We start from the raw sequence: 144,179 nt of genomic DNA, 5'->3' as shown, positions 1-144,179 counted from the left end.
ATTTGCTCAAGGGTCTAAGACTTCTTGATAAGACTTATCTGGCTGGGTGACTTGACTCAGCTCCATGTAGTTCTCTTCTTTCTCCTGGAACCCATTGGCTAGCTTGCACATGTTCTCTTCATTCTTTCGGTAGAGGAACAAACAGAAACACACATGGCTTAAGGCCTAGACAGAACTGGCACACTGTCACTCCTTTCCAGATCCCATTATCCAAAGTAAGTCATATGGTTAAACCCAAAGTCAAAGAGCTGGGAAATGGTATATCATTCCTTTTTGGTAATGTCTGTTGCCATCTGTAATCACAATACTCAAGACCACTGTCCCTGACAGATAGGTGATGAATTAGAGCCCGTGACCATTTTATGGTTTAGAGGGGATCTAGATACACTTTCAGCTTCTCAGCTTTATCTTTTCCCGGTTAACACCTGTAGCAAATGCTGTTGTTGCCCTCCCACGCTCCCTCGCATTGACTCCTTCAGGGAACAAGCCTTACTTCTAGCTGCCAGGGCCTCCTCTGGCTGCTTGAGCCTACTCTGCCCACCTGAGCCTACTCTGCCCACCCATGGGACAGGGCAGAGTGCCCAGGAATTGTCACTACCCCTCAGTGGCCCTTGATACCTGACTGATGGGAAGTGGCAGTGGGACACTCTTAGGGGTGTTCTGCTCTGGCTTCAGAGATCCCCTGCAGACACAGCTCTAGCTCTCTGAGCTGTGGCTTAATTCACCCTGATTGACTGTTTGCCCGTAGCCTCCCACTGGTCCTCCCTCTGGGCTTTCTGCTATTATCTCTCTCATAGATGACTACTCTCTGAGTCTCTGTCTCAGAGTCAGCTTTTAGGGTTTCCAAGTTAAGGAATGACTGGTGCATTGGGTCATCCCAGGAATTAGAGGCCCTCAATAGTCACTGAATGACCAGATGGCCTCAGCTCAACCACTTTGGAAATGGAATTGGCTGGTCAGGCTAAGATAGCATTTTTTTTTTCAGATAAGGTATTAAACAGGCTGATTGGATAATTACTTTTTTAAAAGAAATCTCTTTATTTTTCCTCTGACTCTAAAGGTAAAACATGACCTTTGAAAATTTCAAGAAATACAGAAAGTAAAATGAAAACAATGTAATCAGCCATAATGCTTCACTCAGTGATTTATTATTATTATTATTAAGGAATGTATTCATTTGTTTATTAAAAAGTGTTATTTATTTTGGAAGGGAGGGGCAGAGAGAGAGAATCTCAAGCAGACTCCCCACTGAATGTGGAGCCTGACTCCGGAGCTTGATCTCAAAACCCTGAGATCATGACCTGAGCCGAAATCCAGAATTGGCCACTCAACCGATCAAGCCATCCCAGGTGCTCCTATTTATTTATTTTTAAATTTTAATTTCAGTGTAGTTACCATACAGTGTTACATTAGTCTCAGGTGTACAATATAGTGATTCAATGCTTCCATACATCACCCAGTGCTCATCAGAACAAGTGTGCTCCCTAATCCTCATCACCTATTTCACCCACGCCCCCCTTAAGGATTTAAATCATGGCTCCTTAAATCCTACCATTTTGTCTTTATTTATCTCCCTCTGGTTTTATTGATAATTGAGATAACATTGAGATATAATAATAACATACAACACTGTATAAGTTTAAAGTGTACAACATACTAATTTGACTTACACATATTGCGAAATAATTACCGAAAAAGTTTAGCTAACATCCATCGCCTCATATAGGCACCAAAAAATTGTTTTTTTGCTCTTGGTGAGAATTCTTCGGATTTAGTTTCTTGCCAGCTTTCCTGTGTATCATACAGCAGTGTTAACTACGGTCACCATGTTGCCCATTACATCCCCAGTACTTACTTATCTTATACTGGGAAATTTGCACCTTTTGGCCACCTTCTGCAAAGCTCCCTTCCTCCCCCAGCCAAACCCCTCCTGTCAGGACCACAAATCTGATCTTTTTTTCTGTAAGGTTGGTTGGTTTTTTGTTTGTTTGTTTGTTTGTTTGTTTTGTTTCTTCTTGGATTTCACACATAAGCGATGGCATTCTGTGCTTAGATTCTGGCTGTGCCCAGGGACTCTGATCCTAAGTTGCTTTACACAGACACAGTTCCATGTAAACTGCTTGTACGGCATGAGGAAGAAGTGGCTGCCGGAGCCTTATGTAACAGAAAAGGAAACTGGCTCTGTAAACAAGGCTTTCTTCATCGAGAAACAGAAATTACCAAAGCTGAGGGGGAAGAAAAGGAAGTTATAGGATGTAGTAGAGAAAAGTAGGAAATGAAAGTCTATAGCCTCAGCATGAAGTTTATTTAGGTGATGGGGCTATTTTTCTCAAGCTGTGAGGAAATAGATGGCTGAAGCAGGACAGATGGAGTTAGTAAGGCTGACTTTTGATTGTAAGGGGGCCTGGGGTCTGGGCCATCAAGTAGGGCAGGAATGGGGTCTGGTTATTTTTTGGATTTTTTTTTTAAGATTATTTATTTATTTATTTATTTGAGAGAGAGAGAGAGAGAGAGAGAGAGAGATATCACAAGTAGACAGAGAGGCAGGCAGAGAGAGAGAGAGAGAGAGGGAAGCAGGCTCCCTGCTGAGCAGAGAGCCCTAAGCAGGACTCTATCCCAAGACCCTGAGATCATGACCTGAGCCAAAGGCAGTGGCTTAACCCACTGAGCCACCCAGGCACCCTGGTTATGTTTTTAATAAGAACAGAAAACACTTTGCAAAGGTGACATACTTAGAGATAGATGGAGACCAGGGAGAAACACTGTGAGACGCGCATGCCAGGAAGTAACAGGAATAATAAGGAAAATCTTGTCTGTAAGGGTAACAGCTCTAAGTTAAGCCCTTTTTTGGGGAGGGGAATCACAGAAAGCCCAAGGGAGGAAGTGAGAAAGGTGAGCCAGAGAGGGAGGAGAGGAAGACTTTTCAGCAGGACTTGTTGTGGGAAACTGAGGCTTAGTTTCAGTGGCACTGCAGCAGAAGAAATGTCAAGCCAAACTCAGCCCCAGCTGTGGAATCATGAGGACACAAAATGGTGGTTGGTGGAAGCCACTGCTTTTTCTTTAAGAACTAAGTAACTGACAGAGTAGGGGAAGACGATGTGGTAAGCAGAACGGCCCCCCAAAGAGGTCCACTTCCCAATCCCTAGAACCTGAAAATTATATCGCATTACATGATCAAAGGGACTTGGCAGATGGGATTAAGGTGAAGGATCTTAAAACAGGGGATTATTTGGATCATCTGAGCCTAAACTGATCATGTAAAGCCTTATAAGCAGAGAACTTTCTCCAGCTGGACTCAGAGGGACATGGCAGAAGAAGAGTAGGAGAGGTTGAAGCTACAAGGAAGATCCGACCTACTTTCCTGGGGTGCAGGAACGTGGAAACCCTAAGTACCCCGGAAAGCCTCTCAAAGGAACAGAGACAGGCTCCAGGCTGACAACCAGAAAGGAAACTGGGACCCCAGTCCTACCACCATGAGAAACTGAACTTGGCTAACAGCCCAAATGGGCTTGGAAGCCAACCCATCCCCAGGCTCTCCAGGAGGGCACAGAGCCCTGCCAGCGCCATGATTGCAGCCTCGTGAGACTTCAAGGAAGGGACCCAGCTGAGCTATGCTATGCCTGGACTTCTGACCTACAGAACAATGAGATAAGAAATGGGTGTTGTTTTTAGCCTCTGTGTGGCAATTCATTACAGCACAATAGAAAACCTATACCTGATGTGTAAACTGACCACTGGCAGGCAATGTGAGCCCCATGACCTTCAAGGAGTGCGCCCTAGGCCATGGGCAGAGGAGAGTGAAGAAGGCTTCTTGGAGAAGGAGTTTGAGCAACTCTTTGAAGGAGCAGTGTCTTATATCAGACTTCCCTGGAAGCTTGCCCCGAAGCCAAGATTTGAGGACAAGTAGTTGTTTTAGGTGATAATCCCAGAAGATTCCAGCAGAGGAATGAGAAAGTGAGGCAGGGAAAGGAAAGAAAAAAATAAAAATGAATCATTGAGCAAGTGAAAGGTTGCAGGCAAAGAGCACTCAATCCTTTAGGGGAGAGGGGTACAGGGAAATAATGTAGACAATGCCTCAGAATGGCCATATTGGAGGGACAATAGGACAGGAGGATGACCAACCCCTCTCATCATTGGCTGAGAGCCTTTTCTGGGGCCATTCAGTTCCTGGCACTTCTGGGTCTGTTGTATGTGCCCAACAGCCACCAGCAACTTCAAAAACCTCCCAGGCAGAAAGTTGCAGGTGTTGGCAGTTGTAAGTCTGGGTGACATGAACTGAACCGCAAGGGTACCCAGAGGTATGGGTGGGACACCTACAACATCTGCTTCGAGGGGGGAGGGTTTGCCAGGCCCAGACCAGAGAAGCCCTTCCCAGGAGAGGTATGAAACATTCCCCAAAGAGGGCTGTAAACTGGGTAATGGAGTTGGGTCTGGAGTCAGAAAAGCAGGGTTGGATTCTGATTCCACCCCCTCACTAGTTGTGCCTTGTTGGGCAAGTGACTTCACTGCCCTTTGTGTTATCTATACCTCAGGGATTATCTATAGTACCTACCTGACCAGGTTGTCACAAGGACGAAATTAGATAATGTTTTAAAAAGATAGGGTAGATCCTTACCTAACAGTGGAGACAAAAGCTAACTCAAAATGGATCAAAGATCTAAATGTAAGAGCATTCAAAGAAACCCTTCAAAGAAAACATAGGACAAAATCTTTCATGCCATCGGATCTGGCAAAGATTTCTTGAATATGACGCCAAAGACATAGGCAGCCACACCAAAAAATAGACAAATTTGACTCCATAAAAGTTAGAAGCTTTGGCACATCAAGGAATATATCAAGTGAGTGAAAAGACAACCTCACAAAGGGAGAAAATATTTGCAAATCAGCTATATGATAGGGGTTAATATCCAGAATATAAAAAGAGCCCCTATAATTCAATAACAAGAAAACAAGCAATCTAATTAAAAATGAACAAAGGACTTGAGTGGACATTTCTCAAATATGAATGACCAACGAGCATATAAAAAGATGCTTAACATTACTGATCATTAAGTAAAGTGCCTATCAAAACCACAGAGATACCATCTCATACTCATTTAGGACGGGTACTATAAAAAACAAACAAAAAACCCCCACCACCATCACCACCACCACCACCAACAACAACAACAAAAACCCAGAAAATAGCAAGGTGTGGAGAGGACATGATGGAATTGGAATCCTTACGCACTGCTGATGGAAATGTAAAATGGCACAGCCCCTGTGGAAAATAATGTGGAGGTTCCTCAAAAAAAAATGAGATAGAATTACCATATAATCCAGCAAATCTACTTCTGGCTATTTACCCTCCAAAGAGCTGAAAGCAGAATCTGAAAGAGATACGCATATATCTATAGTCATAGCAGGATTATTCACAATAGCCAAACAGTGGAAGCAACCCAAATGCCCATTGACAGAAGAATGGATAAGTAAATTGTGATATATACATACAATTGAATATTATCCAGCCTTACAGAGGAAGGAAAATCTAACACCTGCTACAATATGAATGAATCTTGAGGACATTATGGTAAATGAAATAAGTTAGTCAAAAAAAGACCAATCCTGTATGATTCCACTTATATGAGGTACCTATCATCAAAATCATAAGGAAGGAAAGTAAAATTGCGGTTGCCAGGAGATGAGGGAAGGTGATAGTGGGTATTATGGTACAATAGGTAGAGAGTTTTGATTCTGCAAGATGAAAAATGCTGTGAAGATTTATGGTGGTGATGCTTGCACAATGACATGTATATACTTAATACCACAGAACTGTACATGTAAAAATGGTGAAGATGGTACATTTTGTGATACATATTTTACTGCAGTAAAAAAAAAAAAATTGAAAAAAAAAACTTAAAAGAGGGTTGGTGCCTGGCCACCCCCTAGTAGTGATACAACTAGCATGGGTGAATGTTGATTCTTGTACCCAAGAATAGAGTGTCTGGGAAACATGGCTCCAGTGTGCCTATCGGACCAGAAAGGTGAGGAGGAGTTACTACCTCTGTTGTCTGTGTTTAAAAATGTGGGCTTACTTTTGGGGACGATGGAACCATAATCTAGGATTTCTGAATCCATAGGCTCCTTGGAAACCATGGATAAATTCAGGAGGTCCATCAGCTTGGATAGGAAAAGAATTATCTTTAATTTCGTGAGCTTCTAACTGAAATTCACCCTTCCTTTTAATGATGAATGTGGGAAACAAATCACAGTGCTGTTGGCAGGAATTAGAACTTTGTCACTAGTAAAATACACAGGTATTTCTGGATTGCGAACTCATCACTACTCCAAAATCTTGGTTTTTAGATCTGCTGCTAAATTTTGACATTTTATGCATTAACAAAGAAGCATTTGGGACACCTCGGTGGTGCAGTCAGTTAAGCATCTGACTCTTGGTTTTGGCTCAGCTTGTGGTCTTGGGGTCATGGGATCGAGCCCTGATTGGGCTCTGCTTAGCTTGGAGTCTGCTTGAGACTGTCTCTTCCTTTCTTCCTTTCCCTCTGCCCTGCCCCAATGAATAAATCTTTTTTTTTTTTTTTAAGACTTTATTTATTTACTTGACAGACAGAGATCACAAGTAAGCAGAGAGAGAGGAGGAAGCAGGCTCCCCACTGAGCAGAGAGCCTGATGCAGGGCTTGATCCCAGGACACTGGGATCATGACCTGAGTCAAAGGCAGAGGCTTTAACCCACTGAGTCACCCAGGTGCCCCTGAATAAATCTTTTTTTTTTTAAAAAGAAGCATATATAACAAACATTTGTTTATTTTTAAATATTTGGGTAACTGCATTTCAATATAATTGGTTTTCTTTGTATCCTTATGTATTTTGTTTTATGAATTTTGAAACATTGTTCTAAGAAGGAGGTCCACACACTTCACCAGCTCTGCAATAAGTCTATGCAAAAATTTAAAATGCAGGGCAGGGGCACCTGGGTGGCTCAGTCAGTTAAACCTCTGATTCTTGGTTTTTTTTTTTATTTCCGTTTTGGTTTTTTAAGATTTTATTTATTTATTGGCCAGAGAGAGAGGGGGAGAGCACAAGCAGGAGAGCGCATGCAGAGGAAGAGGGAGAGAAGCAGGCTTCCCAAGGCACAGGGAGCCTGATGACAGACTCAATCCCAGGACCCTGGGATTATGACATGAGCTGGAGGTAGATGCCCAACTGACCGAGCCACCCAGGCGTCCCCCTGACTCTTGGTTTTAGCTCAGGTCATGATCTCCAGATCCTGGGGTCCAGCCCTGTGCCAGGCTCTGGCCTCAGTACAGAGTCTGCTTGTCCCTCTCCCTCCCCATCTGTTCCTCCCTCTACGCTCCTTCATGCATGTACAAGCGTGCTGCCTCCCTCCTCTCTCTTAAATAAATAAATAAACACATAAAGGGTAACAAATATAATCTGACACATTGTTGCATGATAGCTGGCTTAATTGAATGTGGCTATGTTCTAGGGGCCATGATCTGATTTGTGACATTAGACACAATTATCGGATCGTAAATTCATACAAGTAAAAGTTCTGACCGTATTTGCAGGCTTGGGTACATCTGTGGTCCTCAGTCCCTCTTCTACCCCACACATCGCTGTCAATAGCTATAGCTCATGCTGGCACTGAGCCTCACGGAGCCAGAGCCAGGTTTCCTTGGGGAAAGATATGCTATCTGTGGGGGATAGGGGGTATATGTGTGTGTGGGTAGAAAAAAATCCCTTGGGTTTTCTGATAGCACTCTCTTAGCCTCAGCAGCTGCCCTTTCTTTCCTCCTTGATAAACCCTGTGAAAACAAAAATACTGACACCCAATACTCTAGGTCTGAAGGGAAGGTGGTCACCATGGACTCTTTCTGGAAAAGTAGAATTTGAACAGACATATTGAAATAAGTGATTATGTTCATGGTGAATCTCTGGGGATAAATACAAATTCCAGTTAGATTAGAAAGGGTGAGATTTCAGAGGTGAACTTACGAGGCAGAAATGCCTACCTGTTCTTGAAATACTTTTCTGCTTCCTCCCAGAGCTTCCGGACCACATTTCCCAGCCTCCCTTACCACGGGGCATGGGAGGGGCATGGCCACAGGATTGTGCCCTGGTGAATGGAAGCTTAGCAGAGGAGAAGGGCACCGCTTCCATGATAGGCTCTTGAAAACTTCCCACAAGCAGACATCCCCCATCCTCCTATTCCTTTTGCTGCAATGTTGGTGGACTGCATATAATCAGAAGGATCTTTACGGGTGGCAGGACAATGGAGGCCACAGCATATCCCATTAAGGGGCCTGGTCCTCCCTACATCATGTGCTTGTTCTTGCATGAATCACTGTAGCCCGGGAGGTGGATGACTATGTCATGATCTCACCCCTGGGGTGACAAATTGGACCAGTCAGCCTCATCAAAGGAGATGGAGTATATTAGTCTCTCATCGCTGCTATAATAATCTACCACAAATTTAGTGGCTTAAAATAACACAAACTCATTATCTTATAGTTCTGGAGGTCAGAAGTCTAAAATGGGAAACCCTGAACATAAATCAGGCTGTTGGCCAGTCTGCCTTCCTTTTGGAGGCTCTAGAGGAGAATCCATTTCCTTGCTTTCTCCACTTGATAGAGACCTCTTGCATGTCATGGCTTGTTCCCAATTTCTCCAATGTTGAAGCCAGGAACATCCATGTCACGCTATCATCTTTCTGTTCATCTTGTGTTCAAGTTCTGTCTCCCTCTCCCACTTATAAGAACCCTGGTGATGACATTGGGCCCACTGGATTATTCAGGAGATTATAATCCCACTGGATTATCTTCCTTATTGAAGTCACATGACCAGCAATCTTTATTCCTTCTACAAATTTAATTTCCTTTTTGCCACATAATTTAACATATTTATGGGTCCCAGGGATTGTGACATGGATATCTCTGGGGCACCATTATTCTGTACACCACATAGAATAAACACAGTTTCAATGAGATGGAGAGAAGGGTGATTTCCTGAAGGAAGAAATTTTAGGTAGACTAAAAGCATATGTCCTCTCCCATACTTTTAGATTTAGAGGGATGTGGGCTCCTATCTTAGTGCACTTCATCTGTGTCTTTATTAAGCATTTGTAGCAGATGTTCATGATGTCCTATATCACACATTCTCAACTCACCTGATTTTAGAGCACCTTGGATGGTTAGTTTGCACGCTTTGCTAACATCTTTTATAAAGCTTCCATGGAAACTACTCTCTGCTTTTACTAAGACAAATTTGGGCAAATTCGGGTAACTGGAAAGTGCAAGGGCATTAATACCCCAAGAGGGAGAGATGTTCATCTAATGGGAGATGGAATCAACAGTTAAATGCCATAGCCTCCATCCTACAGTGGAACACTCCTCATGTGCTTTGTCCATGGTTCTCCAGAAAGTCCCAGTGGGATTGAGCTTCTGTTGCTTACAGGAGTAACCTGCTTATTAACACACTTCATTGGCTTTTTTCCCTTTCCTGTCTCCTTCTCTCCACTCCTCTTCCTGCTTCCTGGGATCATCTCCCTAACAGACAACCCACACCCATGTCCTTCTCTCAGATTGTGCTTTTTGGAGGAAACCAACTAAAATAGCACTTACCCCTCCTGTTTTATGAAGAGCCAGTGATGCAGGGCTCTAGAGGGTAGACCCAGCACAGCTTGTTTATGGGCGTCTGTTCTGACTGGATGACATCCAGTCAGTTGGTCTGTGCCCAAGTCATACAGGTCATTTCCCACTTACGAGATCTGTCAGCACCATAATATAAATCACTGTCCCTGCCATGTCCTTCTTGGCTGATTATGAGATTCTCATTCAAGACGTGAAGGAAGTGAATACAAATATCTTAGGACGCAGTACTATTGGGCCATGTGCTTAAAAGGTCTGCATTCCATAAATGGGGAGAAAAGGTTATCTGAGGTTATTTATTTTTTCCCCCTTCAGTTCAGACTGAGGTCAGGGTTGTTTATTTGAATTCTGGCAATAACCCTGGGAATTTATTTAGGTGCCAAGGGAAACACGAGGACAGTGGACTCCAGTAACAGTGTGCTCCAAGGCACATAAGAGAACAGGCATGAACCCAGAGGAAGACACCAGGGCCTGCCCTAGACACAACAAATGCCTGGTGACTTTTGAGGGGGTCACGCATTCTGGCGTGGCTAATGCAGACATCATTTAATCTATGTGCCAGAGGGAGAGGAGACAGAAGACAGAGACACAGACTTCAAGAAGACTTTGATCATCTCTCTGTGGCCCAGCACCCCCTTTGCCCCGAGATGTAACATCTCTTATGAAACCTTGTTCCTTCTGTAGGTGCTGGCAGAGCTGAGAACAGGGTCCTAGCACAGTTAGCGTGCCTGGCAGCCCCCCTCCCAGGGTCAGGGGAGCTGAGTCTGAGATGCATGTAGGAAGTTTAGTGGGGAGTGCTTTGGGGAACAAAATACATTTGAGGGAGTTAGCAAGGGGGTTTGGGGCGGACTGGGAAGTTAGGCAGCGATACTGTTACTATACAGGTCTCAACCCAGCCCACCCAGAGTTCTGCAGCTGGGTGGCCCTTGAAAGCTGGCTTGATTTGAGGCAATCAGTCTTTGGACTCAGGCTACCTGCAGGAGGGGCACAGAGCCCTGGTCAATGTAGCCACCAGGGGCCAACCGTCCTGGCAACGGAGGGGGTGAGTATCTTGGGCCTGAAGTGGGGATCTTAACAAGACACCCAAGCATCTGTTACCATTACCATGCGCCACTGCCCCTGGTCCTATGAAGACCCTTACACCCCACCCCCATCTGCAGTGACATTCCGCTTTCCTTGGAAATAGGACGAGCTGCTTTTACCTTGCAGAAGCTAGGCGCTGGCTACACACACAAAATAAAAACAGATTCACATTTCAGTAAATTATCCTGGCCCTCGAGTGGAGTGTTTTAGAGCTCTCAAAGCACCCTCAGATTTGGTCTTATTTGATGCTCCCATAAAGGTTAACGTTAACAATGAACATAAATAAAGTGGGATGATTCCGATCTGACAGATGAAAAAAATCAAAGTTTGGAGAAAGTAAATGACTAAATGACTAGGGAGAGGACCCAACCTAGAGCCCAAGCCTCCCACCTTACTGTTTCCATCCTGCATGGGGATAAAATACATTGAGCTGTCCCACAGAAACTTGTGGGGGAGACATCACCCCCCTGCCCCTGCTCCCCGCCATGGTCCTTGCCTCACTGCAGGGCTTCTAGAAAGAATGGCAATTTAGAAAGCAGCTTCTTTACAAAGAGAACTTTCTAAAAGCTCTGTTTAAATCCAAATGCTTTAAGAAGGAAGAAAGATGCCAGTGGTACCTGTGATACAATATCCCTTTCTCCTGGGACAGCAGGGAGGTCTATGAAGGTGAGGGCATGAAGGTCAAGAAAAAAAGCTGGCCAGAAACAGCAGCCTGTGCTTCAACTTGCTCCCTACTGAGGCAGAGCCAGTAGCTTGTAGGCGCGGCCCACCTTGCTCCTGTCCTGTCTGCACCCTGAGCTCTCAGGGCATCGCCATCACCGAGGCTGGCTGTGGAGGAAGGGGGTTCCATTTCCCAGCAGGAACCCAGGTGGAGACTTGTGTGTGGGACTTGCATCAGGACACCCTGCCTCTCAGGGCTTCCCCTTCCTCACCTGAGAGGCAGATGGTGCTAGAATAACGGATGTTGAGAGGATGGGTGAATGGAGCGTCTCGGAAGGGTTAAGGGGACAGAAGAGGGGGAGTCACACAAGTCATCTTCCTGGGTGTTGTGTGCTGGATCCTTTGAGGCAAAGCCACTGACCTAAGAACCCTTAAGTTCATGTATGGATATTCCCAATAATTCTGGTATGAGGTCTGGGGCTTATGTCAGCCTGTGTGTCCTGCAAAAAATTATTCTTTTCTTAGACTGGCTGCTTTGGGCAACGTTCCCTGTCCCACTCCTGCAGCTGTCTCTGTACGCCACAGAGAGCTCCACATGTGCCACATCTGCCACAGTGGACTCCACAGCTTTATTATCAAAGTCCCCCACCTGGCACTTTTTACTCAGCTGTGTCCCCCCCCCACCACCACCACTAGCAAGTCTCTGGGTACTGGAAGAAGGACAGAAGGACACCATGGAGGAGGCAGATCCTGGGAGAGGCACCTCTGCTAATGGGAATGCTAACGGTGAAACTGGGAGCAGGAGGCTGGCCAGGGTGGAGGAAGAAGTCTCCGGGGAAGGAGGAGGATGGAGATGAAGGTCAAGGGATTAAGGGAGCTGCGGACAAATGGGGTAACCATGTTGCCACTGACCGGGATGATCAAACAACACAAAAGGAAAGGTTAAAGAAGACAATAAACAGAGACAGAGAGAGAGGGCTACTGTCCCGCTCAACCTGTGCTCACCTTCCACTTCCCGTCTCAGAATCACAGCGTCGTCACTCTGGGGTAGGGTCCACACCCCATCGCAAATGACCCTCACTGCCCGACACCCAAGCAAAACCACCACATGAATGTGGGACAGGGCAGGAAGAGAACCAAAAGTTCAAAGCCCTGCTTTTTTCCTTAAAAGTAGTCTGAAAAGGAATTCTTTTGAGTATTTTTAATTTCTGCTTTATATTTTTTTAACATTAAAAAACCATATGTGACACTTCATACTTACTAACATTTTTTGACACACATATTTTATATATATATGTATATACATATGTGTATGTATACATATGTATACATATGTATATACGTGTGTGTGTGTGTGTGTGTGTGTGTATAAAACATCGTGTTAGGGGTCAGCCATGCTTAACAATCTCCAGTGAGCAAACAAGCCTTCACAGCCTCCTCTGTCCTGCTTCTGACTTGACTTGTGGTGGGACCATGTTTATTACAATCTCAAAGGGGGGGTGGAAAAACACCTTGTAAAAAGAAAAGCAAAAACAACTATGAAAAGTCTTACTCCAAGCATTGCATTAACTTTTTTGTGTGTTTGTTTTGGAGACCCATCTGAATCCCAGAATTAGTTTAAAGATTATTTTAAGCTGATGATATTTGAGATCAACAGATGAAGAAAAAAGCCTCCTTGAGCTTCCCTTATCTGACTAAAATTTGCAACTTCTATAAACCCCTAAAAGGGAAGAGTTTTAGGAAGACAGAAATACCACACATACCTGGACAGACAAATGTTACCACAAACCTGCTTATCTTCCTTCTGTTGTAACAACTTATTCCTCTTTCCTAAATAAACTTATTAGTTCTTCACATGGAAGCTTTTCTCCTTTCTCCATTTCTGCTACTAAGTTCGGTGCATAGGGCTTTAACTTGAACCATTTGGCAAGTTAGCCACTTCTTCTGCTGGTTCCTATATATGTAGGAGATAAACCTTTTTCTCCTTCGTCAGTTTAATTCACAGGCCTCAGGTACTGAACTAAGAGCATGAAAGAAAAGTTTTTCCTCCCCTACAATGTACTTAGCTGTCCTGTAACTAGTTGGTTTTTACAAGGTAGTTTAAAAACCCAAAAATAAGGTCCAGCCTCCTCCCTTTTTTGTCACTGAAGTTGCTGTTTGTTTGTTTGGTCTGTTTGAGGTGTGTGTAAAACAGTATCCAACAATTAGCTGGAATCTTATTTTGCTGAATTGTTCTAACAACTACAGCAGTAGCAGCAACAACAAAAAGTAATAATAATGGATAATAATTATAGTATACTCACTATGTGCCAGACATCATTCTAGACCTATTGGTTCATTTATCCTTATAACTCCATGATACATGCAAAAATGGGGGCACAGAGAGGTCAAGTAAATTGCCCAAGGTCACTGAGCCAGGTGGCATCTCTATGGCCAGCTGAGAAATCCTGACCTTATCTAGAAGTATCTCAGCAGTAGCCCCAAGGATATCAGATTCTAAAACCTGAGAGGTCTCCTCTTTTCCTCATAACTTTCCCACATCACAGATGCACAATCCTTTCTGTAGTTCTGTTTTTGAAAACATTTTCTTATTCTGGGTTTAAGGAGAGTGTGCTTCCTCTTCCCCTTTGAATTCCAGGTTAATCCTCATCCTACAGGATTTCCTGTCTCACTTGTCCTCTTTGCCTTGTTTTGCCCTCCTCCTTTTAAGAGGTCCTGTCTTTGTTTCTTTGATCTGGGTGTATCTCCTTAGTGTAGTGGGAGTGGTTCACCCGTGAAGGCTGGAACACCCTGGAGTGTGCCAGTACATAACCGTAATACCATTTGGTTGTTGGGGCTGAACAAATTCATGCAGGCTGTAAATTGCGTAACAGTGTGGGAATCACTATACTTTTCTCCACCAGAGCACAAAAAATACTGATTGAATTGCACTGCCATGACTATGCATGTGGGGACTGAAGTCACCAAAGTAGGACGGGCTGTTTCGGAGTCCTGGAGAAGGGGATGGGTGAGGCTCAGGTGGGGTAAGACTCACGTATCCCCAGTGGTCACTGAGCTCACTCGGACTCTGGGCTGGGCGAATTCAGCTACAATCTGGCATAATTCAGCAATGATAAAGTGTGAACTTTATTTACTCGTGTATCAAAGTATACAGTCAGTCAACTTGTCAGTCCATTCGGTAGGCAGGCAAATGCCTTCTATGTGTTTGGGATCCCCTGGGATTTGGAGAAGCAAAGACAAGTAAGACCCGGGGGCTTACCTTGAGGAATTTATAGCTGAAAAAGGAAGATGGATAGATAAAGTAACAGGTAGGAAACTCATGCACCAATCCAGGTGCAAATTCAAGATTCAGGAGTCTGAATCCTCCATAAAACCCAAGGAAGATTCATGATCAAACAAATCTTTGTTTCTCTCTTTAAAGTTTCATAATATGTACCTAAAGCCTTGGTGAAATGACTTTGCTGTTGATAGGCCATCATTCTTTCTTTCTTAATGGATTGGAAGCCCAGTTGTCTTTCCCCCCTTATATGTAGAAATAAATGGGAAACAAAGGGAGAGAGAGAGAGAGAGAGAGAAGGTCTCATACAATAGCATACTGACCTGCTAGGTAACAGAGGTTCTTTCTCGAAGCTCCAGGACATTTCCCATACTACAAAACCTTTCATGATTACATTCATGGTGAGTTTATATTCACAGCAGGACTGTCACTGGCGTGAGTCTTTGATGGATTTTCCAGCTGAGTGAGGAACTTCGTGCTACAACAATCAGAAGCCAAGTCTAGATTTCCCTGGGGAGCGAAGAGAATGAACTCCAGGAATGCTACACCACTGATGTTAACATTGCTTCAATCTGGAAACTTCATCACTGGAGATGATGGAAGGAAGATTCTAGCCCTAGCTGCGCCTTCTACCGGGAAAGTAGCATGGAACCCTCCTTTAATGATTAAATGACTGCACTAAACCAGAGCAAACTGCAAAGAATAAAAAGAATCCGTTTGTAATCAGGCGGAGCCGAGGCCAATTTTTATTCAACCTGCTTCGAGTGGGACTGTGTCAGCCTCCACTCTCTGGTTGTCAGGGAGAGGAAGCTTTTGCCATCAGATGTTTTCCCAGAAGAGAACTGGTTGAACGCATAAGGAAAATGTAATGATGAAACTAATGTAAAGCTTTTCATCGTTGAGGCGCCTCGGTGGCTCAGTGGGTTAAAGCCTCTGCCTTCAGCTCAGGTCATGATCTCAGGGTCCTGGGATCGAGCCCCACATGGGGCTCTCTGCTCGGCAGGAAGCCTGCTTCTCCCTCTCTCTATGTCTCCCTCTCTGCCTACTTGTGATTTCTGTCTGTCAAATAAATAAAATCTTAAAAAAAAAAAAAAGAAAAGAAAGCTTTTCATCGTTAAGCTATAGAAAAGAAGAGGTATAAGAGGACATTCAATATGGCAAAATGAGTTACCATCCAGGTAGCAAATATATTACAGTTGGTTTCTGGACTCAAGGAGTCAAGATACTTAAAGCACTTAGTGCTGGCTCATAGGAAGTATTATTAAGTGATAGTTCTTATCCCTGGAGTCCCCCTCCTGTATTCGTTTCTATGGCCTCTGTGACAAATTACCACAAGCTTGGTGACTAAAACTGACACAGATTTATCAACTTACAGTTCTGCAGGTTGGAAAAGATAACCCGAGGCATAATAAAATTTTAAGAGTGGGAGCAAAAATGGGTTCAAATTGAGCGGTGCCAAACCAGAAGTGGGTAGAAGCGCTCTATGAACAGGAGTTAGGAGAGTCTTTTATAGGGGAAAGGTGGAAACAAAGCAGGAACATTAAATGATTGGTTGTGACTTAAGCATTTGCCTTATCTGGGAGAGCGTAGGCAACTATAATTGGTTTCAATTTCTTGGCTTTGAGGCATGTACAGGTTTAGGGTTTGGTTTGTTTATATAGGATGCTAAGGTATTAGAACCACCTCAGTTGAATGGACTCCTGGTTTAATTAATGTAGAAGAAGTTGACCACAGGTCGGCAGGGCTGCGTTCCTTCCACAGGCTTTAGGGGAGATTCTGCTTCCTTGCCTTTTCCACATCCTGGAACCATCTGTATTCTTTGGCTCTTGGCCCCAATGCTTCCAAAATCATATTTCCTGTTTTGATTCTGACCCTCCTGCCTCCCTCTTATAAAGACCCTTGTGATGACATTGGAACACACTGGACTATCCAGGATCATCTTTCCATTTCATGATCCTTCATTTAATCGCATCTGCAAAGTCCTTTTTTTTCCATGTGAGGTAATATATCGACAGGTTCTGAGGAGTAGGATGTGGCCATCTTTGGAGAGGTGATGGTTCCATTCACCGCCCTTCTCTCAACTCCCCCATCTGGCCTTAACGTTAGTTGGTAGCTTGTATGGATGGGCTGAAGGGCTTCTACGTGCAGGCCTTGTGAGGTGGGTTTTAGAGACAGCAGAAATGCAGCTGGGTACACCAGACACCATCAGAGCTCTGACTATATCCTCTCACATTTTACCATTTCTGAGCCCAGGGGTAGAATTTCTACTGCCCACACTTACAATTAATTGCCTCAGGGTTTTTTTTTTTTTTTTTTTTTTTTTTTTTGGCTGCCAGAGACTATCTTTCTCTTAAGGGGTCAGACAGCAGGGGACAAAAAGACCAAGGGATTAATGCTCACCCTGCCCCCAAGCAGCCTTCGATCAATAGTTGACAAAGAGACAACTCCCTTGCCCTGTGGTTGGGAAATTCTTAGGGGCCTCAAGGTCTGTTTCCAAGGAAACCAAACCAGGACACTGGAGCAATTTAAGTAACTCGCCCAATGTCCCATGGCTAGTAAGTGACAGAGGTTGGATTTGAACCCAGATCTGACTGCAAAACTCACACTCCTAGTCATTTCTCTTGACTGGATTCTTGCTCATTGTACCTGGGGAAGATGGCTGCTATAGGATATAATCAAGCTAGAAAGTACCCCCTGTCAGGTTCCTGATTTGGAAGAAGAGAGGATTCCCAAGGGGTGGGTAGAGGCTGCAATTTAGCCATCTGAGACCCAGAAGGGTTGGGGGTTGTGAATCTCAGGCCGCAGCAACCTACTGAGCCCTGAGCACACTTGGGTACCACACACAGAGTCCTGAACCAAGTGGGAGTCATTATTTCATTCTTATCTCCTTATTTTATTTTCATTATTTTATTGATTTCCAGTGCAACTGCAGGACACAGTGACATGGGAGTGGCTTACAAAAACATGTACACACATGTAGTTTATCTGTACTCACATATGCTTAGGACAGTACACATGAGGACATGGACCATGACTCCAGCTGGAAGAGGCAATTTTCTTAAATGTGATTCTACCAAAATGTGTTTTTCCTAGAATCTGAGTTTCAGACTATAAGCTGACCGCACTATCAAAGAACAAAATGAAATAGGTAGGTTGTCTCTCTCTCTCTTCTTTAACCTTTAGAGCTGATTCTGGCATAATTTAAAATTGGATTTCACAAGGACAAACACTCATGTGGGAGGCCAAGACTGATTTTGCCGAAGTCTTTCTATTCCCAAGAGCTGTGTCTTCTGAGAAAGCCCTTGCCTATGGGGTTTATGTGGTTTTTCTGTATTCAAACCCTGTAGTCTCTGGAGAACTCTCTGGAACACAAAGAGTTACATTAACATTGAGAATATGTGAAAAAGAAGGGTTATAGTTAGGATGAGATCTTGCCTTTCGGGACAACATGGACGGTCTGAAAGGGTATTATGCTGAGTGAAATAAGTCAGACAAAGACAAATACTCTTATTATTTTACTTATATGCAGAATCTAAAAAATAAAACAAAACAAATGAATAAACAAACAAACAAAAAGCATAAATAGACCCATAGATACAGAGAACAAACTGGCGGTTGCAAGAAAGGGGGGTAAGGAGGTGGGCAAAATGGGTGGAGGAGTGTGGGAGTTATCAGCTTCCAGTTATGAAATGAATAAACCACAAGGATGGAAGGTACAGCATGGGGAATAATGTCAATGGTATTAAAATAGACAGATGGCTTTAAAAAAAAAAAAGGGTCATATTCAGAATATTGCAAGGTTGCCCATGTACCTGGCACTGTGTTGGATCCTGCTCTGTGTGGGATGCCATTTGGTTCTAATCCCGGTTTTGTTACCAGCTCACAGTGTAAAACCTCAGGGGATCTACTTAACCTCCCTATCAGTTATCTGATCAGTGAAACAAAGATGGTATTACAGTTGTTGGCTGCATCCTGGATGGAAAGCCTGCAGAATGGCTCATGCCGATATATTCTTGGTGAGTTAATCTACCTCTACAGCTGGACTGTCTCAGGAAGTCTAAAAAAATATATGCATTTAAGAAATTGACACGTTACTGACTTTTTCTGTCCTTGGCATCCTGGCGAGTCTTAATTCTGGTTTTCTCTTCTATAATTGGTTTATAAACCATAGGTTCTTGAATCTGCCATAAAAACTTTATATATCATGTTTTGTAATATATATACAAATAAATATTATATTATATACTATGTGTGGATGCATAGCATTTATTAAAAAATTATAATGCAGATTTTATTCAGAGTACGATTGACTCAATTTAATTGTTAACAATTTGGCAATACCAGTACTCTTCAGTGACAACTGAGAGATACAAAGTCAATGCCACGTTACCTGACCAAACTTTTCTTGACTTTCTTTTTACGCTTTTATTTTTAATGCATCCCATGGGCTCGAACTCATGATCCCAAGATCAAGAACCACATGTTCCATCAACTGAGCCAGCCAGGTGCCCTGACTTCTTTTAATCCTAAAGTGAGTTGTATAGAGTTCAATGAATTCTTCTTAGGAAAGATGAACCAATCTAACTTTAGCCTGAATTCAGTAAAAAATCTTGAACTCTTAATCTAAAAATTTTGACTTCATCTTGACCAAAGAGTTTGGGATTAAATGCTTTCCCCACCAGGGAGATTTCAAAGGAATTATGTGGGGAAAGAGAACCACACAGGAAATGTTACCAAATAAATCACCATCCCACCTGCTCTCAGGCTGCGATTTCCCAGAGATCCTTAAACCTGATCGAGTATTAGAACTTGGCCTAGGGAAACAGGGGCTGTAGGGGATGTTAGAAGTGGTGGCATCATGAACACAGTGCTTAGAACATAGTGGCGAGGCAAAGGGAGGGAGAAAGATTGCAAGGCCAACTGCCCTAAAGCTGTGAAGGGAAGCTTCAGAAAACTTGGGAATTTGAGAATTCTACTCCCTTACGTGGTAAGCTGCAAGAGGGGTTGACCCCTTCCTACTGCTGTGACCCCAGTCAGATAATATTTGCCTAGAACCAACTCAGTCCATTGAAAAAGGAAATGTGTGCACTAATACAGCACAGGCAAATTTGGGGGGGGTACAGGCAGCTGTTGTACCCAGGCTGGGAGGTAGCTTTCTTTCGTGAAAACAGAGGGGTCTTTCTGGCCTTCCCACCATATGTGGTAGGTGTCTTTTTGTTGATCCACCTCACGGATGGGAGCTGATAAATCAGCATGGAAGCAATCCAACCGCTCAACTCCGTGTTCACAAAAGAGCCCGAGTCATTCAGGGTTAGCCTAAAACAGAACACCCATGTAACGTGAGCAGCACGGAAAAAAGCATGCATAAGAGAAGGAGGACAGGATGAATAAGATACCCCTGGCTGGCAACCCAGCACAGACTTCCAGGAACAAGCAGGCAGCAGCAGGCTCAGAAATTCCACCAATATCTGGCAACTCACCTCCCCCCGAAGCCCCAGAGACTCCATGCTTCTCGTTGGCTTTTTGTGTCACCAAAACCCGACTCTTATAAGAACACCGGTTTCTGAAGAGAAATGGAACATAAGCCCTTCCGTTAATGTGGGGATGTGAATCTACAGAGTGTGAACTCAGAGAAGGACTGGCAACAAGGGAAACAGGAGGGGACGAGGCCAGCCTGGGCACCCACCGTGGCTTTGTTAGTCAGGCTGTTTAGATGGTATTTTATTCTTTTGTTTATCATTGGAGATTGGGCATGGGCGGTCTAGCCTTTATTTTGATCTTCTGTTTTGTTGTTCTTAAAATGTGCTACGTGTCTTTCGTCCCCTAGAGTCCTAATAATGGATGTTGAAGTTTGCAAGAATATATATAACAAGTTGTTGTCATTTTGGAAAAAATGTTTAATCAAAGCAAACTGGATTGGCTCACTAATATTTAGGTATTATACTCTAATAGCTATAAAAACACATTTACTTTGAAAAAAAAAAAAAAACCAACTTGGGGAGCCTGGCTGGCTCAATTGGTAAAGAACACTACTCTTGATCTTGGGGTCATGAATTCGAGTTCCACACTGAGGATAAAGATACTTTCTTTCTTCCTTTTTCAGAACACTTCTAAAGAACGTTTTTCTTTTCTTTTCTTTTTAAAGCTTTTATTTATTTATTTGACAGAGAGAGAGAGTGTGTGTGCATACAAGCTGGTGGGAAGGGCAGAGGGAGAGGCAGAAGCAGGAGAAGCCCCAGGCAGGACTCGAACCCAGAACCCTGGGATCATGACCTGAGTGAAAGGCAGAACCTTAACCAACTGAGCCACCCAGGTGCCTCCCCAAAAGAGAGTACTTTTTTAAAAATTAAGAGGATCTTTAAAAAAATAGAAAATAAAACCAAAGTTGAATTTATTTTTTTTAAGAATTTTATTTATTTATTTGAGAGAAAGAGAGGGAGAGAGCATGAGCAGAGGGGAGAGGCAGTGGGAGAGGGAGAAGCAGGTTCCCAGCTGAGCAGGGAACATGACGTGATGTGGAGCTCGATCCCAGGCCCCTGGGATCATGACCTGAGCTGGAGGCAGATGCTTAACTGACTGAGCCACCCAGGCGTCCCCCTAATTCTATATTTTCAAGACCTTCCATGACATTATTATTTTTGTTTTGCACACGGAATGTTTATTTAGGCTTACAAGGCTCCTCCTTCCCTAGGCTCTGACATTTGTTCTTACCCCTTCAACACCGTCAAAATCACAGCTCAATACTCTAGCTGTTATTTTCAGATCAACAAATGCTCTAGGGGCAAAAACAGTTCTGAGCGCCATGCTTCTGTTTCTAGATTATTGTCTTACCTTCGATTTTGGCTCAGTAATTCTTTACTATCGACTCGCTAATGATTTCAATCTATATTTATATATCATCCTGCTTTTAAATTGTATGCAATACAACAGTTAGCTTGAATGACCTGGCCACCCTTAGCAGAAACAAAGTCAAACATTTTTTTAGTCCGTGCTAAAAAAAATCTAAAAAATCTAAAAAAGATCCATGTCTTTACCAATGTGAGATTTTTGGAAATTAAATGTTTGTAAGGGGATTCCCACTGTGAAGCTCTCTATATATACAATTCTCTGTTTATAGGTCCTGTGTCTCCCAAATTTTCCTACCACTAAATCCCCCGCCACCTTCCTCATGATCTCTGCAGCATTCCACAGCACAACCATTTCTGATTTGTCTATAGGAATAGCAGAGGTGACAACAAATAATGGTTTCCAACTGCTTGAAGGTTATGGTCTTTCTTTCTTCTAGAAGAATATAGGGTCTTGGGTGAAGACTGGCAAAAAAAAAGCATAGACTCAGCACAGAGATAAAAATACAGGCGTGGTAACAGCACATATGGCTTTTCTCTGTCTCTGATCTCATCTCTTCCGGCAGTGGGCAGGAGTAACTTAGGCTCTCGCACAAACATAGCTCCCGGGCAGTGTGTACTATTACTCCGCAGCCCCACCCTCAATGCACTGTGGTTTCCTGTGCTTTAATGTGCACCAAGGCCTCCGATGTTTTTAAACTACTTCTGCTACCTTTGCAGCTGGTGCCACTGTTACCATGGTTACAGCCAAACTCCAGTGATACCTGGACCGGATTATCCTCAAGGCGATTTCCTTCCCTGTTCCAACCTGGCCAAAGACACCAACCACATCCTTTGTGGCCCGTCCATGCCCTTGGTGAAGAATTGATAAAGGAGCCAAAGTTGCCCCAGAAGCAGGAAAACTTCCTTTCCCTGCCTTTGTCTCACACTCTGCAACACAGATTCCAGAGAAGTTTAGAAATGAAAATCACAGTGAAACACCGTGTTTACCCTACAAGGCTGGCAAGATCGAAATGTCCGATAAAAATGTCAGAAAGGGGGACGCCTGAGTGGTTCAGTTGGTTAAGCCAACTGCCTTCAGCTCGGGTCATGATCCCAAGATCCTGGGATCAAGTCCCGCACTGGCCTCCTTGCTTGACAGGAAGCCTGCTTCTCTCTTTGCCTCTGCCTGCCACTCTGCCTGCTTGTGTGCTCTCTCGCTCTCTCTCTCTCTGACAAATAAATAAATAAATAAATAAAATCTTTTTTGAAAATGTCAGAAAGATGGTACAGAAACAGACATTGCATGTGGAATAGAAACTGATCATTTTTTGGGAGAGTAATTTGGTCATAGCAATCACAATTTACAATGCCCATGCCATTTGATTGTGCAAATTTATCCCCAGTTTATTCTTTAATACTTGCAAAAATGACGTCTGCCCAACGATAGTCAATGCAGCGGTGTTTCTCAGTCAAGGACTGGAAACAATGGTAGAGCCCATACTCCATGGCCTTCCCATATTCCCTTGGCTAACCTTCAAGTTCACTGGCAGCCAGGGTGGAAAGTTCTGCTTATACTAACAAAACTTCCCACCTTGAGTCACCTGTAATGCCCTCGGGAGCAATTTTTAATCACAGAGAATGAAAGATAGTGCATGTCTCCGTTTGCTTGCGCTCTCCTGACAAAATACCACAGACTGTGTGGCTTAAAAAAAACAGGTATTTTAGAGACAGGAAGTCTATCTAAAAACAAACAACAACAAAAATTCAACCTCCCCCACCCCTACCTACCACCAACACAAAACCAAATTAATTTTCTCATAGTTCTGGGCACTGGAAGTTCAAGATCAAGTTCAAGATCAATTTAGTTTCTGGTGAAATTTAGTTTTCTGGTTCAAGATCAATTTAGTTTCTGTTTCTGACTTGTAGGTGGCCGCCTTGTCCCTAAGTCCTCACATGGCCTTTCCTCAGCAAGTGCACAGAGACGGAGAGGGAGAAGGAGTAAGAGAAAGAAAGAGACAGAGCAGGCTCCCCTCTTAGAAGGATATTAATCCTGGACACTTGGGTGGCTTAGTCAGTTAAGCTGCTACCTTCAACTCAGGTCATGATCCCTGGGTCCTGGGACTGAGCACTCCATCAGGCTCCCTGCTCTCCCTGTCTCTCCCTCTGCCTGTTGCTCCCCCTGCTTGTGCTCTCTATCAAATAAATAATATCTTTAAAAAAAGGAAAAAGGACACTAATCCCATCAGAGCAGGGCCCTGCCCTTATGACTTCATTTAACCTTAATTACTTCCATAAGGGCCCCATATCCAGATACAGCCACACTCAGGGTTAGGGCTTCAACTTGTGAATTTGAGGGGGGAGGATATGAGCAATACGGACATTTAGTCCATAACAGTGCATAAACCCCCCAGCTCCCTCTGAGTGCTGTTTTTTGAGGCATGTTCTACGTGGTTTCTTAGCACGTGCCGAGTGGCATTGAACCCAGTTTTGCCTGAAGTTATGGTTTACTTATTCATTTACTCTTTCATGGCTTTTCTCGCTCCCCTTTAGCTAAGCTTCCTGGAGTCACCCCCTGAATAAATGACCCACATTCAAGACTTTGTCTGGTTACCAGACAGAAAACTTGTTCCTAAAGCAGGTAAAGCCGCTTGCCACTCAAAATCAATACTTGAGAAACAAGGGTGGGAAAGGAAAGGTTGCTTTATGCCCGAAGCCAGCAACCTAGGAAAGTAGTGGACTAATGTCTCAAAGACCATCTTCCTCATCCAGGGGGAGCAGGAGGGTTTTAAAGGGGAAGGCACGGGGAAAGGGAGGGGAGCTACATGCAGGAGAAGCAGGTGTCTGGGCTGTTAGTCCTATGTTGACATGACCCTGAGCGGACTTGCTGGCCTCCCCAGCAACTGTTCGAACGCGGTGGGGCCTTATCCAACCAACTGAGCCACCCAGGGGTCCCGCGGTGGGGCCTTATCTTCTGGAAATTCTCGTCCTGCACTCCTCAAGGCCATTGGTCTGCAAATCTCAAAGAAAGTCGGTTCTGCTACAGATCATGCAACTCAGGTCACTGAGCAAGGATTGAGTACTCTTGAGGCAAGTTAACCTTAGCTTGGGTTGGGGTGCTGTTAGTCTCACGGTCCACTTCTGGGAGAACTCAAACTGAGACAATGTTTCATACAACCAGTGGTTTGAACCCAAAGTTATGCCGGAGGCACTCAGGGCTGCGAATCGTCCTTCATTCCCAGTACTGTGCCGAGAGCTGTTATTTTGGTTCCTGGCTGGAGTGGAGAGACTCTGGAATTAAGCCCCCTGGAAAGGAAGGGAGGCAGGATGAGGAGGGCAGTCTGATCTGCAGCAACCAGGGGTCCATTTTGGAAGGGGAAATACCATATCCACCGAGCATATCAAAGACAACAGGCGGGACTCCAACCTCCCAGAACAAGGAGCTTTGCCAAAGACCAGTTGAATACAATTACTAAGAAGCCTCTGAAGCCAGGCAGGGTTTGGAATTTCACATTATGTTCCCCTAGCAAACTGTTGTTGGAAAGCTGGTATTAGAGCATTGCAACCAAGGGTGTTCAAATTTTTATCATCATTTTTTGTTTTTTGTTTTTGTTTAGTTTAGTTTTGTTTTTTAAGTGGGTTTCACACCGGGTGTGAGGCCATCAACTCATGACCTGAACTCACGACCCTGAGACCAAAACCAGAGCTAAGAGCAAGCGTCAGATGCTTAATTGACTGAACCACCCAGACTCCCCATGATTTTTTATCATCATTGATTAATTGTGCCAATTCCTCAATTTTATACGAATGAAATAACTTGGCATGTCACCATTTTGCGTGTGGCCTCTTTTGCTCAGTACGGCACTTGTAAGATTCAAGTTGATTGTTGATTGTATACTGACCATATGTTAAGGGGCCTACTAAAAGCAATCCAAAATTTATTACAAAGGAAAACCATAAAAATTTTATTCCTTTCATCTCTCATATCAAGGGAAAGAAATATAAGTAATTCAAATAGCATATACCATATAAGGAAATATTATTACTTTCCACATCATTTTATTATTATTTTTTAAAGATTTTATTTATTACTTTGAGAGAGAGAAAAGGAGCACACAAGCAGGGGGAGAGGCCCAAGGAGAAAGAAAAGCAGACTCCCTTCTGAGCATGGAACTGGACACGGGGCTCGATCCCAGAACCTGGAGATCATGACCCGAGCTGAAGGCAGATGCTCAACCATATGAGCCACTCAGGTGCCCTATTTTTTTAAACATTATCAGAGATTCATATTTGTATAGGAAATAAGTACAGTTATGGATCCCCAAATTCCTCATTAGCTGATCTAATCTCTCGCTCAGGGGGAGAGAGAATTCCTGGGCTGGTAACTCCACAAAGACTTTTTTAAAAAATTTGTTGCTTTAAGCAATGTCTACAATAGCCAAACTATGGAAAGAACCTAGATGTCCATCAACAGATGAATGGATAAAGAAGATGTGGTATATATACACAATGGAATACTATGCAGCCATCAAAAGAAATGAAATCTTGCCATTTGTGACGACGTGGATGGAATTAGAGGGTATCATGCTTAAAGAAATAAGTCAAGAGGAGAAAGACAGCTATCATATGATCTCCCTGATATGAGGAAGTGGAGATGCAACATGGGGGCTTAAGTGGGTAGGAGAAGAATAAATGAAACAAGATGGGATTGGGAGGGAGACAAACCATAAGTGACTCTCAATCTCACAAAACAAACTGAGGGTTGCTGGGGGGAGGGGGACTGGGGGAAGGAGGGTGGGGTTATGGACATTGGGGAGGGTATGTGCTATGGTGAGTGCTGTGAAGTGTGTAAACCTGGCGATTCACATACCTGTACCCTGGGGGATAAAAATATGTTATATATTTATAAAAAAATAAAAAATTAAAAAGAAAAAAAATTTGTTGCTTTATATGTTGCCTCCAAGTTTCAATTTCTCAGGATCTTCTCACCTCTTATAATCATGGATAACTGTCTATAATTATACTATCCTCTTTGAAAAATTCCTCACGGTGTGCACATGTGTAGCCCTTGGGATAAGAGGCCATTCAGTATTACCTATTGGTTAAATCTCCTACAGGCTTCTATGCTGTCAATCAACCTTGCCATTTAGACATTTCTGTCCTTTGGTCATAAAGAAGCTTCACAGAAATTAAAAACCTTCTATACAGCTAAAGAAACCATCAGCAAAACGAAAAGGCAGCCTACCGAAAGGGAGAGAATATTTGCAAATCAAAATATGTAAAGAACTTATATAGCTCAATAACAAAAAAACAAACAATCCGATTAATGAGTGGACAGAGGATCTGAACAGACATTTCTCCAAAGAAAACAGACAGATTGCAAATAGGTACATGAAAAGGAATCCAGGGAAACATGGAAATCTAGATCTTTAAGACTATATTTAAGCTGGGAAAAGGCCTACTCATGATTTCCATATTATATAAGGGCTTCGGCTTTACAAGAGACATCCTAATTTAAACATACACTTGTAAATTTTATAATATTTTATATATTTATATACATGTATATATCATTTATAAATGTATAATATATAAAGGGGTGCCTGGGTGGCTCAGTGGGTTAAAGCCTCTGCCTTCGGCTCGGGTCCTGATCCCAAGGTTCTGGGATCAAGACCCACATCGGGCTCTTTGCTTGGCGGAGAGCCTGCTTCCTCCTCTCTCTCTCTCTGCCTGCCTCTCTGCTTACCTGTGATCTTTGTCTGTCAAATAAATAAATAAAATCTTTAAAAAAATAAAAAGAAATAAATGTATAATATATACATACATAATTATGGTTTATTTTCCAAGGTGGGCTTTAGAATTCAATGATCAGCCTTGATTCCTGTCTGCTACTTTCTCTCTCTCTCTTTTTTTTTAAAGATTTTATTTATTTATTTGACAGACAGAGATCACAAGTAGGCAGAGAGAGTGGAGGAAGCAGGCTCTCCGCTGAGCAGAGAGCCCGATGTGGGGCTCAATCCCAGCACCCCAGGATCATGTCCTGAGCTGAAGGCAGAGGCTTTAACCCACTGAGCCACTCAGGCGCCTCTGCTAATTTCTCTTTGGGCAGGTTCCTCACCCTCTTTGCCTTTGTTTTCTCATCTGTAGAGTGGGAGAACCACCACATGTCTTTCAGAGTTACTGGATTAAAAGAAGCAATTACTCTTAAGGTTCTTTGGGCAGATGACACTTTACAAAGATGGCTGAACAATACTCCTGTCTTACTTATTTCTCTACAGTGGGACCTCACCACCCCCTCATCAAGAGGTACAGTCCAGTTACCTTCCCTGTGAATGGGGGGGTGCGATGGGGGTTGTAGCAGCTTCAACCAATGGCATACAAGAGTGGCTTCTGAGGCTGGTTCATAAAAGGCTATGCAGTTTCCACCTTGTTCATTGGAAAAACCACTCTTAGAGCCTTGGGCTGCCACGTAAGAACACTGACAATGCCACAACTGCCTTGGGCAGCACATAGCAAGACCACAAGTAAGCCTTCTGGTTAACAATCCCAGTCTTTGAGTCAACCTAGCCCAGAAGTCAGATAGGTGAGTGAATAGAACTCCAGATGATTCCAGACCCACCTGTCCAGTCACACCAGCCTTCAGTCTTTCCAGCTGAGACTCCAGACATCAGAGAACAAAGACAAATCCTTCCCATTCTACCAGGAATCCTGACCCAGGTTACTTGCAAACAGAATAAAATGGTTGTTTTCAACTGCTGGAATTGGAGATACTTTTTTATGTAGCAATAGTAATTGCTGAAGCAATATATGACACATACCTAAAGAAATTCATTCTTTTCTTCTTTCCTTTCTCAGATAACTTATTAAGATGCCAATAAAGCATCCAATAATGTTGGGCATCTATAAAAACAACAAATTGAAAAGTAACTAAAACAGATATTACATCATATATATGCCGCAGACAGAGGCAGAGGCTCACGGTCTAGACAGAGAGTCATTCCTGGCAAAGCTGCAACACATTTCATGTCAGCAGGCACGTGTCCAGAGTTCAGAGCTGGGCAAAGCTGACCCAGGAAAGTGTGGGTCAACATGTCACATGTCAGCAGGGAACTGGGCCCTGGTACTTACCAGCCTCCATAGAATGACACACTTGGATAAAGGGAAAGACTTCGTTTTGGCTAATCCTGGGACATGGAGTGTTGAGATGCAAGGGTGGGTTGTAAAAGAAGGGAGGAGGCTGGACCGTAAGATTCAACTCAAGATGAAGTAATACCATGGACTATTCCTTATCTGAAGGAGCATGGCACACATGGCTTGCTTGGGGTGGGTGCTGGTATCCAAGATGAAACCAAGGGGTGAAACCAGCACGTGTCTTTATAGATGGTGAGTCTGCCCTGAAATAAAGCATAGGGCTGTCTTGCAACTCCCGGTGTATTTCCCAGAAGGAAACTGATGTCACATGCAAATGGGGTAATGGAGGAGAGTTTCGTAGGCTCTTTACCAAGATGTGGATGGTTCAGGGAAACCAAAGTGGGTGCTACAGTGCAGTGAGACTAGCCAGGGTGGGGAGCCCCCCGAGGCCTAAAGGGTCAACAGGCAGTCACAGTTATAGTTAAAGAGAGTGGCAGCCTCTTGGTAGAAGCTCTGGTTTTCAGCAGAAGAAGGCAGCCAATCCAGAGCAACGAGCTTGGAGGACTCCAGGACAGTACACTCTCCAGCCTTACTCTCCCTCTGCCATTATCCGGCTTGGCTGAATCCAAAGGGAAATCAGAGGGAGGGGCCCACTGAAGTAGTCCACAGGGACTTCTAGCAGGCCTTCTAGGGCACAGGATAGAAAGGACAAAGGTATAGATTGGACTCAGAGGGGCAAAATGTAAGACACCCAGTATATGATGTGGTCTGTACATCCAATTCAGGGTAACACTCCTGGGCTGGAACAGAAGGACAGTGGGGATCCCCGGAGGAGAGGTGGCTGGTAAGGGCTGAGCATGGGCTTCCAGTCCTGGCTCTGAGGCCCCCTCCCTCCCAGGAACCACTTTATCAGATGGAAATCAGGGTTAATCAACTGGGACCATGCAAACAAGATTGGGACATCCGAAGTCCAGTAGCCTAACCATTCATGCAGGGTCTCTTAAACTCAGCACTATTGATATTTGGGGTGAGATAATTATTTGTAGAGGGCTATGATGTGCATGGCAGGATATTTAGCAGCTTCTCTGGGCTCTACCCTCAAGATGCTAGTAGCAACACTCTATCCAGCTGTGACAACCAGAAGTATCTCCAGAACTTTCCAATTGCCCTCTAGAGGCAGAAGTACTTTGGGGTAAGAATCACTGCATTTGTCCATTCAAGAAATATTGAAGGAGATATTGATTATGTGGCAAACATCATGCTTCTCTTCCTGGGGTAGGGGAGACACCGTGTGCCAGTGGGATGTGGTCCTTGCTTTCTCAAACTTCGTAGTCTAGTGAGGGAGGCCAACATTAAATGCATAGTTACACAAATAACTCACTTTCAGGGGAAAGTTACATTTAATAGAAAACCTGTATGACCTTTTCAAGCAGGTGCCAGTTCTAGAATAAAACCCATAGACATGGGGGCGCCTGGGTGGCTTGGTGGGTTAAAGCCTCTGCCTTCAGCTCAGGTCATGATCCCAGGGTCCTGGGATTGAGCCCCGTATCGGGCTCTCTGCTGAGCGGGGAGCCTGCTTCCCTCTCTCTCTGCCTGTCTGTCTGCCTACTTGTGATCTCTGTCAAATAAATAAATAAAATCTTTAAAAAAAAAAAAAACCCATAGACATGGAAATACCAGGCTATAGTAGGAGTTATTTTTATTGACCCTTAACTTTTTTTAAAGTTTAGTTTTTCTTACACCTTGAATCTCCAAATACCACACACCTTGATGCTGAACTTTAAATAACATCTGTTAAAATCCCAAAGTGATTGCGTCAGGGGAAATTGGCTGCAATTTGTTTGCCACTCTTTTTTCTTTGTTAAGGTTTTATTTTTAAGCAATTGCAACACCCAACGTGGGACTCAAAACTTACAACCCCGAGATCAAGAGTCACATGCTCTACTGATCAAGAGTTGCTCCTCTTTGTCACTCTTACCACAAAGAAGTAAGAAGCTACTTTCCTTTCCTGGAAACTGGAATGCCTTTGTGCCTGACTTGACTGATAGAACACAGTAGAAATGATGCTGTGTGGCTTCTGAGCCTGTCACAAGGAAATTTACTCTCTGGGAACATGCTTGGAGAACCCTGGCCACCATGTAAGTAGTCCAGCTATCCTGTTGGAAAGGAAGAAACTGTGTCCAAGCTGTGGATAGTGTGGAGACTAAAGCCAGGTAGAGATGCCTGGGATGCCAGTTGTGTAAGTGAGAAGCCATTTGGATGTTCCAACTAACGGAGCCTTTAGCCTTCAAGTGGTGCCACCTGAACCACCACCTGACTATTGCTACATGGGAGTCCTCAAATGAAACCAGCAGAAGAACCACCCACCTGATCCCAGTTAACTAACAGATCCGTGAGAGGTGATAAAATCATTGTTTTCAGCTGCTAATTTGGGGATGGTTTGTTATATAAACAGTAGATGGTCTAGACAGTCCTTAAAGTGTTACTGAACATATGGATGGAAGTAATCATCAGGGGTATCTTGCTGGCTCGGTTGGTAGAACATACAACTCTTGATATAGGGGTTGTGGGTTCCAGACTCAGGTAGGGCATAGAGCCTATTAAAATAGTAGAAATAATCATACAACTGTTTATCGCATAGATAACAGTTGTATATGCAAACGGAGAAGGTATATCAATTAGGATTCTTTTGGGACTTAGTAATAGAAACCCAACTCTAACTGCTTAGGGAGAAGTTGGAAAGTTTTGGTTCATGAAACTCAAGGAAGAGTTAACTCATCTAACTTCAGGAGTATCAGGAATTATTCTTTTTTTAAGATTTTACTTATTTGTGTTAGAGAGAGAGAGTGCATAAGTAGGAGAAACGGCAGACAGAGGGAGAAGCAGGCTCCCCACTGAGCAAGGAGCCGGGTGCAGAACTCAATCCCAAGACCCTGGAATCATGACCTGAGCCAAAGGCAGATGCTTAACCTGAGCCACTCAGGTGTCCCAGGAATGATGTTTAAGTACTTAAATGCCACCAGGGAATTTTCTAGCCATCTCTCATTTCTACTTCTTTATGCTGGCTTTATTCCTATCCACTGCGATCTAGCATTGCCTTCCTAGTGGGAAACACAGCTATGAACAAATCCCCAGTTTCACGTCTTACAAATGCTACTACTTTTTTCACACGTGCTCTTTGAAAAATTGCAGGGATGAAATCCGATTGGCCAGACTTGGGTCAGTCACCATTTCTGAGCCAATCGACTGTGGCTGAGAGAAGAAAGGGAAGGAGGAAGGGAGAACCATGTAAGAAAGAGCAGGTTCCCACCTAGCCGTGTGGGTTGGTAAGGACGGATGTCAGTTAACTTTTGTTATACTATAAACCACCTCCAAACAGCAATCATTTTAGTTGCTCACAATTTTGCTGGTCAAATCAGCATTCTGTTTGCCTGGGTCGGCTGAGCTAGGGATGGATGGACTAGAATGGCCTCACTCAATTGTCCGGTGGTTGGTGAGGCTATTTGATTTGGGGATGGTGGTATGAGCAATGTCTGGCACTTGGTTTGAGATCAGCTAGGGTGATGGGGTGAACTGGTCACGTGTCATCTAACAAGCTAACCTGGGCTTGTTCACGTGATGGTGTAAGAGTGCCCAGGGACAAGTTAAGCCCCAGTGCAATGTATTTTTCAAACCTCTGTTTGCATCCCATTTGCAAACGTCTTAATGGACAAAGCATGTTACATAACCAAGCCCAGGTTCAAGTCACCTAAAACCCTCCATCTCTCTCTCTCTTTTTAAAGATTTTATTTATTAAGTAGTCTCTACACCCAATGTGGGACTTGAACTTATATCTCTGAGATCAAGAGTTGCATGCCCTATTGATTGAGCCAGGCAGGCGCCCCCCCGCAAAGCCCCCCAAACCCCCTCTATCCCTTGATGGGAGAAATTGCAATATATTAAGACCTTTTCTTCCCCAAGTCTATGACATTGTGTGTGTGTGTGTGTGTGTGTGTGTGTGTGTAGGGGGAGGAGGGTGGCAAGAGTGAGATGAAGGTGGAGATTTTTGGTGGAGTGCTATAGACAAGGCAATTAATGTTGACAATATACATCAACTGAATTTACCTATAATTATCTTGAACCCCCCACTTGGCCTTAGTAGTAAATGCACAACCATGAAGTTGGTGACATGTAAACTTGTGAATGGAGATACGATAGAAGGACATATGTGATCAATTAAGCCCTCCTGGTTTGCCTCAGATGTTCATGAGAAGTTAGCCATTTCCTGCTCTCTGCATGTTTCTGGTATGAACATTGTCCCAGGTTTTGTTTCAGAAGCCTTGGCAGCTTCTGAAAACAGACTGTGTCACTGGAAAATGTTGTGCAAACCAGATCCTGCTGTCTGCTAGTCATAAACATGTCCTTTCCAAGAACAGACTCTCCAAAACAGTATGTCCTGATGCTCTTTGGGTCAAAATTAACTACCAAAGATTAGAATTCTGGCTTCTGACTATTGATTACCAGATGGGGTGAATCTAGAACAAAAATGAATGCATCAGCAATTCAGCCTCTTAGAATTTTTATTATGTAATAATTTTTGTTGTTGTTATTTTATATATAAAGATTTTATTAATTTATTTGAGAGAGCAAGCACAAGCAGGTGGAGGGGCAGAGGGAGAGGGAGAAACAGACTCACTGCTGAGCAGGGAGCCTGAGGCGGGGACCCAGGACCCCAGGGTCATGACCTGAGCTGAAGGCAGACACTTAATCAACTGAGCCATCCAAGAGCCCCTTGTTTTATTTTTTCTTTTATAAAGAGGGATACAGGGGCACCTGGGTGGCTCAGTGGGTTAAAGCCTCTGCCTTCGGCTCAGGTCATGATCCCAGGATCCTGGGATTGAGCCCTGCATCAGGCTCTCTGCTCAGCGGGAAGCCTGCTTCTCTTCCTCTCTCTCTCTGCCTGCCTCTCTGCCTATTTGTGACCTCTGTCTGTCAAATAAATAAATTAAAAAAAAATTTTTATAAAGAGGGATACAAACTCTCAATAGCATCATTGTGTGATGGCTAAAAGCGTGGACTCTGGAGCCAGAATTCAGAGTTCAAATCCTGACTTTCCCACTCACTATGACTTTGGGAAAGTTACTCAGCCTATATATGCCTCAGTTTCCTTGTCTTTAAAATGGTGTATAATACTAGGATCTACCCGTAATAATTGTTCCAAGGACTGAATGGGTGGATAATTCCAAAGTTCTGATCCCTACTTGGGGTAGAACCAATGAGACACAATCTGAGACATTCCTAGAGATGTCACTGTGTTGTGAGGATGTCCCTGGTCATCATCAAAAAGGCCATCCATCACCTTTTTCTTGCTGGATAACAGCAGCATCTCAGGGAGATGAGGGCTGTCAAATAGTACTGAGAGTATTTGCAAATTACATTTGCAGGATAAAGCTCAGGGAAAGAGTAGGTCAATGTCAATACTGAGGTTGAGAGAATGTCAGGGCGTTTCAATCATCCATGCTTTCTTAGCCGCCTCTTTCCATAAGTTGTGTTCTTAAGTGAAGTCAAGCGTTAACAAACTGCTACAAAAATCACAGTCTTCATCCATCAATCCACACATGCAAGCCAGTCTTGGCATTCTTGAGCTATCCATCAAAAAAGCAGTGACATTCCGAAGAATAGCTGATGTTAAAAAAGAATAAACACCTGAGGTAATTATTCAATTATTGGCTTATTACATAAGCCAATTCTCTGCTTCCCATTCTTTAAAAGAATTTCAAAGAACACAGATAAGCTTAAATGACTAAACAGAGGCATGAGCAACTAGTTTGTTGTCAGCGTTGGAGTACTTAATTAAATGACACCAACTTTATTTTTAGGTTGATTAAAACCTGTGTATACCCTGCCCCAAATGCCCATCCCAACCGTCATTTCATCTTACCATCCCTCCTGTCACAGAGCCAACACAAATATTTGCTGAATGAAATAATGAATAGCTTCCTCCTTATAGCTGATCTCATAAAACACTATCAGGAAGCAATTACTCTCTGAACTCTGAGTAGACAGATATTTTTGAAGAGTGGGCAGGTATTTGAGGGGGATTTAACCTAGCAAAATACATCTGAGAAAAGCTCCCTATGAATAGTTCTAGGATTGCTAATATTCTAAGAATGGGGAGCCCACAAAGAGCTGAAAAATTTGATTTTTTTTCTTTTAATTTATTTCAGAGAGAGAGAGAGAGAGAGAAGAAAGCGTGAGTGGGAGGAGGGGGAAAGGGAGAAGCAGACTCCTCCCTGTGCAGAGAGCCTGATGTGGGGCTCCATCCCAGGAAGCTGAACCGAACTAGCCACCCAGGCATCCCAGGGCTTTTTTTTTTTTTTTTCTTGATTGGTTATTGTTTGCAACTTCACACTCAACCTTTGTCATCTGGTTGGCTCCTCTCCCCTTAAGTCCATGTCACTCCCACCCCTCAAAAAAAGGTGTTCCCTTTTTGCTTTGTTGTCTTGTTAACCACATTTTATAAAAAATAATTTTAAGAAAAAGATGCAGTCTCTCCTTTTAAATGGGATTTGTTTCCGGCTTCTATGAGGTTTCATGAAATCTCTAGAGCACTGAGCTCTGACCACATGAATAGTTTGGAAAAGATGAATTGCATTGGAGGAAGAAGAAAAGGCCAACTCTGGATTAGATTAATGGGGTTGACACATTTGTTATTCTTAAGGAACAAGCTGGGGGGAAAATGGTAAGATTCAAGCATCTTGTTAAGTTTATAGTGTTTGCTGACAAAAATGCGTGTGTCCTTCGACGTTTATATCAATCCAAATATTCTAGTTACTCCCAATGTGACAGAGGCTGGGCCAAGCTTAGCATAAAACAACCACTATGTTGTTATGATTCCGAATCCCATGTGTCAAAAAGGCCACAGTGAAGACATCTTGTCTCTGCTCCTCGACATCTGGGACCTCATTTGGGAAAACTCAAACTGCAGGGAGTGACTTGAGAGCTTGAGGCTGACATCATCTGAAGGTCTGTTCACTCACATGCCTGGCAGTCCTTGCTGGCTGTTGGCTGGGAACTCAGCTGGGCTGTTGGCTAGAATGCCACCAACACTTGGCCTCCCTATGTCTCTGCTTGAGTTTCCTCATGGCAAAATGGATGGGTTCTAAAAGAGAGCATCCCAAGACAACGTGAGCGAAGCTGTGCTATCTTTTATGATCAAGTCTTGGAAGTTAAACATAGTGTCAATTTCATCATAGTCATAAACCTCCCCCAGATTTAAGGGGAGGGAATATAAGCTACATCTTTCTACATCAGTTACACTGAGTATCAGTTAAGAAGAGAGGGAAGGGAGATATGGTGGCCATCTTTGGAGAATACAAGGTGCCATATATATATATATATATATATATATATATATATATAAAATACTTATATAGACACACTTATATTATATATGTAATATATATTTATTAAATAAAATACATTTAAATTTTTCTTATATGATAATGTGGAGGATAAAAACATCCCTAGCCCTTGAAATTTTGCTTAGCTTGAACAAAATTAATTAGTATCCTTTTCTCTGTAGACGGATGAGGGGGAAGAATTACACAAACCAAGATAGAGAAAGTGGGAATAATTGGTCAGTATACATACTTTGATAATAATGAGCCCTCCTTGAAACCTGAGAATATACTAAAACTAAACAAGGAGGCTTAGAATGAGTGGGAGAAGATGCTTGATCAGGTCAAAGCAGCCTCTGGGAGAAGCTGGGGGAAAAAAAAACCAAACTTGGTAAAAGTCAAGTATCAATGAACCAAGAAATCTCTCTGGAGACTCAGCCCCAAACTCACAACCGAATCCTTTGGCTTATTGTAGTGCTTATGCCTAACATCCTTTCTTCCCTCCCAGAGCAAAACTTTGTGTTCAGAAGACCCAAAACAAACACTCTTTGCAGCTAGCCCAAAGAGGTTTGTTTCTCTGCCCCATTTCTCCTCTCTTTTTCTTCTCTTGCTTTCTCTGGCACCCAACGCTATCCCAAGTTTAGTCTCAGCTCCAAAAAGGCCCATACTTCTAGGGAATTGCTGGGAGAACATGCACTTCCAGTTCATTGCAGTTCCATATTACAAATTTCTGTAGGTAGACTTAAGATGCTCTCTTGAGCACCAGGAAGTTCTTACCATCACCTGAAAATGTGTAGAGTGATAGAGGTCCTTCTTCTTGATCTGGCTGGAGTATTTATAAATTGTGGTACTAGGCAGAATTATGGCCCCTCCAAGATATCTATGTCCATATCCCTGAGACCTTTGAGTATGTTACCCTACGTGGCAAAGGACACTTTGCAGAGGTGATTAAGTGAAAGGTCTAGAGATGGAGAGACTATCCTGGATTATCTGTGTGGGACTGATGTCATCAGAAGGATCCTTTATGAGAGTGAGGCAGGAAGGTCAAAATCTGAGGAGATCGGATGATGGATGAAGAGGCCAGAGAGAGAGAGAAAGAGACAGAGAGGAAAGAGAGACAGAGAGAGAAAATTGAAGATGCTAAACTTCTAGCTTTGAAGATGTGGGAAACGGCCACAAACCATGGAAAGCAGGCAGACTCTTGAACCTAAAAAAGGCAAGGAAACATACTCTTCCCAGAGCCTCCAGAAGGAATCCAATCCTGTTGACCCATGTTGGGCTTCTGACACCCAAAACTTTAAGATAATAAATGTGTTTGTTTTAAACCCCTAAGTTTTTGGCAAATTTAGGTTTTGTTACAGAAGCAGTGGGAAACGAATATAAACAACTTACTTTTCTTGGGGCCATTTGTTTCAGAAACAATATGAGGTTTTTGGTGAAAGCTGCTTGGGAAAAGAAATGTTTCTTCAAATCTGTATGGATTGTCTTTGAATCAGTATGAAAGGAATTTAAATAAAGTTTTGCCTGGTGACTTCTAGAAGCTACACATGCTGATGTAGAGAAGAACAAAATCTGGTAACACTGTTTTAAAAACCACGAACTTTCCTCTTGCTTAGGATACAACTACTCACACAGAGCATAGCATAAACATATTGTAGGACACCTGGGTGGCTCAGTCATTAAGTCTGCCTTCAGCTCAGGTCATTGTCCCAGGGTCCTGGGATTGAGCACTGCATCAGGCTCCCTGCACGGTGGGAAGCCTCTCCCACTCCCCCTACTTGTGTTCCCTCTCTCGCTGTGTCTCTCCCTGTCAAATAAGTAAATAAAATCTTTTTTAAAAATTGTATTTGATACTTAACTTGTCCAGTTTGTTACAACTGGCCTGGATCATATTTATGTAAATGAAAACATGCTTAAAATTTGTCCAGAAAATTATTGACACTTCTGACTCCAGGTTGTGTGAAACAGTGACAAATGTCAAGTGTCAACACACTATTCAAATCTCACAAGTAATACTATGAAATTAGACATGGCTAAATGCTACAATCACCTATGACTAAAGAATAAGATCAGTTATTTTTCCATATTTGTGTTAGGGTATATAAATAACACTATTCTCTTGAGAATTGTCTGAATCCTGTCTCTATTTGTCCCTCCAGATTTACTTTGTTCCCTTCTTCTCCCTGCTCTGTGCCCTAGAAGGCTGGCTTAACATGGACCAACTCAATAGGGCCCCTGGGCTTCTTTGCCTACTGGCTTCAGACTTTGGCAGAGATTTCCAGCAGGTGACCAAAGGGAGTAAGAAGGGGGAGGTGGGAGTTATGTTCTTTCAACATCTTCCTAAATAAACTAGTACTCAAATCCTTCAGAATCTGCTTCCGGGGGATCCAATCTAAGACAGCATGATATCTAGGGATTATCCCCTTCTTTAGGCTGGACCCCTGCAATCTTGCTTATACTTCCCATAGCTGGCTGGACCCAAGCTGCACCCATCAGATTCTCTTTCCCTGGAATCTTGTACTAGAACAGAGGTGATCTCGGTCAGCGTCTGCAGGAGGCTGGGGCTCTCACATGTAAACTCAGGAGCTTTTGCAAGTGTACCAAAGTGTAAGAGAAGCAGAGAAAGCCAGTCTGCAGGACAGGGCAGGGGGGCTGTGCAAGGAGGCAGGGGAGACAGAAAGAGAGAGAGAGAGAGAGAAAAGAGGAGAATGGCTCACAGAATCAGAGACGAGACATAGCTCCTTATTCCAAGTTCCCTCCTTTCCTAATGTCCTCCTACACCCAGCTCCTGCTTCGTGAAGTATGCCAATAGAGACACAATATAGGCATAAATTTTCCATCCTCTCTCAAAGGAGCTCAAGTAACTTCTATAACATACCACCAAAGAATCAATTAACCCAGCAAGTCATCGGAAAATTACACTCACACTCCCAGTGAGTCAGAAGGTTCTGCTCTACTACCTTCCCTGTGAGATTTCCTTCTTGAAGGCCTGAGAGCACAATGATTGTTAATCTCCCCACAGGTGAATGAACAGGTCTTCAACTACCCTCCGGCATTCACAAAAGCTGGCCTAAAGACCTGGTTGGCAGGTACAGCAGAGCCTTTGTGGTCCGCAACAACCCAGAATGGAACAATTTATTCCCTAATTACCTAACTGGACCAGTGCAAGCACACCCAGCCGCCCAGATTTAGAGATAGGTGGCAGTAGGAAGAAATCAGAGAAAGACAAATATGCTGGGGCAGGAACAGACCGTGACACGAGTTTTGCAAGCTCCCCAGCTCCTACTTGCTGCCTGCTAGGGTTCTGAATCCTTGGCCTCCTGTGTTGACCACTGGTCTACTCAAATATGTGTGTATCATGGGCCACTGCCCATAGGATGCTATTACCGGGGAGAAGCAGTACCCTGACCAAAAGTATCCTTGTTCTACCAGCTGGCCAAAATTCACAAATTCTCATTACTGAGTTATTCTTTAGGTTAAGATACTATTTCCAGGGCGTCTGGGTGGCTCAGTTGGTTGAGCAACTGCCTTTAGCTCAGGTCACGATCCTGGAGTCCTGGGATCATGTCCCACATTAGGTTCCCTGCTGGGCAGGGGGGTCTGCTTCTCCCTCTGACCATCCCCCTCTCATGCTCACTCACTCTCATTCTCTCTCTTTCAAATAAATAAATAAAATCTTTTTTTTAAAAAAGGTACTATTTCCAGAATATCACTGCTAAGGCCCAGATGTACTGTGAAAGTACAGAGAAAAGACTGGAAACCTCATGATTACTTTGCTGTTCAGGGTAGGGTGGCAGTGGAAAGATTTTTTTTTAAATGCTTGTTGGTGATCAGAGAGAGATACCAGAAAAGGATTGAAGAAGGAAGCATTAAAGGACCTTCAACTCTGTTGGAATTAGATTCATTTGTTGAACAAATATCTTATTGAGTGGCTATGCTAGGCTTTGGGAATACAAAAGGCAGACTTCTTGGGCACCTGGGTGGCTTAGTGGGTTAAAGCCTCTGCCTTTGGCTCAGGTCATGATCCTAGGGTCCTGGGATCGAGCCCCACATCGGGCTCTCTGCTCAGCAGGAAGCCTGCTTCTCCCTCTCCCTTTGCCTACCTCTCTGCCTACTTGTGATCTCTGTCTGTCAAATAAATAAATAAAATCTTAAAAAAAAAAAAGGCAGACTTCTGCTTTTGTGAAATATACAGATTAAGGAGAAAAATGGATGAAGATCAAATAATTACTCCAAGGTAGTGGTTCTCAACTAGGGGCCATCTGAGACTCTCTGGAGACTTATTTATTTATTTATTTATTCTTAATCACAACTGGAGGAGTTGCTCTAGGTATCCATTGAGTGGAGGCCAGGGACTTGGCTAAACACAAGGCACAGAACAACTTCTCCACAGGAAAGAATCATCTGGCCCAGGATATCCGTGGAGACTTGGTTGATAACATCTGTACTAAGACAGTGATTCTCAATGTTTGGTCCCTGATAGGCAGCATCAGTAGCATCTGGGAACTCATTAGAGATGCAAATTCTTGGGCCCTACCCTAATGATTCATCATTTCTGATGAATCAGAAATTCTGGTGGTAGAAGCCAGTGTTCTGTTTTTAACAAGTCCTCCAAGGGACTCTGATGCACACTAATGTTTGAGAACCACCAAATGAAGGAATAAAGGAATCTATCATTACAAGTGAAAGCAATCCCCAAAAAACCCAATCTTGCCATTTGCGATGACGTGGATGGAACTAGAGGGTATTGTGCTGAGTGAAATAAGTCAGTCAGAGAAAGACAATTATCATATGATCTCTCTGATATGAGGAATTTGAGAGGCAGGGTGGGGAGTCGTGGGCGGTAGGGAGGGAAAAAAATGAAACAAGATGGGACCAGGGAGGGAGACAAACCATAAAAGACTCTTAATCTCAGGAAACAAACTGAGGATTGCTGAGAGGTGGGGTTGGGGAGAGATAGGGTGGCTGGGGGATGGATATTGGGAGGGTGTGTGCTATGGTGAGTGCTGTGAAATGTGTAAGCCTGATGATTCACAGACCTGTACCCCTGGGGCAAATAATATATGTTAATAAAATAAAAAATAATAATAATAAAAATTTTAAAAAGTGAAGGCAAATACTTTGAAGGAAAAATTTCTGTACCAATGCTACTCAAAAAGTGGTTTATCCACTATTGGTATCATCATTATAGGAGAGCTGGTTAGGAATACAAATTTCCAGGTCCCACTCCAGACCTGCTGAATCATGGAGAGATGTGTAGAGGCTAGATTGAGAAAACCACGGGGGCTGTTCTAAGTAATGAAGACTTTACATGTCAGGAAGTTGGAAATCTCTTGACTCTGGATGAGTCAAGTTCTGGCAATAAGCAGGCTTAGGTTGGAGAAACGATTAGAGGGAAACCAGATGGAAGGCTGTTGAGGTAGCGCCACAGCGTGTGAACTAAGACAGAGCCAACAGAGATAGAATAAAGGAAGTACATGTGGGAAAGCTTCAGAAGGAAGAGTGTACAGGCTGTGATGACTGATTGGATTAGCAGATGAAGGTGTGCCAGGAATTCTTCTGATTTGAAGTAACAAAAAATCCCAGGAGTGCCTGGGTGGCTCAGGTGAGCGTCTCCTTTCAGCTCAGGTCATGATCCCAGGATCTTGGAATCAAATCCTGTATCAGGCTCCTTGCTCAGCAGGAGGTCTGCTTCTCCCTCTCTCTCTCTCTCCCCCTAATAAATAAATAAATAATAATCTTTGTAAAACATCCCAATTTAGAGTGGCTTAAAGAAAGAGGAGTTTATTTTTTCCCATTTTGAGAAGTCTTAGATGGAAGCAACTGCTGCCTTTGTTTCATGAGTCAATAATATCCAGGCTGGTGTCTCTGATTCTCTTGGTCTTTTCTTTTTTCTTTTTTTAAAATTTTATTTATTTTCTCTTGGCCTTTTCTTAATTCTTGTCACCTCTGGTCACACAGTAGCTGCTGCAGCTCCAGATGACCTTGTTTGTGTTCAGGGATGGAAGGTGCAAATAAGGAAGTCAAGGTCTGTTCCTTTCTTTTTATTTATTTATTTATTATTTTACTTTTTAAGATTTTATTTATTTATTTTTCAGAGAGAAAAAGAGACAGAGAGAAAACAAGCAGGGGGAGCTGCAAAAAAAGGGGAGAAGCAGGCTCCCCGCTGAGCAGGGAGCCCAACAGGGAACTCGATCCCAGGACCCTGGGATCACGACCTGAGCCACGCAGGCATCCTTATTTCTTATTTTTTAAAGTAGGCTCCATGCTCAGCATAGAGCCCAACACGGGGCTTGAACTCACAACCCTGAGATCAAGACCTGAGCTGAGGTCAAGTGTTGGAAATATAAACCACTGGACCACCCGTGTGCCATAAGGTCTGTTCCTTTCAATAAAAAAAAAAGCAAATGTTTTTGTAAAAATCACTCCCAGATTTCTACGTATTGGCCAGAACTGCATCACATGACCACCTACTGCTACAAAGTAATGTGAGAAAGTGTTTAGCATTGGTATCTCTATGGTAGAGAAAGAGGTTGGGAATTGGTGTTAAGCCTTACAATCTACAGCATCTGCAAGGAAGGAAGGAGTAAACTAGACTTACTCCAGCTTGAGCGAATAAGGGGACACTGGCACTATTCCCTAGGATAGGAAAAACATGTGAAAAAGCAAGTTTGGAATGGGAAGAACATGGTGGCACCATAATTAAGCGTCTGCCTTCGGCTCAGGGCATGATCCCAGGTTCCTGGGATTGAGCCTTGCATTGGGCTCCCTGCTCAGAGGGAAGACTGCTTCTCCCTCTCCCACTCCCCCTGCTTGTGTTCCCTCTCTTACTGTGTCTCTCTCTGTCAAATAAATAAATAAAATCTTTTTTTTAAAAAAGAGAGAAATGGGAAGAACATTGTGGTAGATTGTCTACTGCAATAATTTCATCCACTGTTGTATATATAACCTTTTGCTCTGAGACTGCTGCTTCTATCATCAAGAAGTAGAATTTATTTCCACCCTTTGGACTAGGGCTTGGCTGTGTGACTTGCTTTGGCGAATGGGGCATTATCCAGGATAACACAAGCAGAGCCCCAAAAAGCACTTGCACATGGAGGTCTGCTCTCTTTCAGGTAGAACTGGAGCGCTGAGACAATAATGTGGTTGCGTAAGCCTGGTGAGCTCCATATAGGAGATCTGAAGTGCCCTAGCCAGGAACCAGCACCAACCACCAGATACGTGAGTGAGCCCATTTTAGACCACTGAGGCCAAGATAAATTACCAGATAACTGCAGCTGCATGAGTGAACTCTGGTGAGATAAGTAGAACTGCCCAGCTGAGTCCAGCCCCAAAATGCTCTTCACAGAAATGTAAGCCAATCAATATTCTGATCAATATTCTGGTGGAAACATCCCAGGAGCTAACTGAACTTTTTTTTTTTTTTTAAGATTTATTTATTTATGTATTTATTATAGGGAGAAGTAAACTCCCTCTGAGTGCAGAGCCCAACATGGGGCTTGATCCCAGGGCCCCAAGATCATGACCTGAGCTAAAGTCAGAGGCTTAAACTATTGAGCCACCCAGGTGCCCCGCTAACTGAACTTTTTGATCTGAACCTGGAGATAGAGATGTGGGCATTACCAAGCCTACAGGGAGCATGCATTTGAAGTGGTAAAAAGGGATGAGGTCGCCTGGGGACAATCTCAGGAGCACCAGTGAGAGGCGGAAACTAAAAGGGAAAGGACACAGGCATAGAGCTCACAAGAGGCCATGAGAGGAATTTCCAAGAGAAGAAAAGTATCAACAGTGCCATGTGCCAAGGAAGTATTGGGAAAGATGAAAACCGAATGGAGAACATTGGATTTGGTAATGAGTAGGTCATCAGAGATCTTGACCAGAGCAGTTTCAGGAGACTGTAGGGGACAGGGGTCAGGTTGTAAGAGGATTACAATGGATCAAAAAGTAAATGGCAGGTGGGAAGTAGACTGGCAAATAGAGAAAGGGGAGATAGCTTCATGAAAAGACACAGGCAAGGAAAGCCTGGAACTAACTTCCTTTTGTCTCTCAAGATAGGGGAGGCTTGGAAATGTTTAGAAAGGATTGGGACAGGAAAGATACTAAGAAAAGCTGTAATATCCACTGAGACTTGTTTCCTGAGAGGCAAGATTTATCTTAATCAGGAGAAAGCGTGCCACAAAACAAAGAATGAAAGAAAACAAATACCAAACTAGACGGCAGGCATTGTGGAGGTGAATGAGAGAGATAAGGTTGTAGATTTGGGGATGGGAAACTGAGTTACCCAGGCTTGATAGCATACATTTCCTCTGGGTGGCCAGAGATCCGAAAGCCAAGAAGACAATAGCCATGGAAAAGTAGAGAAGCTTTGAAGAAACCTCTATGGGTGTGGAGGAGGGAGCTGACCAGGCAACAGGGCAGGATTCACTGGAATGCGGAGATCCACCTGAGGCTTGATGATCACTTGTCTGGCGGCTCCCTGGAAGTCTGTGTGTAGGAACTAGAAATGTGAATACTGGCTCAATCAATGGGTTTCCTCCTAAATTTGTTCCCTGCAACACAAACTCTTTTTCGTTCTTCTGATTATTAAGTTTTACTGGGCACATGGCTTTCTTGATCAGAGATTACATTTCTGGGGCACCTAGCTGGCTCAGTCAGGAGTGCAACTCTTGATCTTGGGGCTATGAGTTTGAGCCCCATGGTGGGTGTGCAGATTATTTAAAAATAAAATCTGTTTTTTTTTTAAAGATTTTATTTATTTATTTGACAGAGAGAGACACACAGAGAGAGGGGACACAAGCAGGGGGAGTAGGAGAGGGAGAAGCAGGCCTCCCGAGCTGGGCTCAATCCCAGGACCCTGGGATCATGACCCAAGACAAAGGCAGGTGCTTAAGAGCTGAGCCACCCTGGTGCCCCTTAAAAATAAAATCTTAAAAAAAAAAGAAAAAGAAAGGAAAGATGGTCTTTCCAAGCTGCCCTTGCGGCTGATATGGCCATGTGACTAAATAGTGACTAATGGGATAAAAGTGTCAGTAAGTGTCTTTAAAGGACCAGGCATGGGCGTCTTTCTCTCTTCCTGTTTCTCACTGGCTGGAGTGTAGATATAGTCCTTGAACCCAAGAAACCATTTTGGATTATGAGGGAGAAGCCACATATTTAAATGACAAAGCAACAAGACAGAAAGGATCTTGGTCCCCAAAGATCATGGAGCCCATATATCAGTGCTGCTCTAGCTACTGCTGAATGTCATTTCCATGAAGAAAAATAGTTTACTATGTTTAAGTTAACTTTCTGTTTTATATAAGTGAAGCCAATTCCTTTTTTTAATTTTTTTTTAATTTTAAAGGATTTATTTATTTATTTATTTATTTATTTGAGAGAGAGAGGGAGAGTATGAGAAAGGGGAGGGTCAGAGGAGAAGCAGACTCCCCATTGAGCAGGGAGCCCAAATCAGGACTCGATCCCGGGACTCCAGGATCATGACCTGAGCAGAAGGCCATAAGTGAAATTCTAATTCTAAAGGTCATAAGTGAAGCTAATTCTAAATGTCCATACTCACTGCTCTCTTGGAAACCCTCACCTGATAGTCTGTGCTGATAGTTTGTCAATTCCAGATGCCTATGTATTTCTCTGGTTTAAGCTTCCATTAAGGTCTTTCTGAATGCCTACCTTTTGGTTTGAGCTGACAAGAGCCCTTCTTATTCAAATCCCTGGCCAAAGACTTACCATATTTGGGGCATTTCAGTTTATATTTTACTTCTGATTAAGTGGAAAACACCCTCAATTGCTCCTCAACTATTTTTAGCATTGCATTATTTTCACCATGCCATGGTGAAAAAAAAAGCCATGCCATCAATTAAGGAGGACACATGATGTAATTAGTACTGGGTGTAATATGCAGCTGATGAATAATGAAACTAATGATACACTATGTGTTAATTAATGAATGAAATAAGAATGAAATAAGAAAAAATGAAATAAGAAAAAAATAAAAAATTGTGCCATCATATGTTATACATTTATTAATTCATTTCTTCAATTTTGATTGATCACTTTGTATGTGCTTTGAAATGATGGACACCATGGAGGCCCCAAAATCAGTAAGACATGGGGTATTCCATCAAGAATGTGACAATCCAGTAGAAGAGAAGAATATGAAAGCAACTAACATAATGAAAATAGAAGTGAAGCAGCCATATTAAGCATGTTTTGGGGAAGTATGCAATATTTAAACTCTTTTCCTGAATTCACCACTGCAGTTGATAAAACTGGCATTAGAATTAGAATTTCCTGAGCCTCCATATTCTGGCCATAATATCACATTCCACCCTAAGCCATCATTCCATGTTTCCTAAAAACATCTTGAAAAACAAAATCTCACTTATCTAAAAGTTTCTTTCTTAAAAAAAAGAAAACAAGGACTGTGAAAGAAGGAGGAATTGATTTTAAGTTTATTCATTTGCTGGTCATTGTCAGGCCAAGAGGTAGATGTTGGGATAATATTGAAACAAATGATTGATGGGGCCTTGTCCTCATAGAGATTTAAAAAATTAATCTCCCATGAAAACATCAAATGCTAACTGTGATGAAAACACTTCCGAGGGGGATACAGGGTACCCAGAGAGAATAGAATGGGAGCATTGGTCCTTGTTGGGAAAAGCATGGCAGGGGCTGCGCTGGGGAGTGGAAAGGAGGTGAGGGTGGAGCCTAGCAAAGGCAAGGTGGTGTAAGAGGAGATGGGAGAGGTAAGCGGGCGCCAGACGACAGAGGCTCTTATAGACCACATTACAACTTTGGCTTATTTTAAGAGCAATAGGAGGCAAGTGAAGTGGTTTGATTTCAAATAGATCCATCTGGCTGCCAAGCAAAGAGTGAAATACAAGGGTGAGGAAAGAGTAGGAAGCGGTGAGACCAGTTTGGTGGCCACAGCCGGGATGCAGCTTGGATGAGGGTGTGTTGTGGGTAGAAGTAGACTGACAGGAGAAGTCTTCAGGAGGACTTAAGAGTGGTTTGGGGCTGGGACGGGAGGGAAGAGATAGCAAGTTGGTTGATGATATTATTCAGTGAGGTGGGAAGAAGACAAACCAGACTTGGGGATGAGAGTAACATGAAATGGGTCTTTCTTGAGTGTGGTTTTGAACATGCTGATCTTATGAAGCGTTTGAAGCACCCAATAGATGTCATCTAGATTCACTTAGAAGCAGGAACTGGGTGGGAGAGCGAGGTGAGCTACCTGTGGGTTGGTTCAAACTGAAGCCAAAGGCAGGAATGAGACCACCTGGTGGGTGGAGGGGGCGGGAGTGAGCGTGAAAACCACTAGGGCTGAGTGACCGGGTAGGGCAGCAGGAGCCCGCATAGGCGGGGGCTAAACTGGCTAAAGAAGGAGGAAAAGCAGGAGATGGTGGAGACTTGCGGGCCAATCGGGAAAGCATTTCTTTCTTTCTTTTATTTTTAAGATTTTATTTATTTATTTGACAGACCGAGATCACAAGTAGGCAGAGAGGCAGGCAGAGAGAGAAGAAGGGAAGCAGGCTCCCCGCTGAGCAGAGAGCCCAACGCGGGGCTCAATTCCAGGACCGCGGGATCACGACCGGAGCCCGGAGCCGAAGGCAGAGGCCCAACCCACTGAGCCACCCAGGCGCCCCAGGAGAGCATTTCTTTTCTTTACTTTTTAATTAATATATAACATATTATTTGTTTCAGGGGTACAGGTCTGTGAATCATCAGTCTTACACAATTCACAGCACTCACCAGAGCACATACCCTCCCCAATATCCATCATCCGCCACCCCATCCCTCCCACGCCCCTCCACTCCAGCAACCCTCAGTTTGTTTCCTGAGACCTAAGGAGAGCATTTCAAGGAGGGTTTGACAATGTCAAAAGCTGATGAGACCTGAAATCTGCCAATGGAATCCAGGGCCATGGTGATGAGTCAAGCTCAAAATGTTTTGATGGGATGACAAGGGTAAAAACCAGACTGAAGGGAATTGAGGAGTGAATGGAGGTAAGGAAATGGAGGCAGAGTATAGACAACCCCTTTGGAAAAGTTTGTGAAGGGGAGGAGAGAACTAAGGCAAAAGCTAGAGAAAGATGTAGGAATGAGGGTTTTTTTTTCTCTTTATGATAGATTCATTAATACAGCAAGTAGAAAATCCATAAGTTGACTTAAGTACAGAAATTTAGAACAAAATAAGGTGGCATCTCAAATCAGCGGGGCTAAGACTTTACTAAATGGTGCTGGGAAGCCTAAACAGCCATTTGGTAATTCTAAAATTGGATCCATACCTCACATTATATACAAGGGTAAATTCCAAATGGATTAGATATAAATATAAAAGATGAACATATATATAATTCTAGAAGAAAACATGCATAAATTCCTTGATATCTTGAGGGTGGGGCAAGGTTTTGGTTTTGGTGGCTTTTTTTGAAATCTCTACACCCAACGCGGGTGTAGAGCTCAAACCCACAACCCTGAGATCAAGAATCCCATGCTCTTCTACTGAGCCAGCCAGGTGCCCCTTTTATATATGTATGTATGTATGTATTTATGTAGTTATTAAGGAAAAGTATTTTTAACTCACAATCCAGATGCAATAAAAGAGAAGACTGATAAATGTTAATATTTAGAAATTTTGCATGCCAAAAAAACACAATAAGGAAGCAACCAAAAAACATCAGAAACAAAGTTAAAACACAAAAGACAGCCTTGGAGGAAATATTTTGCAGCATGCATTGTATATATTATGTGTGTCACAGGTAAAGGAATGGTTATATATAGATACAAAGAACCAGTAGAGAGGGAGCAATTGGCTAGAGAAGGGAGGGGGAGGGAAGCTGAGGGAGGAGGAGAGGGAGGGAAGGGAAGGATCGGAGAAGATCCCTAGTGTGAGTATTGTGGGAACAGGCCAGGACAGATAAGGGCATGGAAAGACAAAAAGGGACCATCAGGGGGCGCCTGGGTGGCTCAGTGGGTTAAGCCGCTGCCTTCGGCTCAGGTCATGATCTCGGGGTCCTGGGATCCAGCCCCGCATCAGGCTCTCTGCTCAGCGGGGAGCCTGCTTCCCTTCCTCTCTCTCTCTGCCTGCCTCTCCATCTACTTGTGATTTCTCTCTGTCAAATAAATAAATAAAATCTTAAAAAAAGAAAAGGACCATCAGCAACTTCTGTGTTAAATGGACAGAAAGAGGGTCTGGATGGGGCTGGATGTTTGATAACATCAGGAAGCAAGTTAGCAGCTGAGAGGGAAAGGAAAGTAATTTAAAATAATCATGGTGGTGGGAAGGAAACTATACTGACCAGAGAAATGTCCAGAAAGACCAAAGCCTGCTTAAGAAGTGCAGCTGGTGCAGGTGAACTTACAAAGGAGCCCTTGTGCCCCAGAAGGGACTTTTCCCTGGCAGTGCTTGGGAGACTCTTAGACCATTTTCTTCATGGGAGAAAGAGTTCTTCCTAATTCGACTCTGTCATCCTGGGAACTTCTTTCCTACAGATCCAGGAGCAGGGAGGAAGTGAAGACATGGTCAGCAAGAAGCTGTTGACTTTATATGAAAAATATCATGAACCACCTCATTCAGTTTGTCAGGTAACACAGGCGAGCAATGTCAGACATGGAGAGAGGCAGAGAAATTTCCGAGTGTCATGAGAGAACCATGAGGGACAGCTGCTAGGAAAGCACTGCTGGGTAAGTTTATCTTAATCACCTTCATTCAGAGCTTGCTCTCCCGGCATTTTGGTTGAGTGAATTCACCCTTGCTCAGAACTCAAAGTCCTAACGCTTCCTAATGGGGTTAATCTTTGCGATGGTTCTCTGAAAGGGTTGGTACAGGAGGCGTGTCTGTCTCTGGACTGTAGGGGCGGTAGACGTGTCAACATTTGCAATTTGCTAGTTCCTTCTTCCTTGCCTGCTACTTCCCCCTCTCCCCAGTTCCATTCAGTCTTCAGATTAAATATACAATAATAGCTTTCTGTTCTGAAAACCTCTTTGCAGCCCGGGCTGGTGGGAATGACCGCCAAGTTTAGGCTTGCTGGTGCTCAGGGGATGGTTGGTTCTAGGCTAAGAGAAAGAACATGAAAGGAGTGAGTTCCTTTTGCAGAGGGGGCAAGGCTTTTCTGTCTAGGACCTGGAGAGCCTTAATTAGAGCAGAATATGGACTCGTATTCTGCTGATTTTATTTATTTATTTCTCTGCTGAGAAGGGATGCATTCTCCATGGAAAGGATTAGAAAATCTGTGATGACACTATCATTTAAAAGCAAAACCAAAAAAAGCCAATCTTCTGGGGTTCAGGGATCCAACTTGGAACGATACGTCTGCATCTAGGCCCTGCCAGAGTCCAGCTCCGTGTCTATGGGGCCTCAAAGCAGAAGAGAGAAATAACGCCTGTGAGTCACCAAGTCTGGCTGTTTGTTGGAAAACTGCTGTTGCCAGGTAGGGAGGGAGGTGGCTTTCCAGGAAACCCAGCCAAAGTTTGAGGTATTTGTGCAGCTGGAAAATAGATGACCAGGCTGGCCTTGTTTATGTGGGACATACTGATGTAGGAAAGACTAGAGCTCTTGGGGTCCTAGAGCTGGTTCAAAGCTGGGAATAGTAACTCTGATTCCTTTTAGAATAATCAAATTCTTTGCAGTTTATTTATTTTAACATCTCTTTGTGTCCCTCTCCTGGGCAGGCCCTTCCCACCTCCTGACTTGAGGACCGATGGACCTTCTAGACATTACTTCCAATGACCCAACTTTGAACTAACTGCCCAAGTGGAAAACGATGTAAAGTTATTTTCGTTCCAAAGGAGGATGCTAACAATTCAAAGGAATGAATTTCTAATGGTGGAACTGCAAGTCCCTAGGGTGACCAAAGATGTTTTGGGACAGGATGTTCTACCCTGTTCTGTTCAAATGATTGACTAGGTAGCCTCCTACTTTGCCCTCTTGAGAGGCTGGCTCTGCTCTTTGGAACTTCAGAAACATCCGACTTGTTGTCTTTCTCAAAGGTGAGTGGATTTCAGTCCACTCCAAGGATATACTGATAGTGAGCATTTATAACTTGATATTATCAGTAAAAACAGTAGGTAAGTGCTTTTCTCATCACTTGGATAGCCAAGGGAGAGTATGTTTCACACATTGCCTTCAGGTGCTGAGGGGTGGATTTTATTACCTTCTCTTTATAGAACAAGAAGAACCCCAGAAGTTGAAACTGCTGACTCTAGGAGTGTCACCAGACATAAAGTGAGCTCTCTGCCTCTCTCACGAGTCTGTCTGGCTATCCACAACAAAGGAGGTAGCCAATTTAAGATAATAAGCCCAAAGAAGGGGGAATGTCTTCACATTTTTATTTTCTACATCAATCAGTTTGCAGCATCTGAGCTTTGTTAATTACACATTCTCCTTGTTTATGCTGATTTGCTAGTAATTTTTCCCTCTCTTGGCCTTTAAACAAGACAGTTTAGCAACAAGGCGCCCTGACGTGGGATTTTCTATAGCACAGACCAAGGATATTTCTTTCTTTCTTTCTTTCTTTTTTTTTTTTTTTTTTGTTAAGATCTTATTTATTTGACAGAGAGAGATCACAAGTGGGCAGAGAGGCAAAACAGAGAGCCCGATGTGGGACTTGATCCCAGGACCCCGAGATCATGACCTGAGCTGAAGACAGAGGCTCAACCCACTGAGCCACCCAGGTACCCCGACCAGAGATATTTCTAAAGAACACAAAGGATTTAGGTCACAGATATCCAGCATAAGGCTGTGTCTGCTCTATTTTAATACTTCTTTTAAAAAATAATTTATGAGTTCAATGGGCTCCAGTTCATTTTTTTTAATTAAACTTTAAGTCATTTTCTAAATTATAAATTATTTTTCAGTTATTTTCCGAAGCTAGGAATAGGAACTGATTCCTTTAAGGATAATCATATTCTTTGCAGTTTATATATTTGAATAATATTTCATCTTAGTCAGCCGTTTACGAGTTCTGGCACAGATTACCTGCATTCTCTGTGTCTCTGTTTCCTCATCTGTGAAACAGACACAAAAATAGTACGTGAAGACATCCATATCGTTAATGCCCTTAGACAATCTAGAACACTCTATCAGACTTAGCTATCATTAGCATATTATAGCTGTTTTGAATTACCAAAGTAATATGCACGTTCATGCAAGCCCTTAGAAATTTGCTGGCCCCGTCTAACAACTGATCACAGACATCCTCCCTGAGCAGGTCCCCTGGAGCCCTCTCTTTACAGAAGATGGGCATTAGCTCCTTGTCTGATTTGTCTGTGGCTCCAGTATTGTTTAGGGTAGCTTTTCACATTTCTGTATGGTCAAATCCTTGCTCTTTTCCTTACACCTCCTGGGTTATGTATAAGGCATAGGAAGTCCATCTCAGGGGCAAGCACTTAGAAATACACTTCCCAGGACTGACAACAAAGACTTGCACAATACAAGAGAACTTTCCGAACATACATTAAACTTTGTGATTCATTAGTGTGAGTGTATTTTACTTTTTACTGGAGAAGTTCAAAGACTGAAATGCTTTTAGGTGTCGAGGGGAACGCTCCCTTCAGATAAAGACAAGAAACGCAGGACTGAAGACACCCCACAATCTGCACACGCCTCTTCAGGGCACCCACAGGCTTTTTATAGGTCATGATGTGGAATGAGTGGGGAGTAGAAGTCAATAATTCAGTGTTCGATGAAGTTGAACCTGCAGTTTAACCAGCATGAAGTGTAAGAAGGTAGCTCATTTCAGAAACTCATTGTCAAAGATCATGACAGCAAAATCATGGGGAGATTCAAAGTTATCAGCAAAGCCAGCTGAAGCCAGTAGTTCTTGGCATGTTCCATCAAGTCCTCTCTGCATACTTTCTGACATCTGGGCATTGAGATTATCTTTGAGAACGTCACTCAAAAGCATTTGCCAAAAAGACAGTGGATAATAAAAAAGAAAAAATTTGAGTGAGTGTTGTATCTTTGACAGTGAGGTGTTTCTTTTTTAAAAATTTTATTTATTTTTATTAACATATAATATATTATTTGTTTCAAGGGTACAGGTCTATGATTCATCGGTCTTATACAATTCACAGTGCTCACCACAGCACATACACTCCCCAGTGTCCATCCCCCAGCCACTCCATCCCCCTGCCCTCACCCCCCAACAGCCCTCGGTTTGTTTCCTGACATTAAGAGTCTTTTATGGCTTGTCTCCCTCTCTGGTTCCATCTTGTTTTGTTTTTTTCCTCTCTTCCCCTATGATCCTCTGCCTTGTTTCTCAAATCCCACATGTCAGTGAAACCATATGATAGTTGTCTTTCTCTGACTAACTTATTTTGCTTAGTACAATACCCTCTAGTTCCATCCATGTCATTGCAAAAGGCAAGATTTCCTTTCTTTGGATGGCTGCATAGTATTCCATTGTGTGTGTGTATATATATGTATATATATATATATATATATATATATATATATATAGCATTTTCTTTATCAATTCATCTGTTGATGGACATCTAGGTTCTTTCCATAGTTCTGTTATTGTGGACATTGCTGCTATACACATTGGGGTGCACGTGTCCCTTCGGATCACTACGTTTGTATCTTTAAGGTAAATACCCAGTAGTGCAATTGCTGGGTCATAGGTTAGCTCTGTTTTCAACTTTTTTTTTTTTATGGTATTATAGCTATGCTTTTTATTTTTTAAATTTTTTATTTTTTATAAACATATATTTTTATCCCCAGGGGTACAGGTCTGTGAATCGCCAGGTTTACACACTTCACAGCACTCACCAAAGCACATACCCTCCCCAGTGTCCATAACCCCATCCCCCTTCTCCCAACCCCCCAGAAACCCTCAGTTTGTTTTGTGAGATTAAGAGTCACTTATGGTTTGTCTCCCTCCCAAACCCATCTTGTTTCATTGATTCTTCTCCTACCCACTTAAGCCCCCACGTTTTCAACTTTTTGAGGAACCTCCATACTCTGTCCCAGAGGACAATGAGGTATTTCTATAAACATCTGACTACTCATGCTTTTTCCTACTCTTCTTTTTTCTCAGTAAATGCATACTATGTCTATACAAAGTGAGCACAAGTGGCTGAAAAATAGATAATTAAATAATCTTTTATTTTTGACTTAAAGACTGACAAATAAAGGGATCAATTAAGAAAAGAAAGCCTATTTTGAGGTCTTATAGATTTTATATATATATATATATAGATAGATAGATAGATAATTCAACAAACATCATTTATTTAATGCCCACTATGTCAAAATAATTTTGTTAAGAGTTGTGAGATTTTTGAAGATAAAAAAGATGGTCTCTACTCACAATCTAGTTATGTTCTTTAATATTTTCTAGACCTTTCAAGGAATAGCTTAGAAGAACACCAAGAAATTGGAGCAGAATACTTTATATTTTATGGTAAGGACAATTCTCTGTGTGGTCTATCATGTAAATCAATCACTATACTCTTCAGATATATTATTTTTAAAGGCATTGGGTAGCTGTCAGCCACCAGGAAGGTCTTGCCTCTGGCACAGTCTTTAAACCCTTGTGTAGTCCTCTCCTGAAATGAATCAAGCCCTAAATGATCCAAACAATACGATGGAGGGGATAGCATGTGACATGGCAGGCTAGATCTTTAAAGGTATGGAGGCTAGCATCATGGTGTCATGGATTGCTTACTCTAGGGGAAGGACTGGAATTCAGGCTAATGGGAAAAACCTGGCAGGCAAATTGTTTTGTGTGTCTATGAGCTAAGATTTTAATAATTAATAATTCTTGGAGGTGGGCAGAACATAAATACATAAAAATCTTCACCACCGTATTGTAGCTGATGATTTCTAAGCTTTGCAGTAACTACTAAGACCTCAGACATCGCATCCCAATAAATGTGTAAGAATCAAATTATTTGGGAGCACCTGGGTGGCTCAGTTGACTGAGTGTCTGAGTCTTCATTTCAGCTCAGGTTGTGATCTCTAGGTTGTGGGATCAAGCCCCACATCAGACTCTGCCCTCAGTGGGGAGTCTGCTTGAGGATTCTCTCTCTTCCTCTTCCTCTGTCCTCCTCCCTCCCACCATGGCTCTCTCTCTCAAATAAATAAATAAATCTTTTAAAAAATGAAACAAATTATTTCTGCAGTATTCATAGCGTCATCAATTTTTAAATGTACAGCCTCTACAAGCTGCATTTGTTTTCTGCTGACAATTCTCTCATCATTCCTGGCAGTCTTCAAATCATTAACTTGGGAGGAAAGTGAATTTAGAATTTCTGGCCATCAGTCTGTCAACGACTCCATCAAGCAGTTTTTTGTTTTGTTTTGTTTTTTAAGTAGTCCTGGAAGGTAATTACGGTTCCCTTTGTATAGATAAGAAAATTATGGCTCACAGAGTGTAAAGGACCACAACCACATAACTGGTTAATGAGAGAGCTAAGAGTGAAGCCCAGCCTCCCGACTCCAAGCGAAGGGCTCTTGTTTCTTCACCTCTGAATGTAGACAGTCCAGAGTGCCTCTGGATTATAGATCAGATGTGCCTGTCCCTATCATGAAATGGCACGTCATTTGTTCAGCCCTCACTGGTGTGGTGTGCCAGGAAATGGATGTTTTGCCCTTGCGTCATGGAATGTTCATCAGACAATATCTATAAAGTCTTACCGTTGCGCTAGTACTGACCTTAGAAACTAAGGTCCAAGCTTATGTTCATTATAAATATACCCTATATCCATTGGCAAATAAAACCCACACCTTCATTTCATGGATCTTCCAGTCTAGTCTGGAAGCTTATAGTCTGTGGGATTTTTTTTCCCTTGGTTATCTACTTATTGTTTAATTATGGTTTTATAATATTATATGAATGAAAAACAGTAAGATGTTTTGACACTCATCAGATACTCAACCCTTGAACTTTTGTAAGGTTTGTTTTTCTTTTTTTCTTTCTTTCTCCCCCCCCCCATAAGGTTTTCTTTCTTTTTTCTTAAAGCTACAGCCCCAGATGGCTGAGTAACTGGATCAAGGTTCAGAATGACAAAGACAGATAATGTAACTGCAAACAACATCAACCTCCTTTGAAAGAGCTATTTTGGTCTTTCACCTAAAGTGACTTCTTTGTGCTGAAAGAGATTTTGGCAGCAGCTAGCTCAGCTGATGGCAGAAAAATCAACCATGAAATATAAAGGTTTTATAAGATTGTGACATGACCCCATTTTCACAGCCATTATATAATCAATGGCAAAACAGCAGGGGAACAAAAGTAATTTATACCTTAATTTTGGAATGCAATAAAATCTCTACTTTGCTGTCTCTAGATTTACAGTCCCTATTTTGTTTTGATGATGACTTCAATTAGTTTTTATCTCTTATGCACTAACCAACTGAAAGTGGTAAGAAAAGATGGTCAGAGGCATGCTATGTGGCAAAGAAAAGTCACTCGAAGCTTCAGAAATTTGCTCCAGGAAGTCCACCAGGAAGATAAAACCTCTCAGGGAAAGGCCACAGGAGAGTAGATAAGAATTAGTTTATAAGCAAACAAACTTGTTTTTCAAAGAAAGAGTGACAGTGGCAAAAGTTTTCAGTGTTTATCTCACTGATTAGCAGGTCAGGAAGAAGTTACTTTTTAAAAAAATTTTATTTATATATTTATTTGAGAGAGAGAATGCATGTGAGCAGAGGGAGAGGGAGAGAGAATCTCAAGCAGACCTCGCTCCATCCCCTTACCCCAACTCCCGGAGCACAGAGGCCTATACCCAGCTTGATCCCATGTCCCTGAGATCATGACCTGAGCCAAAACCAAGAGCCAGCTGCTTAGCAGACTGAACCACACAGGGGCCTCAAGAAGTTATGTTTTTGAGACATTTTGGATGGATTGAGTTGGATGATAGTAGGGAATGGGGGACACCTGGGAGGCGACTTATCCATTATGCATATAAAATTCCTAGTCAGTTAGAAAAGCACACAACTCCTGATCTCAGGGTTGTGAATACAAGCCCCCACATTGAGGTTATATTGCTTAATTAAATACAACTTTTTATAAAAATTTTTTAAATTTTGAAAATGCTTTCTGAGCACTTACACTTACTGGGTACTTACTTATGTCACTGGGCTGGGATCTGGACTACAAGTAAGTATGAGATAGACATGGTCCTTGTCCTCAAAGTCATTCCAGTTAGTGGGAAAAACTGAAAGGGCAAAGGAATTTATTAAATGGAGGAACACGGGGATTCCTGGAAGGGACTATGAACTCACATTTGGAAAGTCAGAGGTTTTCTGGAGGAATTCCTTAAACCTGAGATCTGAAGTATGAGAAAGACCAAAGAAGAATGTCCCTAAGGAAGGGAATTGTGTAAGTAAAAAAGCTCAGAGGCAAAAGAGAGCAAGTATGGCATATTTAAGGAAATGAAAATAATGTAGAGGTGGAAGGTTGGGGGACAGTGATAAGAGATAAGGCTTAGGGGTCCTCTAAGTCTACTTAAGAAATTTGAGATTTAGCCTGAGAGTCAAGGAGGGGTATACTCAATCTTCATTAAAAAAAAAACAAAAAAAAACAAGGGGTGCCTGGGTGGCATCCTGGTTGGTTGGTTGACCAACTGCCTTCAGCTCAGGTCATGATCCTCGAGTCCCAGGATGGAGCCCCACACCACATGAGGCTCCTGGCTCAGTGGAGGGTCTGCTTCTCCCTCTGACCTTCCCCCTCTGATGTTGCTCTCTCTCATTCTCTCTTTCTCTAATATAAATAAAACCTTAAAAACAAAACAAAACAAAAGAACAACTGGCTGCCAGAGAGTTGGAAAACTGTTGTCATCGGGATGGCAGATAATGGTGAGCTGTATTCAGATAATGGTGAGCTGTATTCAGAAAGTTGCTGTAAGGATGGAGAGAATGAAGAGATAGTCAATAGATCTTTAAGAGAAAGAATCAGCAGGGGAGGATTTGATTATGGATGGATACAGGACAAGCTGACAAAGGAGGAGAAAAAGTTTCTGACTGAAGAGTCCAACTTAACTGAGACAGGAGACACTGGGATAGGAGTAGGTTGATTGAAAGGTGGGGGAATGTTGAGTTAAAGGTGGCTGGAGGATGCGTTGATTTGACCCCTAGGAGACTAGGCTTAGTGGCTTGGGAATAAATAGCATTAATGGGAGAAGAGAAGATTCAAGACTGTATCTTGAGAAAGGCCCAAAATGAAGAGAAAGAAGAGCTTGTAAAAGAGATTTATATGGATTTTTTTGAGAGGGAAGAGAAAAACCAGAAGGAGGTAGTATCAAGGAAACCCAGAGACAAGAGGGATTGATCAAGTGTTCAATGCCATTGAAAACCAGGCAGAAATATCAGACTCCAACTGAGGGACATTCTACAAAATAATTGACATTTTAAAATGTCAACACCAAGATATAAAAAGAAAGATTGAGAAATGGAGTTTAAAGGAGACCAAAAAATCTATGAAAACTGATAATGCAATGCATGATCTGAGATTTCCTTTTGCTGTATTTTCTATCATTTTTAATGGTTATATAATAATCCATGTAATTAAGTTCATTCCATTATATTTGAGTTAGTCATTTTATGAAACGAACAGGAAAGTAATTTAGTATTATTCCAGACTTTCTCCGGTCACAATCTATGTTACTTTATTTTTTTAAAAAATATTTTCAAAATTTATTTGACAGAGGTAGAGAGAGAGAGAGAGAGAGAACACACAAGCAGGAGGAGCAATAGAGGGAGAAAGAGAGAGCAGACTCCCTGCTGAGCAGGGAGCCCAATTCAGGGCTGGATTCCAGGACCCTGGGATCACAGCGTTAGCTGAAGGCAGACAGTTAAACATCTGAGCCACCCATGCGTCCCTCTATGTTACTTTAGAAGGATGTTTTGTTAGATTCTTTACACCAAAAAAGTGAAAAGTTAATTTATACATTTTGATTACCAGTGCTGGAAGAGAAAATGAAATTTACAGCTGTTGTGTTAGGTTTGTCTGAATATGTTTTTACTTCTGATTTTATCTTTACATTTGCCTTAAAATTTGGCCTATGGTTGACCAAACCTCAGGCAGCATTATTTAAAATATTCATCTCAAGTGAAGTACTCCGTAATTTATGGGCTTCTATCCTAAGACAGGCAGCTGTAGGAGGATATGAATGTAAAGGACTGGTTCAAGAAGGTGGTGAAATGGAACAGTAACCTCAGTCTCCTTTCTGTGGTTCTGCAATTCTGGCAGTTGAGTAGGGCTAAGCTGCAAGCTGCATGTCTTTGATTAGTTTCTCTCTATACTTTATGTTGTTGTTGTTTTTTTTAAGATTTTATTTATTTATTTGACGGAGTGAGATCATAAGTAGGCAGAGAGGCAGGGAGAGAGGGGGGGTAAACAGGCTCCCCGCCAAGCAGGGGCTGAATCCCAAGACCCTGAGATCATGACCTGAGCCAAAGGCAGAGGCTTAACCCACTGGGCCACCTAGGCGCCCCAACACTTTGTTTTTTTAAAACGTAAACATTTAAATTTTTCAAATTTAAATTTAAATTTTTTTTTTCTTGTTCCCTTTCGTGTCCACCAAAAGCATTTATCTGTAAGCTTTTAGAAATTGCCCAGACTGTCAAATGCGCAAAACTTCCCTGGCTGGGCGAGTGCCCTCAGTCAAGATGGCTGCGGTACGTTCCATCGCCCTTGCTTGCCCTCAGCAAACGTGGCTACAGCGACTTCCTTTCAAACCGGCTTTTCCCACAACAAATATGGCGCCTCCGCTTCCGGATTTCGGTGCGCTGCTCTTGCGGGATGGTGAGTGTAATGGGGACTTTGCAATTTTTCTCAATCCGTTGTCTTCGTGGACTGTGGCGTGACCTGGAATTGGGAGTAGGCAGGGGGTCTGGGCAACGCATCAGATCGTTCTCTCATAATTGGGAAGTTACGGAGGCTTCTCCTGGCACGCTTCCAATTTCCCGGTGCCCCTCCTTCTCCCCACCAACACATGGCCTCCGTAGCCACATCTTTGGGGAAATCCCCCAAATTTTGCAGGTAGTGTGACCGGATGCCCTTCCGTTCTTCTTCTTCTTTTTAAAAAATCAGCTTTTTATTTTTATATAATTGTTTATTTAGGAAAACATCTTTTTAAAGATATAATTCACATTCCATAAAATTCACCTGTTTAAAATGTCAGATTCCGTGGCTTTTCATAGATTCCAGGATTGTACAGCCGTCGCCACGATCTAATTCTAGAATATTTTTATCACCCATTAGCGGTCTCCATTCACCATGACATTTCAGTCTTAGTACTAGTCTACTGTCTGTAGATTTGTCAGTTTGGAATTTGATATAAATAGAATCGTTCAACGTGTGGTTAAAAGATAAATTGAGGCATGTTTAAAATTCTAAGTTAATTTGTGCAAGAAGCGATTGGAATTGGGCAGTATCCAATCCAGCAGGTAGAAAAGGCGTTCTCAGGAGCTGAACAAAATGAAAGACTTAGAGGCAGAAGCCAGCAGGAAGAAGGAAGTAATACTAGGCCAAAAAAAGCAGGTTATTGCAAGGTTACATCTCTGTAGGGAATGGCAAGGAACTTTCTGGCAGATTACCTAACTAGACGGCTCCTGATTGGTTGTGGAATTTAGCACAAGTGACACCATTTTGGATCTGTTGTCTTGTTTTTTTTTTTTTTTTTTTTTTTAAGATTTTATTCATTAATTTGACAGAGAGAAATCACACAAGTAGACGGAGAGGCAGCCAGAGAGAGAGAGAGGGAAGCAGGCTCTCTGCTGAGCAGAGAGCCCGATGCGGGACTCGATCCCAGGACTCTGAGATCATGACCTGAGCCGAAGGCAGCGGCTCAACCCACTGAGCCACCCAGGCGCCCCTGTTGTCTTGTTTTTTAACACTAGCTCCTCATCACTAAGTATAGTATTGTCAAAGTGTGTCCTTGCGGCATGTGTTAGAACTTAATTTTTTTTTTATAAAGCTGAAAAATACTCCATGTGTGCCTAGAACACATTTTATTCATTCATTCATCAGCTGATGGACATTTGGATTGTTTCCACTTACGGTTTATTATGGATAAAGCTGCTGTGAACATTGGTGTAAAGTTTATGTGAACATGTATTTTTATTTCTCTTGAGCATATGCCTAGGAGTGGAAATGTCAGGTTAGAGTGTAACCCTGTTTAATCTTTTGAAGCACTACTGAACTGTTTTTCCAAAGAGCCAGTGACTTTGTATGTGGATATCCAGTTGTCTCGGTGTTGAAAAGACTGTCCTTTCCTTTTCCTGTGAAATTGTTTTTGGCACCCTGTGGAAAATCAATGGACCATAACTGTCAGGTTTTACTTCTGGACTCAGAGTTCGATTTCATTGATCTATATGTCCATTCTTATGCCAGTACTACACAGTCTTGATTATTGTGGCTTTTTAGTAAGTTTTGAAATAAAAAAGTATGAATCCAACAACTTTGTTCTTTTTCAAGATTGTTTTAGCTATTCTGGGTCCCTTGCATTTCTGCATGAATTTTTAAATACTTTTGTCAGTGTCTGCAAAAAAAAAAAAAAAAAGTTAACTGAGATGCAGCTAAGAAGAATTACATTGATCTGTAGATCGATTTGAGCCATATTGCTATCTTAAAAGATTGTCTTCTAATCTCTGGAAAGACATCCATTTGTTTAGATTTTTAATTTCTTTGAACTTTTTAAAAAAGGTGGGACTTGAATTTATAACCCCCAGATCAAGTGTCAAATGCTCCACCCGCTGAACCAGGCAGACATCCCTTTTTCAACATTTTTTTGTTTTGTTTTCACTGTACATGCCTTGCACATTTTTATTAATTATATTCCTAAGTATTTTATTGTGGTTGATGCTATTGTAAATGGAATTATGTTCTTAATTTTAGGATTGTTTATTGCTAGTGTAAAATCATTTGCGTGTACTTTTATTATATTGATCTTGTATCCAGCAATCTTGTTTAACTTCTTTAATGGTTCTACTAATTTTTAAAGAGGATTCCTTGGGATTTTCGGTCCGCAAGATCACATCTTCTGCTAATAGAAGTAATTTTACTTCTCTCTTTTATGAACATCTTTATTTCCTTCTCTTGCCTCATTGTGCTAGCAATAACCTACAATGTAAAGTTGAATAGAAGTGATCAGAGCAGGCATAATTACCTTGTTCCTATATCAGTTCCCTAGGGTGAAAACATTTAGTGTTTTACCACAAAGTTTGATGCTAGCTATGCATTGTTTGAAAAAAATTTATCAGATTGAAGAAGTTCCTTACTATTTCTAGTTTTTTTTAGTATTTTGATCATGAAAGAGTATTTGACTTTATCAAATGCTCTCTGTGTCTGTGTGTGTTGTGGTTTTTGTCCTTTATTCTAACTAGTGTAGTACATTGATTTTCAGGTGTTAAAACAACTTTGAATTCCTAGAGTAAGTTCCACTTGTCATGGAGTATTATCCTTTTTATATTTTGCTGGGTTTGGTTTGCTTCTTTTCTGCCAAGGATTTTTGTGTCTCTATTCATAATATCGGTATTTAGTTTGGGGTGATACTTTGTCTTGTTTTGGTGTCAGGCTAATACTGGACTTAGAGTAAATTGGAATGTGTTCTCTCCTCTTCCATTTTTTAGAAGAGTTATCTAGGTGAGAGAAGTGTTAAGTGTAGTGGGAGGAAGTGGGGCCTATTGGAGAACCTGAAGGAAAGCCATTATGCTTGAAGCCTGGAAAGCAGTGGAGGTTGGAGGATTTGGCTAGATAGAAATTTCTAGGTGGTGATTAATGTCTCAAAGGAGGAAAGAAGAGAGAGCCTTGGGCTAAACACAGAGGAAGTCCAGTTGGGGATGGAAGATGAGCCACAGAGCAGGCAGGAAGGAACAAAGGCAAAGAGGTAGGAGGGCAGTCAGGGGAATGGCTCCCTGAACAGTGAACAAAGGATAGCAGAGTTTCTAGAAGTCAGATGCTGGAGGGGAGGGCAGGTGTCAAAGATTTCCTTTTCACTTTTCTTTCTTTCTTGACAACTTTTAATGTTGATATCATTTTTTAAAAAATAGTGTGTATATTTATTTTATTTAAATTCAATTAATGAATATATAGTATATTATTAGTTTCAGAGGTAGAGTTCAGTGATTCATCAGTCTCATATAATACCCAGTGTTCATTACATCACATGCCCTCCTTAATGTTCATCACCCAGTTACCCTATTCCCCACTCCCTTCCCCTCTAGCAACCCTCAGTTTGTTTCCTATGATTAAGAGTCCTATGATTAATATTACAGTTTGTCTCCCTCACTGATTTCTTCTTGTTTTATTTTTCCTTCCCCTCCCCTATGATCCTGTTCATTTCTTAAGTTCCACATTTGAATGAGATCATATGATAATTGTCTCTCTCTGATTGACTTATTTCACAAAGCATCCTACCCTCTAGTTCCATCCGTGTCATTGCAAATGGTAAGATTTCATTCCTTTTGATGATTTAGTAGTATTCCAGTGTGTGTGCATGCACATAATACACACACACACACACACACACACACACACACCACATTTTCTTTATCCATTTATCTGTTGATGGACATTTGGACTCTTCCCATAGTTTGGCTGTTGTGGACATTGCTTCTGTGAACATTGGGATACAGTTGTCCCTTTGGATCACTACACTTCTATCTTTGGGGTAAATACCCAGTAGTGCAATTGCTAGGTTGTAGGGTAGCTCTATTTTCAACCTTCTGAGGAACTTCCATACTGTTTTCCAGAGTGGCTGTACCAGCTTACATTCCCATCATGATGTTGATATGATTTTATACCTTCAAAAACTTGCAAGACTAGTACAAAGAACTCCCAAATAACCTTTTCCTGATTCACCTATTGTCTACACTTGCCCCATCCATTTTATTTATCATTCTCTATCATACATACATACACACACACACACACACAGAACTATTTGAGAGTATTTTGCTCACATTAAGTCCCCCTACCAATGAATATTTGGGTGGCATTTCCAAAGAACAAGGACATTGTCTTACATACTGGGTTTTGTTGAAAACGGAAGTGATATGGGCATGTTGAAATATCCAAGGGAGGGTCCAGTGGAAGAGAAGTGAGAGAAGGAGTTGTGATCACTGAAGGCTTGTTGAAGGGTCCAGAGAGTGGGATTTAAGGTACAGGTGGAGGTGTCAGACTGCCACGGGAGGGATGGCTCTCTGTTGTGAAGAAAGGTGAAGCAGTAGGCAGATGTGGGATCTTTGTTCTGTTTGATAGGGGAGTGGAAGAAGTTCCTCTCTGCTGGATTCTGTTTCCTTTGTCAATGAGGAAGTGAGCGGATCTACTGAAAAGAGCAGGGAGGTGTGTGAGAGGTGGGAAAGGTCTGAGTTGAAGAGGGTTGGAGAAAACATGAGACTCAAGGAGAGGGGAAGAGGGAGTTATGGGATGAGGATCTCGAGATTCATGTGGCTAGAGGGCCCATTTCAGGCTGATGCTCATTCATTTTGGGTGAGCCAGCTTGTCCTAGCACTGGAAAGTGGGTAGATAAGTTGAGTGGGTAGACAGGCTGGAGTTTTGCCAAAGGAATGTGATTAAAGGATAGAATGGTTAGGGGAAGGGAAGTTTAGGGTACTAAGAAGATAATGGACCATAGAAGATACTGGACAAGGATGAAAGAAGCAAGATGGCTACTGAATGGGAACTAGAAGGGTAAATGGATGGGAGGTAGGCTGGGAAGATAGGAGCCTGTAAATTGTCTTTTAATTTTTACAGTTTCACTTATTGGAGCTAGACATTATTGAACAGGCATTCTTTACGAGGTATTTTATGTGCATCCATTTCATGTAACTATGACAACCACATGAGGTAATGAGCTTAGTCATCAAGTCATTTTTTTAAATTTAATTTAAATTTTTTACAGATTTTATTCATTTATTTGACAGAAAGAGACACACTGAGAGAGGGAACACAAGCAGAGGGAGTGGGAGAGGGAGAAGCAGGCTTCCTGTCAAGCAGAGAGCCTGATGTGGGGCTCAGTCCCAGGACCCCGGAATCATGACCTGAGCCGAAGGCGGAGGCTTAACAAATGAGTCACCCAGGCACCCCAAGTAATTTTTTTTTAAAGATTCTTTCTTTTTTTCTCTCTTTTTCTTTCTTCCTTCCTTCCTTTCTTTCTTTCTTTCTTTCTTTCTTTCGAGAGACTGCACATGGGTATGTGTAAGTGAAGGGAATGGAGGAGAAAGAGAGAGAGAATCTTAAGCAGGCTCCACAGCCAGCACAGAGCCCAACACGGAGCTTGATCTCATGACCCTGAGATCATGACCTGAGCTGAAGTCAAGAGTCAGATGTTTAACCGAATGAGCCACGCAGGCACCCCAGGCCATTGTTAGAGATGAAGGTGAGATGACCTGCTCAAGGTGACACAGCTAAAAAGTGACAGCGGGGGTTCAAACGTGAGTCTGTCATTCCAGACACCCTGTGCATTTCTGCACCTTTCTGCAGAGCTTCCTGGCTGTGTTCCCTGCTTCGCTTTGACCCTCCTCCGACTCATGCTTCACTTTGCTAACAGTGTGAGCATGTGGAAATGCAAATTGATTGTATCATACCCTAACTCAGAAGCTTTCATTACATTTAAATGGAAATATTTATACAAAGATGAACCCACGGATGAATAGAGAGTTGGGTAGATGGACAGTTCTGTGATAAGGAAAATCACAGCAGAATGTTGACTGTGAACTCTGAACAGCTTTAGGGATATTCGTTGGATAATTCCACTTCACGTTTGAAAATTCTCATGTAAAATGTTGGGAGGGAAGAGCCCTGATTGAAATAAGAAATGAAATTAAACAGCTTTTTATATGGGAACCCTGCTGACTTGGACTCGTAGGTCTGAAGAATGCATAGTCATGGAAGATGGCCGTCTTTGCTCGGCAAGCTGGTTTTAAATTTTTTTTTTTTTTAAGATTTTATTTATTTATTTGACAGAGAGAAATCACAAGTAGATGGAGAGGCAGGCAGAGAGAGAGAGAGGAAGGGAAGCAGGCACCCTGCTGAGCAGAGAGCCCAATGTGGGACTTGATCCCAGGACCCTGAGATCATGACCCGAGCCAAAGGCAGCAGCTTAACCCACTGAGCCACCCAGGCGCCCCCAAGCTGGTTTTGATGTAGAGAGACTTCTTGTGTCTATGCCTCTCCGGTATTGGGAAAGAATGCTCACATTGTGTAACTATAAAGTGCTTTTAAGAGAGGAAAATAACCTCTTCTGGAGAAGGAAGTGGAGCCACCTATTAAAATTTTAGGACAAAGATAATCATTGTGGGGCGCCTGAGTGGCTCAGTCGGTTGAGTGTCTGCCTTCCTCTCAGGTCATGATCCCAGGGCTTGGGATCCCAAGCCCTGCATTGGGTTCCCTGCTCAGTGGGGAGCCTGCTTCTCCCTCTGCCCGCCTCCCCCGCTTGTGCTTTCTCTCTCTCGAATAGATAAATATTTTTTAAAAAAGATAATCATTGCATTCTACTTGTGATTGCAGGCAACAGAGAGGGTCTCATGTGTCCCTCATACTTGCTTCATTCTGTGCAAACTCAGAGTTCCAGATGTTTCACAGTCACAGGTTCTGACTTTGTAAGAAACAGGATTCTGTCTTTCAGTAGGCTTGCTTTTTTCTTTTTTCTGTTTGCATTCGAATGCCCAGTTTGGAACGTATTTGACATTTAATACAGGTGATTCTAAAAGAAAAGATAGGTGTCCCATCAATGTGCTGTTTGTTTTCAGGAAGGATTCCTTTTGTTTGTATCAGTAATGGCACTCTTGCTTGATGGGCAATTTCAAGGCTCCTCTTCAGGCAGGCAGGTTATACTGCTGTCCTTCACTGACCCGTTTTTTTCCCTTCCAAGAGCTTCTAGAACAGTGTTTGGTAACATGAGGGGCGAAGGAGGAGACACAGATGCCTGTGGCAGAGGTGTTTGCTGAAAACTTCAGGCGTGGTTGACTAATATAACTTGTGAAAAGACACAATGTTCTTGCTTCTTTGGGAACCTTGATCCCTCTGCTTCTTTCAGAAGCAATCAGCTGCTATCTTGGCTTACTCTCTGCCTGAGCGAATGTCCACAACAACATGTGACTGGGTGTCCTCAAACAAGAAGAATCTTGCCAGGCCTCTCTGCTGATTTGTTTTTATACACCTCTGTCTTTGCCTGATCAGGTGGTACTTTGAGCTGTGCAGAGACGCAGGAGGCTGGGGGGTCTTGGAGCTGGGTTCATCCTGGCTTGATATTTTCTGGATGAATTTCTTGGGCAAGTTAACTCTACTTCTCTCTGTGTCTGACTCTTAACTCTAAATAAGGGCAGTACAGAATTACCTGCTTCGTAGGGCTGTTCTAGATAAAGCTCTTAGCACAAGATTGGGTATCCAATACACATTGGATAAATGTTACCTACTCTTACCTAGTGTACTTATTCTGAAATTGCTTGTTTCATTCAAACATATGTCTTTGAGACATTTCCTTTTTTTTTTTTTAAAGATTATTTATTTATTTATTTGAAAGAGGGAGAAGCAGGGAGAATGGGAAAGGGAGAAGCAGGCTTTCTGCTGAGCAAGGAGCCCGACACAGGGCTGGATCCCAGGCCCCTGAGACCATGACGTGAGCTGAGGGCAGACGCTTAACTGACTGAGCCACCCAGGCACCCCCTCTCTCCAGTCCCAACTGTCATTTTAAGAGCTGCACCATATTCCATAATTTGGAATACTGTCTCCTCCCGAAGCCATTCCTCCTGTAGTCTTCTCAACTCCATCCATATAATCACCCTGTCATTGAAACTATCACTCCTTGTTGACTCTCAGTTTCACTTTAACCTCGTTATCCATTCAGTTATTACGTTCTGCTCTCATTTTAGTTCCTAAATCTGTTATTTACTCTGTCCCCTGCTCCTGATTGCTCTGCTCTGGGTCACATGTTCCTCCTCGTTCACTGGGACCACGGCAGGTGAAGGAATTCCTCTTGCTTCTGAGATGGCCAGCCACTGGGCTGAAACCCTGCAAATGCATCTCCTATCCAGCTGCCAGATCTGCACATCTGACCATGCAGGCCCTCTGCATGGCGCATGGCCACCCATGGCAGTCATGATGTGTGCTGTTGGCTATAATATGATTTATCAGTGACAACAATTTATGAGGCAGAGACTGGCAGAGGAGGACCCCTTATTTTATTTTATTTTATTTTATTTTTTAAGGTTTTTGTTTGTTTGTTTTTTAGAGATTTTGTGTATATTTGCAAGAGAGAGAGCGAGCGAGTGCAGGAGCGTTAGGGGAGGGGCAAAGGGCAGGGAGCCTGATGCAGGACTTGATCCCAGGACCCTGGGATCATGACCTAAGCTGAAGGCAGACACATAACCAAGTGACCCACCCAGATGCTCTTATTTTATTTTTTTTAGGAACACCTGATTTTTAACAAGGAATGTCCAAATCATGAGCCGAATAAGCCACCTTTGTGGTCTCTAGAGCATTGCTGGAGAGTTTGTGTTTCCATGTTGCTGTCCTTCCCAGAGCTGGCATAGGAACAGGAGAGGGCCCCACAGTTATCCAGCTGAAACCACAGGGCTTGTCCCTCCCCAGTTACCCATGCACAACTCTTCTTTGACTCTGACTTTAAAGTCCCAACACCCCATGCCACTGCGGTTGCCCAAACTGGTTCTATTGGTGTTTATGCTGTCTGCCGCCATGGTCAGGCCTACTACTTGCTTGGGGATAACCTTGTCCAGAAAGCTTAATGTCCTTTTCTGGATTCTTCTCTGTCTTGTCCTTGTGTTGACCTGGTAGGTCTCTGTATTTGGATCATCCCAAGCTGTGGGCAGCTTGAAGGAAGGGTCTGTTACAGTCACCTTTGTATATCTAGGGCCTGGCATGTGAAGTAAGTGACAGAATGTATGTTTGAGTAGGCCACAGATAAAAATACAAATTATCTGTAATCTTATTGTTCAGAAATTAAACTACTGAATTAATTACCATTAAAGTTAATTTGGGATATACCCTTTCAGATGCTTTTATTAGCTAAGGATCTATAAATTTCTCACTCATACACACACACGCACATAGGCCAACACCCCACACATGATACTGTATTTTATAAAATCTGGATTGAATCCTCCCTTTTGTTTAGAAATCTTTTTTCAAAGTAAAATATCATGAACAGTTTCTTCCTTTTTTTTTTTTTCCAGAGTTTATTTATTTGAGAGAGAGAATGAGAGCAGGAGAGAGAGAATGAAGGGGGAGGGTCAGAAGGAGAAGCAGACTCGGCACTCAGCAGGGAACCTGATGCGGGAGTCGATCTGAGAACTCAGGATCGTGACCTGAGCTGAAGGCAGTTGCTTAACCAACTGAGCCACCCAGTCACCCTCAGGAACAGTTTTTTGTCTCGGTAAATATTCTTGTAGTCCTTGGATTATATTGCTACATGGTGTTTCATCCTTATCAGACATGCAGCTTATTCTCCATTTCAAATTATTATTATTTTTTTAAAGATGTACTTATTTATTTTAGAGAGAGAGCATGAGCGAGGGGGCAGGTGGTGAAGGAGAAAGAGTCTCCAGCAGACTCCACACTGAACGCAGAGCCTGACGTGGGGCTCGACCTCACGACCCTGAATCACCACCTGAGCTGAAACCCTGAGAGTTGAGCAATTACCCGACCGAGCCACCCGGGTGCCCCTCCAGCTAAAGTTATTAATGGGCTCTTTCTGGGCTGAGAGTATCTGTTTCTCCTGAGGAAGAAACATGGTCAACAAATAGTGAGTCTAAAGTAGGGACAAGGAAAACTATTACTAACGGGAACATAAGGTATTCTGGGACTTTCGTCCTTCGAGCTGTGGCCGAAATGGAGGCTCCTCTTTCACAGTGACTTTTGTATTGAGTTGTTTTTTCCATGGCAGGACTATGGCGACCCAGGATACTGCTCCAGGAAGCCAGTCAGAGGAGAGCAACGCTTTGGACTTGGCGTCCATCAACGACATAAAAGATTATGCTCTGCAGAGACCCCACCAGGAAGCAGACAGCGACGCACTGAGCTCTGTGGAAACCCTTTCTCTTCCTTGCTCTTCTGATGTGGATTCAGGTAAGATGCAGAGCTTAAAACCAGCTAACACTCACACACACACACACACACACACACACACAAACACAATACTTATGGGCTTGTGTTTGTTTGTTTCTCTCCCTTCCAGTAGCACCTCTGTGAGGAATGGTCCATTGTCTGGGGTAGAAAACATCTTATCTAAGCAGGACTGTGGGGAGAAACTTCAAAAGACAAAGCTCCCTGGTGTAACCAGGACACAGAGCTGTTTCCTGGAGGCCTTTTTAGTCTGAGTCCTTTTCTAATCTCCGTCCAGCTGCATTCTGAGGCTCAACAGGGAGAGGGGTGGAATTGCTTTTTGTTTGGTTCTTTTAAAACTTCAGAACGTGGTAATAGGGGCCTGTTAGAGGTGGGCCTGTGAAAGTAACAGGGGCTTTTGTATTCCTTGTATGAACTATACTCCACATTTGGGGAACAACTTTTCTACGAGTGTCCCTGGCCAAATTGCCAAAAAGTCTATTATTTGAACTTAATGATGATTCCTTGACATCGTCAGTGACCGACCATCTCTGGTTGCAGAGCCCTTGTCTTCCCCATTCATTGCCTGAACCTGACCTGGAGGTCCATGGACCTGGACTCAAAGCTCTGTCACTTACTGATGATGGGACTTGTCTGTGTACTTGACATCATCATTTAGACTCCTGTTAGACTTCTTAAATTCGCTGCATCCTAAACCAGATTGCTGATTCCTCTCGCCCTCCCCTGTTCCTTCCCCCTACTATACACACACCTGTTCTCTGAGGCTTTCTCATCTTGGAAAAGCACTTTTATCTTTCTGTTCACTTAGGCCCAAACCCAGGAAGCTTTCTCAACCTCTCTCACATCCGGTCCCTCACTGATGGCTCCACCGAATGAATCTGGAATCTAAAGAGTTTTGCCATCTCCACAGCCACCACCCTGGTCTGAGCCACTCTTGTCTGTCTTCTGGTTTATTGTTACATCTCCTAAATATCTTTCCATATCACCCTTGTCCTCCTACAGTTTCTTCTCAACACAGCCACCAGAAGATCCTTTTCAGACACAAATCAGATCGTGTTAGTCCTTGGTGCAAAGCTCCCATGGCTTCTCATCTGTCTCAGAGCAAAAGCCCAAGTCCTTAACTGGTACCCCTGCCCTCTGGGTCCTGGGCCTGCCGCCTCTCTAACCTCACCTCCTACCTATCTCCTTGCCCTCCCCGGACTGGGCCTCCACCACACTAAGGGTGCGCTCGCCCTTCGCGGAGGCCCTTACCTCCCGCATCTAAGAGCCAGCCCCCTCCATCCTGATGAGGTTCCTCTGTCCTCCCCTTCCCTGGCTTTATTCTTCTCCATAGCACAAGGGCCACTGGGCACCCCAGGGAGGACCGTTAATTTCTTTGTCTCCCCGCCCTGGGATATAAACTCCAGGATAGCACGCACTCAGTAAGTGCTTGTATGAGGAAGGAATGAGGAAGTGTAAGAGATATATCTGTATGGATTCGGAGCTGAACTTGATCCTAACATAAAACTCTGTTCCCCTCTCTGCTTCCCACATGTATAGCTTAAAGTGGGTTATGAGTGACTTTGGAACATTCCATGGATCAGGAGTGGGAGTCATAGGCGGCACTGAATTAGATGAAGCCTGTCTTTAGCCCCTAGCACAATCAGTGTTGGAGGAGATTGTCAGATTGCCTCTGGCTCCCAGAAGAAAAGTCAGATTGTGTTACTGATGGAGACATAGCCAAACTGTCAGCCATCGGTGTATGCAAAGTAAGTTATCAACTCAGGTGCAGTAAATCCTGGGACACTTCTCTCAAGATGGAACCCAAGAGACTTATAATGTGCGCCTTGCACCCAAGTGAATCACTGTGGGCCTTTCCCCTTGGGGGTCCCGGCTCTCATTTCTTTCCTCCCTGCTTTGACTTCTGCCCATCCCTGGATGCCTGGGGCCTTCATGTTACCTGTCAAAACCACCCAAAAAACAATCTGAAAACTTAGACAAAAGACAAATGACTAGCTGTAGCTTCAAGTGTTAGTTTTTTCAGGAAGGTCTTTGTTGAAGAAGACCTAGCCCAAAAGGAATGGTTTAATTTCAGGAATCAGGGACAGGTAGAAGAGAGATCTGGAGGCTCTGTCTTTCTGATGTTTCTAAAATGCAGTCCTGAACTCTGGGGGAAGCTGCTGTCCTCACTGTTTGCTCTGCACTCACCATCTTCTGCCTCCAGTTTCTCAAAACCATCCAGGGTCTTGAGTTTTGATTTTCTATTTTTTTTTTAAGATTTTTATTTTATTTATTTGACACAGAGAGAGATCACAAGTAGGCAGAGAGGCAAGCAAAGAGAGGGCAGGCTCCCTGCCGAGCAGAGAGTCCTATGTGGGACTTGATCCCAGGACCCTGAGATCATGACCTGAGCTGAGGGCAGAGGCTTAACCCACTGAGCGACCCAGGCACCCCGAGTTTTGATTTTCTATCTGTAAGTAGGATCCACTTCCCTTCCCTTCACTGATAGGATCCACTTCCCTTTCTTTCACTGTGTTCATGGGTAGTTGTAATTACAGGTTCCCTCCCCATAGCCCTCCAGAAGATTTTGCCCACCTTTTCATCTAGTTCTGACAACTCTGGGTCTGCCGTTGGCTCAGAGAGACAGCCCACCTTGACATCGGTCTCTATTGGTACTCTGATGGCTACTGTCCTATTTCAGATTCTTAACATACCTCACTCCCAAGCCAACTTACATTCCTGGTTTTCTTGTTTGCTGTTTTGTGTTGTAAGGAGATTGATCTTCCAGAGATTGGTGAATACAGTCAAAGGTTTCCGGCTGACAGTCACCACTGGGCTGTACCCACCCTAGGACTCACTCACTGTTAGCCAACATGTGGCTTGTGTTTGGCTTACTGTATGGTTGACCATCTCCAGACTGGTAGAGTATGGTAGGTTGCTTACAGTGGAACGGGGATCTGAGGGTAACGCCAGGACCTGGCTTCCCTGGCTGCCGGGTGAAATAGGAGCCAGGAGCTGACCATTAAGATTCAGTCAAAGTAGCTCAATTGTTAAAACCTACAGTCCAAATTCAGACACACAGTTGGCAAGGGGGCTGGGGTTCACAATGGTGGCATCGAATAGTCCACTGGTGGCCGAGCACAGCCCTGCACAGGGTAATACAGAGAGTCCCCACAACTCCCGGCAGGTGGCAGGCAGTGTGCAGACGGCTTATCCATGAGTGGCAAGGTCCTCGCTTCAAGGCTGGAGTCAGCATCACAGCTGTAAGCCCTGCAAGAAGAGCAGGCGAGGGACGAGTGGCCTCAGTTTAAAGAGATGGCAGAGGCAACTGGAAAAGCCAGCTTGAAAGGATATGGACCCAGGCTGAAGCCTCACTTTTGCCAGGGGTCCCCCATTTCACCACACAGCCACCTCTGCCTTCGGCCCGTCACTCACCTGCTCTTCCCAGCGAAGCTTTCTGAACAAGTTGCCTGTATGCCACTCTGCTTCCTCTTACAATCATTCCTCATTCCTGGGCGCATGTCCTCTATCCCCACCACTCACTAGACGAGGCCTGCCCTGGCTCGGATGCCAATGATCTTCCCCAGGAGCTAAACCTTACGGATAAACGTTTTTAAAGATTTATTTATTTGAGAGAGAGAGCACGTGTTCGCGCACATATGTAAGTGGGCACATGTGAGTGGGGGCAGGGGCGGAGAAAGAGAATCTTAAGTGGACTCCCCGCTGAGCATGGAGCCCAACACAGGGCTCAATCCTGCGACCCTGAGATCATGACCTGAGCCAAAATCAAGAGTCGGATGCTTATCCTAGCGAGCCACCCAGGCGCCCCCCTAATGGATACTTCTCTGCCCTTATCTTGTGTGCCCAACTGCCATGTCACCATTCATGCCCTCGGGGAGGATATGAGTAGCAAGGGACAGGAGACTTAAGAGCACTTTCTAGGAAACTAATGGGTTGATAAGCATCTGACAGTATTAGTCAGAAAAACCTGAAAGCTTTGGTCATTTCAGTCTGGGTATCCTAACGCGGGTGAGGCTGGGCTGTGTCTGTCCACATAAACACAGCTCATTTGTCTTAAACTGGTGTCTTAGGCAAGGGTTGTCTGGCCACTCCTTATAAAGTGATGGTAGAACAAACAACTTGTCACCTAAGCCAGGCGCAGCAGTACAAAACTCCCGCCCTCTGCCCTTCCTGGTGAGATCCGGCGGAAGGCCCCACTTGCCAAATAGGTCTCCCTGAAACCGGCTTTCTGTCACATTCCTCTGTTGAAGTCCCTTGGGGATATCATTGTACACCTCCACTTTCCTTCCAATGCCAGTCAAAGCTCCTGTGCCTCATTCTCACAACTCTGTGTGATCTCATGTCTGGGGCGTTTGTTCACAATATCCGACGACCAATTCAGCAGGGTTGCAATATCTTAAAAACTGGCAAGGCAACCAGGCAACATGCAGGTGCATATGCCCGCTGAATAATACAGGCCCCTGCTGGTGGGTGTCTAACTACTCATTAACATGGACCTGCCGCTCCTGTCAGGCTGGTTTTTATGCAGAGTCAGGCCCGAATGCCTCTGCTCCGTTGTTCTGGTCCTTGGCATGCACTCCTTCCACCCCAGTCAACTCCAGGCCACTCCAGAGACTGCTGAGTGGAGCCCATCAGTTATCCGCAGTACACACTTACTGATGCGCTTAGATGCGCTGTCTCTTAGATGCTTGTTCCCTTTCCCTTTTGTTACTGGGCTTGAGTAGAGCCTAGAGTAGGGGAATGGAAGGTGGTCAGAAGGTCAGTGGTCGTGGATAAACCCCTCAAAAGCAAAGTCACCAAGGTTTCCTGGAGTCCGTGAAGGCCTGTGTGTACTACTCTGTCATTTGAGAAACTTCTGCGGAGTTCTAAGTTCGTGTTGCTGATCTCATCAGGGGCCTCTGCGACCTTTGTCCCCCAGAGCACCCCAGGTGCGTTCTCATCAGGACAAAGAACTCCTCTGAAGGTTTCGCTTCCACATTGCCCTATGGAAGTCGGAAATCTTTCTTTTTGAGCCATTTCCTCAAACTTTAACTTCTAAGAGCGTATGTTGAGAAATTGGCTGAATGTATACAGCAAATTGAATGTTAAACACAATAAGTCTTTGATGATTAAAAGCCCTCGCTGACAGTCCTAGCTCAATGTCTAAAGTTAAATAGCGGTTTGTTGTTGTTTTGGAATCTGTCAACATCACAATCTTCAAAGGCCATTTTGTAACCTGTATATTTAGGCATTTCGTCCAAGGAATTTGCTATTTAGGAGTAGATAAATATAAGGGACGCTTTGGTGGCTCAGTCAGTTAAGCATCTGCCTTCAGCTCAGGTCATAATCCCAGGATGCTGGGATCAAGCCCCACATGGGGCCTCTTGCTCAGCAGGGAGCCTGTCTCTCCCTCTGTCTTCGCTCCCCCTGCTTGTGCTCTCCGCTCCTTCTCTCTGACAAATAAATAAATAAAATCTTAAAAAAAAAAAAAAGTCTACATAATTATATCTTTTTTCCTTTCTATGAGTCATATGATACCTATTTGTAATTCTGGAAAATTTTGTTTCCATAAGAAATTTTAAGCTCTTAAATCTAAAATCTCGAAATAGAATTTATATAATAATTATAGAATTCTGAATGCAGTGTTGTCATTTTATATAGGAGTCAGGATGTATTTTAGACACGTAAGTAACATTCAAGACATTTTCCTCGTAGTGCTTTCAGTGATACCCAGCCTAGCAGCTAATGACCCAGTGCCCTCTATGCTGGACCCAAGATATGGGGAGGAAGGGAAGGAAGGAGACTGATGAACTAATTCTCTGCGAAATCGTAGAACAAAATCTGGTGCTCACTATCTGTGCCCAGCTGATGAATTTTACTTGGAAAGTTTGAGTGTCTAGCATAGCAGAATTCCCTAGGTTGAGGTCTATAGGTTCAGCCACTCAGCCTTCATTTTCAGATCCAGAACAGGGTTTTGAACTCTTTGCTTGCTGCTGTTGGAAGGCAGCAGTTGTCCTGATTGTGTGGTCTAAGTGGCGAAGGATAAACCGTTCGTGCAGATGACGAAGGTCCACAAAGTCTGAGAATGTTCTTACAACTTCTGCGCCAGCGGTTTTCAGACTGTGCTCCCGGCAACCCGTCAGGAACTGTCAGGTCAGGGTTGAACTTGTGGGGGCCCTGGCTTCTCCACTCTTGCTCTCCATGTCAACTTACATGTGTTATTGGCTTCCGGATGAGCAGTTGTTGGAAGAAAGGATGTCAGGGCCAAAAAGGGTTTGAAAAGCCCCCAGCTCACCTGGGTGTGTCATTTTCTGCAAGAGGCAGTCGAGCCCCGGGATCATGGGGCACATCACCCGAGGTCACAGAGCTCCTGTATTTCCTCGGTGACCTCTGTACAGAACATGTCTGACTATGACTTTTCCATCCCTTTTCTAAAGCAGAAGAATAGAGTTCTCTATCTTAGATTGCTAAATTGTAGATAACCTTAAATAGTCATTCGAAGTACTAGTTGAAGAGGAGATTCATTTTCAAAGGCTCAAGAATGCTATTTGCCAACTACGACATCTCTCCTTGCTCCTGGCTTTTGAGTTTCAAAGACGCCTGCTATGGGAGAAGAGACTTGTTTACTTCTGTGTACTTTGCCTGCACTTAGAGTTTTAAAAAGAAATCCCAACTGATTTGAAAGATGGGCTGTGTTCTGGTGGAGAGCCACACCTACAGGCATTTATCTGTGAAGTTCAGGTGCAAAGGGTCTGACCAGATAGCTCTCCCTCCTCAAGGCTTCTGCAAGCGAGCATTCACTCATGACTTATCACTCAGCTGTGTCTTCTTCTTCGTCGTCGTCTTTTTTGTTTTTTTTTTTTAAGGATTTTACTTTTTTATTTGAGAGAGAAAGAGAGCAAGAGAGCATGAGCAGGGGGATGAGGCAGAGGGAGAGGGAGAAGCAAACTCCCTGATGAGCAGGGAGCCTGATTCGGGACTCGATCCCAGGACTCTGGGATCCTGACCTGAGCCGAAGGCAGACACTTAACAGCTGAGCTACCCAGGTGCCCTGTGTCTTCTTAAAATGAGAAAATGACTTGATTGAAATAATCAAATGTGTACACCTTCATAAGTACCACTCGCTCATATATATTTGTAGGACAGAGGAGACTATATGCAGCTGAGAAGAGATTAATAGTTTATCATTCCAGGTGCCGTGCTGTTCATGTTCCCTGCACCGTTTGTTCTGATTCTTATACCCACCCCCGAGACACAAGTATTATCGTGATCTCCGTGTTACCCAGGAGGAAGTAGGCTTATAGAGGTTACATATTGATATGCTACCCAAAGAATAGTGGAAAGCTGAGACTCAAACCTAGGTCAGGCTGACTTCAAAGGCAGAACTTTAAGGAAATGCAAACATTCAGGTATGAGTAAGTGCTAACTAGTAAGTCTGAAATATTTCTCCTCTTAAGTGTTTCTCCTTCAGTCTCTGCTAGCTTTTTCCCGCTATCCCTGCTAACCCGGAATATATCTTTATTATCAGCCCCGTCCCAGGGGTGACCAGGACTCTAGCTCATTTTGACCAGCGTCCTGTCCATTGCTTCCCGAGCTCGCCTTTCAACCTGTCTTCTTCCCATTGTCGAAGAAGCTCTGGCCACCCGCAGACTAATTGGAGAGAAGGCGTTGCCTTCTCAGTTAAATTTCTCAACACCAGGTAGGATCCAGCTTCTCATGTTAAAACCAGGGAAGAGGGGCTCCTGGGTGGCTCAGTGGGTTAAGTGTCTGCCTTCGGCTCAGGTCATGATCCCACGGTCCTGGGATCGAGCCCCACATTGGGCTCCCTGCTCAGCGGGGAGCCTGCTTCTCCTTCTCCCTCTGCTGCTCCGCCTGCTCAAGTTCACATACACTCCCTTCTCTCCCTCCCAAATAAATAAAATCTTTACAAACCATGGGAAGAAACCGAGTCTTCTCACTCCATTTGCTGGAATGAATACAACCCTTGATAACTCTTCTGTCCGGAAGAAATCTTCTCATCTGGCCTGGGAACTATTCTTAAACTTGGCCCTCTGCCCTTTGAAGTTATAAATCATGCTGTTTGCTGAGTGGCTGCCCTTTATTTACCTCCAGGCTCCCTGGAGTTTTTCGTAGAGCTGGGTTTTGCTAACATGCTTGAAGTGACAAAAATCCAGCTTATTGGAACATACTTTTTCAGGGTAAATGCTTTATCCAGTCCTGGGTCGCCCCTGCTTGCCTTTTGGGAGTCACGTTTTGTTCTCTGCCTGTCTCATCACACAGTGCCTGCAGTTGTTGCCTTTTAAACCTAGACCCTGACGTGTGAGCAGAGAATAAGTGTATATAGTGCCTGGCACATAGCAGGTGCTCCGTAAAGGCTGGTTGAATGAGTCAATGGAAAGCATATATACGTGGAATTTGATAAGGTATGAAAATAGATATAAAGTATTACAGTCCCTTGATCACCAGATTAGAGCCTTGTCATCAAACTTAAGTTGTGAGTAATCTTATGTGTACTCTGGGATGAGAAAGCTTCTAAGTTAAATAGTACATACTCTTAATCTAATCCCTGCAGGTTTGCTTAACTCTCATTTGGAAAGTCTTCAGACTAACCCATCTTGACCCCTCAAAAGCCCTTAGCTTTTTCTCTTGATGAGAATACCACAGAGAAATGAGCATCTGTGAGGAGGTAGACTGCTCCTGAGAGCAGAAAATTATCACTCCATTTCTCTACGGCGAAGAAAGTATGTTCCAAGCAGAATTGTTTCTTAATTTATTTTTACAGTAAATATTTCTCTAATTATAGTGCGTGAAACTATGGCTTTAAGGATATCCCTAACAACTGCTTTTTATTTATTTTATTTTAATTTTTTGAAGGTTTTACATGTACTTTATTTCTTCAATCGTGCCAGTGCACAGTGCTTTCACTTGGCCTCAATTATGAGTTGGTTTTGAAACAGTTCAGTATTACACCAGCTGGGATAATTACTAATCTTGCCCTTCCTTTGGGCACAGTGCTTTCACTTGGCACCCATTTATTTCTAGTAGGCACAAAAACTCCGTAAAGAATGAATTATAAAGGCCTAACACAGTGCACAGTGCTTTCACTTGGCCTCAATTATGAGTTGGTTTTGAAACAGTTCAGTATTACACCAGCTGGGATAATTACTAATCTTGCCCTTCCTTTGGGTACCTCTGCCTACAGGGGACAGGTGCCATTCTATTCCATTCTATTCCAGTTTATGTTGCTGAGTATGTCCACCCAGCAACACACAAAGTGGCTCCCCGGGCTGATACAGCATTACCATATTTGTCATGGAAATCAGGCGTCTGTTTCTGGTGGCTCTGCTTTGCCATAGTTTGCTGAATCCTTTGAACTTGGCGATGACTTACAGCTGGGGTTTTTGTTTTTGTTTTTTGGCCTTGGGAACACCAGGAAGCTGCAGGCAGAACACCTTGCAAGGCACCCTCTAAAGACAGCTTTTTAAAACTTGTTTTTCTTTTTTTTTTAAGTTTATTTAAGTAATCTCAACACCCAACATGGGACTTGAACTCATGACCCCAAGATCAAGATCCACATGGTCTGCCAAGCACCCCACGAAAACTGTCATCCCATTTTATAGAATTGTGAATTTTTTCCTGCTCACAAAATAAGGCAGTTGAGGGGGAAATTTAAGTAAATTCTAAAAGCAAACAAACAAGCCAAGAGATTTAGCCCCATTTCTTCACAACATACTCAGTCAATAATGCGGGGGTTTTCTTCTATAAAGAACTCCTAGAAAATATTAGGGCATGTTGGGCACAGTATAATTAAAAAGATGGGACAGTTACCCATGGGCCAATGCCATTTTAGAAGTCAAGTTTGAGGGAGAATGGGTTAAAATACTATTCCATGATTTCAGCCAATAAAACCTAAGCAGCTACTCTGGTTCTGGAACCGGGTGATGGTGCCTGGCAATTGAGGGCTATGGGGCAGTGTTTGAGTCTGCTGCCCTCTAGTGACTACTTTTTGCATATTCCTGAGCCTTACCAAGAACAAGAATTTAAAGGTACCCTGTGTGTTGTTAGGCCTTTATAATTCATTCTTTACGGAGTTTTTGTGCCTACTAGAAATAAAACCTCCAACTTATTAGAGAGTATTTTACTCAGTTGAAATATGAGAAGCTGACTTGTCTGCAGGCTACCAAGGTGAAGTCTAGCTACTGTACCTGTGTTATGCAATTTGAGGACCCCTTTTCATTTATCTTCCTTGATTGACAGCAGGCTAGAATACAAACATAAAAAATATCTGGTTTTTCTCTGTGCCTTTGCCAAGGAAAAGTTGTGCTTTTCTACAAAGATAAGACCGAAGGGTTTAAGTTTGCCTTGTTTGATGAAATTATAGTAGCATTAAAGGGTAATGAGATTTTAAAAATCTTTTGGGATTTCTAATCTCCCAAGATAGCATACCCATTACTTCCTGCTAAACAGAACTATAAACCACAGGAGAGAGGGAGGCAGCTGAAGAATACTGAGCAATGCTAAGAAGATGAATTAGTTCTGGGCCCCAGACTGAAAGGACAACACAGAAGTAGGGTGTCTTTTATCCTCCCCTGCCCAACAGAAGGTGACCAGAACTTGGTGCCTTTCAGCCTGCCACCTAGCAAAAAGAAGGGGCCCAGGCATGTTCATTTTTCCCCAGGACTGACCAGTTGATCGTCCCACATCACCAGGAGAGCCCAACACCCACTGAGAAGGAATCTGTAGAAAACCCATAAAAACCACTGGCCAAAGAAAGCGCTCTCCTCCACTGGGCCAGAAACTCCACTTCTCTGCTAAGCCAGACCCAGGTGGCCAGGGGGCACAGGCAAGGGGATTCTGCTAACACAATCATTGACCTGGCCCAAGAAACCCCTTTGTTTCCATGGGCTTGAGACTCCCCCTTGCTCCCTACCCTGTTACATTCACTGGGGCAGCTAGGGGCACTGGAAAAGGGAAATTCCACTACAACAAAAAGCCCGCCCGGAAAGCCTGCTTTTAGAGGGGTCTGAGATTCACCCCCCCTTTGAGAGACCGATTAGCCCACCAAGTCTGGGCTAGTCCCTCAGGCAGTACCGGCAGGGGCCTGTGGGAGCCCTCAGCCATACCCGATAAACCAAGGAGACCAGGATAAACAGCAGAGGCTCTGAAAATTAAACTGTCATTAGAACCACAGCCCATAAAAGGAGGCCATGAGCTGTGTGCTAAACCTGAGCAGGATGGCTGTATGCTAAGTTAAAGGATTTAAATAGGACCAAGATCACTTGTCCTACCAAGAAGCAAAAGTCACAACTTGAGTGAGTCAAGTCACAGACACCAACACCGAGATGAAGCAGACATTGGAATAAAGTGCTGAGCTTTTAAAGCAATCACCGTGGGGCACCTGGATGGCTCAGTGGGTTGAAGCCTCTGCCTTCGGCTCGGGTCATGATCCCAGGGTCCTGGGATCTAGCCCCGAATCGGGCTCTCTGCTCAGCAGGGAGCCTGCTTCCCCCCCCCCCTCTCACTCTGCCTGCCTCTCTGCCTACTTGTGATCTCTGTCTGTCAAATAAATAAATAAATAAACAAGAAAAAAAAAATCACCGTAAAAGCACTTCCACAGTCAGCTACAAATTCTGTTGAAACAGATGAAAGAATAGAAAAGCTCAACAAAGAAATCCAAGTTCTAAAAAAAAAACAAGTGGCAATGACTGCAGTGAAATGTACGATAACCAAAAAATTGATAAATTGGACCTCATCCTAATTAAAAACTTCTGCTCTCTGAAAGCCCACATAAGATGGATGAAAAAACAAGGTACATACCCGGAGAAAGTATTTGCTGACCTGTTATCTGACAAAGGACTAGTGTCTCCAGTATGTAAGGAACTATCAAAACTCAACTGTAGAAAAGTAAACCATTCAGATAAAAAATGGTCGCAAAAGACACAGGGAGACAGGTCTCCAAAGAGGATATCCAGATAAGCATGTGAAAACGTGTCCCACATCATTAGCCACCAGGAAAATACAAATTAATAATGATACCTATAGAAATAGTGAGGATAAAAATCAACACCACCAAATGCTGGCAAAGGGCAGGGACACAGGACCACTCTTGCATTGCTGGTGAGAACGTAAAACAGCACAGCTACTCTGGGAAAGAGTTTGTCACTTTCTTGTACAACTAAATTGGGATTTACCATATGACCCAGCGGTTGAGCCCTGGGACATTTATCAGAGAGAAACGAAAACTTACGTTTGAGCAAAAACCTTTACGGGAATGTCCGTAGCAGGCTTATTTATAACAGCAAAGAACTTGGACAGCTCAGATATTCGTTATCGGAAGACAGTTAAGCAAACTGTGGTGTGTCCGTACCAGGCAGTACTGCTCAGCCGTTAAGGGTAGTGAACTATCCAGACACAGGACAGCATTGGTGAATCTCCCAAGGAATTCAGCTGCACACAGGCTGGGGGGAGCGAATTTCAAGTTTACATACTGTGTTTCATTTACATAATGTTTTTAAAGGGACAAAATTTGTAGAAATTGGGAAAACAGACTAGTGGATGTCAGGGTTTGGGGTTGGGGTGGGAAGAAGGGCAGCATGTGGGATCCTTATGATGGAAACAGTCTGTCTGTTGACTGTGGTTGTGGATGGGTGAACCCACACATGTGGTAAGATTGTAGAGACACACATAAATGAGTACAAGGAAGACTGGAGAAATCTGGATTTATCCTTGCCCGTATTTGAAGTACACTTGGGTTAAGTGGGTAAAGTTCACAGGATTAGTCTGCTTTGGTCCTTAGCACTGTGTGCGAGTCTTAATGAACTCAGTAAAACTTACAATGAAAAAATCTGCTGGTCATCAAAAAGATCCTGGCCCTTTTTCTTTTCTTTCTTTATTTTTCTTAAGTCCATTTATTTTTTTTAGTAATCTCTGCACCCAGCATGGGGCTCAACCTCCTAACCCTGAGATCAAGAGTCACATATTCCTCCCACTGAACCAGCCAGGCATCCCAGGCCCTTTTTCTTTAAAGTACTTGTGAGATCACCTTTTCTTTGTTTTCCTTTCCTTGCTGTGTTTCTTTGAAATAATTTTATTTTTTTCTCTGAAACAACTTTAAAAATCACTGTACAAATAAATAGTTCTCTATCTTTGACTATTTTCATTGTTTTTAAGGTTTTGCTGTTATAAAAGGGTGTGTGCTCAGCATCCTTCTGATTAAGCCGTTGTATTTATCTAAATTATTTTTCAAGCTAAATTTCTATAAGAAAAATTGCTCTATCACATTTTTTGACACATATTACTAGTTTGTCCTCCAGAAAAGGGAAGAAAATCACTTCTCGATACTAATAGTGTAATTTCTTGAAACTGATAATAATAGGGAAAAAAGATTTCTTTTTTTTCTAAATACTTTATTTATTTGACAGAGAGAAATCACAACTAGGCAGAGAGTCAGGCAGAGAGAGAGGAGGAAGCAGGCTCCCTGCTGAGCCAAGAGCCTGATGCGGGGCTCGATCCCAGGACCTTGGCATCATGACCTGAGCTGAGGGCAGAGGCTTTAACCCACTGAGCCACCCAGGCACCCCAAAAGATTTCTTGTGTAAAGTTGCATTTTTCTGATTACAATGTAAAGAAATACTGTGTTTTCTTGGACATTTTCTTTTCTGTGGATTGCTTTTTTTCTATTGGAATTGTAATCTTATCAATTCATATGAGTACTTAATACATCAAGAATACTAAATCTTTAGTGTTTTTTGCAATATTTTTTCCCAGTTTTGCCTTTTAATTTTTATACACTCTGATTGAAATTTATTTTCTCTAAAATGACCAAAGTAGGGCACCTGGGTGGCTCAGTTGGTTAAGCAACGGCCTTCGGCTCAGGCTATGATCCCAGAGTCCAGGGATGGAGTCCTGCATCAGGCTCCCTGCTTAGCAGGGGGTCTGCTTCTCCCTCTGACCCTCTCCCCTCTTGTGCTCTCTCTCTCTCTAAAATAAATAAATAAAATAGAAAAATAAACACAATGACCAAAGTAATGTGTACTTTAAAAAAAAAGTAAAATGTATAGATCAAAAGGAAGCGAAAAGAGAACATTCTCTGTTCTCACCCTCCCTTTCTCCTTCCTAATGTTAACCAATAGCGTTGTGTGTTATTTTTAGGGGGATATTTATAGTGTACTATATTTATTTATTTATATATATATATATATTATATATATATATTTATAGTGTACTATAAATATGTCCATGGTGGTAACCTGTGTATGTAAATGTATGTATTTTAGTACATTTGATTACACATAGCTTTGAACCTGTCAGAAGTTCAGGGGGAAAAAATGGAAATAAAACCAATGAATCCCGGGACGCCTGGGTGGCTCAGTTGGTTAAGCAGCTGCCTTCGGCTCAGGTCATGATCCCAGCATCCTGGGATCGAGTCCCACATCGGGCTCCTTGCTCCGCAGGGAGCCTGCTTCTCCCTCTGACTCTGCCTTCCACTCTGTCTGCCTGTGCTCGCTCTCACTCTCTCTCTCTCACAAATAAATAAATAAAATCTTTAAAAAAAAAAAAAAAAAAACCAATGAATCCCTGAAGTAGTAATTAGTAAAAGTTCATTGTGCACACACTAAAAAGCCAGTTTGCAAGCTGGGAGTGTTGCAGTAATTGGTTACAATCTTAGAATTTTCTTAAAAGTAAAGGAACTGGTGAGTGGTTACAGCCTGTCAATTTGGAGGAACAATCTTAGTTTTGCTTAGGATTTTCAGAGGCAAGAAGTGACCCAGGTCAAGTTAGCCTCTCCTATCTCGCAAGATAAACTCAATTAAGTTTTGCTTGTATGATTAACTGGTTGTGTTTGCTCAGGAAATTTTCAGGTCTGGTCTCTGTTTGTGTTTCATTTTAGCAAGCCAGAAATCTCTAGCAAAAACATATTGTTTTGCAACTCACTTTTTAAAATTCTCCATTCTATCACAACTGTCCTTTAGATGTTAATATCTCAGCCAGTTTGAGGGATTCGGAAGTACAAATACACTATCATCTTTTTAACTTTTCCCCTATTAGTGATCACCAGTTTATCTCCCATTTGGGGCTTACTATAAGTAAATGTGTTTTTTGGTTGTACAGAGATTTTAGATTCTTACATAGTTAATGTTATCAATCAGTGCTTCTATTTTGGTGGAATATTAAGCAATTCATTCTAACTCCCAAGATTATATGAATAGGTATGTCCTGGCAATTTTACAGTTTAATTTTTTTTTTTTTTTTTTTTACTTTGAAATGTGTATCTTGGTGTAAGGTATGAGGCAGGGTGATAGCTTTATAATTTTCCCAATGGGAGCCAGCTGCCTTAATGCTATTTATGTATTTATTTTGTTTATTTATTTTAACAAAGATTTTATTTATTTAACAGAGAGCAAATGCAGGAGCACAATCTGGGGTAGAGGGAGAAGCAGGCTCCCCATTTAGCAGGGAGCCAGGTATGTGGCTTGATCCCAGGACCCTGGGATCATGACCTGAGCCACAGGCAGACGCTTAACCAACTGAGTTACCCAGGTGCTCCTATTTTTTAATTTATTTTAAAGATTTATTTATTTGAGAAAGAGTGGGGGGGGGGTGGCGCAGAGGGAGAGACTCTCAAACTGACTGCCCACCAAGCAAGGAAGCCCGTGCTTCCAATCAAGCCCAATCAAGCCCAGGCTTGATTCCAGGACCTATGAGATTGGGACCTGAGCCAAAACCAAGGCTCAACTGACTGAGCCATCCAGGTGCCCTTTAATGCTCTTAATTTAATTGTATCATTTCCCTCTGGTTTTAAGTGTCACCTTCACTTTAAAAAAAAAAAGTCACATCCATATTTTTATTTTTGGCTTTAGAGCCAGACTAGTTTGGGTTTGACCTTGATTCTGACCTTGGGCAAGTTGCTACACTTTGCCTTGTTCAATTTCCTCATCTGTAGAATGAAAATGATGACATTGCCTGCTTTCTAGGTTGTCAGGATGATTGAGTGAGGCATCAGAGCTTAGAACACTTAGTAAAAGCAAGCAGTCATTACCACGGCTGCTGTTACAGTTAATAGTGCCCCTGCAGGAGTCTCTAGACTTCTAGTTGTCTGTTGAACTCCTTTCAGGAAGAGACTAAAACTTCTCATCCTTTATGTTGCTCAGTACTGGGCAAAATTGATTTGTACTGGTGCAGAGCCTTTACAGGGAGGGTACTCTGATAAATACTGATCCAAAGTGGAGACGTGTGGGTAGCTCAGTCATTAAGCATCTGCCTTCAGCTCAGATCATGATCCCAGGGTCTGAGACTGAGCCCTGCATCAGGCTCACTGCTAAGTGGGAAGCCTGCTTCTTCCTCTCACACTTCCCCTGCTTGTGTTCCCTCTCTCACTGTGTCTCTGTCAAATAAATAAATAAGATCTTAAAAAAAAAAATACTGACCCTAACTGTCCATAGAATTACCTTCTAGCATTTACTATTAATATTTATGTTTTCTCTTAACTTTGGGTATAATTTTAGGCAAATAATCTAATCCTATTCTCATATAATCTCTTCACTGCATATGTATATGTCAACACGTCTTCTCGTTTGCAAAGTGTTCTGATTTGTATTTGAAGATGCTTCCATGCAGTCCCCACAAATCATCTTATGGTGAAGGGTCCCAATGAACTTGAGGTGGCTTTAAGCAAAGCCACATTTGTAAGAATGTATTCTATGGTATGTTTTTGTTTTGTTTTTTAGGATGTTTTTAAAAGATTATATTTATTTATTTGACAGGGACTGGGTAGGGGAGAACATAAGCAGGGGGAGCCGCAGGCAGAGATAGAGGGAGAAGCAGGCTCCCAGCCGAGCTGAGAGCCTGATGTGGGGCTCGATCCCAGGACTCTAGGATCATGACCTGAGCTGAAGGCCGACTATTAACCAACTGAGCCACCCAGGCACTCCTAAGATTTTATTTTTATGTGATCTCTGCACCTAATGTGGGGCTCGAACTCATGACCCCAATATCAAGAGTTGCATATTCCCTTAACTGAGCCAGCCAGGCCCCCCTGCATGGCATGTTTCTTAGCAGTCCACCTAACCAGTCAAATAAAACATTTTTTTTTTTTTTATTGTCCTCTTTGCATCCAGCACCATATTCTAGGTTGAGGGTGACATCAGACCGTGGGAACACGTGATTTCTGTTTGTAAGGAGTTGGAGGTCTAGTTGGGAAAATAAGATGCATAAATTTAAAATAAGAGGAACAAAGGCAGGCAGTGTAGGTGTCATAGCTGCACAAAACAAATAGAAGTGAACAAACTCATTTAAGGAAAAAACCATCTATTCAGAAAGAGCAGATATCTGATTTTCCCATGTCAGAATCCTCTATCAAAAGACTAGCTGTTGAAGCTGTTACATTCTGAGTAATGCTAGAAAAATATTGCTTACAGAATAGAAATTAGCACATTATTTTATACTTACTAATTCCCTAGAGAAGAGCAATAGTATAAGATTTAATCAGATCTTGGAGGAAACATTTTATTATCATTTATTACTAGACCTCAAGAATTTTCTTATTGTGAATACTTTCAGAATTCCTGTAGAGTTTTATTTTTTTAACTGCCCTGTTGGCCGTAGTTACTATTAATGCTATTAACATATCATGAATGAAGTATAGACAAATAGTCATAATAAGAAACAGGCAATTGCTCAATTATGATTTAAGGTGGTGCTAGTGGAATTCTTCCTTTTATGGTACATCTGAGAAGTGCCCTACAGTTTCCCACTGCTTTGTCTCTGCCTATAAATTCTCAGCTAATTCCCTAAATTTGAATTTCAGTTACTTTGTGAAGATAAGAAGATCATTAGTCTTTGTGGCCAAGTCCATGGCTAATTGTACCTTCTGCCTTCAGAAAATAAGTTAATTGGGAGTGCCTCGGTGTGCTCGGTGGCTCAGTGGGTTAAAGCCTCTGCCTTTGGCTCAGGTCACCTTCCCAGGGTCCTGGGATCAAGCCTCGCATCCCATGCTCTGCTCAGCAGGGAGCCTGCTTTCTCCTCTCTCTCTCTCTGCCTGCCTACTTGTGATCTCTATCTGTCAAATAAATAAATAAAATCTTAAAAAAAAAAAAGAAAGAAAATAAGTTTACTGAAATATGTTGTCTCTCAAATCTGGACCTCATGAATATGGATTATGTGGTAACTTCCTACAGCCCTAAGACAATAGCAGCCTGAGCAAAAAGAGGAATTAGCAAGATTCAGAAATTGGGAAAAACAAATTTGGAATTATCTACATAATGCTGTTAAGGAGAATTTTTTTTTTAAGGATTTTATTTATTTATTTATTTAAGGAAATGGCGGGGGGAGGAGCAGAGGGAGAGAGAGAAGCAGACTGTGCTGAGCACGGGGCCCGACTCAGCTCAGTCCTACCACCCTGAGACCATGGCCTGAGCCGAAATCATTTATGGTGTCCCATAAATGAGATTTTTTTTTTTAGGCATTCAGGTGAATTTTATGGGGTCAGTATGAACCAATAATATCAGATAATCCTATTTTACTTATTTTATACAGTGAACCCAGTTGTCTAACATTATTTCCACATTCCTATTACTGTCTATTTAATGCTTTTTATTCATCCAGTAAGTACTAAGTAAGTGCATGCTTTGTATTGAATGCTGTGTGTGGTGTTGGCTATCTAGGTAGCTTACAGAATGGTTGAAAGGAAATGCCTTTCTTGCTGCTGGAGTGTTGCCACAACCTTTTCCACTACCTGGAGAGAATCTTCCTACTTGTGATCTGTTTCCTCTCATCTACTGAGGAGGTGCCATGGCCTTCACCCATGTGGCTGACACTCTGTAAACAGGTGCAGGGAGTCAGGACACGGGAGGTGAGCTGAAGGATACTCGGTCCCGGCCATTAGCAGGGAACCCACATATCACTTTCCAAATATTAACTCAACCTTCAACAGGCATGAGAAGTTGAAGTTGTTCACAACTAGCCAGGAAACTGAGAAGGATATTGAATGTCTTTCAGGATACTAGGAACGGAATATTAAGAAAGAGACATTTAAAAAGAGTGAAATCCTGCCATTGACAACGACAGAGGATGGAGCTAGAGAGAATTCTAAGCAAGGTAGTCGGTTAGAGAAGGACAAATCCCACATGATTTCACTCATGTGTGGAATTTAAGAAACAAAACAAATGAACAAAGAAAAGAGAAATGAACAGAATCTTAATTATAGAGAACAAACTGATAGTTACCAGAAGGGAAGGGACCGGGGAGGGGGGAGGGTGAAATAGGTGAAGGGGATTAAGAGTATGGGTATCACGGTGAGCACTGAGCAACAGATAGAATTGCTGAACGGTATATCATACACCTGATACTAATACAACACTGTACATTAATGATGCTTGAATTTTATAAAGAACTGGGAAGGAGGAAACAGCTCTGGATTCTGTTTTTTGGCCCAAAGTAATAACAGGAAGCTTTCCTGCATCGAACAAAGAGTGATGTGATTTGCAAAAATTTTAAACTACCTTTTCTGATGGAAAAGGTAGTTTTTACTTTTAAAAGTAAAACTGAAAAGTTTTACTTTTCAGTAGGAAAGGAGAAAGAGTAGCAGGAAAGAGGGAAGGATAAGTGTCCTTATTTTTCAAGGCCCTTTCGAGGACTAGGGACAATGTGTGTAAAGTACCCAGCACCATGTTCACACACACTAGGTGTGCTGGTAATAGGACCTGCCACGGTTGTGGTCATGTAAAATTGTATATTCCAGGAAATAGTATTTGACGGAAGACACAACTACACTTATTTAAGAAGTCAGATCATAATGGCTTTGCTACTCATGAACATATAATGACTTGATTTCCCTGACCTCTCTGGAGTTATACTCTCCAGGCCATGCAATCCTAGACTTGGCCATGGTTCCAGACCTCTCTGCTCACTCTCTCCTGCCCTACCTCTTGAACTCCATGCATGTGCCATATGTACATTTGGACCCTTCTGGTCCTTGTCCCCAACAGTGGTTCTGTCTGAGGTTGTGTTTGGTTTATCTTTTGCAGCCTCACTCCTCCAGAACATAGTGGTTTGAAACACCAATCATTTTATTATCTCTCACAGTTTTGTGTGTTCACTTGATTCAGCTGGGTGGTGCTTATGTTCCATGTGACGTTGGCCGGGCTGCAGTCCCCCGGGAGCTTGAATTGTCCGACATGAAGTTCAAGATCTTATTCACATTCCTGACAGTTGATGCTAGACATCAGCTGGAAAGCTCAGCGAGCGATCCGCTGGAACACCTGCCCACGTGACTTGGGCTTCCAACAGCATGGCAGCTGAGTTCTAGAGGGAGAGTTCCAAGAGTGAGCCTTCCAAGAGAAGAAAAGCAGAAACTGTCAGTCTTCTTAAAGGCTTGCCTCATTTCTGTTGTGTTCAGAATAGTCAGAATAGTGACCACTGTTGTGGTCAGAATAGTCACAGACCAGCTCAGATTCAAGGGGGCGAAGGAATTGGCTTCACTCTTTTTCTTAAGATTTTTTTTTTTTTAAGATTTTATTTTTGACTCCACTCTTGATGCAGGAATGGTGCATACATACAGGGAGAGAAGTGAATGAGTGGCCATCTTACTATAGGATAAATCCTACATTCCTTTAAATTTGTGTTAGCTGAGTCTAAGTGTTTTAAAAGGACACTCACGGGCTCAAGTTTCATGCACTGGAAATAATTCCGGAAAAGGTGGTGAGGTATCATGGGCCTAAACACCATTGGAACCCAGTCTTGGATCCATGTGTGGGGCACTAGCACAACACTTGTGTCAATATGTAAACATGACATTAACTTATTTTCTATGAAAGAACATTGAATCCAGTTCTGTGGGAGAGGGTTTAGGTCTGTTTGTGATTATAGCTAGTGCAGTGATTCTCAGCTGAAAGCGATTTGTTCCCCAAGGGGTGTTCCCCTAGAGGTATCTTTGGTTGTCACAACGGGGGTGGGGACAGGTGCTACTGGCATCTGGTGACTAGAAGCCAGATGATAGCAGACATCCTACATAGGACAGCCATCTCTCACAAAAAAGAATTTCCTGGCCCCAAATGTCAAGAGTCCTGAGCCTGAGAAACCCTGAATTGGACCAAAGAGGCTTCCTAGACTGCCTTGTACGTTCATACAGAGTGCATTGCTTTTTATACTCTTAAGCCATCATTTGTGCCTTTCATCTTACAAAGAAAATTTTTATCTATATATCTCCAGATTCAAATTGTGAGATTTCTCTAACTGTTCTCAAAGGCTACAGCCTTTTTTTCCTCTTAGTTTATTTATTTATTTTTTTAATAATCTCTACACTCAACGTAGGCCTTGAATTCGTGATCCCAAGAACGCAAGTCCTGTGCTCCTCCGACCAAGCCAGCCAGGTGCCCCACTGCAACTTCTGTTGACTTCTCTGTTTAAATAATTTATAAACAGACTGGATCAAGGTAGCTGGTAATCCATACATCCCACCTTCTTTCTTTCATCTCAGACTTTAAGAAATAACAAGAAAAAGCTGGGTCTGTATCTGTCAGTGTCTGTATCTCTGTCTCTCTTTCCATCTTCATCACCGTCTCTACCTCTTTGTCCCTGTCTTCTGGAAAAGAAGGGGTGATTACTATGGACCAGAAATATTGAACCTGTTAAAAGGCTGAATCAGTCAGAAGAGGCGAGGTTATGCTGTGGTAACAGACAGCCCCCAGACCTAAGTGACTGGAAACTATATAGTTTATTTCTCATTCATGCTGCACGTCCCTTTGGGTGGTTGGAGTGACTAGTCACCCAGAGACCTGGCAGCCTTTCTCTCAAATGTTGCCATCATCAGCATGGAGGGAGAAAAAGAACTCTGGAGGACCTTGCAGGGCAGTTAAAGTGATGAGCCCCAAGAACCCCGTCTACTCACAGCTCGTTGCCAGAACTATTGACATGGCCCCTTCCACAAAGGAACCAGGAAGAGCATTCCCATCAGTGTCTAGAGGAGGAAAATTAGTAGAAATTAGTAGAAATATTTGGCATATAGTTTTACTGACTCCCAACTTTGGGAGTGGGAGTGGAGGATCTGGTGGAAGGAGGAGCCTTAACTCAAAGTGAGTACAAAGAAAGACTGAAGGAAGCAGTTGCTCCTGAAGATATAGGAAGGAAGAGAGGACCCAGCACAATCAACAGAGTAATTTATTAGAGCTATAATAGGAATAGCCTGGGATTTAGAGCCCATTCATATCCCAGAGACAGGAGACTCAGGAGTGCTCTATTTTAAAATTTAGAAGAATTTTTAAAAGATTTATTTAATTGAGAGAGAGAGCAGGGTGGGGAGGGGCAGAGGGTAACAGCCCTCAGATCTAAGTGATCTTAGAACCAGACTCCCTGCTGAGTGTGGACTCGGACACAGGGCTTAATCCTATGACCCTGAGATTAGGACCTGCGCCAAAGCAAGAGTCGGACATTCAACTGACTGAGCCACCCAGGCACCCCTAAAATTTAGAAATATTTTAATGTTTAAAAAAAATATCTAGGGACGCCTGGGTGGCTCAGTTGGTTAAGCGGCTGCCTTCGGCTCAGGTCATGATCCCAGCGTCCTGGGATCGAGTCCCAATCGGGCTCCTTGCTCGGCAGGGAGCCTGCTTCTCCCTCTGCCTCTGCCTGCCATTCTGTCTGCCTGTGCTCGCTCTCTCTCCCTCTCTGTCTCTGATAAATAAATAAAAAATCTTAAAAAAAAAAAATAAAAGTTCCTTTAAAAAAAAAAATCTAATGTGGGGGTGCCTGGGTGGCTCGGTGGGTTAAATTCTCTGCCTTCGGTTCAGGTCATGATCCCAGGGTCCTGGGATTGAGCCCCGCTTCGGGCTCTCTGCTCAGCGGAGAGCCTGCTTCCCCCTCTCTCTCTCTGCCTGTCTCTCTGCCTACTTGCAATCTCTGCCTGTCAAATAAATAAATAAAATCTTTTAAAAAAAATATCTACTGTGCTATGGAAATTATATAAAGTCTGTAAAGTCCTGTGTTCAAAATCATTATGTGTAGTGCAGTGCTTGGTACACAGTATAAGCTCAGCAAATTACTAATTGAATTGAATGGCAGCACTAATTTTACCATAGGGAAAAAGCAAACACTGTTGTTGTTGTTGTTGTTGTTGATAATGATAGTGATGATAATAATCCTAAATAATCCTAAATCATTATCAGCACCCACATCAACAACACCCTGATGTCCTGTCTCACGGTTAAGGTGGGTTTTGGAAACTAGTCAGAAACTAGTCCTGATTCCTTGGGAGGTCACTTTCAGGAATTCCCCCAGCAAGCTGCCAGCTTCAGCATCAAAGGCATGTCCATCACAGGGGTTTAGATCCTGGCTTCTCTTATTTTCTAGATGAGTCCTCATTTTCCCTTGCAACTTCCTGGACCCACCCACCATACCTGCTTTTCTCACCCTCTCAGTTCTCTGAGAGGCCGTCCCTGTTCATCCAGCTTTCCCGTCGACAGCCTCTGTCTGCAAGAGGATTCTGGAGATAGAGGGTAGGAATGTGTTCTGGAGTCAGATCACCTGGGTCCAAATCTGCCACCCACTCACTCTATGACTTTGAGCAAGTCACTTAAACTTTCTGGGCCTCCTTTGCAAAATTTGAATACTAGTGGTACGTCCTAAGGCACTGTGGTGAGTAGTGAATGAGGTGATGCTGGGATGGCTCTTGAATGGTGCTGGGCCCTTTCTCATACCCGATCCATGGTATGGACTGTCATCATTGCTGTCAACATCACTTTCCTCCAAGCTCCCAGGACTACTCCCAGGAGGACTGCCCATCTCTCTGCCCCCCTTTTGCTGAGCCAGACGGTGGTCTTTTTTGGATTGGTGTGTTTTGTTTTGCATCAATTCCCCAATGCCTCAGAGCCCCAGGATATTTGTAGGGTTGGCTTAGTGTCTGCTTATTTCTAGCTTTTAACCCACATTGCTTCAAAAAGCATTACGTGGCTCTGTGCCCTGGTTTCCTTCTCTGTGATATAGAAATAATGCCTTTTTCTTCCCTTTTCCCAGGGGTTTCAGTTTTTTTTCTTTCTTGTTTTTCTTCTTTGGCTCTACCTTTATTTCATGCCAACCTGTCAACTTTTGTGTGTCCTTAAAGCCACCTTCTGTCCTTGATGGGAAAAGGCACGGGTATAAATAAATAAAGAAGCACATAAATAAAATAAGGAGTAGTTATGAAAGTGCTGGAAGGAGGTCAGAGCATCAGACACACACAAGACATGTTTAGCCAGAAAGCGTTCTCCGTGGCGGAGATGGGAAAGTCCACTCTGTCCTTTCGTTGGTCAAACTTAGAACATTCAAGTCATTGTCGACTTGACTAAATGGGATATTTACAGAAAATAGAATATAAGAAAAATGTGGAGGAGATACATTTGCTTTGGCTCTTCGAAGTTCTGAAATAGGCAGCAGAGCTAAGAATATGCTTTTTAAAACATGTGGCAGCCAGTTCTTAAAGGGAAAAATTAGCATAGAGATGATAATAAATCTCGCACCATCAGGAAGTGTTCACTGCAAAGGTCACACAAGAAAATGATTACAAAAGGAGCATGATGTCTCCTCCAAATAATAATCATGATCCCTGACATTTATGGAGTGTTTACTTGGCCTTATCCCAGTAAGCAAGGGGAGAGAGTCTATTTTTATCCACGTTGACAGTTGAGGAAAAACTGACGAGTGGCTAGGTTATTTGACCAAGGCTGTGGTGGAACTAGTCAGCTGGTCTCCAGAGCTTGGTCAGTGATCACCACATGCCACATAGTTCCCCAGCTAACCAGGTGGTTCCTTCAAGCAATGGCCTTGTAACGCAGCACTGCCTCCTAAGGTGACTTCCAGAGGTCATACAATAAAATTCTCTGTCACGTGTGCTACAGGCTAGGGCCAGGGCCAAGACAGTGAAGAGGGTTACCATCCCTGGCTGTCCCTTCTCACTGTCCCCAGTTTATTCCTGCCCTCAGCACATACTCAGTAGGCCCCCAACACTGGCAACTCAAGAGGGGCTGTATTTTAATACAGTATTCTTGAAGGCATTTGTACTTTGCCTTGGTTTGATTGCAGACCCTTCTGAGGCTCTGCAAGAATTGTAAGAGTAGGTGGTAGTGGGCTAGCTGTTGGGGTGCTGGAAGGCCTGTCTCCTGCCTCCTCAGTCAAAAGATCCTATGCTGGATCAGTAAAATTAATGAGGGGGTCCCTGGGTGGTTCAGTTGGTTAAGTGACTCTTGATTTCAGCTCCGGTCATGATCTGAAGGTCCTAGGCTCAGCCCCATGTAGAGCCCTGCATTGGGCTCTGCACTCAGTGGGGAATCTGCCCGAGATTCTCTCTTGTCTCCCTTTGCCTGTCACCTCTCAAATAAATAAAGGAATCTTTAAAAAAATAAATTTAGGGGCACCTGGGTGGCTCAGTGGGTTAAAGCCTCTGCCTTTGGCTCAGGTCATGATCCCAGGGCCCTGGGATCGAGCCCCACATCGGGCTCTCTGCTCAGCAGGGAGCCTGATTTCTCCTCTCTCTCTCTCTGCCTGCCTCTCTGCCTGTCAAATAAATAAATAAAATCTTTAAAAAAAGTTTTTTTTAAATAAAATTAATGTGAAACATTAGCATAGAACAAGAAAAAAATAACTAGCTTTTACTGTTTCCTTTGTGTTTTCTATGTGACTTTAACAGTTCCTGCAGGCTAATTTTGTTTGGTCAGGGTCTGTAATCTTTCTCTATCTTAGAGCTGATCTGTGGCTGCACAAGGATATCGCAAGCATGGCTTGAGGCGCCTGGGTGACTCTGTCTGTTGGGTACCTGACTCGGGTTCAGCTCAGATCATGATCTCGGGGTCGTGGGATTGAGCTCCACATCGGAAAATAAATAAATAAAATATTAAAAAAAGAAAAGAACATGTCAGTCAGGGCCTCACATAATGTGTACCCTAGGAATTTCGGGGCAGACGTTATTGTGGTGAAGGTGTCCATCCATCAGCCATCCCTGTCACCCAGTCACGTGTCCCGGTGCACTTGACAGTCTGTGCCTGGTTTCGAGACACAGGCTGGGGCACCCAGTAGGAATTTGTGTGAAGAAGCAGGATTTTATTCAGTTTTGCATGAGGTGTTTCCTGTTGACTTTTGGAAAATGAGGTGTTCAGAGGCAGGGGGAGAACAACAAACAGCCCAAGAGATTGTACATACTCAGAGACTCCTTGGCAGTTTGTTTGCAAGGGAAGAGGGCTGTGTGCTGGGGGCAGGGATAAAGCCTGGGCAGGGTATCTGAGTGAAGTCCGGGTGGCAGGACCCAGGTGAGGCTCCGTCAGCTGAAAGACAACATCTTAACAGCATGAACCCCGAATGCCCTTTTTCCCTCTAAGGAGATAGCATTGTCCCATCGTAGCAAGCTTGCACCTTAATGCCTGCATTTTGGTCTAAGGGTCATGAAGCTGCAGTGATAGGATGCTATTTCCCCCTCTTTACTCTTCTTTCTCAATCAGTGTCCCAAATCCCCTTTTGGGATTCTTTAAGAAATTAGGCTTTTCTTGGGGCGCCTGGGTGGCTCAGTGGGTTGGGCCACTGCCTTCGGCTCAGGTCGTGATCTCAAGGTCCTGGGATCGAGCCCCACATCGGGCTCTCTGCTCAGCGGGGAGCCTGCTTCTCCCTCTCTCTCTGTCTGCCTCTCTGCCTGCTTGTGATCTCTCTGTCAAATAAATTAAATCTTAAAAAAAAAAAAAGAAATTAGGCTTTTCTTTTCTTTTTATTTTCAATAATTTTTGCATTTTTTAATAAACATATAATGTATTATTAGGCCCAGGGTGTGTACAGGTCTGTGAATCGCCAGGTTTACACACTTCACAGCACCCACCATAGCACATACCGTCCCCAATGTCCATAACCCCACCCCCCCAACCCCCCTCCCCCCAGCAACCCTCAGTTTGTTTTGTGAGATTAAGAGTCTCTTATGGTTTGTCTCCCTCCCGACCCCATCTTGTTTCATTTATTCTTTCCTTACCCCCCAGCCCCCCACGTTGCATCTCCACTTCCTCATATCAGGGAGATCATATGGTAGTTGTCCTTCTTCGATTGACTTATTTTGCTAAACATGATACCCTCTAGTTCCATCCACGTCGTCACAAATGGCAAGATTTCCTTTCTTTTGATGGCTGCATAGTATTCCATTGTATATATACCACATCTTCTTTATCTATTCATCTGCTGATGGACATCTAGATTCTTTCCATAGTTCTGCTATTGTGGACATTGCTGCTATACACATTGGGGTGCACGTGCCCCTTCGGATCACTAAGTTTGTATCTTTAGGATAAATAGAAATTAGGCTTTTCTACAGCAGTACATTGTATCACTTTCTTTTTTATGTAGTATCTTTTTTTTTTTTTTTTAAGATTCTATTTATTTACTTGACAGAGAGAAAGAGACAGAGCACAAGCAGGGGGAGGGTCAGAGGAAGAGGGAGAAGCAGACACCCTGTGGAGCAGGAAACCTGACCTGGGGTTAGATCCCAGGACTCCAGGATCATGACCTGAGCTGAAGCCAGACGCTTAACCGACTAAGCCACCCAGGCACCCCTACATAATGTCTTTTTAAAAATTGAGATATGTGGGGCGCCTGGGTGACTCAGTGGGTTAAAGCCTCTGCCTTCAGCTCAGGTCATGATTCCAGGTTCCTGGGATCGAGCCCTACATCGGGCTGTCTGCTCGGCAGGGAGCCTGCTTCCCTTCTTCTCTCTCTGCCTGCCTCTCTGCCTTCTAGTGATCTCTCTGTCAAATAAATAAATAAATAATCTTTAAAAAAAATAAAAAATAAAAATTGAAATATGATTGACATATAATGCTTTATTAGTCTCAGATATACAATGTCATAATTCAGCATATGCGTATATTACAAAATGATCACCACAAGAAGTCTAATTAACAGCCATTCAGTTCCTTAAAAAAGAGGAAAAGGTAGATTATTTGGGATGGACAACAAAACAGGAATGTAAGTACTGGAAGTCTCTGCTAAATCTGTGAGCAGAAAGAGGTGGGCCTAACCTCTTAGAACTCATGGCTGGGCCTGGTGACCATGTTTCTCTGTCTGTTCCAATTTGGAGAAAATGCAGCCTTTAGGGTTTAAAGGGCTTTAATACTTTTTGTCCTTAGGTGTGTTAAAGATCTTCCCTGACCCTCAGTTTTTTCATCTGTTTTATGGGGCTAAGAATACCTACCCAATGGAACTGGGCACACAAAGGTGTCACAGATGAGAGTTCTACCCCACACATTAAACTCTTCAGGCATCAGGCTCAATGGTCCATTATGAACGCACTTACAGATTGTATCTTCTTCCTCCCCATTGAACATGAGAACACTTGCCTGTCTCTTTATCTTCCATTCCTATGTCCCATCCCTTGTGATGGTTAAGAAGCGCTGATCATTCCTGTATTAGTGTCAGGAAGCAGAGTCTCTGGGATAAATGCCAGTGTCCGTTTCCACTTTTCCCAGTTGGGCATGCAGTTTTGAAAAGCAGCTTCCCAAATGCTGAAGGAATTAGGTTTAGGATGAAAAAAACCCAAAAATCCTGACAGAAGGGGCACAGAGGCCGGTGACGTTGTCCCAGGGACTGCTGAGGTTCCTGGCATCTGCTTCCGGCCACGGGCAAGAAGAGTCAGCATCTCCATGCCACAGCAGAAAGATGGGAGAGTCGGTTTTCCTAGCCGTCTGGTCTGCCCCTGACCTGCTGCTCAGGCAAGGCCCCAGCATTCCTTATTACACCCCATGTTTGTGACTTGGTGCGTCCAGGGGCTGTGAACTGAGAGACCTGGGGTGAGGGAGAGTGTGGAGTGGTGACGGTGATGGTTGCCACACATTATTTCTTTCTATCGCAAGACTTGCTTTTGGTGTCTGAGAGTAAGTGAGCAGTCTTGGAACCATGACCTGTCATCTTCTGCCTTGAGTTCTCATTTTGTTCATGGGCACATTGGCTAAGGAATCAGTGGGCTGGCAGCTGTGTGCCAGGGCCGTGCCCCCCGCTTCCAGCTAGAGCCCACAGAGCCGTGCCTCTCGTCAGCCAGCCTTTGCCTTCTGTCCGTCTCCTCTGTGGGGCCGAGGGCAGCTCCTGGCCATATTTGAATCACGCTTGTAATTCAAACTGGCACAGTGATATCATTGGTTTAAAAAAAGATTAAAATCCCAAAATATAACAGAAACTCCTAACTTCCGAAAATATTTCTGAAAATAATATCATCCATATATATATATGTTATATATATATATATATATATATAAACACTGCATTATTCAAAGCCGTTTCATAAGTTAGAGTCCTATTTCTGTGGAATGTTCCCAATTTGGCAAATCAAATGCCCTAGAAGTATTTTAACATTGCTGGAAAAGAGGCACCCCTTTGACTTCCTTTTTGAGGATACAGCCTTTTTTTGTCAGGCTTCAGAACTCATGCTCCCTGGGAGCCATTAGGGAATAAAGAGAATAAATCCAAGGCATATCTTTCTTCTTGTTGAATACTTGCTGCTACTGGTCTTTGGAGGGAGGTCCCCACTTTGGTATACATGTGATAGTTATGATACTTGTGATGAAGGCAATAGTCATCCTTTTATTTATTTTTTTTTTAAGATTTTATGTATTTATTTGACAGAGAGAGAGAACACAAGCAGGGAAAGCGGGAGAGGGAGAAGCAGGCTTCTTGCTGAACAAGGAGCCTGACATGGGGCTAGATCCCAGGCCCCTGGGATCATGACCTGAGCCGAAGGCAGATGCTTAACCAACTGAGCCACCCAGGCACCCAATATTCATCCTTTTAAAAGAAAACATCAGAAAATAAATAGTACAGAAGGCACAAAATGAAATGGACAAGTCCAGTGTCTCCTCAGTGCTTCTCCCTAGAGGTAATTGTAAATACCTTTTGTGTATCTTTCCAGAAATGTTCTACACAATTATAACATAAATATCTGTATAGCCATACATACATGTACATATATACATATATATTACAGACATAGCATACATATCTATTCTTCAGAAATACAAATGCAGAGCTCATTTTTTAGTGGCTACGTAGTATTCTGTTGTGTGGTTGGACCATAATTTATTTCACGTGATGTCTTTGATGGATGTTGAGGCTGTTCCCACTATTTTACTCTCACAAATAATCTTGTAGTAGATTTTCTCATATCTGTCTTACCCAGTACCTTCAGTGAATGCCTGTTCTCATTAGTCAAATCATATCTTAAGAACTATGTTGCTGCATTTTAAATACAAGCTTCCTGTGCTGTCTGTAAGTAGAGCATTCCTATGAAAGCTTTCATAAAATGGCATAAAATGAAGAAGCAATACCGTTAATTTATATGGAAAAATTTTTGAGCATTTCCAGACTCCAAAAATAATCTCTTTTAAGCTTTTCTGACACCTTAGGACACACCTTGTTAGCAGATGCACAGAATAAATTGAGATTTTTTAAAAAAAAGCAAAAACATAGAGGCTCACAGACACAGTTCAAAGATATGGTGGCTTGAAGTGGAGCTGCTGAGTGGAGGTCCCAGGAAGGAGCGTGGCGTGGCCGCTCTCACTTCTCAGGTTTGAGCTACCTCTGTAAGGGTTTGCTGCCTAACAGTCAATGCTATTTTAATATTTTAATGGACTGAGCCCCCCAGGTACCCCTAGCAGAACACATTTATAATGAAGCCTTCAGTAGTCACAGAAGTTCTTAAAACCATATAAGAAACACATTTACTGATAGTGGAAGTGTTATAGAAGCCAGTTTAGTGAGGTTAATCTTATTATTTGCTAAGAATTATTTCATTATAAAATATTTGTTTTAGAACACCAAATTAATGCACCATGGGAATTGAGGGGGTGTCATTTTTTAACGAGTTACCATAGCGGCCAATAGAGAGCTGTGGCACATGTATCATGAGAACGTACTTCCAGAGGTGGAACTAAAACAGAATAATTTCTCCTACAGGAGGTGAGAAATGTTGGGGGTGGGTTTTTCTTTCTAAAACCGTGTTCCTAAAGGATCACCATGACAGCTTTTAAAAAAAATCATTAAAGAACCAGACTCATGCCTAATAGAAGGGGTCTGAGTGTTCGTGTCTGCACAAGAACAGACGACCCGTTTCTGTGGACTTAATGAATACTAATCCAGGGGAACGAATGCGAGCTATTTAGAGTTCATCTTCGTGGCATGAACAGACACGGCTCTCCTTAAGCAGATCCTTAGATTTAAATTAATTTGCTTGGAATTTGCAGTTAAATCCCTCTTTCTTTTTATAGACACCTTACGTGCCGATTAGCAGCAGTCAGGTAGGAAAAGCTGTTTGTCTTGCATGAGGTGGGTCCCTAGTTTCACACCTCAGCCTGCTCCTGGGTGGAGTGCCATTCTTCTACCAAGAGTGACTCAGTGTGGGAGCACCTGGATGGCTCAGTGGGTTAAAGCCTCTGCCTTTGGCTCAGGTCATGATCCCAGGGTTCTGGCATTGAGCCCTGCATCCAGCTCTCTGCTCAGCAGGGAGCCTGCTTCCTCCTCTCTCTCTGCCTGTCTCTCGCCTACTTGTGATCTCTGTCTGTCAAATAAAGAAATAAAATCTTGAAGAAAAAAGAGTGACTCAGTGCGGCTGGCCCTCCGCATCTCCAGCTGCAGCCCCGGACCGGTTTTCTTCTAACTACCACAGTCTCCTAACAACTGCATCCATCCTACCTTGTTTGTGTAGACAACTCAAGTATTTACTCTGCACTGGTGTTTTTCAAACAGGGGTAACCTTATCCCCCTCACCCTGGGGACATTTGTCGATGTTGGGATACAGCTTCGATTCCCTTTCTCTTCCTCCTTCTCCCTCTCCAATACTCTCCCCTTCACCCTCCTCTCCTGCTTCTTTCTTGAGGACAACGTAGATGGGCCCCACTTCGTATTTTGCCAAGGGAAGACCTAAAAAACGGCCTATACCGTGAACTTCACAGATCTACCCTTATTCCGTAAAAGAAAGGCTATTTTAATACACAAAATGGAAGGCGGACCTAATCCCAAAGTAAAGAGCAACCTTCTGTGGTTGCTTGTTTTCTCCGTTGGCCATGGACTGGTGAGAACTTCATCATGGCCTACCATGAGTCTAGAGTGCCTGGGACACTTTGATGGACATAGGGCATAAAGCACTCCTTCCACGGCCCTGGGGCTAAGGAGGCAACAGGAAACTAGTAGTAGGGTGATTAGTAACTACTGCTTAGAGATTATCCTGCCTGAAACTTCAGAGCCCTTCCTTCCATTTCTAAAAATTCTGGTATCATTAAGCAAGGGAATGGGTAGCCTCTCATAAGACAGCAAGGCTATTCTTCTCTGTGGATTACATTTCCTTTGGTGGGGAGATTTTTGTAAAGTTTGTGGATGATATTTTTAGTAGATTATAAGCTTCCAGCTCAGTGACATTGCCTGTCTCTCTGCCTTTCAGAGTAAATCGTTAACGTTGTTGGGAGAAAAGGTTGCCCTGTGCATCACTCTCACGGGGCATCACACCTCAACAACATACTGGGTTCTTTCCAGTTTTCTCCATACTCTTTTGGGTGGTTTACCTGAACTCCTGATGCCTGGATTCTTTAACATGTAGTGGATGTTGTTTTTCATCCATTCAAGAAATGATTATTGAGCATCTACTACATGCCAAACCCTGTGCTTGATACTGGGGAGACACAGTGGATGAAATAGGTGAAGATCTTGCCTTCAAGCTTTTATTCCAGTGACTTCAGTCATGGCTGAGGGGATACAGAGACAACAAAACAAAAAAATTAAATAATATATCAGCTGGTGCTATGGGAAAAGGGAATGCAGTACAAGATTTGGGGGTGTGATTTAAACACCACGGCCAGGAAAAGCCTCTCAGAGGTGACATGTGCATAGAACCTGGAAAAATTTTAGTATTAATGGAGTAAATGAATAGATTTTTCTTTTGCTTGTAAAATTAATCATGTGATAAAGAGCTTCTGTACTTTTCTAGGGGTGGGAGAAAATGCAAATATTATAAAAGAGCAGTGGAAGAAGGAATCATATATCTTTACCATTTCCTCAAATGGTAAAGGCAAAGAGAAACAAAAAGAAATGAGTTAAGTGGTTATTTTGGACTTTATATCAAGAAATGAGCCAGCTTTTCTCAAAACACCTATTACTGCCTCTCTTTCATGGTATCCTGACTATTGATCCAGAAAGCATCTTTAAAGGTGCTAAATATTTATAAACACTGGAAAAAGCAAATCTCATCTGTGAAATTGTATGGGACCCAAAAATCTTGATGAATAGTACTGGGCACTCAATGGTTTATTTAGGAATATCTGTATATTTTGTGTTAAATGTTCCTAAATTTAAAATGCTTCTGAGCTCAGCCCTATGGAATGAATTCCTTAACATTAAAAAAAGATTAATGAGTTGTCTACTTATAACTAAATGTTTAACTTTTGAGGCTGAAATTGATAACATCTTTTTAAATACAGTCTGCGCTTCCCAGATTCCTTTTCTTAATGGCACACACCACCAGAGGACTAGAAACAGACATCAAGAACTAGCTCGTAGGGGGAAGCCTAAGTGGCTCAGTTGGTTAAGCCTTCTGCCTGGGTCATGATCTCAGGGTCTTGGGATCAAGTCCCCCGATGGATTTCTGCTCCGCAGGAAGCCTGCTTCTCCCTTTTTCTCTCCCCCTGCTTGTGCTCTTTCTCTGTCTGTCTGACAAATAAATAAATAAAATCTTTAAAAAAAAAAAAAAAGAAAAGAAAAGAAAAAGAACTAGCTCTAATGAGTTGTGTGATGACAGATGGGAGGTACACTTGTGAGCATAGCATAGGGTGGAGAGTTTTGGAATCACTACGTTGTACACCTGAAACTCAAGTAGCGTTGTATATCAACTATACTTCAAAAAAAAAAAAAAAAAGAAGAAGAATTAGCTCTAACATTCTTTTTCATCACTCACGCTCCTTGGGTTTTCTGTGATTCTGGAATCCATTCGTTTCTGAGAGCAAGTGGGCCTGGTGGGGCGTTGGGCTGCCTTCTCTGCTGGCATATGAACTTGACAGTGGTGTGACTATACCAAGTGAGCCTCTTCTTGATGTTCAGCCTTCACTGCACATTGGTATCCCCTGGAGGGGCTTTAATGCTATTGATGCCTGGGTTCCACCTCTAGAAGCTCTGATTTAATGGATACAGGAGGGGATCAGAATTTCTTCAAAGCTCCTTAGTTGATCCTGATATGCAGCCAAGCTTTAAGAACCACTGCCTTAGGGCAGTGCTTTTCAAAAGAAAATGTAGGTATCAGTCACGGAGGGGTCTGGTGAAAGTGCAGATTCTCACTTCGTAGAGTATGATGTGGAGAGACCAGTGATATCTCCGTAACACAGAGGTTGGTGGAGGTTGGTGGAGGTTGGCAGACTAAGGCCTATGGACCAAATCTGACTCAAGGCCTGATTCTGTACAGTTTTCTGGCCCTTTACAGAAAAAGTTTGCCAGTACCCGCGCTGGGAGGACCCTTTGTAAAGCCTCCTGTAACCACTGAAAATCCCTTCTTAGTATTATCCCACTTGATGGTATCCATGTCTTCCTGTACTTCCTGTACTTGGAAATTTGTTTTTATGTAAAAATAATGGTGTCACTGGTAGATAGATTACTTGTTGGAGGACTTGATCCTTTCAAGGCTTGCTTCTAAGCTTGTTAGGGAGATTTTAGGGCAGCTAGTTGAGGTTCCTACCAAGGTGTGACCTTTCTGGGTCTCTCCTGAATACCCCAGCTGTTCAACAAGGACTCTCCATTCCCACTGTCAGGACCTGCGTGTCTCCCAACCCCGTGTGACTTCTGAGAGGTGCCCAGCTCCCAGATCTCCTGGCTTTGCCTGGCTTTATGGACTTTCACCTTAAATGTGCACAGATTAGTACTTGGTGAAAGATTCAAAAGAATAAACTCTGGGCTGGTTTCTGGAGTTTTCTCTCTATGCAACTCCTCCCTCCTCTGCAGGACTTGGCTTCGTAAATTTCAGGCACCTCAAATTCCAATCTCTGTGCCCTGCTTGGCTTCTCCCTCCTTGTCCTGTGGTCTAGAGGGTGCCTCCAGGCAGAAAGTGGGTGCAGTCCAAGGCCCATCTTACTTGCTTCCCCCCTCTCTCCTAAACTTCCTCTGTTCAGTATCTGGAAGCTGTTGTTTTGTCCCGCTTTCTAGTTGTTCACAGCAGAAGGGCAGGTCTGGCACCAGTTACTCTGTTCTCTTTACTTAAATTGTTTTTCTCCTAATATTTTTCTGTCGTAAGTAAAGTCAGGGGTCCTGTCACCATTTTATAGGTTAGATGACACAGAGTTGTCAAGAGGGAGTAAGAGGCTTGAAATCACCTACTGAGATGCTAGGACAGCAGGATCCCGGGTCGCGTGACCTGACCCTGCTTCGCCAAACTAGATCCCAGCTGCAGACCCAAGCACAGCAGCCGATCTTATGGGTGGAGACAAAAACAGTGGAAAAAAGAGAAGAGTAGAAAGGGTGAAACAGGACGGTGATAGAAGACAGGGGGAGGGGAGAGCTCTTTAGCTGTGTATCAAAAGAGACACAGGGGACCCCCCAAATTGCATCAGATATCACTCCCTGTCACTCGTGTTGGTGTAGGGATAATAGCCACCATGACTCCGTCCACCATTACCACCATGCTCAGAACTTTCCATGAATACTGTCTCATTTAATCTTCGTTTTCTACCTCGAGAGGCACTATTATCCCTCTTTTGCAGAGTAGGAAGTATGGGCTCAGAAAGGCAGACTTATCTGCCCAGAGACACAACTGATACTCTAGTGATGTCGAGATCCGAACCCAGATCTGCAGACTCCAAAGTTTGTGCTCTTCCTCAGAGTTCCCCTTTCCCTGACTCGTCGTCAACTTACCCAATCTTTTTCCCACTTCCACCTGATTCCACTCCTTTAAGAGTACATTTATTTCATCCGGCTTTATTTAAACTAATACATACTGATTGGAGGAGATACTGAACATACAGACTATTAGAAGGAAACAAAACCCCTTCCACTCTTACCCTTTTACATTATTTCCAATCCCAGACTTGGCTTATGAACTGTAGTGCTCACCTATGTAACTGCTCTGTCCTCAGCAGAATAAGTACTCAATGAAGGCTTATCACTTTCTGGTGCCGTAGGAACAACTACATAGAATATTTAAAACATCACATAACTTGCTAAGAAAGTCATACCTTTGTTTCTGTACAAAGAAAACTGGATTCCAGTGGATTCACCAGGATGGCTTAATAATCTTTTTTAAGTGCTTCAGGTGTGTATCTGTTGTGTTAAATTTCATGGTCCTCACAGCTCTTGGCTCTGTGCTATACCCATAGCCACTTACAGATACCCTTTGATTGATTGGTTGGTTGATTGATTGATAGGCCTTCAGAGATGGAAAAGAAAATTCAAATATTCAGTGAGTACCTGCTGTGTGCCAGGCACAGAGCTAGCTCCTAGGAATAAAGTGTGAGCTAGATACCATCTCTTTAATCTTGAAATTTACCTTCTAGCAATAGAAAATCCAAGAAATCAGCCTCTGAAATGTTCAGATTAGAAGACATTCTCCCACAGTAAGTGGTATTTTTACTAGGCAAACTTGGACTTGTTTGTCATGGGTAGGCTTAAAAAAGAGGAGTGTGAAAGACCAGACTAAGTTCATAAAATCAAGAAGGGAAAATGTCACTTGAATCTGACATTCAGTGATCGCTTAGCCAGCTGCCATACTGTCTCACAGGGGAGGGTTTTATTTATGTCTCTTTTGGTCTCGTCTTCTTTTCATCTCCAGGTTTGATGGATAAGCTTTAGCTGGAGCCTTTGATTTACAGTGTTCTAGAGAAAGAGACCGGGGATGAAAAAGGCAGCCAGGCGTACCTAAGAGCCCGCATGTTGTCCTAGATCCGGAGTGGGCTGAAAGCCACATGGAGGTTTTCAGCAGGTGCTCAGGGAGGGCTTGCTGGGAAGGCAGCTCCCCCAAAGCCTCGTAAAATAAAGAGCTTTCCAGTCCTTCTCTGAAATACACAATTGCCTGGATATTGGATATTATGGCAGCAATTTGTAGTCCTTTGAAAAATCTTTTACTATTTGAGTTCAGTCGACTGAGAAAATTTTTAGAAATTTGGATCCATCAGTTATATGTATCAAATAAGGGGCTTTAAAAATTGTGCAAAAGTCTGTGACCAGGACACCTGGGTGGCTCAGTCAGTTAAGCGTCTGCCTTTGGCTCAGGTCATGATCCCAGGGGCCTAGGATCGAGCCCTGCATCAGGCTCCTTGTTCAGTGGGGAGCCAATTTCTCCCTCTGCCTGCCGCTCCCCTGCTTGTGTCCCCACCCCGACAAATAAGAAAGAAAGAAAATCTTTAAAAAAAAAGAAAGAAAGAAAGAAAGAGGGGTGCCTGGGTGGCTCAGTAGGTTGGGCCTCTGCCTTTAGCTCGGGTCATGATTCCGGGGTCCTGGGATCGAGCCCCACATCGGCTCTCTGCTCAGCGGGAGGCCTGTTCCTCCCCCGCAACTCTCTGCCTGCCTCTCTACCTATTTGTGATCTCTGTCTGTAAAGTAAATAAATCTTTACCAAAAAAAAAAGAAAGAAAGTCTGTAACTGCCATTTTTTAACCTCTAAAACATAGTTTAGTGAAACTAGAGTTATTTCATAACAGACTGGCTATTGAGGGGTAGGAAGATTAGTTATCTATTGGGAGTAGTAACAAATTACCCCAAAACTCAGTGGTTTAAAACAACAAACATTTATTATCTCATGGTTTCTGGGGACAGAGGTCTGGGGGTGGCTCAGCTGGAGGGTTCTAGTTCACTGTCTCTCATGAGGCTGCAGTCAAGCTAAAGCCTCGCCTGGAGCCAGAGAATCTCCTTCCCAGAAGTTTCACTCGTGTGACTCTCGGCTGGAGTTTTTAGTTCTCCACATGGGCCTCTCCACAGGTTGTGCTTCTGAGCGTCCTGTGCTGCTGAGCGTCCCCAGCACATGGCGGTTGACTTCTGCCCAAGTCAGGAGAGAGAGAGTTGGAGGGGGAGGGGGTTCAAAGCAGAAGCCACAGTGCTTTTCATAACCTAATCTTCGAAGTGACAGACATCACTTCTGCCTGTTCTCCAACCCTGCTACAGCCTGGAAGGAGACTACACAGGAGCGTGAACATCAGAGAAGGGGATCCCTGGGGGCCATCATGGAGGCTGGCTACCACATGGGCTATTGGCCAGGCAAAATTTCCTTTAAAAGCCTATGATGTAGGCTCAGGTGCATTGATATTTACAGCTTCCATTGTTTAGCTTCTTGAGAGATATAAAAGTGAAAACCCAGAGCTGTGGTGCTGTGTGTGTGTGTGTGTGTGTGTGTCCCTAAGTCTCAGCAATGAGGCCAGTTGTGTAATTCCTTGTCATATTATAGGGCCAGAGAGCTGACATCTGAGAGGCAGGGTTTGGCTGCCAAGACTTTTGAGTTTGGATGAATAAATCTCAACCCGAATAAGACCAGTGATCCAGTACAAAGGAAAAGCCCCGTCTGTTTTGTTAACTAAAGGGCACGCTGACCAGGCTTAAGTTATGGGAAATCTAAAAAGAGAACCTTTTTTTCAGTGGCACATCCTGGGAACACCTGCTCTAAGCCAGGGTCTGCGCTCCTTCTGGTTCTCATTTTCCAACAGGGGACACAAAGGGATCCAGGGCCATCTCGCTCATGGAGCCCCTCCCTTTTTGTTCCCCATAGCAGACCTGGAGTCTGGTCTTGACTAAGTCACATGCTTGGTCTGGACGTTAAATTCCTTAACAGTAACAAAGCAGTTGGACTAGAAGGAAAGGTGTTGAGTACAGTGCCTCCCGGCTAAGTCGTGCTGAAGCTGGCATTGTTCCAGCTTTTGTGCCATTTAAGAATGACCTTCGCGTTCAGATGTGAAAGCTACTGGCTCCCAAATGGCATTTTATTCCAGCCCTCCAATGAGCCAGTCCTGTGGCATGCAACTGGAGGGACCTGACAATAGCAGTTTCTCCAGGAACAAGTAGTGGAGGGAATTATCAGAGGCTCCCAGACATACTGAGCAATGTGCAGGCAATCTGCCTGTTTTGCATCAATGCAAAGGATAGTAGGTTTTCATTGTAAATATAGAAAAGCTTAAAGAAGCAAGCTTAGGAAGAGGAACCTCTGGAAGGAAAAGGGTGGAAAGAAGCTGGGATGGTGCTCAAATATATCTCATGACTTACGGTCTTATAACTTCCCATTAGGTGACTCTGCTTGGCGAGCACATAGAGGCTTGCTCTAGTCACTTTTGTATGTTTCCTGCCTATGTGAATATTTTGTATATTTTTGATACAATTTTTAAAATTTAAATTCAGTTAATTAACATATAATGTATTATTGGCTTCAGAGGTACAGGTCTGCGATTCATCAGTCTTAAATAAACCCATTGCACACTGCATCATGTGTCCTCCCCAGTGTCCATCACCCAGTTACCCCATCCCCCGACCCGTATCCCCTCCAGCAACCCTCAGTTTGTTTCCTAAGATTAAGAGTCTCTTATGGCTTATCTTGCTCTCTGATTTCATCTTGTTTCATTTTTTTTCCTCTCTTCCTCTATGACCTTCTGCCTTGTTTCTTAAATAACGCATATCAGGGAGATCATATGATAATTGTCTTTCTCTGATTGATTTTTTTCACTTAGCATAATACCCTCTAGTTCCATCCACATCATTACATGTGGCAGGATTTCATTTTTTGATGGCTGCACAATCCATTGTATATATATACCACATCTTCTTTATCCATTCATCTGTCGGTGGACATCAGGGCTCTTTCCAGAGTTTGGACTATTTCATATATTTTTAAGAAGCAGCACTGAGAAGAACACAGTCTCCTTTTTTTTTTTTTTTTAATTTTTTAAAAAGATTTTATTTATTTATTTGAGAGAGAGAATGGGAAAGAGAGAGCATGAGAAGAGGGAGAAGCAGACTCCCTGCTAAGCAGGGAGCCTGATGCAGGACTCGATCCTGGGGCTCCAGGATCATGACCTGAGGCGCTCCAGGATCATGACCCAGGAGCCCCACAGTCTCCTTTTTAAAACCTGGAGGTAATCATTAATCATTGTTCCCATTTTTGCGATTTATGTGTAGCTTTTTATTGTTAACCAAAGAAAGATCACACTCTGTATAATTGTGCATGCTGCCTTTACCCCCTCTATAGAATAGGGCTCTAGAAGCAGAATTGCTGCATCCAAGGGCATGCACATCTCCAAATTTGTTAGATAACTACTGAAAACATTTCCACAGGCTGTGCCAAAAGTGACCAAAAGTGCCTGTTTTCCTACATCCTGGGCAACACGGGTGAAAAACAACAACTCATTTGCATTTTGCTTGCTTATTAATAAGGTTGAGCATCACACTATAGAATTTTATTAAACATCTTTATTTATTCTTCTGCCTGTAAATGGCCTGTCCATATCATTGGACCTCTTTTTACTGAGTTACTTGCTTTTCTAAAGAATGACACTCTCAGGGCACCTGGTTGGCTCAGTGGGTTAAGCCTCGGCCTTCAGCTCAAGTCATGATCAGCTCAAGTCCTGGGATCGAGCCCCACATCAGGCTCTCTGCTCAGTGGGGAGCCTGCTTCCTTTTCTCTCTCTGCCTGCCTCTCTGCCTACTTGTGATCTCTGTCAAATAAGTAAGTAAAATCTTAAAAAAAAAAAAAAAAAAAAGAATGACACCCTCTATCGATTCTTGGCCTTTTGGCTAAGATCAAGTAAGAATGACACCCTTTATCCAGATTCTCCCATAGTAAATATTTTGCCACATTTGCTTCATCATTCTGTGTATATTATTATTTTCTCTTAGTTGTTTGAGAGTAAGTATAGACGTAATGCTCCATTACCCATAAATGCTTGAGTGCAGTGTGTATTTCCTAAAAAACAGGGATGCTTTCTTACATAAGTACAGTGCAATTATCAAAACCAGGAAAATGAACATTTATACAGAACTATTATCTAAGCCACAGAACCAATTCCATTTTTGGAATGGTTTTCTGTAAACATTATACTGTGAGCCTTTTAAAAATATTTAACAGGCCCCTGGGTGGCTCAGTCATTAAGTGTCTGCCTTCAGCTCAGGTCATGATTGTTGGGTCCTGGGATGGACTCCAGCATCTCATTGGCCTCTTTGCTCAGTGGGGAGCCTGCTTCTTCCCCTGCCCCTCTCCCTGTTCATGTTTTCTCTCCCCCGTCTCTCTCTTTCTGTCTCTGACCAATAAATAAAGTCTTAAAAAAAAAGAAGAAGAAGAAGAGCTGGGCTTGGTATTTTTTTTTTTAACAGCTTTATTGAAGAATAATTGACAAATAAAATTGTATGTATTTAAAGTGTACAACATGATTTGATTATATATGGTGAAATAATTACCATGATCAAAAGAATTAACATCCATCACCTCGCATAGTTAACTGCCGGTGTGTGTATGCATGGTGAGAAGCCTTAAGGTCGAAAAGTACCTTAGGTTTATGGTGCTTACACAGCTGTAAAGCCAAGACAATAAACAACAAAACTAATAAATTAACAACGTTAATTTAATGTTATGCATTATTTTGTTTTGCTGAAACTAAGTTGCAACTCACAACATAAATAGGACCCTGCAGTGACAATATGTAAATAAATAATTTTTGAAAAAAGAGACAGGGAGAAGGGAAGAAAAAGACGTAGCTCAGCAGTTCTTGGGCTGGGAGCTGGGCTTCCCAGTGAGCTTTGGAGCCCCCACTGGTCCAGCCTGAGGCTGCTTGTTGCAGGGTCTAGAGGAAACGGGTTGTTTCTACCTTTTCTAAGGATCACCCTCTGAGCCGCAAACCTTGCTTTTGCTTCTTATTTTACTGGGAAACTCAAACAACAGAAAAAGGACTTTCTCACTGTCCTGCCACCTGCCCTTGTCCCCAGAGACCCCCATCTGTTAGAGTGGCCATGTTATCTCTGCTCCTATTTAAAGCTGGTCCCTCCTAAGGTATGTTGTCCCTGGTTCCTCTCTCCCGGTCACGGACACGGACTTCATACCTCCACTTATCTCCTCTCTCCAGCGTTACTGATTTTCCCCTCTTGACTGGCTTATTCTTAGCCACCTAAAACATGCTGTAATATCCCTCATCTTAAAGAAAGAGCAGTCCTCTCCTGACCCCATCTTGCTCTCTGGCTCCTGCCCCACGTCTCTGGCTGTGAAAGACGTGTCTAATTTGTTTCTACTCAACTCTCCATTCTTCCCTTCCCAGTTGCTCTCCAGTCCACCCCAGCCAGGCCTGTGCCTCTCCTTCCAGTCACTGCTGCCTCCCCCTCCCCACATACACTCCACCACTGGGCTTCTGGATTAGTCCTGTGGCCACACTCGGCCTCTGAGAAGGCTGGCAAATGCAGCCTAGCTGTGTGCTCAGAAGTCAGATTAGGGGGACAGGTAGAGCAAGGTGAAGGAGAAAGGGGGAGCTATTTCCAAGGACTCCTTGCAATAGAATGGAGCAGGATGTGAACAGACACTCTCCTTCCTGTGAAGCTTAACTGAAGAATTTTTAAAAACCCCGGGCGTCTCTCTACAGCACGGACCCCACCCACAGGAGCAGGGCTGAGTTCTGGTTAGCAAGAAACATGCCAGAAGAGACCTCCCAATCTTGACCTTAGAAGGCGAGGCTTGCTTTTTTGTTTTTCATGTAAAGAATTGGATTAATTGTGATATCCATAAATGTTGCTAATTCTATATTTCTGTCTAGAAGGCAATTTTCTGTATCTTTTTGTTGTTGTTGTTGTTGTTGTTTATAAACAGCTTGAATTCTGTCACTTGAAAGGGCTACAAATATCCATTTGTTTGCCAAGCAGAACACACAGCTATTTTGCTTTACAACTTGCGCCAAAGATAGCGGTGCACCTGGTTCTTTGATTGTCATGAAGCTTACATGTTAAATGTGTCCAGGAGCAATTTTCTGATGAAGTCTCCAGTACTCTGCAATGTGGATTGAAGCTTGTGTCCTTCCAATTTTATTTGAAGATCCTAAAATTTAGATTGTATTTTCCAAACCCTAACATTCAGATCGCATTTTTCAAACCGGAGAATGAGGATCCATTCCTGTGGCCTGTATCTCGATCTTCACCGTCACCAAAGGAGTTAGCTTCCTTTCCAGAACCACTGGGTGGCTTAGCATAGTGTGAAAGGGGAATAAGTCTCCCTTATGGGGTCTTTAAGGATGGTGCCAACACAGCCCCAGAGATTACGGAGAGGCATAGGAAATGAAAGGATCTGTTACACTCACTGGGCCTGGAGGAGGGAGGCCCACTTGGAAAGAGCATCCAGGGATGCTTGGACTGAACCAAGCAGGTGGTGAGCTGAGAGTGCAACCCCGTGGGCAAGTGCCTTTTTGGCGGTCAGGGTGGGGTAGTCAACCAAAGTTGGGAGGAGATTTTTCTGGTGAGTTTGAGTGTCACTCAGTCACAGTGTGACAGTCAGGGGAGAGCAAGAGGAACCACAGCGGGGACCAGCCTTATCACATGGGTGATGCATCTGGCTGCCTGGACAGATGCTCACAGACTGTGTGTGGGGATGTTGAGGCATCAGAAAAATGGGATGTTTCAAAAACTGGCAATACACTTAGCTAAGCTATGTCTCTTCCAAAGTACTTCATCAGATCTCTCCTCTGCTCTACCCAAAAGAGAGGGTGCTCTTTTGTTTTAAAGAAACAAAAGAGCAGGGTTAAGCATCTGCGGTTAAGCATCTGCCTTCAGCTCAGGTCATGATCCCAGGGTCCTGGGATTGAGCCCCGAGTCAGGCTCTCTGTCTCTGCCTGCCGCTCCCCGCTGCTTGTGCTCTCTCTCTGTGTCAAATAAATAAATAAAATCTTTAAAAAATAAAAATGAAAATAAACAAGTGAGCAGTCTGAACCTAAAGGATAAATATTTTCAATAGTGTCAGCTTTTCTTGGCTTCCATTATATGAATGTATGGAACTGATGAACGAGCGTCATCTGCCTGCTACCTCCCCTCTTCTCGCTACCTCCCCTGTTCCCCCCAACCACTTGCACAGAAAAGCTGAGGGTCTGCGTAATCATGGCAACCTGCCCTGGATATTGAGTGAATGACTAGAGAAATGAACCGTTTTGTGCAGCCCTGTCTTTACTGTGCGCAGGACCCAGCAAGAGGATGTTCAGCAAGAATAGAATAAGGCGGAGGCCGGTCAGTACAGTCGTAGCTATTACTGAACCCCACCGCGTGGCCGCAGGCCCCAGCTGACGTTTGTATCAGCTCGTTATTGGATTCCTCATTACAGCCTCGGCTGGGCTGGCAGGCTTGGACAGCCCACGGTGCAAATGAAAAATAGATGAGTCTGACTCAGGGAGCATTTCCTTTCCTCCCTTTCTCCTGAAGGAAAGGAGAAGTGATTGCCGTGGAAACTATTTCTGATATTAATAGGAACAGCACGGCCCGGGTCTGCTGGCTAAAGGCAGGCAGCCTGAGTTAAGATGGTGAGATACCATTTAGAGCAAGTAACGGGACGGATGTGCTGTTGTTCCCCGTCCCTGGTGCTCCTTATTTTCCCGAGCACTGTTGTTCTCAGTCTTATCTACCACAAGAGACCTTACACAAACATCACTGATTTATATTCGCTTATGGTGTCAGCTTTCATCTCAAGAACAGGTTATTACGCACCCGCCAACATGGGAAACATTGGTTTGCACTTTCTAGACACAAGGGGTTGTGATTTAAGCACCGTCGGAGGGAGCCCTGGGCTTTTCTTTATCGTCGATGGGTGTGAACTTGGCAGCAGGTTATTTTTTTGTGCTGTCCAAGGTTCTCTTTTTTTGGCCTGTGATCAAGCCGTTCATGATTTTCAGATGGCAACAAGATGTATTTAAACTCTCTGTGATCAAAGATCCTACAGGAAGAATTATTTAACCTTATCTATTCTCTGTAACATAACCCTCCTTTTCCCATATTGAAATAACTATTCATATATATATATATTTTGGTAACGTGAGGTTTCTTAGGATCATAGTTGTGGTCTGTAGCACAAGTGACTTTAATTTATTTGGATATGGTCTTTTTGTTTCCTTCAGGATTTCTGCCATTCAGATACCTGTACAGGATTCTGCGTTGTCACTGAGGCAGGGTTTGTAGAAGGTAGCAAGACTTTCCTCAGGTAACTTTACTTCAGCGATCTACACAGATGGCTATCCCAAGAATGTCATCACCAGGGGCGCCTGGGTGGCTCAGTGGATTAAAGCCTCTGCCTTTGGCTCAGGTTATGGTCACAGGGTCCTGGGATTGAGCCCAGCATCGGGCTCTCTGATCTGCAGGGAGCCTGCTTCTCCCTCTCTCTCTGCCTGTCTCTCTGCCTACTTGTGATCTCTGTCTGTCAAATAAATAAATAAAATCTTAAAAAAAAAAAAAAAAAGAATGTCATCACCAATGCCTTGCCTCCTGTAAGAGCTTGGATTCTCTTTGCCCAAGCCAGAGTGGTCATTCTAGCGCAGAGGTTGAGAACGAGACTCTGGTACTAGACCTCCCTAGGTCTGAATCCAAGCTTTACCACTTGCTAGCCTGGGACCTTGAGCAACTTCCTGAGCCTGTCTGTGCCTCTGCTTCCTGATCCGTCAATGGGATACTTCATGAGGAAGCTAGTGGGTTATGCTCAAGCTTGTGGGATAGTGTCTGGCGTACAGTAGGTTCCATATAAGTGCCGTAGTCTGGCTGGTCTGTCATCCCGCCTCTCCCACACCCCCTCTTCACCGTCACCTTGACCTTCCCTCCATCGCCCAGCACCCTCCCTTCCCACAGGCATCTTCCTGTCTGCATCTGCCTTTCAGGCCTTCACCAGCACCCCCTCCCTGAAATCCTTGCTGCATGACTACCTCAGTTCACATCCTGGTGGGGTACAGATGACACTGTTCAACTAGCTAGTTTGAGGAAAGCTTAATAAAGCGATTATGTACAAAGGTGTGAGTAGGTGAGGAAAGCACAAGGGGAAGCAGAGTACCCAGGCCTAGGAATCCTGAGAGACCACCTCACAGGAGCTGTGTTGAGAGGGCTGTGTCCGACATGAGCCGGAGCTGGGTGGAGCCAAGCAGCCAGCTCATGGCAACCACCCAAGAAGAGAGCCAAATAAGGGCTCTGACCTTAGCTTTCTCCCTCTTTTCATCTCCTGCTGAGCCCCCCCCAACAACACACACACACACACACACACACACACACACACACACACATCTTGCCCCTGCCCCTGGTTCCCAATTCCAAGGCAGAGAGCAAGGGCATCCTTCCATAAGTCCATGGGGTCAGCCTCCCAGGGTAGAGCAGAGTAGAGCCAGGTGGAGGGTAGGGGCAAAATATCTGCACCGTGCCTCAAGGACCCCTGGTCTGCAGTGCCCACATAGCTTGGATTATAACCAAGCTCCATGCTCAGTGGGGAGTCTGCTTGAGGATTCTCTTCCTCTGCCCCTCCTCCCATCTGTGCGCGCTCTCTCTCTCTGCCTCTCAAATAAATAAATCATTAAAAAAAATTAATGGCAGGGGTGCCTGGGTGGCTCAATGGGTCAAAGCCTCTGCCTTCGGCTCAGGTTGTGATCTCAGGGTCCTGGGATCGGTCCCCGCATCGGGCTCTTTGCTCAGTGGGGAGTCTGCTTCCTCCCTCTCTGCCTGTGATCTCTCTCTGTCAAATAAAAAAATAAAATATTTTTTTAAATGGCATGGAAATGACTAGTGGAAAGATAATAAATACCACTCCCCTGGCTGAAGATGACATTTGTTAAGAATCATGGATTTAGCATATTTAACAATGGTGAACTCTAGCATATGCCATGCATAAGCAAGCCACTTTCTGCCCCGCTGTCCCCACATCCAGATTTAGTTGCTGTCATATTCTCTGGGGGCACCCTAGATGTCACTTTTTAGAATTTATCTATGTAGTCATTTATTCCGTGTTTCACCTGCTCTTCTAGATCTTTAACTCCATGAGGACAGGGACAGAATTCTGTGTTGTTCATCACAGAATCTCCAAACCTTAGAACAGAATACAGAACCCAATAGATCCTTCACATCTATTTGTTGAATGAATAAGTATGCTGGTCACAGTAGCCTGTGATCTGTCACAACCTCAGGAGTCCAGCAGAATAGGGATTCTAGGTGCCATGGAGGGGCCCAGAAAGTTCCTTTCCATGCACTTCAGGTCATTCCTTACTGCTGCAAGGGGTCATTTCCTTCTGGCACTCCCTTCCCCCCATTACAGCAGCCACCCTCCCTGCTTGGAGCAGAGATGGGAGCAGGTCTTGTATGGGAGCAGGTCTTGTACCAAGAACAAATTCCCTCTTCTTTCAGTCTTCAAAGAGAATATAATATTGGGGGAATTATCTTCTGAAATGATTCTGTTTCTCATTTCTCCCAGTTGTGTTTATTTGTAGTTTATTAACCTGATGGTGCCCAGCAAAATATATTGGATTGTTATTTGGACCAGTTCAGACCTATTCAGCAATCTTGAAAGTGTGTTGTGGGGGCATCATCAGATCTTATAATTGAAAATTGGCATCATTTTATGTTATTCCCTACTGTGATAGTCCAACCAGATTTTATTATGAATGAATGACTTCAGGGAGTTCTTTTTAAAGGTCACAAATGATGTTTAATATCCTCAAAAAAGATTACTTTTTAGAAAGGGGAAGTAGCAACACCGGCTGGAAGCCTTAATTTATTTAAGCCCTATCACTGCTCAGTAATCTTTTTATCTGACGTTTTCCTGATGTTTAATATTCTGGAAAAAAAAATAAAGTTCTGGGGAGGAAATTAAACTTTGGGTTGAGATAACAGGGCTCTTATAAAGTTCACATACTGGAGGTGTTAGAAAAAGATCCTGGGGGTGCCTGGGTGGTTCAGGGGGTTGAAGCCTCTGCCTTTGGCTCTGGTCATGATCCCAGGTTCCTGGGATCATGATCGAGCCCCGAGTCAGGCTCCCTGCTCTGTGGGAAGCCTGCTTCCCCCTCTCTCTCTGCCTGCCTCTCTGCCTACTTGTGATCTCTGTCTGTCAAATAAATAAATAAAATCTTAAAAAAAAAAGAAAGAAAGAACAAGAAAAAGATCCTGATCCTCCCCACCAAAAAAAGCAAAAAAGCAAAAAGCGATTAGCTTAGAGGGGCTCCGTAGGATTATCTAAAGTAAAAGCCTGAAAAATTGGGTGGATGTACTTCACAAACTTGGAGAATATTAGCTCTGGGGCCATATTGTAAGAGGTTTTTACTGAGGCATCTGTTGTAAACTAATTGCTTCTTTTCTGCCTGATAACCGAGGTTTAAGTTTGGGGGTTTTACGATAGAAACAATTAAAAGCTCAACACGGTTATATTTTTCATTAATTTACCACTGAACGGATGGGTTTATATGAATAATTGATTCATTTTGAAGATAATTATAATGCTAAGTTGTGTTTTACTAGACAGCTTGTCCCTTGTAATATAATTTGCCTTTAACTACAATATAATTTCTTCTGCCCTTCTGGTTATCAGATTTTTCTTTAGGAAAACAAAACAAGCATAAGCAGTATCTACGAAGATATATTTTTAAGGTAGATGAAAACAGAATGGTTTGGGAGCTCTCTCAGTCTTGGATGACGGAAGGTCAGATTCAGATCAAGTCTTGGTAATAGGATATCCTAGTTAGAGCCAGGAACAGGCAAAAGCACAGATGGGCCCTTAATTCTCAGATAAACCACTACATCTATTTGTAGTATCTCCAAAAGCCGAACATTTGTATCCCCTGCAACCCAGAATTTCTGCTCCCAGATACATACCCAGCAGAAATGCATTCTTACGTTTATGGAAAGACACACACGGGAATAGTCATAGCAGCACCAATTATAATAGCCATAACGAGAAACTACGCACATGCCCATCATCTGTAGAATGGATAAGTAAGTTCCTACAGTGGAAAATGACCAGACTGCTACTCTGTATAACAACAGCCCGGAGCCTACTTTTAAAAAAGTTACAAATATATCAGTTTGCACATTGGGCATAGCTATAATTTTTTTCAAGATTTTATTTATTTGAGAGAGAGAGCATGAGTCAGTGGGGAGGGTCAGAGGGCAGGGGAGAAGCGACTCCCTGCTGAGCTCACTGTGAATGCAGGGCTTGATCCCAGGACCCCAGGATCACCTTCTGAGCCAAAAGCAGACGTTTAACCAACTGAGCCACCCAGGCGCCCCTGGGCATTGCTATAATTTTTTAGCTGATTCATTACAAAGCCAGTGACACTTCGACAAAGGTTAAGGGTACACAAGTACTGTACTGCTTTGTCTTGAGGCAGAACCACGTTATCTACTAGAGGAAACCACTGGGACACTTCAGCCTAGCTGTGATTTTTTTTTTTTTTTTTTTTTTGGTGGAGAACCATGGGAGGCTTATCCAAATCCCCCCTACCTTTCGCGCCCAGCCCTAGTTTCCCAGTTCAGTGAAATCTTTATGGCACCTCTGACCTCTATTCTCTTAGCTCCGATTACAGCCATCATCAGAAGAACCAGGTTACGGTTAAGAGTTCTCTAGGTGGTTTGTCTTCTGATTCCTTCTTGACTGAGTTTGTCCAGGCTGACAGCTCCAGCTTCCATTTCTCCATCCAGGGTCGGGCATCTGTGGACGTTTGATAAATATTTGACAAATGACTATTGCTCTCGAAGATGCAGGGACATGAGCAGAGGCTCTGCCTGAGGCAGGGCAAGCATTTGCTTTTAAGTGGTCATGGTTGTATTGCTTCGAATTGTCTCAATTTGATTTCTCCCATCCCTTTGATCTCTCTCTCTCTCTCTCTTTAAAATTTTCTTGTTTACGTGTTTGTTGTCAAAGACTGGGAATTATAAAAAGGCACGCAGAAGTAAGGGAGAAACACCCATAAGCCTTCCATTCAGAGGAAAAAACTCTTTTACTAGTTTGCTATATTCTTTGTTTGTTTTTGCTATAATGCCATTGCTTTCATGATCCCTGCCCTCACCTCCCTTTCTTTCATTTCTTTTTTTTTTTAATTTTATTTATTTATTTGACAGACAGAGATCACAAGTAGGCAGAGAGGCAGGCAGAGAGAGAGAGTCAAGCAAACTCTCCACCAAGCAGAGTGCCTGATGCAGGACTTGATCCCAGGACCTTAAGATCATGACCTGAGCCAAAGGCAGAGACTTAACCCACTGAGCCACCGGGCGCCCTTCTTTGATTTCTGAAGAGTAATGGGAATGAGTCAAGCAAAGAAACTCCTCGCATTTTTAAAATTTATTTTATTTTATTTTTAACCACTCCACATTTTTAAAGGGTTCTCAGGCTAGAAACCATGCACTCTAGTTCCTGCCTCTGTTTTCCTGACTCTCCATATGCTAAGGTGTGGCTTAGCTTAAGAACTGAGCTTTTGTGCCTTGCTACAGAATAGCACAGCATAAGGTGTAACTCAGGCTTCTCTGAGGCCCGGCTTCGAGTTCTTAGATTAGCTTTTTGGGTGCATATATCATACTCCGAATCACGGAGAAGAACTTAAGAGTTCTTCCAGGATAGAACTAGACTGTTTCCTGATGTAACAGCCCTCAGCCTCATCCTGAAAGCAGGATGAGAGCTTTTAAACTTCTTTGACTTCATCATCTTCCAGACTCTGGAAATGCATGAATCCTAATTCTCTGCCTGAGAATCAGAACAGAAGAGCTGCCTCTCTAGGTAGAGATTTCTGGGCTTTTGTCCTAGGCTGCCCTGTTCTTTCAGTTTCTGGAACCACAGGGTGATCCTCTTCCCTCCACCAGTGCTGTGTGGCTAATGCACCTGTCTTCCTCTTCATGACCCCAAGCTCCCCATCTGTCACCTGGAGCACCCATGGGCACCCATGCCGTGTCTACACACTTGTTTTTCCTCCCAAAAGACACTCCTGTGCTTGTCTCTTTGGCTTTCTTCCATTTTTCTGCTCTAGACTCCTCAAGCATTGTCCCTCCTTTCTCTTTAGACTCCTGAAGTATTTAAATGATACTCGTTTAAATAAGATTAGTCATTGGTAAGAAGAAAAATCCTCCCATAACACCAACAGACTATTTCTCTTGACCTTTAAAATACCTTAATGGGCACATTGTTAGGTTTGTTCAGCTCTGCTCAGGTTGGGCCCCATATGACAGTTGCATTATCTCTAAGCCTGTAAATGATTGTCCTGGACAGAAGCCATCTACAAGGAGACCCCTGCTGTATGGTGTGTGTACACAACAAACAGAGACAGAATAGTTTTAGAAAATCTAGTTACCAAAATAATTATAGAAAAGAGAAAAGAAATCTGTAGTGTTTGGATTCGCACCTTTATCATTTCCTTCTTGACTAACTCTTGGCCTATGTTGTTACCTGAAGTGGCCCTGTAATCTTCATGTAAGATGCACCTGCTGTCCTTGGCAGTGAGGAGACAAGACTTCACGTGTCTTTACATTAGATACCCTTCCACTTGGTGATCCTTGAAATGCAGATACATGCCGAGGGCAAATTTGTAGACATAATTTTATGTTATTATGTTCAGTGTTTGGGAAAGCAAATGGACTCTCAGGAGAAGTCTCAGATAGCTGCCCACCAGGAGGGAGGTGTAGGTATGGTGGAGACTTTCTCTCTCTGAGTGAGTGGCTCTCCTTTCCTGGGAGTACTTTTCTTCAAACATGACTTTCCAAAGTTAGAAAGAAAAATTTTTTTTGACAGAGACAGTAACAGCATATAACTTTAATGCAGAGGAAGAACTGGGGATGTGATCATCTCTGTTGTGATACAGAAAAAAACTTATTACAAACTTATCCAGCTGGGTTGCATTCTGATTGGACTAATTCTTTGAGTAAAATAGCTTTCTTGGGCTTTCTGTTGGTTGGTTTGCTTGTTCTTTGGCATTCTTATTTTTAAATTAAAAGTAATCTAGGGGTGCCTGGGTGGCTCAGTGCGTTAAGCCTCTGCCTTCGGCTCAGGTCATGATCTCAGGGTCCTGGGATCGAGCCCCACGTGGGGCTCAGCCTGCTTCCCTTCCTCTCTCTCTGCCTGCCTCTCTGCCTACTTGTGATCTCTGTCTGTCAAATGAACAAACAAAATCTTTTTTTAAAAAAAGTAATCTATAGTTATTATGAAAAAAATCTGAGTAGAGATGGCTGAGAAGAGTAACAATAATGAGAACTACAGTTAGCATTTACGGAGGACTCAGTCGTGCTTCCCCGTTCTGCTTCATTTCATCGTCCTCCAGTTCTTTGGGTGATGTTCTGTTATAAGCTCCTTAATGGGAGCGCCTGGGTGGCTCAATCAGTTAAGCGCCTGCCTTCAGCTCAGGCCATGATCCAGGGATCCTGGGATCCAGTCCCCCACTGGACTCCATGCTCAGCGGGGAGCCTCCTTCTCCCTTTGCCTGCTGTTCTCCCTGATTGCTCTCTCTCTCTCTCTTTCTGGAAAATAAATAAATAAAGTCCTTAAAAAGAAAAAAAAAAAAAAAGCTGGTTAATGTTTTTAACCCTGCCATCTTGAACTTGTTGGAAAACCAAGTCCCCTTTCTCGTGGAACACCTGCTCTGCCTGTTAGGACGAAGGTGGTGTTCTGCGGACACCTTTCGGGAAAAGAGAGGTTCAGCAGTCTCACTAACGAGGGCCAGGGCTGGGACCAGATGCAGCTGCCTCCCTTTACAGCTCCCTCTATCACCACTGGCTTTCAGAATCTTCTGCTAGTTGTGTCGTTGGTGATTTGGGATCTTCCTTCCATGTTAAAACCGAGAGCATTATATTAATTCATTTTTCTGACTTGCTAAAACCAGTTTCCTCAGCCCTGGTGTCCCACTAGAGACAGGACAAGGACCCTAGCTCTAGGAGGTCACAATCAGATAAGAAACCAGACACATACAAGCTTTCAGTAGTAGGAGGGAAGAGACACTAAAGAGTCCATATACAGAGCACTGCGGGTTCTAGGAAACAGGCCAGCCAGCTGCACCTGGGGAACTGGGGAGGCTCCACAGATGAGGGGCTCAGGCACCGGGCCCCCAGGAGCAGTGGAGTCCCAGGTGCCCCAGGCCAGTAAGGGGGTAGTTAAGACCATATTTGGCCACATGCAAGTGGCAGGGCTTTGAGCAGGGTGCCCAGTGAGGAGCAGATGGTGTTTAAAGTCAGCTCTGAGTCACTCTTTGAAATTACAGAAATTCAAGGAGAAGGATTTGGAAGGCCACCAGCCAGCTCTGTGACCTTCTAGTCCCTCAGTAATCATTTGGTGTCTAGCTCAGAAATGGGAGTTCTCTGCGAAAGTGGGTCGTCCAGGAAAAGTGGCCGAATGATTTCAAGAGAAGGAAAGAGTTCTTGTGCCTTAGCCTGTGAACCACTGGGGTAACTCACTCTCCTGAAGGACGTATTACCAGCGAGTTGCCCTGCTGGGCGGCTTTGACCCAGGCCCCATTGCTGTGGGTTCTCAACTCTTGCCCCATCTCCACAAATGACTGGATAAAGGTTACATAAAACTCCCAACTCAGGGCTGGAAGATACTTGTCTTCTCCATGTGAACGCGTTTGAGATGGAAACTATATTTTCCGTCGAATGATTTTCTTGTTGCCTTGGCAACCGGTTGGGGTTTTTTTTTTCCCTAAGCTTTTGATTTCTCAACAACACGAGCTGCTTCCTTTGATTTAGCTCCGATGTGTGTACAGATTTCTATCTTATTCAGGGAGTCTCTAGTGTAAGTGTTTATGAGGTATGGATTTTTTATTTTGCACCATCCTCACAAGGTTGAACAGTGTTAAATACTTTCACATAATTGTTAGACTGCCTGATTAAACCAAAGGCAAGTCAAAGTGATTTTTGTTTGTTTGTTTTTATAAGGTATCACTAAATATTTTAATGTTATGCTTTTTAACATCTCTGACAAGGTCTAGGTGGAAAATTTTTTTTTAATATTTTTATTTATTTATTTATTCAAAATAAACTCTGTGCCCAATGTGGGACTTGAACTCACGACCCCGAGGTCAAGAATCACATGCCCTTACCTATATGGGAAATTATTTTCATACATGATAAATGCACATCATTCTTTTCTGTCTCCTCCTTCTCACTGGGCTCGTGGCTGGTTCTTAGCTTTGTTAACCTGTTCCCATCTCAGGGACTCAGCACGCACCATGTCCTCTGTCTGGACTGTACCACTCAGATATTTGCATTGCTTCCTTCCTCCTTCATGGCATTTAAGGCTCTGGTTAAGTGCCACCTCCTCCAACAGGGCTTTCTGGACCTTCCTGTCTAAAAGAGCATCTTCATCCATCACTCTGGCCAGTTTGGAGATTAGAGGATCCATCCTTGGAAAACCTGAATGAATTATCAATCAGTCCCCCTGTATGAAGCCCACCAATCTGTAAGCTGTACCCATGGCAAGGGCTTCAAAATCGCTTTTTTTTTTTTTTTAAGATTTTATTTATTTGACAGACAGAGATCACAAGTAGGCAGAGAGAGGGGAAGCAGGCTCCCCGCTGAGCAGAGAGCCTGATGCGAGGCTCAATCCCAGGACCCTGAGACCATGACCTGAGCTGAAGGCAGAAGCTTAACCCACTGAGCCACTCAGGCACCCCCAAAATTGCTTTTTAATGCCACACCCTTAAATGATGAACACTCAGCCCAGAAGCCCTCCAGATAGTTGCAGGAAACCTCCATCTCAACACAGAGAGTCCAAGACTAGTAAGAAATAAAGGAATAAAGCTCTCCTTCTGTGCACATGTCTGGTAGTGTTTGATGTGCATTTGATTAATAGGAGATTTAGTCCAACATGTGGCCCATGTTCTTGGCTGGCAGGCCCATTTGTTTAACCAAATCCATTTTCACTTGCACACAGAGTAATTAACTCAGACTCACTTTGTCGGAAGTCATGCTGAAGACATTTATCATTTCCTTCTACACCATGGAGACTATTGGGCTGTGGCTTGGAGTTGTTGAGGCTGTATGCTCATCAAAAATGGAGTAGATGCCTGTGATACTAAATTGACTTTTTAATTATTATAGATTTAATGACATCCCTCTGCCATGCACTTAATCTTCAGCAAATATTTACCCTTCCCAAACTGGCAGATTTGCAGTTTATAATTTGTCATGTCAAATGAAGCATTTCTCTTTCCCCTGTCCCTAGAAGGATCGCTTTTCAAAATTACAGTTTTTTAAGAATAGCTGACATATTCCCCTTTCTGAAGAACTTTCAACATTTCCATCCTGTGATTTGGAACTGACTCTTCTCACTCCTGTCAACCTTAGTCTGTATTTATTGATCTATCTATTTTAGATACATTAATGTTTTTATTCTGTTATCTGGGTCATTTGCATAGAGAGAGATGGGTGGGTGGGGGAATGGATGGATGGATGGATGGATGGATGGGTGGGTGGGTGGATGGAGATAAATGGACAGACCTAACTGTATTAAAGATGTGTGGAGATATAGTTTCAGATAACAGAGGATACATCACAAGCTTTAGTCACATGGTTTCCAGTTGATAAGAGCTATGTAATAGCTTTCTGAGCAGAAGCTAAATAACCATCATTCTATTACATCCAACATAGTTTCCCAGAATTTTTGAGGAAAATGGAATTAGTTAGATATTCCATTAGAAAGTCCTAAAATAACTTCAGGATACTTGTAAATATTCTTTTAATTTGTACCATGGAACTAGTGTGAGGAGCTGGAGTTGGAGGTAGTTGTTGAAGGCTGGGTGTGGATATCTTTGGTCACTGGTGATAGGACATTTTCAACAACCCTCCCTGGCAATACTTGAGAACACCTTCCAACCCAAAATTTAAATGGTTAAGTAAATTAATATATTTCTGAATTATGAAGATGAGAAACTGAGATTTAAAATTCTAGAGGTGATGTCAGGATTAATGAGTATAGCTGATATGAACATGGAAGTTTGTACATCAAGACCTGGAGACCTCACACCCATGAGCTTGCCTGTGCCCTGTACTGTTATTCTCTTATTTGCCTTCATAGTGTTTAAGGCCATGCTTCCTGAGTTTCAGTCCTAACCTTGCCACTTACTAGCTGTGTGTCTTCGACCAAGTTTCATAATCTGTGCCTCAAGTTAATTATCTGTGAGTCTATCAGTGAGCTCACTCTATGCCTAGTCCAACCTCCTCTTCTTAGAGAGAATGGAATTTCCCATTTTTGGAATATTTCATCGCTAGAGTTCTGGATGTGAATTAGATCTGCTAATCAAATGCATTCCCATAACCATTCAGATTCAGACCTAGGTTATGTGGGAAGCGAGTTGGGCATGGGACATTCATTTTTAACTGGGGTGGATAATGTCCAAGACAGCATGGTCTGGAACCAGCAACTGATGGCTTTCAGATTCAACAGGAGCTTCCTGATTGGGAAGTTTCCAGATTGCAGCAGAAGCTGTGTTAACTTGGAGCAGCACCTGTGGCAGCAGTTTCCTAATTGTTTAGGTTTCAAATAATGAAGAGCCTGAGCCCCTTTGGCTGATTTGGGGAGTAATCCCTCAAAGCTCAGCCTAGAGTCTTTTGAGAGCCTAGGGCTCTCCCAACAGCAAGGTGTACTGTGGTATACTTCTAACCATCTCTCTCTCTTCTTCGAGTAGCCAAAGTCATTTATGTCGGCCTTACCTAAATATCAAGAGCAGTCCACTTAGCTTGTAGATTTGTTGATAGAGTTAATGAGGTAAAGCATTTACAGTGCTTAGAACATCTGGCATGCTTTTTCTTTTTTAAAATATGCTTCGGACTCTTTCTGACCCTAGTCAATTATACACCTACAACCATGAATAGCACATATTTATTAGTTTGTTGGTTCATTCACGTATTCATTTGTTCATTCATACATTCATTCATATATTCATTGAAACAGATATTTGCTGAATGTTTAGAATGTTTATTCTAATCAAGAGATGTTCCTGCTGTCCTAGGGTAATGGCTACAACCTAAGTGAACATTAGAACCATCTGGGAAGGTTTTTATAAAACCTTAATGTCTGGGCGCCTGGGTGGCTCAAATGGTTAAGCACCTGCTTTCAATTCAGATCATGATCCCAGGATCCTAGATTCGTGTCCCGCATCGGGGGGCCTGCTTCTCCCTTTGCCTTTTTCTCTCTCTCTCATGAATAAATAACTAAAATTAAAAAAAAAAAAAACCTTAATTTTTATGCAACATCTAGGACTTACCGAAGACAGGGAGTGTGTATGTGTAGATATTTTCTTTCTCTCTTTCTTTCTTTCTTTTTTTCAGAGAGAGTGTGTGCCTGCACACCTGGGGAATGGGGGAGGGGCAGAGAGAGGGAAAGAATTCCCAGGAGACTCCACGCTGGGCGCAGAGCGCAACAGGGGAGCAATTCATGATCCCGAAATCAAGAGTTGAACACCCAACCAACTGAGCCACCCAGGCACGCCTGTAGATATTTTCTTAATTGAGATACTATTTTGATACAATGTGTTACGGCTTGGTGGATTTTTACATTATGTATACACCCAGTTAACCACTATCCAGATCGAGATACAGAGAAACAAAAAATGTGCATGAAAGATTTATCGTGTGCATGGGTTTTGGGAGTGCTTTTCTTAGAAGCTAAAGTTTCAAATGCATTTGAGATTTTGCTACTCAGAACTCAAAAAAAAAAAATGTAGTCCTCTGGAATAACCAGTATAATCAGGTTACTTTTTCTTTTTTTCTTTTTCATACTCCCCTACAAATTTGTGTCCCCTTCTAGATTTATGGAAGAAAATGATTTCATTTACATGTGAAATGAAATTAAGGAGGGCCTTAGGTAACAGAAAATTGCAAAATAGCTATAAAGCACTAAATGTTACCAGTAGTAACTTTGTGAGTCAAAACCTCTGTCTCTGTTTATCCTGTGATTGGCATAGTTTATTGACTATGAGAAAGTTCAACTGCTTTCTTAAAACTAAGCTATAGAGCTGCTTTTGTGTGATCTCTTCAAAGAGAGTGAATATCATGAGTGAAAAATTAATTATTTTCCTTTTTTTCAAAATAGGGTTTGGAACCAATGACTGCATAATTAGTATTGCTAGGCTGAGGCCACCAGAGCAACAGGCATTAGCTGAGTTAGGAAGATAAACTTGGTAATTATTTGAAAAGCAAATGGAAATAGTTGATTGCAGAGAGAGAAAATGTCATCTGCAAAACAAAACATTGAGAGCATCTACATTTTTTATAAAAGCAATGAGAACAACTTTGATGTTGAATTATTTTGCATAATGGCTCATTACAGAATGAAACTTTCGACACAAAATGTACGGTGGACACTTTTAAGTTGGTCACATGTGAGTTGGAATCAAAGTGTAACACTGGGACCCTGTTTGAAGGAGAACTGCTCCATATTAGGGAATTAAACAGATTCACATCACCAAAGGAATAGAAAACATGAAAATTCTCTGTGGCTCATTTCTCTGCCTTCAGGCAAACCCTCCATAAATTAATCTAGGTATTGTTCATTTTGGGTGTTCTTAAAGAATGAACTTTGGACTGGGGCGGAGGGGTGGGGGGGTGGGAAGCAATCTGGCTATGACAATTATTTTTGTGTTGATCTGACCAGGGAAGAGAATTATCTCCTCACCATTTTCTGAGTGGTCATAGGTTGGCAGTTAGGTCTGTTAGAACTTGCTTGAAGGTATTATTCCACAGCCTTCTTTTCTTTCTTTCCTTTTTTTTTTTTTTTTTTTTTTTTAAGATTTTATTCATTGATTTGACAGAAAGCAAGCACACAAGCAGGGGGAACAGCAGGGAGAAGGAGAAGCAGGCTCCCCACTGAGCAAGGAGCCTGATTCAGGACTCAATCCCAGGACCCTAAGATCATGATATGAACTGAAGGCAGACACTTAACGAGCTGAGCCACCCAGGCTCCCCTACTCCCCCACCTTCTTGCTTCTATTGTTACTGTCCAGACATCAACGGTCAACTGAATTGTCATTCATTTATGGGGAATCTGTCTTTTTTTACTGGGTGGTTGAGGAATTTTTATTTTTCCTTTTGATAATCTACAGTTTTATCTCATGCTTAGCAACTGGGGTTCTTTTTATTTATCCTGCTTGCAGAACATGGTGATTGCTAAATGTGAGGATTCGTGCTTTCATCAGTTCTAGGAAATTTCTACCCATTAACTCATTGTGCATTGCCTTTTCCCCATTCCCTCTCTTATGTCTTTCTGAAATTCCAATTAGATGCACGTGGGACCGTTTCACTTTGACTTACATATCTCTTCATTATTTTGTTTGGGTTTCTCCATCTCTTTGTCTGTCTGTGCTAAATTCTGAATAGTATCTTTAAATCTGATTTCTATTTTCTAATTCTCTTTCCAGTGGTGTTTAACCTTCTGTTTGACCCACCTACAGTGGTATAAATACCTAGTATCATAATTTTCCATTTTTCTAAGTTATTTTTGTTTCTTTTTTCTGATTCACTGATTTATTTTTGAAGACTCTTGTTCCTAACTCAGACTTTTCTATTTCTTATTTCTGTAACATATTAAACATACTTGTTTTATATTCTGTGACCATTGACTAGTATCTAAAGTTTCTGTGAGATTTATTCCGGGACTGGCTCCATTGCCTCATTTCAGTGTGCATTTTGTGACTGTTGTTTTTTTGTGAGCTCCTGCTCACTGGAATTTTATGTACAGGGTTTCTTTTGACATTTGAGTGAAGGTACATTCCTCTAAAGAGAATTTGCCTTCGCTTTCTCTAAACAAATAAGGACACATTACTCTGGAACCAGCCTGAAATAAATTCCTGGCTGGGGGTTTTCAGACCATAAAAATAGTCTTAATTCAGGCCACAAACACAGGTAAGGTCAGGCTCATAGTTGAATCTCCCCAGGAATGCTTCTTTTTTTTTCTCTCTCTACTCAGGGCCAAAGCAAAGACAAACAAGTTTTCTTACTAGGACCCTTGGCAAGGCATTTTTTTTCTCTAGTTCATCTTGAGGGTGTAACTTCGGGGCTCTCAGCTTTATACAGTGACCTTCTTTCAATCCCCCCATCTTGCCCAATGCTAGACTCTATGTCCTGAAGCCTGAGTGCCAGTAAAGTTGATTTGCCAGATTCTGACACCAGCTCAAGGTTCATTTACCTCTTGGAATATCCATTGTGATTTTGCTTTTGGTCTCTAAGGATTCCTCTTCCTTTATTCCTACTCAGTTGTGCATTTTAGAAGATTAAAAAAAAAAAATTTACCCAGAATCTGTAGATGTTTGTCAACAAGGATTTTCATAATATCTTGCCCATCACATTTTTTTGTTGTTGTTGAAAATATATAACTATCTCTGCCATCCTACTAGAGGTGTCCTTATCAAGCTAGAAATTCAATTCCATATTTGCCCCCACTACCAGCCCTTAATAATTCATGTTGGAAACATTTTCAATACAAATACTTCCTAAACACCTCATGTCTCATATTTTCTGCCTCTCCATCAGCCCCAGCTTTTATTTCTTTGCCGTCTCTAAGGTCTTTCTCTGCATAGGTTGTATTATATTTGTTGTTTTTATTATTTAATTAATTATTTAATTTTAAAAAATTTTAAAGGTTTTATTTATTTATTTGACAGAGAGAGATTACAAGTCAGCAGAGAGGCAGGCAGAAAGAGAGGAAGAAGCAGGCTCTCTGCTGAGCAGAGAGCCTGATGTGGGCCTCAATCCCAGGACCCTGAGATCATGACCCAAGCCGAAGGCAGAGGCTTAACCCACTGAGCCACCCAAGCGCCCTTATTATTTATTTTTTAAAAAGGATTTTATTTATTTATTTGACAGAGAGAAGCACAAACAGCGGAGGCAGAGGGAGAGGGAGAAGCAGGCTTCTCTCTGAGCAGGGAGCCAGATGCGGGACTCCATCCCAGGACACTGGGATCATGACCCGAGCAGAAGGCAGATGCCCATATTTGTTGTTTTTAAATGTTTATGGCTTTCCCCCAGTTTCTGAGCTCTCTATATTTTCTGATGTTTGCTCCAGAAAAGAAGGCTCATAGCTTTGCCCTTCTTCAGAGTCAGCTACAAGTGGGGGAGGGCAGGGAGAGAGGGAAGTATTCACTCCCTTGGCACTCTTCTTAGTGTATTTCTCAGTCTTTATCTTGGCTTTTAAAATCTAACTCAGCACTACAGCTCTGACTCTGTCAGCAGTCATTCTGTGAACATAGATCTTCTCTGCCTAATTTCTGCCTAATTTCCCAGTCTCTTTGTTTGTTTGTTTGTTTGATGCAGTCTGTTTCTCCTTCTGCGGGGTATTTACTAACCTCAGCTTTTCCCTGAAGCTCTGCCCTTGATTCATAGGTTCCATCAAATAGGAAACCACCACCGCCATTAGGTCCTACAGGTTGAGTCATTTCAATCCCACCCACAGGCTAGTGGATGTGTCAGGGGACAGCTGGAGGGCCCCACCAGCCTGGGCTTCTGTGTTTGACACTCCCACACACCGAGGGACCTGCTGTTTCCACCCACGCTGGGATCATGTTTGCTTTGCAGAGCTTGCACTTGGGACCTCTCCGGAGTCAGTCCTAACCGTGAGATGGGTGATGTTTACCATGGTTTGCCCCATCAGCTCTGATGCCAGGATGGGGCAGCAGCTGTCGGTCAAGACGATGTCGGGTACGACGCGGGCTTACCTGGACTTTCCCTGTGATACGTGTCTATCCCTGCATGTAGATACACGAGAGCATTTACACTTCACTCTTAAAATCCTCGGGTGTAAATGACAAATGCCTTCATATTTATATGTAACATCACTGCTGCTGGGGCTGCTCTATGATAATAATGACAAAGTAGCTATTATTTATTAAGTGTGAACTGTGTGCTAGGCTTTATGCTAATAAAGCATTTAATTCTTACAACTATCCACGAGGTGTGGATCATTATTATTACCATCCTCATTTTACGGAGGAGGATGTGAAGATTCAAAGATGTCAAGTGACATAGCCCAGGTCACATAGCCCAGAAGCAGACACGTAGGCGCTCAAACCTGAGCCTTCTAAACCCCAGTCCATGCTCGCAATGCTCGCAAGCAAGTCATCTATCAGGACAGAAATACTCAGATTTCTGATCTGTGATTATGAGCTGTTTTACAGAAGCTAGAACTTAAACCCACATTAGCTCTGCCCTATAAAGTACACTTCTGAAAGCATATAGTACCACACTGCCTGCCATTGCACAGAACTGGTTTTAGAATTCCTTTGTAAGAACAACTTCAGAACTAGTGTGTGGAATGTAAGAAAAGCAATCTCTTTTTGGAGATGAACTTTGCTTTTTACCTCATTCCATGTTACCCTGCTTGATTACTGACATTATTGATCAACTTTTACTCCTAATGCCTTTTGACAGTTTCCAAAAAGGTAATTCTGTCCTCCGAGGGTGGAGATTTGCCACCAATGAGGATGTCCAGGAGAAGCTTCCAGGAGGAGTGGAAACACTTCCTGAGAGGTTCCAGCATGTTCTCAGTGATGTCAGCATTTTGAATACAAGAGCTGGGCCTCCTGGGGTGGGTGGTTACTTTGAAGGGGGAGAGCTCAGCTATATCTTTGCCTTCTGGCACGTTCCTTACAATTCAACCTGTTACTTCACAGATAGACCTAAGGTCGGATCTGATGTGGAGTCAAGGCTGTTTACACAAATATGCATCTAACGAAAACCCTGCTGTGTGTAGGAAAGCATCCGACTTTCCTTGCCTGTCAGTCTCAGCAAGTCTGCTGATGTCAACACGGGAACTGGCTTTGTTTTGATAAGGGCTCTGTTCTGTTCCTCTTTATCTCTGAAAATTAGGAAATATTGACTTGTGGATTTGGACAGATGGTGAGTAGGCCCCTGTTCCTCTTAAAGAAAAAAGAATCCGTTTTCTGCTTCCCCAGCAAAGGGAGATGAGCATTCTGCTAAATATGTCTCCAGCAGCACCTCAAGCATCATTTTTAAAGTCTTATTTTTTTTCTTACAGTGAAGGTTAAGGTTAAAGTTTCAAGCCTCATCTTAATTAGCTGCTCACATTGAACTTAATTATGCTGAAGTAAACAATCGTATTCAAAATAGCAACGTTGCCATAGCAACCTAGACCAGAATCATTTGATTTTCTTTTCTGCCCCTGATTGTGCCTTACTATCTAGGCCATGATATGAAATAAATCTGTTGAAATATCCCCTATAAAATGAGATTTTAAAAGGCATTTAGCAGGGGGAAAACATTTTTAAATGATTGCTTTAAGTGTTGCAGGGAAGCTCCTGATTCCCAATTGCTCCTGAAGGAGATTCTGTCTCAGGTTCCCTGGTCTGAGAGCCTCGCCTCTTGTCCCCTGTTGGGGTTCTGAATGCAGAACCGACCAAGAGCTATGCCCCAAAACCTGGACTGGCTCAGGGGATCCAAGTTCTTGTTCCAGCTCCAGCTCCAGCCCTCAGACTCTGGTCCTGAAAGTGCAAGAGCTGAACCAGCAAATCCCCCATGGCTTTTCTAGCTGCAAAGGGGTCAGGTTCTGATCCTTTAATTTGGTTACTACTTAACAACCTGCAAAAGGAAGCTGTTTTAAATCAAGCCTCAGCTAAACCTTAATCTCCTTCTAAAGAAGAGAATGGTATTAAGCATTTTTAGGATCCAGGCCTGTGATTCCTCGGCTTTTACCAGAATCATGTAGGGAGAACACCCCTGCCTGGCTTGTCACAGCCAAAGTAGTCCTAATTATGGCAAATGTGAGCCACATGAAGAGTATTTTAAGGAAGAAAATTAATAAGCAGGTTAGCCTTGTCCGTGGTCTCACCACAGCCTCTCATGAAGTGATTCTGGAGACTTGCTGTTTGTCTCAATTTTCTTGTCTGCAAAATGAGACTCTGTGAGCCAGCTATTGGCCCGGCCCCTGGGTCCGCCTTGGCCTGTGACTTTTTCACTGAATGGAGTAGAGACACAGTATCACTTTTTGGAGGTGATAAACTGATACTGCGAAGGTTGTCTTACTTGAGAAGATTTGCCATTAAAAGGAAAACAAACCTCGATCGAGGTCTTTTATCCAGCCTCAGCCTGGGATAATCTAGTCATGACCTCAGGTGCAGAAAAGTCAAAGACCGTGTTTTCTCTGTACTTCATCTTGTATGCCATTAAAAAGAAGATAGAAGAAAAGACAAAGTCCAATAGAGAAAGGGTAAAGAAGATGAATTTTTCACTGTATAGGAAGCACAAGTCGCCGCCAGGTGACTGGAGACAGGTCTGGAGAGCAGCTCGGCCATTTTGAGTGAGGAGGGAAATGTGACCCCAAGTAAGGAGACATATTGGATACACCCAACAGTGTCAGAGAGTTCGGCAAAGCTGTGGAGAAACAGGGTAACCCAGATCCTGCTGGTGGGAGTGCCCCAGCCACTTTGGAAAGTGATTTGGCAGGTTCTAGTGAAACTGAAAACGCACATTCCTTTCGACTCAGCAGTTCCACGACTAGATATAATTCTAGAGCAAGTACACCAGGAAGTAGGTATGGGGGGAGGGGTCACTGAAGCCTCATTTGTGACAGGGATAAGTTAGACACAGCCCACATGGCCATCCCAAGAGAAGGAAATGGACGAAAAATAGTGAGGTATGTTCTTATAATACTCTAAAGCAGACTCATATATCAACAATGGCAGGAAGGAAAAAATCATAAAGTGGAGTGAGAAAAAGCAAAACTTCGTATATGGAAAATAAAATGAAAATGACCATCACCCAAAGCAACATGGTGTTGCTTAGGGATACATAACATATGTCAGGTATAAAAATGGGCTGGAAAGGGCGCCTGGCGAGCTCCGTGGGGAGAGTGCGTGACTTTTGATATTGGGGTTGTGACTTCGAGGCCCACATTGGGTATAGAGATTATTCAAAAATAAACTCTTTAAGAACAAAGACATAAATAAATGGCCTGGAATGAATGAATTTCTGTGTAGAAGTGGTCAACTTTAATTAAAATATTTACTTCTTTTTTTGTTGTTTTGTTTTTATTTTAATGCCAGTGTAGTGAACATACAGTGTTAGATTAGTTTTAGGTGAACAATAGAGTGATTCAACACATCTGGTTCTCATTACAACAAGCACACTGCTTAATCCCCATCACCTGTTTCACTCATCCCTAAAATGTTTACTTCTTTTTTTTTTTTTAAAGATTTATTTATTTATTTGTCAGGGAGAGAGAGAGACAGCAGGCAGAAGGAAAAGCAGACTCCCCACTGAGCAGGGAGCTGGATGCAGGACTCAATCCCACGACCCGGAGATCATGACCCGAGCCAAAGGCAGACAGACTGTTAACTGACTGAGCCACCCAGAATCCCCAGTGTTTACTTCTTAATAAGAAAAAAAGACTTGAAGCAAATATTACAATATGGTAACTGTCCATTTAGAGTAGTGTGAACTTGGATATTCTATTTCTTTGTATTCAGAACATTTTAGTTTCCTAAGAAAATATAAAATGCCCAGGTACGAGTAAGATAGCTTACCAATCAGACGGCAGAGATCAGTCAGCCTTATTAATTGCCACGGGCACTTAATTTTAGGGCTGTTCACCGATCGCACATATTTTTGGTTTTTTCCAGCGTTCATTTTCATTCTCAGCAGTTGCCTTGTAGAGGACCCTAGCTTCTGCCCGGTGCATCTGTTCACCATTAGGAGGAAGGGTGACAGCATATGCCACCTCCCCTCTGGGTGATTCATCAGGATTAGCTCTCGGATGTAAACAAGTCCTGACTCAGACTGCAGTTTCAAACGCACCGGACCAGACCACCCATCCTTTGAAGTGTGGATTTGGATTAAATAGCTTGATATCTGTGTCCTGCCCCCACCCCTTTATGAGTCTGTGGGGCTTGTCCTTTAAAGGAACAGTTGCAAATTCCAAATTGTACAAGCCGCAGATGGTAGGGTTGCTATGGGGCAAAAGGAAGCGTAAGCTTACTGATTTTTTTGGTCATTAATTTTAGGCTATGAAAGAGACAGAAAGTAAGGTATCTTAGAACTCCAGTGCTGGTGTTAACTGCACCGTGGTGGAAAGTCATACGAGACCAGAAAGCAGAATCACAGTGAGTTACTGATGGGATATAGTGAATTGAGTCCCTTTGCTTTCAGGGCAGAAACCAAACAGTTCTTGGACAGTAAGAGGGTAGGAGAAAGGACTGCTGTGAAAAGAAAGGGAAGGGAAGGAGAATTGTCCTGGAGGACAGCAGAGCAGAAAGTTTAGGAAAAAAATAAAAGTGTGTGGACATCTTATTATTTAGCCCACAGACTGGGATTATCTCTGGCATCAAAACTCAGCCCTTGGGACATAGGGATGTATGGCAGGAACTAATATGTGGTGGCTGTATCATGATGCATATGTGTGTGTATATATATATATATATATACACATATCTATATATATATTACGAATCGTGAGATCCAGGGCCCTTTTGGGAGTGAAAGAGTGTGCTATTAATCATTAATTGAGACAACAGCCATAAACCTGGGTTGTCCTGGGCAAACTTCCCAATCACCTTAGGGAGCACTGGTAACCCTAGTAATCATGCACCTTTACATCTTTATTTGAAAATGAAACTCATCAAGTAAAATAAAACATCAAAAAGTTTTCAATGTATCTATCTCAGGCCAGCACTGCTTTAGGCCCTGGGGGTTGGGTGGGGGGGGACAGCTGGCATCCAGACAAACATGCCATAAGCAGGAGAAGATAGACAATAAACAAACAAATCTTGCATTAGTAGATGCTGCTATGTTTACTTAGAAATGTAAGGCAGAGAAGGGACACAAGGACAGTCAGGGCCAGGATGAGTGAGGGAAATGCAATTTTAAGTTGTGTGCTCAGCAGTTGCTGAGCAAGACTGAAGGATCAGAAGACTGAATGATACTTTCTTCCTCCCACAGCAGGAGAATTTTCATCCTCATTCTTTGTTTAAATATTTTATTTGTTTGTCAGAGAGAGAGTGCGCACAAGCAGGGGGAGTGGCAGGCAGAGGGAGAAGCAAGCTCCCCTCTGAGCAGGGAGCCGGACAAGGGACGCGATCGCAGGACCCTGGGATCATGACCTGAACCCAAGGCAGACGCTTGGCCAGGTGCCCCGATCTTTATTCTTTCCCAGAATTAGGCTTGGCCATATGAATTAACATTAGCCAGTGATATGTGCACTGACGTGACGGGGCTTTCCCAGTCACTGCCTGCTCCCCTGGGTTCTTTACCTTCTGCCGCAGGCACTAAGCAATGTTGAGGTGGTGGCTGGCCCACTGGCCTGGGTTCCAGGGTAAAGGACAAGCCCACACAGATCTACTGGTATGACACAGAGCTATAAGTAGTGAGAAACAATCCTTTATTATTTTAAGCCCCTGAGATTTGGCCCATGCTTGTTACGTAGCTGATCCTGACCGATACAGGAGCTCTCACGGAGAAGCTAACGTCTGAACCGAGACCTGAGGAGGAGAGGGAACCAACCAGTCGTGCAGATAAAGTGGAGAAAGCATGTTCCACGCAGAGGAACAGCAGGTGCCGAGGTTCTGAAGAGGGGGCCTGCAAGGGTCAGAAGAGAAGCCAGTTCCCGAGGCTACGATGCAGAGGTGTTGCCGCAGTCCGACTTCTGTGCAGCCTGTGGGGCTGGAGGTAGAGGACTGAATCTTGTTCATCCCGAGAACCTGTTCACTCCTTTTTTCTTCCGCAGGGTATGGAGTGGAGTGGCAGAAGTAAGAGGAGCAGAAGAGGGTAGGAAGGAAAAAAAGATCTGGGCAGGGAGATGCAGCCTACAGAGCAGGGCTCCAGATCCACAGGCAAGAGCCCTTACTGTTTGAAGAACGATGCCGTCACCCACAGAGCGAGCCTGCGGGCCTCGGAAGTCTGCTGTCATAAAGGAGAGGAGACTGTGCTAATCTGTGACCATTAATGACTAGGACATGCCGCCTCCCCCACTCACTTTGTTCTTCCTACACACATGACTTTCTCAGAGCCACACAGAACCCGAGGAGCCTCCAACAGACAGACCAAGGCAGCAGGGCCACACGTGGGCGTGCACCGCACACCGCCCTGAGGAAAGGGGCAGCGTTCCCTTTGAGGCAATGTAAAAGGAGACTGTATGAGCCACAATGCCTTATTTCCTTAAATCCTGATCGTTCTCTTCTTTTATTAAATCTTTGATTTCTTTCGGCTCAGTGCAGCCTTGAAACCCCAGATCCTCCCAATTAGCAATCGTGAGTAAAAGAAAGTCTGAACAAATAAGGCAGAGTGGGCGGGCATTGAGGCTGGGGAGACAGAATGCTAAATATCAAATCCATTTAGGAAAAACTTGTTAAAGTTGAAAGCTAAAATGTTTCACAGAGATAAAATCCTGCTGCGCAGTTATCAACCACAGACATAGCCATGGAAGATTCTCTACAAGAAACCCTCATTAAACATACGGGTTTCTAAAGGCTAATGGCGTCTCACAGAATGCAACCGTTAATCTCAAATCCTCCGTGCTCATTGACTGCCTGGGATTACTGAACAAACTACCATCCATAAGTCCTAAAGATATAAAAAGACTTCTAGGTTTGTAAGAATCCCAAACATCTGTATGTCAACTGTTTTCTCTCTGGCCGAAAGGTAATTTAACCAACAGGTGCTCTGGTAGATAGGTGACCTTGAAACAATGCATGCAAAAGCATGGTCATACCCAGCGCATCCTCCTGCCTTTCTTCTTGTCAATTCCTAAAGAAATTCTATTTGTGATGGAAGCAAATTGCGATCAAAAGGGAAATTCTACTCTATTTAGACAATGCCACAATCATTGGGACTGGGGCGTTTGCTGAGAAAAATAAAATGTGCTCAACGTCTGAGAGGGGAGGAATGCATGGTACAAATGGGTGCCAGAAAAAAGGTGCCTTGGGAGCCCAAAACAAAGCAATATATTACAGTGCAGCAGGATTCAGCATTCACTTCCTGCTCTTCCCAGAAATCATCCTTTGAGCCACTGTTCCTCTCAAGGGGTAAGAGGCATTATGGGCATTTTGGGGAGGATGAGTCTTTGTTGTATGGGATCGTCCTGTGCCTTCTAGGCCACTTACCTCCTTGACCCCACTCACCCAATACAAGTAGCACTTTCCAATCACTGACACAAAAACATCCCCAGACTCTCCTTAGAGTAGACATTACTGTCCCAAGTTGAGAGCCCTACAAGTCTGGGCTATGTTAATGTAAAAATAAGGTACAGTTTGAACTTGGCTGTGAGGATGCAGGAACTGACTGAGTTATCCAAGATCACCATGCTGTCCGTCCGCATATAGGTGCATCAGGAAAAGAAAAGCGATTGACTCTATTTGCTGGCAAAGAAATCCCAGATGTCAGAAAGGCCGCAACAGCCACATGATTAGAGAGATAGCTTTGTTCTTGGTAGTAAAGCAAGTTTTAAAAGGAAATCAAAGACGGTAATGAGCTGGGGACAGTGTTCAAAAGAACTGATGTAGTAAATAACTCAACCCATGTTGTCATTTTCTTCTGGAAAAGGGAAGGAGGGTTTCTTTGAAGATGAGTTGCTTTCTGCTTGATGTTTACATGAAAAACAGAGGAGACAAGCCCATGTTTTAGGCTCATTGGGTTCAAATCAAAGTTATTGACCAGTTCCTTAGCAAGTTCTGTTGTGCTATTAGGAGAGCTCTGTGTCAATGGCTGCCCCAGCTTTCTCAGGGTCACTGCCAAGGACCTTCTTTCTCCCTTCCACTCTTCCCATTGACACTTCTCAGCCCGTCTTCCTGTCCCTTCCCTTTTCTTCCCTTCCCTTATGTCCCCAGGACCAGATCATCTTTGGGGAAGAAGGTGGGGAAGGACAACTCACCCTGCCATCGTGGGACCCCTGGCCCGGCCCCTTCTCCCCTTGGCTCTGTAATAGCCACTACCATTTGTTAGACAGGACTGTTGGCCAAGCCCTGGATGAAGGCTCTTTTTTCGTTTTTCTTAATATTAAAGTAGGCCGCCAAAGGAAGTCTTAATGATTATTCCTCCAGAGGTTCGTTTTCATGATTTTTTTCTTGCGAGAATCCCAAACGCACAGAAAACTTGCAAGTACAACACAAAGAACTTTCTTTCCCCCAACGAATTGTTTAAGAGTAAGTTGCCAGCATGATGCCCACCACCCTGATTTTCCTATGAACGAGGAGATAACCATAACCGAGTGAAACTTGCAAAATCGGGAAGTTTAACCGGGTACATTCTTACCATCTAATCCTCAGCCCCCAGTCAGGTGATCCCAGAAATGTTCTCTATAGCAAAGAGATCCAGGTGAAAATCATATGTTGTGTTAAACTGTCATGTCTCTTTGGTGCCCTTCAGTGTGGAACAGCCTTGCTCACTTTTCTCTTGGGTCTCATGACCTTGGCACATCTGAAGAGTACAGGCCAGTCATTTTACAGAATGTCCCTCAATTTGGTTTTGTCTGTCACTTCCCCAAAATTGGGTTTAGGTGATGCAGCGTTGGTGTGACTATCAGAGAAGTGGCTGGGGTCTTCATGTTGTGTCTGGTCAAGTGGCAACAGGATTTCGGTTGGTCCCATCATTTAGGTCGCTTGATTGAGGTGATATGTGCCAGGTTTCTCCACGATGAAGTTATTCTTTTTCCATTTGTAACTGATAAGTATTTTAGGGGGAAGTACTCTGAGACTGCGAATACCCTGTTCCTCAGCAAACTTTCAATTACTTTATGAATTCATGGTTTTCTGTTTTAGTGAATGGTCTGTCATTCATTATTCTCATTATTGATTTTGATGCTCAAGTTGTTCCAGATGCGGCCAGCTGACCCCTTTCGAGCTGACCTCTGCTCTCCCCTTGACAAGCCCCCATCGGTATTTGAGCATTCTAGAACAAAGTACCCATCATGTACTTTCCTATAACCACCTTGGAATCAGCCATTCTTCAAGGTGGCTAAGTGCATTGTTGTTGGGCTACCTGTACGGTGGGCCCGTGAATGTCTGTCCATGTGTGGGCCTACCTGTGTCTCCTACCATGTGTGTCCATATCCTTGGATGCTTTGGATTATCTACTTCTCTGTTCCTTGTCCAACCACAGAAGTTCTTGAAGAGAGACCATTTACTGACACTATTGTAGATAAGAAAGCAAAAGCTCCGCAAGGTAGTATGCTGTCTAGCTGGTAACAAGACTAGAGGCAAAACCCCAAATCCCTTCTCCTTTAGTAAAACCACTGGCTGTAGCACACAACTTTTCATCATTAGCAAGTACAAATATTTTTATGATAGCTACTGATTGAGTTGGTGGGGGTGAGGGGTGTGTGTGTGGAATTAAAGGTAGTAATTTATTAAAGCTTATATCAGAGCAGAAAAGGAAAATATAATATTTTGATTTAAAGTATAAAATGTTAAAGAATAAAATGTATAAGAAATTCTGCAAATGTATAAGAATTCTGCAAATTATTTGTGTGGAATGTTTTCCTTTGTTTCAGAAGAGCTCAGAGATTCCTGTGTTAAGAATTAGGGTTCCTGGGGCACTTGGGTGGCTCAGTGGGTTAAGTCTCTGCCTTCGTCTCAGGTCGTGGTCTCAGGGTCCTGGGATCGAGCCCCACATTGGGCTCTCTGCTCGGTGGAGAGCCTGCTTCCCCCTCTCTCTCTGCCTGCCTCTCTGCCTACTTGTGCTCTCTCCCTCTCTCTCTCTCAAATAAATAAATAAAAGGTTTAAAAAAAAAAAAAGAATTATGGTTCCCAGAGAAGTACAGAAAGTGAGATCAGGGACTAGGGTTTGACTCCAATTCTGGCTTCATATTGTCTATTCTTAAGTCACTTAGTTTGTGACTCTTTTACAAATCACAAAGGTGGTGATTTTAATTGAGAGATAAAGAGTCTATAGGATTACTGTAGGGAATAGAGAAAGACAATGTCTGAACTATATAAATACCCAGCACTGTCTACATTAGGGGTCTTTACTGCATTTGTGCCCTGGATCCCGCTGGCATCTGGTTTAAGATTTTATTTAAATTCCAGTTAGTTAACATATATTGTATTACTAGTTTCAGGGGTAGAATCTAGTGATTCATCACCTGCCTTGAACACCTAGTGCTCATTCCATCACATATCTGTCACCCACTTAATGCCCATCACCCAATTACTGCATCTCCCCCCACCTCCCCTCCCGCAACCCTCTGCTTGGTCCCTATAGTTAAGAGTCTTTAATATATGCTTTGTAAATGAATGCTTAAATGATAAGATCTAGTATCAGGACTAATAACAGCAGTAATTTCAAAGCACTGTATCTTAGTTTCCTTGGATCGCCATAACAAAATACCATAGACTGGGTGGCCTAAACAACAGAAGTTTATTTTCTCAGAGTTCTAGAGACCAGAAGTCTGAGATCACAGTGCTGGTATGGCTGGGTTCCAGGAAGGGCTTCCGGGCCTCAAGAAGGCCACCTTTTCCTTGTGGGCTCTCCAGGCCCTCCCCCAGTTCCTGCACATGGACGGAGAGAGAGAAAGAGCGAGATCTCTTCCTCTTTTTATAAAGCCACCACTGCTATCAGATTTGGCTTCTACCCTTACAACTTCATTTAACCCTAATAACCTCCTAAAAGCCCCATCTCCAAATATAGTCACATTAGGCAGCAGGGCTTAACATATGAATTTTGGAGAACCACAGTTCAGGCCATAGCATAGTGACAGGCATAAATGATATTTAAAAATGTCTTCTGCAGACTATGGGTGATATGAAAATAGCTGTGAGCTGTTGGTAACAAAGTCATAGGCACTGCTGCTAATAGGTTTGTTGCCTACATTATGGGAGAACATGCTTAATTTCTGGGAGAGGTTAGTGAAAATAAAGATGTGATTTTGATCCCCATCCAAATTCACACCTACCCTGAACTTCTATGCAAAGACCATAGATGAAGAACTCCTGGAACATACAAATCAGATGTTCTTGTTCTGAGCAAACAAGTGGCATAACCCTAGGATAGTGGGAATCAATTCTGAAATCAGCTAATTGTGCCCATTATCAGTCACCCAAGAGAGTAGTAGGTGTGGTGAATTGAAGAGACATTGTCTGTTTTTAGCTTTTTAAAATATGTGTTTGAGTATTGGAATGTGTTTTATCTTGCAGACACCGGTAACCTAAGTACCGAACAAAATGATTCCTGGACCTCTGAGAACTTCTGGCTTGACCCTTGTGTGAAGGGTCAGACGGAGACCACAGCAGAGGACGATGGGCTTCGGAAATCTCTGGATAGGTTCTATGAAATGTTTGGCCATCCCCAGCCAGCCGCTAGAAATCCACTCTCTGCATCAGTCTGCCAGTGCCTGACTCAGAAAATCAATGAACTGAAGGGCCAGGAGAACCAAAAGTATGCCCTTCGCAGTTTCCAGATGGCCCGGGTCATCTTCAACCGGGATGGCTGTGCGGTCTTACGGAGGCATTCCAAGGACGCCCACTTCTACCCACAGGAAGAAGGAAGTGTGTCTCTGGATGATGAAAAGCCAACCCCGGGACTTTCAAAAGACGTCATTCGTTTCCTCTTGAAGCAGAACGTGATGAAAGCTCTCTAAGATGCCCCCAGTGGTAAGGGCACGCAGCATGCAGGATGGCCCCATGGCCTGTGCTGTCAGTGCCTCCCCCATTGCCCCTCTGGCCTATCTGGCCAATCCTGTGGCTCCAGCCGCCCCCCCCCGCCCCCCCATGAGTTGATGATACCAGAGCCACTTCAGCCCACATGGAGAGCCAGCAGTGTTTGTGGGTTGGAGAGCCTCTCTGTTCACGCCACCTCTCACCCCACCCTACCACTCCCTTTGACTTAAGGCCCAGACTGTCTGGCTGGGGAGCCCAAAAGCACAGCTTCCTTTGCCCAAGGAAGGAAGAAAATCATCTGCGGCATAACATACTCTCCAGAGCTCCCTTCTGGATCAAACCAAGACTTGGGCTTCCCGGGAAATCATGCCTTGCTCAGCCTCTTCTGTCTCCCTGTCCTCCTCCTGTTCACCTACTGGTGTCTCCTGGGAGCCTTTCCTTAATAAAGCTCTTGCACCTGAATCCTTGACTCGGAGTCTACTTCTGGGAGAACCCAACCCGAGAGACGGGTTTTTTTTATTAGATGTGGGTTTTTTTGAAAGCTTTAAATCTCTACACGGAATTAAGTACAAGAATCAGACCAAGCTGTAAAACAGAGGCCATGTGATTGAGATTGTATTTCCCCAAATAATATAAAGATTTAAATACAGTTTAAGATGGATCACATGTTAATCATAATGTTGTCTCTCCAAAGCCAGAGTTCCCGGTTTTATAATACGAACAGGG

The 144,179-nt window shown here is 43.1% G+C and overlaps 1 protein-coding gene across 6 annotated transcripts; it reads left to right on the top strand.

The window, feature by feature from the left end:
- Window positions 1–49,432: 49,432 nt before the first annotated feature.
- Window positions 49,433–143,915, top strand: SHLD1 (shieldin complex subunit 1). Of its 6 annotated transcripts, XM_004751525.3 has the most exons (6): window positions 49,433–49,681; window positions 50,669–50,986; window positions 54,340–54,402; window positions 59,528–59,745; window positions 69,848–70,029; window positions 142,992–143,915. In XM_004751525.3, exons 5-6 carry the CDS (start codon window positions 69,852–69,854, stop codon window positions 143,432–143,434), a joined length of 621 nt encoding a protein of 206 aa, XP_004751582.1. In that variant the 5' UTR covers window positions 49,433–49,681; window positions 50,669–50,986; window positions 54,340–54,402; window positions 59,528–59,745; window positions 69,848–69,851; the 3' UTR covers window positions 143,435–143,915. The 6 variants fall into 6 exon arrangements, with proteins under 6 accessions (XP_004751582.1, XP_044941955.1, XP_044941957.1 ...); XM_045086021.1 differs by lacking the exons at window positions 49,433–49,681; window positions 50,669–50,986; window positions 54,340–54,402; window positions 59,528–59,745 and adding exons at window positions 59,762–59,982; window positions 115,053–115,135 and having other exon boundaries at window positions 142,992–143,118; XM_045086020.1 differs by lacking the exons at window positions 49,433–49,681; window positions 50,669–50,986; window positions 54,340–54,402; window positions 59,528–59,745; window positions 142,992–143,915 and adding exons at window positions 59,752–59,982; window positions 131,434–131,801.
- The last annotated feature ends 264 nt before the right edge of the window (window positions 143,916–144,179 follow it).

Source organism: Mustela putorius, unplaced genomic scaffold (assembly GCF_011764305.1).
Source record: "Mustela putorius furo isolate JIRA1106 unplaced genomic scaffold, ASM1176430v1.1 tig00000874_pilon_pilon_pilon, whole genome shotgun sequence".
NCBI lineage: Eukaryota > Metazoa > Chordata > Mammalia > Carnivora > Mustelidae > Mustela > Mustela putorius.
This window is presented reverse-complemented; position numbering and strand designations above follow the sequence as displayed.

Coding starts and splice junctions, on each gene's coding strand:
- SHLD1 (XM_045086019.1), top strand. CDS start 59,936: ATGGCCTCCGTAGCCACATCTTTGGGGAAATCCCCCAAATTTTGCAG. Junction 59,983..69,847: donor AAATCCCCCAAATTTTGCAG/GTAGTGTGACCG, acceptor TTTCCATGGCAG/GACTATGGCGACCCAGGATA. Junction 70,030..142,991: donor CTCTTCTGATGTGGATTCAG/GTAAGATGCAGA, acceptor TTTATCTTGCAG/ACACCGGTAACCTAAGTACC.